This window comes from Alexandromys fortis, unplaced genomic scaffold (assembly GCF_014885135.2).
Source record: "Alexandromys fortis isolate MF-2015 unplaced genomic scaffold, M_Fortis_MF-2015_v1.1 scaffold_158, whole genome shotgun sequence".
Lineage (NCBI taxonomy): Eukaryota > Metazoa > Chordata > Mammalia > Rodentia > Cricetidae > Alexandromys > Alexandromys fortis.
In genome coordinates, this window is record NW_026068039.1 from 2,476,082 (window position 1) to 2,598,241 (window position 122,160).

Here is a 122,160-nt window from a genome sequence, read left to right on the forward strand (position 1 = left end):
AGTAGTATAGCGAGGGGGATGGAACTATGCCCATTTTCCTGGCACAACTATTAACCAGCTAAAGACACGTTGATGGTTAGCTTCTCTCTCACCAAGTACATACACGGAAACCAGTGAATTCTCCATGGCACGTTTTTCTTCCTGGGGTGTGAGGAGCTCAATTTTGAGTGTGTGTGTGTGTGTGTGTGTGTGTGTGTGTGTGTATGGGGGGGGTGTCTGTCCTGAACCTTTGATATTAGTGCACCCTGGGACTGGAGTGCAGCCATTTGTTCTGATGTCCGTGGCAGTTGCATGTACACACCTGCCATTCAGATTTTTGGGGTTTGTGTCGACATGTGTGTGTGTAAAGATAAGCGGGTGCTTGTCCTGATCAGCGCATGGCACAGGAGCCTTACCGTAATGTGTTCAGGAGCCCCGTGTTGGAATGTACCACAGTAGAGTAGGCCATGGCTTTGGGATGCGCTCGTTGGTGGGCCTGCTCAGGTACAATCTATTTCCGATCTGCAGTCTCCATTTTGCTACACAAGCAGAAAATTGGTCAAAACACCAAATTTTAGCCAGGCGGTGGTGGCACACACCTTTAATCCCAGCACTCGGGAGGCAGAGGCAGGCGGATCTCGGGTTCGAGGCCAGCCTGGTCTACAAGAGCTAGTTCTGGGACAGGCACCAAAGCTACAGAGAAACCATGTCAAAAAAAAAAAAAAAAAAAAAAAAAAAAAAAAACCACCAAATTTTAATCAACTACCAGAGAAGCAGACAGTGAGTCGTATTAAAGAAGACTCTTCCGAAGATGGCTCAGAATGAATGCTGCAAACACCTAGGGAGGATGAGAAAGAGTCAAAGCTGATTAGAACTTTGGGGAACCAGAGAAAGTGGTAAAGGGGGGTACTGCAGCTAGCCTATTAGAAAGAGAGCAGAAAAACTTAACCAAGAAGAAAAGACAGTGTTCTAGTGTTGGAGAATGCACCGAAGGCTGCCTGCAGAGCTGCACAGGAACATACCGAGCAAGCAGAAGAGATTCCATTATAATTGTCCCTGTGGGAAATCACTTCTTGGAGCTGGCTACAGAGCCACCAGGACAGCACCGTGACTCCTGCTGCCACCAATTAGCGTGGGCCGTATGGTTAGCCAGGCTTGTTATTCCTAAAGTGGACACACAATCAATTATACCAGCCCCACCACCACCTTACCAAGATGCTTGGCATTTTTTATCTGTTTAGTAACACTGATGTCAAACTGCTGGAGCTTTGGACTTAGGAGGTGAACTTGGCAGAGATCTTGGTCAGTATCATGTATGTATTGAGATCAGGTATCACAAGCATAGGACCTGAATCCACACCTAGCTACCTGCCTTCTCGTTGCCTACCAGGTAGAAGGCAGGGCTGGGGTCTAGTTGCTGTTACTACCCATTCCTGGTCTAGTGAAATCTTGGTTACAAAGTTGGGCAGTTTCCGGTCCACAGTAATCAGATGGCCTGGGCTTAACCTGGGGCTACATGACTGCGCAGTTCAGTGACATCTGGGCAGCTGCAGGACTTCAGGAGTCTATGCACACAACAGGAATGAAAACGGGGTTATTAGAGGAAGCGCATTAGATGATGTCTGCAAAGCTCCTCACCGGGCCACACTCCAGACCTCATTATAATCAGGCGTTGGCTTTACTTTCAGCCTGATCAAGTCTGTAGGAAAATGACCGCGACTCTCAGTCTTCCCTGCTTCTAAAAGCAAATACTTCAAAGTTTGTTTCTGAGTCATTTATATCCACTTGACTTGAAGTCAGCCCCGTCATTTGAATCTACATGCATCGCCTCTGATGAGCATTGTGTTGATTTTTAATATCTGCCCTACACACGTGCAAAACCGAATCCCATAAGCCCAGAATACAGGCATTCCTACCAAAAGGAAGTCAAATGAAAGAAAGGATAGCAGAGCCTTTGCGGAGAGAAAATTGTCTTATCCCTCCCCAGTGTCAGAATGTGGAAATGTTTACAAAATGCTCATTAAAAGAAGAAGGGGTTGCAAGATAAAAATGAAATCTGGTGTACAAGTTTACGCTGAGGAGATAAGCGGAGGCTAGGCCCTATAGGGGATTTTGCATTCCAATTACTGCAACCTGACTTTTGGCGGGGGTGGGGAGTAGCGCAGGGGGAGGGGAAGAGGGAGGAAGAGTTTCCATACTTGTGTCGTGTCGTGTCCAGTGACATAAGACATTTACACTCGCTCGGCAAGATAAAACTGCCACTTAGAGCACAGGGGGAGTTCAGCCTTCCTAGGTTGTCCTGGGGAACTGAGCAGAACCATGGGTTCTCTGGTCCTGCCGCTAAGCGCCGTCTTCTGCCTGGTGGCTCACTCAGTTTCTGGCAGCCCCATCATGGGCCTTGAGCAGTCACCCCTGGAAGAAGACATGCCCTTCTTTGACGATGTCTTCACAGAGCAAGATGGCATTGACTTCAACACACTGCTGCAGAGTATGAAGGATGAGTTTCTCAAGACGTTGAACCTGTCCGACATTCCCCTGCAGGACACTGCCAAAGTGGATCCACCCGAGTACATGCTGGAACTCTACAACAAGTTCGCCACGGACCGGACCTCCATGCCGTCTGCTAACATCATTCGGAGTTTCCAGAATGAAGGTAGGCTGGCTTATGTTTGCTCTTATGAGGCTTTGGCTTTCCTTTATTTCAAGAAGAAATCAGTAAACGTCCATGTGGGGATGATGCGGGAGAGGATGGATTCACAGAAATGCATGGCTCAGGCCAGTGTATCAGCTGTTCTCCTGGTCCAAAATTCCAAAAATGCTATAAAATGTCCATTAAGGAAAAAACACAAAATGCCCATCATTCTAGCATCAGAACAGTTTCTTGATAGCGTTTTAATTTGGACACCAAGGATCAAAAAAGCACATAAATGTTGATCTGTTTTTCTATCTTGTCTGCCGCTTTCTAGACAGGACTTGATTTCTATCTGGGGTTGATAAAAATCTGTCAGCTTTTCCTTAGATCAAAAATGGTGAAAACAATCAAAATAAATTAGAAATTTGGGATTTGTGGTTCATTCAAATTCTGGGTGAGTTTCCAATTGTGACTCCATTTCAGCAGTGTTCTGATAGAATGGATCTGTATTTGGGAGGCTCTTCTAATGCTGTGTCATATTTAATAAGCCGTGATAAGACCCCTGGAAGTGTGAAGAGGCCAGCTCACCGTCCAGCTTATGGTGACCGTAACTTCATAAGGAGCGATATACAAATTTCAAATTGTTGTTCCTTCCCCTCAGATCTTTTAAAGGAGTCAGCGAGCTAACCCTGTGTTTATATGGCACAGGTAGAAAAAATACGATATTGATAGTAGGAGCTGTGGACATAGAGAAACTGGCTCTGTGTTATTTACCAATTGTGCTTTTATAGACATCAGTTGAGTGAACACGAGGTTTGGTCAGTGTTTGCCAGATGCTCTCAAAGCAGAAGGCAGTGGCACCAAGCAGCTCAGCATGCGGAGAGCTAGCTGCCTTGGGAAGTTGTGACTAACTAATGATGAGACCCCCAACTTCCTCCTGTAAAATGGAAGCCTCGGGACACAAATGAGTGACTCACAAGCGGCTAGAGGCAAGAGGGGGCTCATTGTTAGGAAGTTCTGGACAAACCAAAATGACTTTTAATGCATTACTTAATATACTAGGCACAGGAATAAACACTGGGTGGGTATTCCTCAGACACCAAAAGAGTGTTTGCTTTTACAATTCCACTGATCACTGCCATTTCTGTTCACTAACACATTTCTGGTGGAAACTGCAGGCTGAGGTTTCAGCTTAGCTCCATCCTCTGTACTGCCTAGGAAGTCAAAGCTATCCAGACGTGGTACTTTGATTTCTTCTGGTGCAAAACCAGCGTCAGATCCGTGTGTGCACTGTGGGCATCACCGTGACAGGCACACAATTTCCGGAGCAAGTGGTGTGTGAGATCTGTCAGAGACCCAATCCCCTCCTCCGAGGATTGTGACTCCTCCAAGGATCTCTTGCCACCTATGCAAAGGATTGTGGGTGGTTTCATTTAGTTAAGGCTTGGTTTTGTGTTTGTGTTTTTGTTGTTTTTTTTTTGTTTTGTTTTGTTTTAAGCTGGTCTTGAACTTACCATTGTAGCCCAGGTTGGCGTTGTAATACTCACATTTAAATTTAAAAAAAAATTGTGAACTATTAGTTTCTTTTGAGACAAGGTTTTACTATGTAGCCCAGGTTGGGCTCAAACTCACAATCCTCCTGTCTCAACCTCTTGAATGTAAGCTTAATGTTTAAAAGCACGTCTTTATTGACTTAAGTTGATATATAGAAAACTGCATGCATTTAATGTACATAATCTAAGTGTTCACAAGTTACACATCCACTGAAGCCCCCACCTCAGTCAAGAAGGTGAGCATGCCCAACCCCCAAAGCCTCTTCCATCCAGAGAACATTTTCTCTGCCCTTCTCTCCTGGAGGAGCAGTGCACCTGCGCTCCCATTTTTGGGTTTCCTAACAGCAAGTGCATAGGTGACTCCTAGTCGGATAAACTCTGAGAGAGAGAAAGAGAGCCAAGGGCTCAAGGTGGAGGCCAAAGGTGGGGATGTGGAAGTGAGGCAAGAGCTCTTCCTTTCCAGGAATCAGAAGAACGTCCTCCATGGTGCAGAATACAGAGGAGGGAGTGTAGCTTTTGATTTTGTTTCTTCAAGCAGGAAAGCTACTATCCAAATAGGTTATTCATTCAGCTGGTCAAAAATACCCACTGGGCAACCGCAGCCTCCTGTGTGCTGTAGTGAATGAACAGTAGGCAAAGCTTGATCAGGATGTAAGCCCTGGCTACAGTTGCTCTGGCCACACCAGTGACTTCAGGGTCATCCCACTGCCACTGTGTCAGTGTCCCCACTGCCCCTGTGAAGATAATTTTAGTTAGCACCCATGAAATCTGTGAAGTAACTACGTGTTTTATTTATGTAAATTTAAAAAGTCCATACAATTATCAGCTTAAGGGCAAACCTTCAAGCCTTTAGAGAATAAATATGAAGCCATCCACTGAAGAAGGATGCTGAGCATAGTGTGGGTCAGAGAATCCCCTGAGGTCATGAGTCCAGGAATGGTTGCCAAGGACAATAGAGGACCCTCGGTTGCAGGTCCCTGGCATCTTGGTGTCACAGTTCTTAGATAATCTGACGTCAAGTGTCTCAGTCCTTGTAGAGACAAATTATCCGAGGTAGGCACACAGGAGCTCTTGGATCTCTGCGAAATTCTCACCCAGAAAGATAATATCAGGCATGGCATAGTGACACATGCCTACAGTGTCAGAAAACAAAGGAGAGAGGACTACTGCGAGCTACAGACAAGCCTGCTCTACACAGCGAGCTACAGGTTAGCCTGCTCTACACAGCGAGCTACAGGCCAGCCTGCTCTACACAGCAAGTTATAGGCCAGCCTGCTCTACACAGTGAGTTACAGCCAACCAGGGCCACACAAGACCTTGTCAACAAATGAACACACAAACAGTATGAAAGCGTTTGGAGACATGCTTCTGACACTAAAGGACCTCTAACAAACTGTTTCATACAGATCTCAGGAGGTTTGTGCATGTCCAACTCCATGCTGACTGCTAGTGAATAGCACTAAGGCAGGCCATCTATCCCCCCCCCCCCCCCCCCCCCCCCCGCGCCACCTCTGCCCCACCAGGCGCATCCTCTCTCACTCACTCAGAAAGGACCACAGACTCCAGGACCAGTTTAGCAAGGTTCTGCTGACCTTGTTGAACCTTGTTACGTAGGGTAGGGACAGGGTCAGCAAACTTCCTCTCAAAGACCAGATAGCCCATATCTAATTTCGCCTCTGCAGGGCAAAATTAGCCAGAGCCAGCAGAGCAATCCCCGAGACGGGCTGTGCTCTGGTGAAGCTTTGTTTTCAAAAAGCACGTGACAGTCCCAGTGTGGCCTGTGGGTGTAAAAACCCTGATCTGTGGAGACCTTCTGTGAAGACCCATGGCCAGCAAACCACATGGAGACCACTGCCCATTACAAACAGAAGCTTTGAAGTCTGTAGTTATGAGCTAGTTCAGAACAATCTCCACGAAATCTTGCAGGGCTCATTACTGGTCAGACAAAGCGAGGGCTTGTCTGCAGCACCAAGGTTCTTTCCAGCTCTGTCCCCGTGAGGCAGCTCAGTCTGGGCACTACCCAGTTAGGCACCTGTTTTATTATGCAGTGTACCCGGTGAGTCTGATTTCTCATACATGTTTTTCCTTTTTAGGTCTGTTTTCTCAGCCTGTCAGCGTCAATGGGCTTCGGAAATACCCTCTCCTCTTCAACGTGTCCATCCCGCACCACGAAGAGGTCATCATGGCTGAACTCAGGTTATACACACTGGTGCAAAGAGATCGTATGATGTATGATGGCGTGGACCGTAAGATCACCATTTTTGAAGTACTCGAGGGTGTTGACGGGAATGAGGATGACAGGAGCATGCTGGTCTTGGTGTCAACAGAGATCTACGGGATCAACAGTGAGTGGGAGGTGTTCGATGTCACAGATGCCGCCAGGCGTTGGCAAAAGTCGGGCCCATCTACCCACCAGCTGGAGATCCACATCGAGAGCAGACAAAACCAAGCTGAGGACACTGGAAGGGGACAACTAGAAATAGACATCAGTGCCCAGAATAAGCACGACCCTTTGCTCGTTGTTTTTTCCGATGACCAAAGCAATGACAGGGAGAAGAAAGACGAGCTGGATGAGATGATCTCTCAAGAGCAGGATCTGGACCTGGACACGGATGGCTTCTCCAGGGGACCTGACGAAGCGGCCTTGCTGCAGATGAGGTCAAACATGATCGATGACTCTACTGCTCGCATCAGAAGGAACGCCAAGGGCAACTACTGCAAGAAGACCTCACTCTACATCGACTTCAAGGAGATTGGCTGGGACTCTTGGATCATCGCGCCGCCTGGGTAAGAAGCCTATGAGTGCCGTGGCGTCTGTAACTACCCTTTGGCCGAGCACCTCACACCCACAAAACATGCGATTATCCAGGCTTTAGTCCACCTCAAGAATTCCCAGAAAGCGTCCAAAGCCTGCTGCGTGCCCACAAAGCTGGATCCCATCTCCATCCTCTACCTAGATAAAGGTGTCGTCACCTACAAATTTAAATATGAAGGAATGGCCGTGTCTGAATGCGGCTGTAGATAGAAGAGGAATCTCGTGGCTAATTTAATAACTGTAGATGTGTATATTTTGTGTTCTATTTAATGAAACTATTTAATGAAGGTGTACAGATAACAGAGGTTGCCACCTTAGGGAAGTGGACAGGTCAGTGTGCTGTAGAAAATGTGTATTTTGCTCTACCATCCAGTCCCTTCCGTTTATCTTCTCTGGACTCTCATTCCCAGTGACACCATCTCTAACAACCAAATGCAGGCCCGTACCACTTCTCCTCAATGTCAGTTTGGAAAGAACGGCCCCTAAAGGGAAACGGTGTCAGCACACAGATATTTGTGCATGTTTGTGCACGTGTGCATGGACTTATGAAAACCTTTCTGTTCAACAAAGGCAGACGAGGCTCACACATGTGAGGGGCTTCCTCCAGAGTGTCTGTATTATTGGATATGGGATTTAGGGTAAGAGAGTTCCTTAGACGGGAGTTTAGCCGTCTAGGGAAGCATAATTTCCAACTGTTCTGGGAGGGTGAATGCAGTTCTTTTCTGTTGTAGCTGCCATGGCTCCGGGCAGCAGACTTGAGAAGCAGTCTTCCGCAAGCTCAAGAGGTGGGTGGGGTTGTCAGATACACAGAACAAATGTCCTTGACAGGCGATGGTCCAGGAAATGCACTTGTGAAAAATGGGCCCCTGGGCTGTGCTCTCCAGAGGCCAGGGCCTAGGCAAGAAGGCTGGGGGTGAGGGACTTCTGGACTGACTCCCCTCCAGTCAACAGGAGGCAAGGCTACCTATGCCAGCCTTTACAGCTGTAGAGGGCCACGGAGGTGGAGGAGGGACAAAAGGAGAAGGGCACAGATGTCCTCAGATGTGGTGGTAAAAATCCCCAAAATTCTAATTGGGATAACTAAATCTTTTTTGGACAAAATAAAATGAGCCAAGGCTAAGAGAACTCTCAGAAGGGAGCTATTTTGTGAGCTCTACTGAAAACATCTTCATTTCGCGATGTCCCTCTCTTGCTGGCCCCCTCTCCTTTTTCTTCCATCTTCTTCCCTTTGTTTAACTTCCCGCCCACCCTGTCTCTTGTTTTCCTGTGTTTCTCTCTCTTCACCACCCACGGCATGGGCTGGGAGGAGGCACCTGAAAATACTTTCACTCAGCCAGGGATCTGAGTTCTAGACTTCTGGAAATGTCACTTGATTTGATTGTAGCTGTATCCTTTCTGCTGTGTTTTCCGTGAAGCCGGCGACTCAAATGTTGAGCTTAAAATCTGATGCCTTAGAAGAAAGTCTGTAGCACTCTCTGCCCTCCTTCTGGTTTGAAATCATTGTCCATACTCCGGAGAGCTGAAAGGACACGGAGACTCTGGCTCTGGTCCTACCGCTTCCTGCTAGGGTCCTAGAGTCTGTAAAGGAGGAGCTCGAGCAGGCAGGTGCAGTCACCCCAACATCAGCAGACAGGTGACACAATGATCCACAAGGGAAACAGAAATATGGCTTCCAGTACATCGCCCACCTCTACCCTATGGGTTATAGATATTAATTTCGGGCCATTCTCAGCTTCCTTTCCATAAGCTTCTTAGAATTCTACATTCAGATTGTTCTGTGAATTCGAATTTCAACCCCATATATCTAGTCGGTCAAAAAGCAAATCTCAGAGAGGTTGTTGCCCTGGAAGAGGAATATTTTGGTCATAAGTGGGAACACAGTGAGGGACATTGTGGTGGCTGAGATGGATGTTCAACTAAGAAGTATACGTGTTAGCCTCTTTCTTACAGAGTGTGTCTGAGCACACGCATAAGTCTGTATACGTGGCAGCTGGATTGGCTAGCCATGCCAGCATCCCTTGAGGAAATGGTACAGCCTTCATTCTCTATGGTACACCACACATACTCAAACTCCACGGTACTGCCGGTCCTTCTTTCTCAAGGACAGTGTAATAGACATATAATAAAATCTCAGCTTGGCAGGAATAGTTTCTTCTAAGTTCTAGTCACGGCTCCACAACCAGCCCAGGGCAGGCAGAAGCTCAGCCTTGTAATTTCCATAGTTTAGATGTGTCACGTGATGCTGAATGACTCGGAAACTCAAGGAAAACATGACAGCCCGATCTGTGGAAGGGCAGGCTTTCTGGCCACAGAACTCCACTGACATTAACATCTGATATCAGAGGTGTCAGCTCTTGTATCCGCCATGCCCACGGCTGCTCGCCCAGTCAGCTCCTGAAGAGACTGAGCTGAGCTGTTGAAGAGAGGTGACAGTTGATGCTGTCTGCGTATCCCACAGGCTGCCCCACTGACTGGAGTGCAGACACAGCTGGGGCTTTGCATGGTGGTCCTCCTGTAGCAAGGCGTGCAGATAGTCACATGGCGGATATTCAAGTGTGGCTGTTTGCATTATTGTTATGATTTTTGCTGCCTTATCAAAAGTGCAATGACAAAAGCCATAAATAGAAGCATTCTTCTCCCTTCTCCTGGGAGCTGCCTGCAGCCCGTCTCATTCACTGCCTTACCCTGAAGCCACAGAATGGATGGGTCCTCAGGAAATTAAAACTTAGAGATACATTTCTGTGATGACGAATCTTCTACCATGGCCAGCCCAAACCAGACTTGCTTTATTTTTATTTCTTATGCTTTGATGGCAAAAGCTGATAAACCTAACAACTCTTGAGGGAAACGCTAGCAGGGCACTCGGGCAGCCTGCCACCAGCATGGCCGTGTCAAAGTTTTTAGGCTTCTTACTATTTATTGATTAATATATTTATTTTTGTAATATATTGTAGAGTATGAAATATTTTATTTTTATGTGTGTGACTCCCTCTTGGACAGAATAGCCTCCTCTGCAGTCCACGGTGTACTCTTGCTGGGGGTGTAGCTCGACTAGAATACACACACATATGTCTGCCTCTGCTTTCGGCATCAAGCTGGTATTTTTAGGGATCCGGCCATAGCTTTGCATGTTTGTGTCTTGTGGGCAGACTGTGAGCCCCTCTCTGCATCTGCCGACTCCGTCCCACTAATCCCTCCACGAGTTCATATGTGGAGGAAAAGGAACACTGGTTTCTGTGTGTGTTTTCTTGTTTCCAAAGACATCTGATTCTACACATTTCGTGAAAGGGGAGAGCAACCCCTGTACCACACACACTAGGAGAACATTTCCACACACAGGAGCATAGCTACACAAAAACACCGCATGGAGACGATCATTTGTGGCAACCTGTTCATTTCTATCACAATGCACACCGGTGTTTGTGAGCCCCTAATTGTGGTGGGGTGGTGATGCTAGCTCTTACCCTGCAGGTTCAGAGGCATCCAGGAAATTAGCTGATGCCTGAGCATGCCAAATCAGCTAAGCACAGCCATGTTCTTCAGTAAAGCAAGTTCATCATTCATGTCAGATCTTCTAGAAGTTAGCCCAAAAGGAAGACAGATATAGATAACTTACACTCTGTTCATTAAACAAATGTGTACATTAGAGTCATCGTGTTAAATAAAATGGAAAAGTTATTTTGACAATAATCTTCGGCAGTTCATTGTTTCGAATGTGCAATCTCTCCCTCTTTCCTACTTTCCTCTGTTCATATTTCCACATCACAATACTATCAGGTGGAATCAAACTTCCTGCTTAATCAGCAGAAAATGACTTAAAGAGACAGTAAAAAAAAGCTGCACTGAGCTTCTGCTTTTATATATTCTTCTCATCTTATATGATTTTTGTAAACCCCAGGAACACTAGCAACAGGGAAGGAAAATGAATTGGCTCCTCTTTGCTAATAACTGGAAATTGTGTCTTTGAATCCTGATTGTATTATATTAAAGAACAATCACTTTGGAAAGTATTCAAGTTACATTTGATTGCTCTCTAGTACTGAACGTCACATGACCCCAAGTTTAAAGGGGCATGCTTAAAGCGGCCTAATGGGTCCTACTCTCTAGAAAGACATCAAAATAGGGTATCCTGACTTCTTAGGGACCTCTCCTGTGTTCGGTTTAGCAGATAGTTTGGGTGACTATGTGGGAAAGTCACTAGGAAAGCACAGAGGATCTTTAGAGCCCCAGGAGATGCACAGCAAACATCTGGACATGTGAGACATGTGGCTCCCTGCTATGCATAGGACAGGAGGAGGGACGGGGCCTGCTCTGGGAGGAAGTTCATCTCATAGCATGCAGGGCTGCAAGGGCAGGGAGACGGCCTGTGGGAGAACCGGAGGAGACAGTTCCTCCCGAAAGACCTTCTGCCTCTCTTGAGTGGGCTCAACACCCTGGCTGGCATGAGTGACAGGGAGCACTTGCTTGGGGAGGCAGAGTTCAGTCCCGGAGAGGAGAGAGAGCAGAGTCCTCCTCAAGGACACTGGCCAGGCCTGGACTAAGGGGTTGGGGAAGCCATTCTCATGACACAGCTTTGAATCCTTTAGCAACCTATCCATTCTTCAGTAAATAATGCCGTTTATAGATACCGCTCATGGCACGAGGCCTGGAGCTTTACTCCACATGTGACCTGACCTGGGCAAGGTCTCTGTGATTGGCTACTTCATTCTGGGTGTCTTTTTCTTTTTCTTTTACTGAGGCAACTGGGATGCACTGAGCTGAACAAAGAGGCAAATAATTTTAGGAGGAAGTTTATAATGAAGTGTGAGACAGTTATGTTCGGGGCTATATGCACACGTGTGTGTGTGTGTGTGTGTGTGTGTGTGTGTGTGTATTTAACACTTTACAATTCTAAGAAAGAGCTTGTATGAACTGATCTTGGCGTTGTAGAGAGACTAAGACGCGGGACCCCAGCATGTGACTCTGGTCACATGGACAAGGGCCTACTTTTGCACTGAAGTGGCTCTTTGTAAATGAGGGGTATATTTGGAGGTGAGAGCTTGTTAACTTGGCGGTTATAAATGGATTATGTGATTATCTTGGACTCTCTCTCCTCAACTGTCAGCTTAAAGAAATGGCTCCTGCTTCTCTTGTCCTTCCTCAGTCCGTCCACACAGAGCTCCAGTATCTCATCCACCCCGAGAAAGCTGGGAGATGCATGGGCACACAGTCCGCTTTTACTTTGGAATGAGATTCTGCGAGTCTGACAACAGTTTAGACCACTTAGCCGAGGTGAAGGTTTTCTGAGTGGAGGCATAAACAGGGCTGTGGCATGCATCAGGAAAGACTTGGCAGGGCCATTTCACATGCAGGATGCTGGCTGCTTTCCTTGATGGCCCAGGATGTTTTCGGCAAGCCTAACTTCTAATTAGAATCTTTGCCTAAACGTATAACAACCTGATTAATTATGAGGAAATATCAGACGATCCATGTGAAGAACATTATGCAAAACAGACATTCTGTTTAAAGATAAAAGTTTAAAAAAAAAAAAAAAGGAAAGGCAAACCAGGACTGAGGCACTGAGAGGGCTTAGAAGAGATTAAAGCGCTCTGGCCCCACCACGCGTGCTGCTGGAGTGGAACCCAGAACTTTCTGAAGGGGCAGAAAGGACATTTTGTTGTTGTTAATTCTCTGCTACTTGGTGATATGTCCGACTTTATCAATTACACCCTCTCAAATGGACGTTTATCTTTACAAATCTCTAATGCGACCTCACTTTCTCCGAAGTGGTGAGAAGCTGTGCGGGAGGCGGGACTAGGGTCTCTTTGTTTACTGTGACGTGTAACTATGCACGTGGGATCTCTGCCCTGTGGGCAAACTCACTGGAAGGATGGGATGAGATGGGGAAGCATGGAAACCTGATGTCTAAAAGTAAGCCAGAAGACGTTTTCCTGATACAGCCAAGTTCAACCCTCTATTCCCCGAAAGGAAGCATGCTTTTTAGGCAAGAGACCATCTGTTCCAATTGTTTAGAGAACACGCTCCAATCCCTGGGAATTTAAACTTCCTTACACCCGGTTCAGTGTTTGATAAGGAAAGGGCGCTAACAGGATGGGAACTGAGTTACTATATTAAGAAATCCAGGCGGAACAGAAACCAGCCCCCGAAGTTATTTTGTTTATGCGCCATCTGTTTTAATTAACATAATATTTACGAGGGACCGGCTTCTGTTATGTTTTTTTTGCTGCAATCGTCATATGTTTTATTCTTTCCTTTTTTTTTTTTTTAGTTTTTGCAAAAATACAATTGCAAAGCATGTGCGGTTGCGACCTGGCTTCAAAGCATAGCAGTCTAGCTCCGAGGGCCCCCTCTTGACGCAGTGTGAGGTCAGTCATCAGTCCTCAGGCTGGTTAGTAAAACGTCAACCCAAGATAAATAATACGATTTTACTATAAACATTTCTCAACTATTGTACAAGGCGTACTTATTCTAAAAGTCTTCAGAGTTTACCTCAAGTTCAGATTTAATTGCACGTTTTTATTTGTGGAATCTGGCAGCCCGTACGTAATGGCTGAGAAGGTTACAGGGGTGGAAGAGGTTCGCCTGCTCACTCCTCAAGGGGCTCTTCTTCAGGGGACCTGCAGATAGGGCTCTTGGAATCTCCTGCTGGATCACCACACCACAAACCACAGGAGTTCCTCACAGCTTGTCAGGGTCTCTCGGGTCGTCTGTCCAAACCTCTGCCTCCTTAGTGAATTCTTTGGAAACTTGCAGGCCTGTGATTGTTGACGCCTGCAAGGACCAGCCCTGATTCTTGCTTACTGATGTCCAAATCTTGCCTCTAAGATTACCTCATTATTGCTACCATTGCAGTGTAACAAACCACACCCAGGAAGCTCTTTAGAAGATGACTGTTACTCTTGCTCTTAAATCGTGGGCTGATTCAGTTTTGAGGGGACCTCTCGAAGATGTGGCAGAGATACCATCAAGGCACCTGGGATAGAGCCTGTAGGTCTCCATTTTCCCTCGCCACGTTCTCCCCACAAGGTCACCTTGGGGCAGCTGAAAAGCTCCCAGAGTGCATGTTCTGCCTCAAAAGTGCAGTGCCCCCTTTTCAAGGTCCCTTGGGGCAAATGTGAGTCCTTAAGCCAATGCAGACTCTTGGGAGCGATGGCAGCTTTGCCCCCTTCTGGCAGGCTTGTTCTAAATCCTCAAAGGAATGCACCAGGCACACTGGTCACATTGTGAGTTCCTTGCTACGACTGAGTTTAAAGAGAGACCCAAGGTCCCTCCATTTTCCCACCAGTCCAGGTCACCGACCCCATCTAACCCCAGGTCTCCTGGTACGGTCTTCAACTTAAATCCTCCATGTCTCTTCTCTTTTTGAACGCAAGGGCACAGCCCAGGACCCCTCCTTAAAGCAACTCCCATTACATTTGCGCCTACCCAGCCCCATTTTAGCAGTCAGCTAAGTGAATTCAGATTTGTTAGATGCAAATCAACAGTTACCAAAGTCAACTTTTATAGAATATTTGTAGGCACGGAGAATATTTTCTAATAGCATAACAGTTTTCCTGAAATCAAATCATTTCTGGTTTTTAAATACTTGGAAATTGAAAATATCTTAACAGTACATTCACGCCAGAGATACAGAGACTTTCAGATCCCCCCCTTTTTGTGTATTTTAAATTCATATTTATCATTCTTCCTTTGGGGACTACACAACAACACCAATAATAAGCATAACTTATGTGGTTACCTTGGCAATCAGCAGAAGTCTTATCCTAACACTAGATTTCCCAGCAGCTGAGGACTCAGTGTCATGCAAACGGAATGTTTCATTGAAGCTTTACCCAGACAGCTGCCAGACCCTGTTGTGGAATATTAGTGGAAGATGTGTTTATGCTGTGGACCTCTGTCTAGAGATGCAACGTGTGCTGCATTCTTGTATGTGGCATTTGTTTAGCTCTGTGAGGCTGCGTTAATTGGCCTACCTGAAACACTTTATTGGTTTAATAAAGAGCCGAACAGTCAATAGCAAGGCAGGAGAAAGGACAGGTGGGGTTGGCAGGCAGAGAGAATAAATAGAAGGAGAAAAAGAGAAGAGGAGGAGGGCAAAGAGGAGAGGAGGACATTCTCCCAGCTACACAGCCAGCCATGGAGTAAGAAGTAAAGAACCGTATACAGAATGGAGAAATGAAAAATCCCAGAAGCAAAAGGAAGCTGGGGTAATTTAAGTTAAGAAAAAAAAAACTCATTAGAAACAAGCCAAGCTAAGGCTGGGCATTCATAAGCAAGAATAATAATCTCTGTGATTATTTGGAAGCTGGGTGGTAAGCACCAAAGAACAAGGAGGGGGAAAACAACTACAGGATGCCTTATTTTCTGAGGAGGCATAAAACAAAGAACTCCAGAACTCTTGTAAACATGCTTCAACAAGTACAGGTATTAACAAATAAATCCAGCCAAATATTGTTGTGTTTTAAGTAGGAGCCACACGGTGTGGTTGAATGCCATTTGCTTGAGGAGATGCAAAGCAAAAAAGCAAAGTGCTTTTGAGACAGCCCAGGACGTGGTGTTGAAAATCTGTGTGCAGAGAAAGCAAAGACTGAAGGCTGTGTGTCCCCCAGTACGTACAGTAACCAAGTCCCATGATCTGTCACCTTTGGTTTGTTGTGGTTCGCCATGACAACTTCTTATCTCTGAGAGATGTTTTGGGATCTAGTGCTGACACTTGAGGAAGTGGCTCTACTTGACTAGCTTGACGAATGAAGACTGGATATGAGAAGTCAGCAACGGAGTAACAGAATTATGTAGGGTAGAGGGAAACCATCACCACTGCCCTCAATAACTTCACTGATCTTGTGAGGCAAATTATCTACCCATTGGGTGATATCGCTTCAGTTTCTGTTTTACCCCATCATTCTGCTTTGTAACCAGAGTTTCCAAGGCCATCCGCGTGATACCAAAATAAGGCATTGATGGAAGTCTGATTACTCCAAAGTTCCAATATTACCAATTAGAGGCAATTAATCAGCCACCTACAGTTGTATGTAGTTAATCAGTGAACTGCCAAATGCATCAAAGTTCTCACTTTGAATATGACACAGAATCTTAAAATCAGAGGTTGGAGGGTGGAACTTGATGCCACTAACTAACCCCCAGTGACTCACTCCCACCAACATGAGGTCCTCGTGCTGAACTGGACTTGTCTCAGCTGCTCTGAGACTGCATAGCTGTCTTTCCTCCAGCTTTTGCTCCTTCTTAGACCATCAAAGGAACCAGGAACCTGTGGGTTGTCAGAAGAGGCAACCCCAGGAGCCAGGCAGCCAGAAGCTGTGAGGAAGCCTCTTCTCTAGAGGCGGTGGGCCTCTGGAGAGCACAGGTGTGAAACTCAGCCAAAAGCCAAGATCTAAAGGAGAAAGAGAGGGTTTAAAAGTTGAGACTTTTCAATCCGATTCCAGGAAGTACAATTCTACAATGGACAGGAGCACACATCCGAGAGCTCAGTTCAAATTTCCAGTCTTCCTCCTGGCCTGGGGTGAGCCCTGGGAGAGCCCGCACCCTCCTGACTTACCACAGCTGTTCACACTAACATCTTAGTTTCAATGCCCATCTATCAAACTGCATGGTTTCTTCTTTCCCAGGCTTTTAAACTATGATAAAGCACAACTGATTGAACTTGCTATCCTAATCATTTGTCGGTGTGCAGCCAATGATGCTAAACACAGTCGTAGAGGGAAACCATCACCACTGCCCTCAATAACTTCACTGATCTTGTGAGGCAAATTATCTACCCATTGGGTGATATCGCTTCAGTTTCTGTTTTACCCCATCATTCTGCTTCCTGACATTGAAGTTTGATTATTCTGCTGTGTGTGTGTGTGTGTGTGACCACATGTGCGCTTGCATGTGGAGGCCAAAGATAGAGGTTGGTTGTCTCCCCTTGATTGCTCTCTGTCTTACTAATTGAGACAGGTCACTCACAGAACCAGAATCTTATTAACTTGGATAAACTGGCTTCTGGGAGCTGCATGAGTCCTCCCCTCTCGCTGAGTGCAGCGATGACAGACGTGGGGTGTAGGGATCCGAACTCACACCCTCATGCTTGCACAGCAGGGACTTTACTGATGGAGCTGTCTCTCCAACCCTGTTTAGACTTCATATAAATGTAACCACTCAGGGTTTCATCTCTAGTAATTTCTTCAAAATTCATCCTTGTAGCTCCCCACGTGCCAGTATTCCAATCCTTCTCAAGGCTAAATAGCATGTATACATGCCACTGTTCACTAAGCATTCTTCTCTTGATGGGCACTTGGGTTACTTCCAAATTTTAGTTCTTATAAGTCATGGGGCTATAAACATGGGTTTATAAATATTTCTTTAAGACCCTGCTTCCAATTCTTTTGAATGTATATCCAGAAGTGAGTTGATGGATCACACGGTAATTTTATTTTCAGTGTTTGGAAGAGCTGTGTCTTAGTCAAGATTTTATTGCTGTGAAGAGACCACGGCACGGCCTCAACAACTATTATAAAGGAAAACATTTCACTAGGACTGGCTGACAAATCAGAGGTTTCGTCCATTATTATCATGACGGCAAGCATGGCAGCACATGGACAAACAAAGTGCTGGAGAGGAAGTTGAGGATTCTGTGGCAGGTAGCAGGAAGAAAAAGAGACATTGGACCTGTCTTGAGCATCTGAAACCTCAAAGCCCATCCCAGTGATACGCTTCCTCCAATGAGACAACACCTCCTAACAGCACCACTCCATATGTGCCTATGGGGCCATTTTCATTCAAACCACCGCAAGCTACAATGGCATTTGCTCATTTTTTCATTTCTATCAACAGTGCACAAGATTCTCTCTGTAAACTCTTGCCAACACTTGTTACTTTATTTTATTTTTAAGATCACAATAACCCTAGTAAATATAAAGAAAAATCTGTTTTGATATGTATTTCTTCTAGTTTCTTTCCCTTTCTTGCAAACAGTGTAACTTCATTCTTCTCTGAGGCTGAGGGTCTTGGCTAGGGTCACAATTGCTGTGATGAAGCACAAGACACCCTGGGGAGGAGAGGGTTTGTTTCAACTTTTATTTCCCAACAATAACCCATCACTGAGGGAAGTCAAGGCAGGAACTCGAACAGAGCAGGAACCTGGAGGCAGGAGATGATGCAGAGGTCATGGAGGAATGTTGTTTACTGGCTTGTACCTCATGGCTTGTTCAGCCTGCTTTCTGATGGAACCCAGGACCACCAGCCCAGGGATGGCACCACCTACCATGTCCTGGGCCCATCCCTGTCTATTACTAATTAAGAAACGGCCTCCAGTTGGATCTTTTTCTTTCTTTTTAAAATATAACTTCTTTATTGATTCTTTGGGAGTTTCACATCATGCACCTCCAGTTCTTCTCACCTCCCAGTCTCCCCATATCCTCCCCTCATCCCTTCTGCGCCCCCCACAACAAATCAAAACAAACTAAGCAAATAGCAAACAAAAACAAACTCAAAACTCCAAAACAAAACAGAACCCACAACAGAAAACTCTCTTTGCTTCTTCTTTCCTGCCTCTCCAACACCTCTTTATTTATCCTGGTGGCAATGGAGGCTTCGGTGTGCCATACTGTGTACCCCTTTATCCCATCAGCTTTACTGGCAAATGTTCATAGCAGTGATTACTGGTCTGGTTCAAGGCCTCTGGTTTCTAGCACACCATCCTCACTAGATCCTCACCAGAACTCCTCTGGGAATAGTTCTATAGGACTAGTCCCTTCAGCTCCAGCCAGTCTTAGGTGAGGTAGATGCTAGGGAGAGTCAACCCAAGCCCTGGCTGTGGGCCTGGGTGGTAGCTAAGCTGATCAGTCTGAGCCACTGGGACACCCACCACAAGCGAGGGGGTGAAGTCAGAGCCCCTATATGCACACCCTCAGGGTAGGTAGGTTCACCCTTCCCTGTGGTGAGGATGAGGGCCAGCTCTCTTGCTATAGTGTTCACCGAGAGGACAACTTTCCCGGGACCAGCAAAGGGCGGGGATGGCTCAGCATGACCCTCTGATTATATCTGGCATGATTCCTAAAGCCTGCTGAGGTGACCCGGGCCACAGACATCAACACGGACCCCAGTTGCAACTGGATCACTGCAACACAGACAATATCCTGGCTCTGGGCGGAAGGAATGGCCACTCAGGTGGGGATGACTCTGGCAGCTGTGGCTGCAGGACACCACCAAGGCCTCAGGTTGCGACCCCAACCCTGGACCTCTATGTGACTTTTGGTGGCAATGCATAACCTGGACTTCAATACAGACCCCAGCCATGGTAGAACCATGGACCTTGACATGGACCTCAGCAGCAGCTGGGTCTGGATGTCACTGCTGCCCAGCAGCAATGTGGCCCTAAGACGTCACCATGGCCCTAGACCTCGGGTGTCTGTACAGCCTTGGATGGTAACAGGAGCATCAAATATCAGCACAGACCCTCCCACTGCTGTGGCTGGGATGCACCCCTCCCTCCCATTGCTGTACTTCCCTCCTCTCTTTGACTCTTAGGTGACAATAGGCGTTGACTGTATTTTTCCTGACACCCCACCCCATTCTAGTCATTTTATCTGTGCTTCACCCTGTGCGCTACCTCCAGTATCCTTGGTTCCCGCCCTGCTCCTACCATTAACGTGAGTGTGGTTTCCATTAGCCAGGCACACCACTTCCATGGTTTTTGTTTTGTGTGTGTGTGTGTGTGTGTATGTGTTTTACCTAGTTTGTATATTGGAATTATCTGGAAAAGAATTTCCTTCTCTTTTTAATTTTTTTTTATTTTTTAAAATTAAAATACAATTGCATCATTTCCCCCATCCCTCCTCTCTCTCACTCTTCTATCCCCCCTGCTTTGCTTTGAGAGTCAATGTTCAAAGTAGACTCCTGGTCACGCAAGGAACATCACTCTTAATCAAGTACATAAGATATAGGGCAGGAAGTCCTTAAACACTTTCTTCTCAGGGTTCTTCTAACCCTTTAAAAATTCAATTACTCATCTTAAAAAGTTCACATTTATGAGGATTATTTCCCTTGATATTTATTATTTCCAAGAGCTAAAAAAATTAAATATAGTTCTTAATCCATATTAATAAATTAATTGCACATACATAGAAATAAATAATTCAGTTTGGAAACATACAATACGCAAAACAAAGTTGCTTTAAAGACATGATTGGCTTTGCTTCACAATTTAGGAAATCTAGAAAAAGTCTGGCGGGGAGGCAGCTCCGTATTCTTCCTTGCGGCGTGCGGCACGCCGGTTATTCTGAATGCAGCATATGAAGGAAATTTGGCTTCATATAAATTTTCAGCTGACAAAGGGAATTATCTTAGTGGCCTGCTTAGTTATATGTTCTTCTTCAATGGTAGGATGAAGCTTAGTGAAGGGCAGCTCCTCAAATGCTAGCTGCAAGGCGGCCTCCTGAAACAGGAGTGCGTTCTTGGCATTTGTTACAATGAAACCCGTCCATCCACTCGCACGATTTTACTCAGGTGTGATTCCAAAACAGCAAATATTTGACACTTGCAAAACAGCCTGCTTGTAGGCAGTCTAAATGTTTCACGATGTTGGCATCACACGTCATGACATCTGTGGGAGAATGACAGAGGTAGAAGCAAATATCGTCCCAGCATTGACACAAAAGTAAACGTGAATCTGTGGACCTTCCCGTACAACAGAAAGACAGCTGGGTGCACTGCAGGCTGCGCACCGATGAGCTAAGCCGGTCTGCGGAGATCTGACATATTTCTGTAGTCTGGTTTCCAGCCCTTCGGTAAAAGTTTTAAACTTGAATCTACGTTTGCCTACAGGAACAGGGTTGGCATTTGAGATAGCCAAAGACACTGTGAGGAACGGTCTCTCGGGTTGTCTGGTTTTCAATTTCCTCAGTCTCCTTCCACAAGTAGCATTCACCCACCCACCCCATCCACCACGGGACAAACCCTTCAAAGGTGATATCGTCTTTCCCTGTGGCCTCTCACATACACGTTTATATTACTGCATACCTCTGAAGCCACTGCCATTAAGATTGGGAAAATGACAACTTCTCACACTGTAGAGTGCATTTGAGTTTCTTCTGTTTTCTCTGTGTGATTATCTGTCTAGGTGTTGCTAGTATCCCTAAATATATTTGATGTGGACAAACGTTTGTGACCTCACAGAAAACAGCAAAATTAGAAGAACCAGAAGTGAGACTGGGAAGGAAAATGAGAGAAGGCCTTGAGTTTCCTGGCCACAGTTTTACAAACCTAGGACTCTTGAAACTTTTAGCAATTGACAGCATTTTGCTCAAAGCCTTATGAGGCTCACCTTGCTTGAGGGGTGAAGAGGAAGAGTCCCCACCAGTCGCTAAGCTTCAGGAAACATATGGATGGCCACACTGCTTCGGCTCACTCTGGCCTGTCTCCCGTTCTGAGGTATGAGCGAAGGGGCCTGGCTGTTCTGCTTGTCAAAGGAATCCAAGTGTCAGCCTCACGGGCAATTGTTAGGATTAACGGTGCTAATCCTCAATGAAGCGCGTGCCAGTAGTAAGGGGCCACAGCAGCACCTCACTGCAGCACCTCACGGCAGCACTAAGCCTGCTCCTCTGGAGGCTCTGGCCACCTCTGGTTTAGGCCCACTCTTCCCTGTGACAATCTTGTAGTCTTGTCCCCACAGGAAAGGGCTTAGTTGGGAACTGACTTTATCATATTTTTATTTGTCTGTTTTTGACAAGGTCTCGGGTAGACTAGGCTGACCTCAAACTCACTCTATATCTGAAGATGACCTTGAACTCCTGAACTCTGACCTCCACCTCCCAGGTGCTGAGATTATAAGTATTTGTCCCTACATTTGTTTCATGCAGTGTTGAGAACAGAACCCAAGGCTTCATGCTTGCTACATAAGTGTTGTATCTACCCGAACCAGTGATAGCCCCTGCTTGATTGTTGATTTTAATGGGATGAGATTTATCAGACAACTTTGGGGGTGTTCAGCAGAATTCTCAGGGAGCTCCTTCTGGACACTTCCAGGGACATCGGAGACATTTTCCAGCTCCTCGTGTAGGCACCCTGGAGAGGAGGGGACTGGGCTGAAATGGTCTCATTTGGCAGTGAAAATCCCATAGAAAGAGACGCAAGTGAAATTTCTGCTATTTTCATCTTCCAGGGACTGCGGGGCCACTTCTTGTCACTCTCTGCTGATGTGAACAGCTATTATCTGTATATGTTCCTGTCACCATAATGTTTGGGTCAAACATATAGAACCAAGCAACCACATTGTCCCGCTGAACCACGAGTCAAATGAATCTTTCCTTCTCCTCCCCCATTGTTTGTTGGTATCTGAGTCACAGCTATGCTAAAGCAGCTATATCTGTGAGAGACCTCCTGAGTAAGTGTTAGACAAACATGGGCATGGGTCTCGGTGGAGTGATGCTATCCCTAACACCACTGCTTCCTTCTTATCCTCCAGAAAGCAAGTTTGGTTCATAGCCCCATTCTGTTCCTTTTAGAACTGCCCCTTTATGTCCAGAGACATTTAGTGATGAGGAGACAGCAAACACAGCAGCACCTCTGGGTCCACTGCGGACCTCTGTGTAACTTGGCTTCCAGCTAACTCAAACTCAGAGAGAAAATTGTGGCTAGTCCTTCAGCAGGGCACAGAGGAGGGGAAGTGACATCACGGCGAGGCTTCCGTGGTCTCCGTGAGTCTGTGCACACATTTGCAATGGGCCCACTGTCTTGGCACGTGACGTTCTTTCCTCAGGACTCCACAATGACCAGTTTAAGTGGGTTCTGGGTGTTGGCCAGGGGATTTGGGGATATTTTCTTGCCCTGTGCGAATGCAGATTTAAGTATCTGTGCTAGATGTGGCTTCACAATCCATCTAGTTTCACCCTCCAGAGGCTGGATGGCTCTCAGAGACCAGGTAGCACTTTCGCAGTGCGCTGGCTGGGAACGGCCAAAGCAAAAACTATTGGAGTCAGAGCCCACATGTTCTCTGGGAAGCCAGTTACAAGATTGACTTGGCACATTCACTTAGGCCTTCAGATCCGCCCTAAGGTTGATACCGAGGACTCATATACCACTGCATGTCCAGCGCAGTGCCTGATGCAGTAGGAGCCAATAACTTTTGTCCAATGGATAAATGGATGAATATTAAAGAATAAAATATGATATTTCTTAATAAATTATCTTACAAAAGACTTGCGACTTTTAGAATTACGTCAGTGAGAGCATCTGTGATAATCTCGCCAGCACTAGTGCGTGGCCTCAAAGAAGTTGGCGGTATCAGCTTAAGGTGTCTCATTGGAAAATCCTGCTTATTTCCCGTGTTCTGTGTACTTTGAAATTGGGTGAGTGGGGGACTTGAATCACCTGATCCTCTCTCTGGGGCATGATTCTTTCCCTCCCCTATTGTAGGAATTCTAGACCTGTACAGTCTTTTCTGTTTCCACAGGGACAGAGTCTCTGAACCCCAGACCGGCTCCAATCTTCAGGCACATACTCCTCTGCACCTGCCCAGTGTAATACTTGACACACTAGACCCCGGCCTGTCTTCCTGAGCACACACCAAGTTTCTTGTGCTGCCTGTCAAGGGTCCGATTGCATCGCCGAGTCTTTCACACACTCTTTCCCTCAAACAACTTCATTGCCCAAGGTAACCGGAATGACCGGAGATGCCTACATAGCTGGTCATACCGATCAACTGAATGACCGGAGATGCCTACATAGCTGGTCATACCGATCAACTGAATGACCGGAGATGCCTACATAGCTGGTCATACCGATCAACTGGGCCTGTCATCGGAAGCAGCCCCTCTCTTCATACCAAACTCTGGACGGCATTTCCTGCCTGCCTGCCTTCAAGTCTCTTGTCAGCCAGGGAGTCTTCCGACCCAGCGGGACTTACTGTGACTCAGGGCCTCTGCCCCTCTCTTTCCCAGAGTTTCCAGATTTCCTTGATGGCAGCGAAGGAAGGTAGGAGGAAGCTAAGGAAGCAGGAGGTGAAATCGAGATCTGCTGTGAAGCAGTACACACGCCTGAGGTCCGGAAGGAATGCACTGAAGAAATACACCCGGAAACACAACTGGCTGGCTTCGTGATAAAGTGGATTTCGTGGTCAGGATGTGAGGGGTTCCTGGTGGCTCTGAATGGTGAGTCTATTGGCCAGGACTGATGAACAGTGACACACTGTCAGGTTGTGGATCTGAAATTTCCCCTCCAGGGCAGGTTGTAAATGCTGTCCCTTACCTGGTGGCATTCTTTTGGCAGAATTTCCTTTACTTCCTGCCTCCTTTTCTCTTCCCAACTGCTATGGAGTAAGTCAAGACCCAAGTAGGTGCTCTGCACTTCAGTGTCTATAGACTGTGACCCGGAGATACACTGTCCCTCCAGTGTATCGCCGGCCATCTGTCCAGGCTATTTCATTAAAGATATTGCAAATCCTTAGGTTTTCAGGCCATGGGGCCCTTGTCCATTTGCAGATTCTCAGGAAGAATAACATCCCCTTCTCTGCATTGCATGAAGTGTGGCTCGCCTGTCCCAGAGAGAACACAAAGGGTTACATAGTGGCCAGGCCGCCACAGCAAGGGGTGATGAGACAGAATAAAAATGATTAAGATAAAAATAAAACATAGTATCTAACACTTACTAACTTCTTAGTAAGTGCCAGGCAGCGCTCCAAGGGTGACACCTTGCCTAATCCTCATGACAGCTTTTATGAAGTGGGTAAAACAGACTCCCTATTTATTCCTGCTTCTCTGCTAAGAGATCTCAATTTAGTTTATCCCCATGGCATGGCAAAGGAACCGAGAGCAAACACACAAACCTACCGACTCTGAGATGGATGCCCAAAGAAGGGTTTTGAGACCAATCCAGGAGAATTAGGAAGCTGAAGCTAAGAAAGGCTGAGGGTGTGGCTGGGGTATAGCTGAGAGAGTAGCTGAGGGAGTAGCTGAGGGAGTAGCTGAGGGTGTAGCTGAAAGTTGAGGGTGTAGCTGAGGGCATAGCTGAAGGTGTAGTTGAGGGTGTAGCTGAGGGAGTAGCTGAGGGTATAGTTGAGGGAGTATCTGGGAAGTAGCTGAGGGCATAGCTGAGGGAGTAGCTGAGGGTGTAGCTGAAGGTGTAGCTGAGGGAGTAGCTGAGGGCATAGCTGAGGGTGTAGCTGAAGGCGTAGCTGAGGGAGTAGCTGAGGGCATAGCTGAGGGGGTAGCTGAGGGCATAGCTGAGGGGGGCAGCTAAATTGATGGAATTGATGGGCAGCATGCAGGAATTCCCGAGTTCAGTCCCAGCGCCGTGTTTAACCAGGTGTGGAGGTGCACTCCTGTGGTAACAGACTCGAGAGGTGGAGGCAAGAGGGTCAAGAGATCAAGGTCAGTCTTGGATACATGAGATCCTGTCTTTAAAAAGTTATTTCTGGGGGCTGCCCCTAAGAATGGAAGCAGGGACTTCTGTCTTATAAAAATAGATGTGTCTCTTCACAGTGTCTCCAATACAGCACAGACTCCAGGTGGTGAGCGCCTACCCCGGGCACAGTAAGTCATGGAACAGGAGCTTCTGTTGAACAGATGACTGTCCAGAGTGACAGCCTATTCTCTGGGATCCCCACCCTGACTCTGTAACTCTTCTACCCACTGCAGTGTGGAGTGAAATCAAAGCATAGAACCGTGGAGTCGAAGGAAGAAGCGGATAAGAAATGGTGGCACCAGTGAGGAGTACGAGGTTGGCTTCAAGAATTCTTCATAGGGAGACGCATGGGTCCACACAAGGGGAAAAAGCTAAACACTTGTGCTAGATGTAAGGACATGTGCCTGTTCAAGGCTGTGGAGTGAGCTCAGGACAGTCAGCGTCTACCTCTCCCACCTGGTCGTCTCTTTTTCAGCCTCCTGTGACCTGGTCCCATATGGCTGGACCAAAGGTGGCTCCTGAGCTGACTGATGGCTCTGCTTGGTGCACCTCATCTTCTCTGCTCGGAGCCTGTTCCGCTGAGATGGTCCATCGCTTTCTACGTACAGTATGAGCTCTCCAGCATCACCCTTTCCCAGCAGCTCCCACATCAGCACCAGGGGATCCTTCCCGTGTCTGTGATGTCATCCTGCACAAGTCTCTGCACAGCTGATCCAGAAGCATCTACACTCCAAAGCTGAGGCCTCAGTAACTCCGTAGCTGGTTGAAAGGACACATAGAAATTGAAAGAAAAACCATGCTTTTAGAAACCCATCTGCAAATAATCACAATCACGAATGGACTGTGAGCTCTTGCAGCCTTCTCTGTGGTTTCCCAGACCCGGACATTAGACTGAGCATGGCCACTCCTGTTTGCTTCTCATCTTGCTTTGTGCGTAGTGTTTGCTGTGACCGGAAGGAAGGCAAACAATCTCATAGCCAAGCTACAAGAACCTACAGCTGGCAGGCTGTTTGGGGTTTTTCTGTGTGTGTGTGGGGGGGGGGGGTCACTGTATTTCTCTCAGAAGTGTAGAATACAGAGCTGGGGAGATGGCTCGGTGGGTAAAAGCGCTGGCCATGCGTACACGATGACCTGAATTTGCTCCTCTGATCTCACTGTGGGAGGAGTGAACTGACAACTGGAAGCTGACCTTTAACCTCCAGATGTGCTCTGTGGCACATATGCTCACATTCACACACACACAAACACATAATAGTAACAAAGTAAAATTTAAAAAATGTCCTGTAAACCTGTGCCCCTGTGAGTTTGCTGTGGCATATGGATTGGAACTCTCCAGAACCATTCATTTCCATGTGTCCAATATTCTCCAAATAGTGTCTATGTGTCTACTGCAATGACACGGACAGACACAGTCTGTGCCTCGTAGGTCCTAGGTGAGCAGATGAGACCAACATTATTAATTAGATAACCTTACTATTAAACATCTGCATCCCTGTTCTTCAAACCTCTAGGAAAGGAAAGGTGAGCGGTGGCTTCAGGAACCTCGTGCCAAGCCAGCTGGCAGGGCACAGGACTTCCAGAGCTCACACTAAAGGGGAGTTGTCACTGGCCTTTTAACCTCTGATCCAGAAGGACCAGATATCCTGGCTCTGGGCTCCAAGCTGTAGCCAGAGTGTGCGCCATGGGTCCAGGGCTCCCTCTAGTGGCTGCAGTAGTTCTTAACTTAATCAACTCTACGGGGATAACTGTCAATATTGGTTCTGTCTGTGGATTTTTTTGTGGAGCCATGGTTCCCCTGAGGACTTTGTGAAAATCTCTTCATTATTGATATCCAAATACTCGGGTCTAGGACAGAAGTTCAAAGTCATTTGACTCTTTTTTTTTTTAACAACCTTTACATATGCACATGGACCTACCTTCCTTTCCCCACAGCCCCCAAGCCACCCCACCCCTGTTTGTGGTCCCCCGCCCACTCTTTGTGAGCAGACACATGTGAGAAAGGCTAGGAGCCGTGAAGTGATGGATATAAATAGAGATTGCACTGCCATTTTCTGGCTTCCCAGACCCAAATGATCACCCAGAAACTATATCAATTGCAATACTGTTTGGCCAATTGCTTAGGCATATTCCTAGCTAGCTCTCAGATCTTAAATTAAACCATTTATATTATTTTATATTTTACAGCGAGGATCATGTTTTGTTACCTCTTGCTTCTTGGGCAGCTACATGGTGTCTGCCTTGTTCTGCCTTCTTCCCTCCTCAATCTCTGCTCGGATTTCCTGTCTTGCTCTCTTCTGCCTTGCCATAGGCCAAAACAGTTTCTTTATTAACTAATGGTAATAAAACATGTTCACATCATACATAGGGGAATCCCACATCAAAAGGGACCATGAGGAGCACTTTCTGCCCTCCTCTCAGGATGGTATTTTCTTTGCTCTGCTTCTCTTTGCCTCATGCAGGGAGGGAGGAGACTGCTGGGCCTTCTTTGTGTATGAGCTGCAGATCCACTCTGGAGCCAAGTGCAAGGGCCCTGTGCCCACTGAGGCCCGTGACAGACCTTGTGGAAACAAAACCATAGTTCAGAGCAGAAACTTTCTAGAAATATAGAATGTGCAAGAGGCCACCTCCCCTTAGACCTGTCATGGCAATGGCTGTGTCAACATGGGGGTAGACCTTCAGGGTTTCTGGGTCACACTATCACACAAAACTATAAAAAATTATTAGATAGTGTTTAATTGTATAATAAAATATATAAAAACTAAGTAATAAAATAGTAAAAAGCCAACTTCTCTGCCTACAATCCAGGGTCCTTCTTATGCTATCGATGGGTGGGCTGGAAGGCTTGGGAGTTTCTGACCAGAAAGAATCCAGTTCTGGATTTAGAAGTGTGTGTAGTGGTGTGGTATGTGTGTATGCCTCTGTGTGTGTGTGCGCGTGTGTGCGTGTGTGTGTGTGTGTGTGTGTGTGTGTGTGTGTGTGGTACTTACATCCTGGGGTAAAACATAGAAAACAAGCAAACGGAAAGCCCATGACTGCAGGCATTCAGATATGAGGGCATTTGCTGACTTCCGCGGAGATGAGGAACACTGGGCGAGCTAGCCAGAAGCGCTAACAGAGGTGCCAGGTGAGCACTCCAGCGGTCCTCGGCCCTCCTCATGCTGAGCTGCCAACCCTTAACACGTGTGTTAAAGTTCCTCTTGTGGTGACCCCAATCACAACATTATATTCATTGCTATGCATTAACTGTAATTTTGCTGCTGTTATGAATCCTAACAAGGGGGTTGCAACCCACAGGTTGAAAACCACTGCTCTATGATGGATCGTGCTTCCTTAAAATCTACATGAAGAGCCCCCACCTTCCAATAACTCAGAATGTGACTGTGTTTGGACCTGGAGACATAAGGTGACTAGGATGAAATGAGGTCAAGACATGGAATTAGCCCAGATGTGCCTGGTATCCCTACAGGGTGAGATCAGGACACAGAGAGACACACGGAAGGGTGACACGAACATGTACGGGGGACACAGAAGGAAAAACCGCCTCTCAGTCATGGAGGCCTCAGAAGAAACATGTCCTCCCACACCCTTATTCACCAGGCTTCTAGGCTCCAGCACTGTAACTAAAGGAATTTCTGTGGCTCAAGTCACCCCGGCTCCCAGAACACATCCACCCCGTGCTTCAAGCTTTCCTGACAGTCTTAATGATGGCGATAACAGAATTCAAAGTAGTACCAAGTGGAGCAAAACAGGGATTCCAAGTCAGACGACCCTCCCTGTGGAGTGAATTCTCACTGTATGCAAATGACAAATACTAATTTTTCACCACCCTGGTTGTTTCGGATCAATGGCTTTCAAAAGGCTGTTAAAGAACCCAAACATTATCACTGTATCAAGGACCCACATCGTAAACCCCAAGGAACCAAGAGGGATTTCTGACCTCCTGGGAGATTACTACATGGTGGTAGGCCTTACGTTAAGGGGAATTCTTCATTCCAGGGGCCTTGAATGCAACCCACCATGGCTGAGCTCACATAGCCCTCTTCCTTCTGAGGCAGAAGGAGGAAAGCACCGACTTTCAACTGTGTCTTTGAAAAGAAAGTAGTGTTGTGTGATGTTTTACTCTTTTGGCTTCTGGGGGTGGCTCACCACCTAGCCCCTAAATAAATCACACATGGAGGCTTATTCTTAATTATAAATGTCCAGCCTTAGTTTGGCTTGTTTCTTGCCAGTTTTTCTTAAATTCTCCTGCCTGCCTTTTGCCTCTGGGCTTTCCCCTTACTTCTGCACACCTTACTTTCACTCTTACTCTGTGGCTGACTTCCCAGCAGACTGGCTGACTAGACCCTGACATCCTCCTTCCCCTGTTCTCTCCTCATTGCTCCTCCTATTTATCCTCTCTGCCTGCCAGCCCCTCCTATCCTTGCTCCTGCCTCGCTATTGGCCGTTCAGCTCTTTATTAGACCATCAGGCATTTTAGACAGGCAAAGAATCACAGCTTCACAGAGTTAAACAAAGGCAACATGAACAAAATAAATACATCTTTACATCATTAAACAAATGTTCCACAGCATAAACAAAATAACACACCTTAAAATATTATTTTCCAACAAGGAAGGCCTTTTCAGGACACCCCTGTTCACCCAGCCTTCTAAAAGACCATTAGCAAACTACAACCCTCCTTTAGAGCCTAGGAGAGAAACAGCTTTTAAGAAAAAACAAGGACTCAGTCCTTGCCAGAAAAATCAACAGTGATTAAACATAAGGAACAGAGATCAAATCAGGATCGCGGTGCCTTACTGCCTTGTCCCGCCTTGTTCACAGTGAGCTTGTGGTGTTGTCAAACTTGGTCCTTATACTGGCATAACAAGCCCTTCATCTACTGAGCCATCTTTCTAACCTCCAAAAGATAGCATTGATGTATTCTGCTTAAGGGCATTGGCAATACATATCTGAACAAATTAGACAGGTTTTCTTTAAGGCCTAGCTTAGCTGTATTTAAGCAGAATGTGTGTGTGTGTGTGTGTGTGTGTGTGTGTGTGTGTGCACGTGCGCACATGTGTACATATATTTAATTTGAGAGCTTAAGGAATGAATGTATAAAATGCTCTGCACAGAGTCTGGTGCACACAGTACCTACTGCTTGCTCATGGTAGTCATTGTTAAGATGTTGGGACTATTGCCAAGTAAAAGCCTGGGCAAATTTAGCATGGTGAATCTCTGTAGGACAAAGAGGACATACATTAGCCAATAGACAGCACAGGACAGAAAAGAGGCAGGGTTGCAGCTTCTGCCCATTCTTAGAAGTGCTTGAGGCAATGGGCTCTTCCACCCTACAGTGATCTTCCTATGTTGGGTGTTTTTCTCGCCATTTTTTTTTCTCTGTTTTTCGAGACAGGGTTTCTCTGTGGTTTTGGAGCCTGTCCTGGAACTAGCTCTTGTAGACCAGGCTGGTCTCGAACTCACAGAGATCCGCCTGCCTCTGCCTCCCAAGTGCTGGGATTAAAGGCGTGCGCCACCACCGCCCGGCTTTTCTCGCCATTTTGACAAAAGGAAAGGAAGGTATATTTTGGCTCAGAGTTTGAGGATGTTGTTCACTGTCATGGGGAAGTTGTGATGGCAGGGATGGGAGGAAGCTGGTCACACTGTAGTCACAGTCAGGCAGCTGGTCACACCGTAGTCACAGTCAGGCAGCTGGTCACACCGTAGTCACAGCCAGGCAGCTGGTCACACTGCAGTCAGGCAGCTGGTCACACTGCAGTCACAGTCAGGCAGCTGGTCACACTGTAGTCACAGTCAGGCAGCTGGTCACACTGCAGTCAGGCAGCTGGTCATATTTTACCATTTGTGAAATGAATGTATAGTAAATCCCCACTTTGTCTCTTAGGCATCCCTTAGTCTTACACATTTTGCTTTCTGTATTAGTCAGTATTCTCTAGAGTAAGAGAAATTACAAATGAATATCTTTACATATATAGAAGGGGAATTTATTAGAATTACTGATACAAAAACCAGCATGTAGGGGAGACCAAAATGGATCTGTGTGGACTAGGGACAGGAGAGGGGAGATGTTCATTTAATATTATCATTAGTCATGATCATGCACTTAGCAGTTTACAAATGTGTTTAACAGTCATGGCTACAAATAAAAATTAGAATCAACTGGGATTTTTTTTAAAGTAGCCAGTTCTTTAGGCCTCCCCCAAAAGATTCTGAGTCAATGGATATGGAGCAAGAGCTGAGAATCTAATTTTTATTTGTTTGTTTTGTTATGTCCTTCATTGGACCCAGGGCATCTCACACGCGGGGAAAGTATGGTGGCTATTCTTGGTTGTCAACTTGACTACATCTGGAATTAATTAAAACCCCCAAATTAAGGGCACACATATGAGGGAGTTTTGCTTAATTTGAGGTAGGAAGATCTACTTCTGATCTATGAAACAGGAAAACACACCTTTAATCATGATTCTGAGGTGGGAAGACCTACCTCAAATCTGGGCCACGCCTTCTGCTAGAAGCCTACACAGGATATGGAAGAAGGAAGCTTTTGTTCTTTTCTTGCTTGCTCTTGCGTTGCTAGCAAGTCCATTCCTTCACTGGCATTAGGGTCTACTTCTTTGGGATTCCAGCATATACACTCGAGACCAGCTGAGACATCTAGTCTCGTGGACTGAGAAACTACTGGATGATTGGACTTTCCGCTGATAGCCAGCCACTGTTGACTTAGTTGGAAGGAAGCCCGTAAGTCATTCTAATAAATCCCCTTTCTATATATGTAGAGATTCACTCTGTTAGTTCTGTTCCGCTAGAGACCCTGACTAATACAGAAAGTAACAGGAACCCCAGCTCACTTTTCATACTTTTCCTTTTAGTAAGTTGCCCATGCTAGACTTAACTCATTTGTGGTCCTAGCGGGCTTTATCTTCTGATGCTATTGCTGGAATTACTGGCCTTCTCCCACTGTGCCCAGCAGCAGGATGTCTGTCAAAGACCATACATGAGTCTAGTATGTGGCTGATACTAGCCGCTGTCAGAAACAGCGTTGGTGATACAAAGGAAGTAAACAAAACAGCTTCATATTCAGTGGTTCTTCGCTGTGACCATGAGCTGAGTCCAGCTTTGGATTCTGTAAGTACTTGGCATCTGACGTCAGTGGGATTCAGCCCACCACTAAGGTTTAAGACAAAGGAACTCCTGGAAAGATGCCAAGAATCTCTGAATTTTAGATTGTAGGTCCCCTGTCTCCTTAATTTTCTTGTTTAGTACTTTGGAACTTTTTTTTATTTGGAGGCCCACTACCCAGTTCCCAAATAAACACACATGACAGAGACTTAACTCTTACTTATGAATGCCCTGCCTTAGCTTGGCTTGTTTCTAGCTGACCTTTTGAATTTAAATTATCCCATTTTTCTTTAACTGTGTTTTACTTCTGAGCTTTTTTACCTTCTTTATTATATCTATCTTTCCTTGCTTCTACCTCTGAAGCTAGATGTGGGGCTGTGAGGCTGGCCCTTGGCATCGTCCTCACCTCCTTTTCTTGCTCCTCTCTTCTCTCTCAAGCCTAGATTTCTCCTCCTATGAATGCCAGCCCCACCTATCTCTCTCCTGCCTGGCTATTGTCAGCTCAGCTCTCTCTTTATTAGACCAATCAGGTGTTTTAGACAGGAAAGTAACACAGCTTCACAGAGTTAAACAAATGCAACATAAAAGAATGTGACACATTTTTGCGTCATGAAATAAATATTCCACAGCATAAATATTCACCGCTAATAAATATTGAACCCATCTTAAAGTAACATTTCACAACAGGCAGCTGTGTCTCACACCCTGTTTCCTATCCACTGAATGTATAGGCTGGATTAGATACACAAGGAGTTAATCTACGATTCTGAGTTTTCCTGACCCGGAACCCACAGTTACATTCATCTTCCCTAAACACTACAATTTTGGACGCTGCCCTGGGAATCTGAATCATAAGACCCAGCTCTGTCTCTCTGCTGCAGCCGGTGGACGCCAGCCTGGAATGGGTGGAGCTGGACCTCCCATCCTGGGCAATGCCTTCTCCTTATGCGATGCAGTTAAAGGCCACCCACTTTGCTTGTAGTATCAACATACAAATGTTCCCTGGCTCCCTGGTGAGCCCACGGCCGGCCCCTCACTGGTATCTGCACAGGAAGTCGTGGAATGCGGACGTTTACCCAGCGTGAATACACTTGCATCTTCCCATGAGTCTGTGGAGTCCAGCCAGCACTCGCTGAGGCTGTGAGCTCTTTGCCCTCCTCCCTTATGAGTCTCCAGCTGTCTCCTGAATCCTCTCTCCATGAGCAGAGCTTAAAGAAGTTCATCAAACAACCAAGTCGGCTTATTGCTTACATCCCATATTGCAGGCTCTGTACTAGGAAGGCCACCACACTTGGTCTCCCCCAGCCTGCCCCAGCCTGCCCCAGCCTGCCCTAGCCCACCCAAATATCTACCAGGAGGAGACCGTTACAGACAAAGCCTGGTACAAATTGCCCCGCCCAGTCTGTAAACTTTCAAAGAAAGCATCACATCTGCCTTATACTTAAGACAAATATGCACCTACGCATACCGTGCTCAGTACCATGAGGAAGAGGAAGCCTTGCTGGCCAGAGGTCAGGGCAAGGATGCTTTAAGCATGCCACACAAGAGGGAGCAAGGGAAAGTGGGGGTTTGTCTGGTAAGAGTAGGATTTACTATAATCCCGTACTGAGCACAGGCAGGGAGGTCTAGACCTGACTGAATAACTGACCTGCGAGTCCTTGCTTCCTCTCTCACTGGCCCCGTTCTTCTGAAGTGGGAATTGCTGCTCCATTGTCTCAGCACGAGGGGGAAAGGCATTGCTAGACTAGGGGAGTAGGGTCTAAACTCAATATTTCTACCCATCCTGACTGCAGGCTGCCAAACCCAAACTCCTCTGCTGCGGGACTTGAAACAGACTCCAGGGACCCCTGACTGTATACTCAGAAGAATATCCCCCGTGGAGTTGTGACGCTGTTCACTTTCATGCTCCCCCCCTCTCTCAGCACACGAAGAGATCACGTGAGGTCGTGTGAGAGGACCTGTGTTGGCAGAAGCAGCTTCGGGTACTCACTGATTCAGGTCGGCCGTCCTGCTCCTGGCACCATGCCTGTGCCTCTACAGTTTACAAAGAAGGCCTTCCTGAGAAGTCGAATGTTATACTGCTCGTCTTACTGTGTGTGTGTGTGTGTGTGTGTGTGTGTGTGTGTGCCTGTGCGTCTCTGTGTGCATGCACATGTGGAGGTTAGAAGATAATTTTGGGAAATTGGGCCTCTCCTTCCAGCACATAGGTCCCAGGCATCTCTCGAGCGGGTCAGGCCTGTAAGCTGGTGCTTTTACCCACTGAGGCCCCTCGTACATCCTTAACCGCTCTTAGTAATGCCCTACCGCCCCTTCTCTGTCTTCCACAAGCATGTTTCGAAGATGATGCTCTATACTCTCCACATACTTCCTCCATCAGTACCATCTTCAGGGCATTGGGGTGGTTCAGCAGAACTCTACTATCTGTACTTTTTACATTTGGACAATAAACCATGGCCTAGGCAGGCAGCACTAACCATAGCTACAAAAACAGAATAGTGCCAGATGTCCCTCTAAAGAGCAAAGTCATTTTCATTTTGATGAAATCATCATCATCAACATCATCTTGAATATTAGCCATACAAATCCACACTCCTGAGCCCCCCCCATAGTTGGCACCCTTTGTTTTTAGGCTTCCCAGACATAGTTTGGGCCACTAGAGGGTAGCACAGCATAAGCCCCACTCACATAACCATGTGCCGTGAGACTCGCCTGCTGTGCCCTTTCCTAATTCATTTTTCTTTGTTGTTATTATTATTATTATTATACTTAGTTATTTAATGTGTGTGGGTGTTCTGCTTGCATGTATATATGTGTACCATGTGCATGCCTGGTAACCTGAGAGGCCAGAAGGGGGGACAGATCCCTGGAACTGGAGTTACAGACAGTTGAGTCTGTGTGGATGCTGAGTCTTCTGGAAGAGCAGCCAGTGCTCTTAGCCACTGAGCCAACTCTCCAACTCCCCCCCCCTTACTAATTCTTATAAAATTTTTTGATAGATTGTCAAAATCCTTGCTCAATTATTGATTTCCTTTTTCTTTATTTGAATAGAAATTTCTTGCCAATTTTGTTTTCATAAATACACCTCGTTGTTTTGAATCTGGTACCAACAGTCCAGCCTCCCCAAAGAGTCCTCACTGGTTAGTATTTGACAGCTAACCATCAAGTTCTGCACACGTCTTAGAAACGACTAGCATCGTCTGACCAGGCAAGTTAACCACATGGAAAACGAAGTCTTGAGGCATTGGCCTAGTGCTGGCCTAGTCCTGAGATGCCACACACCTTAAATGTCTCCTTTGGACCTGGCCATGCACTGGAAGATTCCAGTTCACTCTTCCCACAGTGGAATAACAGTCCCTTGAGTACAGCACATGGTCACAGGTGTCCTGGCGTGTTCCCGCTCACCCCCGTCTTCTGTTTATTGGCTGAGGACCACAGCACTTTTCCTCAGATACCCTGTCAAGCTTTGGAGGTGATCCTGCTTTCCGGTCATCAGGAGCAGGAGAAAGAGAGTGGTGTTGACCGCCCCTGCCACACACCTTGGAGCCTCAAACCTCCGTCTTTGTCTCAGGCTTCTTCATTGACTTTACAAACTCCTTGACTTCTTCTTCCAAGACCTTGTTCCTCTTCTCCACGTCCTCCCGGGAGCGCTCCACATTTCGAAGGCTGATTTCCAGGGCCGCGAACTTCTTCCTCTCCCTCTCCAGCTCTTCGTTGAGCCTCACCACTTTAGCCCAGACATCATAATTTTCTTTCTCCAGGCTGCAAGGAAGAACACCAGAGTATTAACTCTAAACCCTTCCTTCCTAGCCCTTCTTCCACATTCCCAGCCTCTTGTTCATTTGCCTCTCTGAGACACGAAATGCCAACTGGTGAATGCCACTCCAGACATGGCCTTGGATGTATGTCCTTCCGCCCAACAGAAGACTTCACAGGAAACCTGAATTCCCTAGGCACTTCAGGGCCTTACTTAACACCCTGGTGACATTTCTCATGTTACTGTGTTTCATGTCACTTTATGGATTGTGCCCTATGTTTAAGCAGACAAAAAATTTGGAAGAAGGGCCATGTGTAACAGAGCTGGGTTCCAACCTTGCAGCACTGTGTGTGACTAGTTCAGCCAAAGCTATGGATGCTCAATATTCTAGACCTGCCATATCTCTGCTCCCTCTTCCCCATGCTCTAGTGGGTTCTGGGTTCTGGGGTCCCCTGGAATTCTAAACCCTGCCCTGGGGGTGGGAAGATGAACTATAGGCTTCCTGAATTCCCATGACAGGCATTGCTACTAGCTAAAATTCTAACACAGCCTAGGTGCCCTGCCAAGCTGTGCAGAACTAAACCTTAAGAACGAGTGAACATGGTTCAATATTTAAGCCTAAGGAGGAAATTTCTGGTCTGTGGGTGAACTTCAGACTGTGTGATTTGAAGTTTGCTTCAGAGTTTCCTCCTCTGGGTGCCGCCTCCCTCCTCCCAAGCTCATTTTGTGGGTGCCATTCTCCATCTTCCCTAAGCAGCCTTCCTGTGCGCACCTGCAGACACAAGTCGCCATCTGAGGCCATGCCTCGGGTTCTGTATTCAAGAACCTTGGCTGGTTCTGTATTCAAGAACCTTGGCTGGTTCTATGAGACTCCCCTCAGAGTCTTGCCTGGCCATTTGTCTTTCTCTTCCTACGGCAATCTTTCACACTCCTTTAGACCCTCCCATTACAACACTCAGTCTTCTTTCCCAGCTTCCCATCCCCTTCTGGCTTGAAGAAAACACACGTGAAATGCGGTGCTGGATCTTGACCACGAACTGGAGTGGAGAGTAGAAACGACAAGGGCTTGAGAGCCAGCCTGACCAGAAGTCTGGGAAAACTGGGAAGAGGAGGTGGACAGACTGAACAAGCGAAAAGAGCAAACAGGAAGTTTGCTGAGAGGTTGTATCTCCAACCACTCAAAAGCTAAATCCATAAAGCCTCACCAACATGACTGCCCAAACAAAGGCAAGCCAAAGTGAATGGGGAAAGGCCCACAGGCTTCAACCCTACCGGAAGAGCAACAGGAGGCTAAGGAATGCTGGGAGTGGAGAAATAGTCCTCCCCAGGGAAGAGCACAGCAATAGCTATCCAACACCAGGCAGTCAGCCCCGAATGATCCATTAACACAGAACACTGTGAAAGTTCCCTCGACTCGGCTAAGAGTATTTACCCTTAGGGCTAATTGGGCTTCACAAGTTTTGAAAGATCTGTTCAGCAGGGCAGGACTCTCCCACCTAATCTCTCCGTTTGTCCTCTCCTTTGATAGGTTTGGTTGTCATAGATTGTTCTGTCCCCTGAAATACTTTATGGTGTAACATTTTAGAAGGTTGAGACAATATATACTTCCTCCTAAACACAGGAGTCAGGTACACTCCATGGCCCTCTGCACAGACTTACGTTTTGATCTGTTCCTCGTATGTGCGTTTCTGGGTTTCTATTTCGTTTTGTAGGTGCTGGACCGTCCTCTGCAAAGAGTCAAGGTCATCCTCTCCAGAGTTCTTGCTTCCACACTCCATTTCAGAGTCTGTGCTGGCTGGAGCATCTCTCTTGGGGTCACAGGCAGGGGGAGAGAGTGTACCTGCTGGGCTCCCTGGGGACCCTAATGGGGCAGGGACATTGTCGTAGGTAGAAGTCCGCTGGTCATTGGAAAGGTGGCGCAAATCTTGAGACAAAGTTCTCCTGTGCCCTTCCCCTTTCTTGGCCTCTGAAGATGAAGACCAGAACTCATTTTTAAAGATTTCCAGTTTGCTGCTAGTGGTTCCTTGGAATGCTGACGTCAGGAAACACTTCCGGTTGGGGAGCGTTTGAGTCCTTTTACGAGATTGCACCTTCCAGTCTCCTGGGTTTTCCTTGGGGCTTTTCCCACTGTCCTCCTGATACTGGTCACATGGCTGTGGTCCTGTGGGGCTGGTGGCATCAGGACTACTTGCCTGGAAAAAATAGCCATGGATATTATTATAAGGATTTTTTTTTCCTTTCTGTGTGCCATGTCCCCAAGATAAGGAACCTGAGAAGTTTATCCTGGTTACGCACATGTGACACCCTTAGTGGGCCAACTCAGTGGTATGACAGTTCAGGGACCCATTCAGACTCTAGAGAGGGAGTGTGAGCTAACATCATTTGCTCAATCGGTGTGAAAATCCTAAGCCAGGATCCTTTCATGAACTTGGGCGGTTTTGTCAGTTGTGACTCAAAGCCCACGACCCTTAGTGAAGTTCAGTAAAGCCCACTGAATGTATTTCCACGACCTCCAAGATGAAGAAGAAAGCAAAGCAAACATGCCGCCACCCACTAAGTGAGAAGCCAAACAGTAAGCTGGCAGTGGCTCTGTGACGCATGTCACAGACAGTGAAGGGCGACCACCCTGTGGTACTGACTGAGATGGAAAATATCAATGACCAAGAAGAAATGGGCAAAGGACTTAAAGAATAGCTAGTTTGTGCTGGAGAGGATGCTCAGGGGTCAGGAGCACCTACTCTTGAAGAGGACCCAACTTCAGTTCCCAGCACCCACACAGCAGCTCACAACCACCTCTGACTCCTGTCCCCGGGGCTCCGATGCCCCATTCTGGCCTCTGCAGGCTCCTGCATGTGTGTAGTGCACAGGTACTCAAGTAGGCTCATGTACATACATACAAAGTAAATACATATTTAAAGAACAAAATCCCCAAATAGTTCACAGAGGAAAAAAAACTGACCCTGAGACTTTAAAAAAGATATTTAGCCTCTTTTTAAAATCAGTAGGAGATCACAGCCAGGTGACCAGTTAAAATGACTAAATTATCAGTTCTTTATGAGATGGGGTCACCCCCAAACCTGTTGGCACAACTCCATGAAACATGGGTCTTTTCATGCATTGCTGTGAAAGCATAAAATGGCACAGATGCCAATAACATGTATGAAAAATACACATTTAAATCTATTTACCTTCTTGCCTACTAATCCCATTTCTGAGAATTTATCCCATAATTGTATCTGCCTGAGCACACATCAAAGTGTGGGCAGGATGGTTTATGGAAGCCCTGTGTGGTGCAAAACTGACCTGTCCATCCCAGACCTGGGGAGGGGACCACAGCACAGTCAATGAATGAAACACCATATAGTTGCCAAAACTAAGGTCGCGTCGGTAGCTATGTATACAGGTATATAGGAACAACCATATAGTTGCCAAAACTGAGGTCGCGTCGGTAGCTATATATCTAGATCTAGATCTAGATATAGAGGGACAACTGAAGGGGGAGTGGCAAATGAGCACAGCAAGAAAGGGAGGGCGAGAAAAGGGAAGTGTGCCCATCAACACTGGCAATGTGCCAGAATCTAGACTCGCCGCCAAGGAAGAGTCAGTTAATGGAGGTGGGAAGGCCCACCTACCTGGGGGCAGAGCCATCACAGGCCTTTGCATCCTGGACTGAAGGAAAAGGAGAATGGGAGCTGGGCTCATCATCTCTCTACTCCCGGCTACACTGTGACCAGCTGCCCCAAGCCCTTGCTGCCGTGGTTTCACTGCCTTCGTGGACTGTAAGCTCCAACTACAAGCTTAAGGAACCTCTGCTTTCCTAAGCGGCTTTTGCCAGGTCTTTTCTTATAGCAATCATATAAGAGCCAACATAGTATAGGACTTCTCAGCTGGTAACTTATTAGGACTCTTTTTTTTTTTTTTAACCATGTAGTTGTATGTAAAATCAAAATGAAAAGAAAAGGGAAAAATGAGTCCCACATAAGAGGGAAAAGGTGGGGCCGAGGTACCTTCTAGCCAATCCTCTGCTTTGGTATGAGCACGCGGTCTTGCAGTGGTAATAAGACTTCAGACATGACATTCTGCTCTAGGGGGTGCTAGTGTTGCCACCTCAATAAGCCTCTCTTGCCTCAGATGCCCAACCACAATAAACAAGCATGGTAGATAATAGCCTCCAGGGGTGTGGACTCTGACATCACAGCCTCCAGGGGTGTGGACTATGGAACTGACTCATTGACTTTCTCAGCACAGTGGTTGCCTGTCATTTCAGAGCCACTAGCAAGGGAGCAGAGCCATGGCTCTCAAGAACTGTGGGTGATTTATTAACAAAGTTGCCTGACTTTACATTGTAATTAGTTTTAGAGAGTTAGTAAGATAATGCAGACATACAAATTCCATACCCCAAAACCCATAAAAAAAAAAAACCAACAGAAAACAAAAAAAGCAAAGCAAAGCAAAACAACCAACCAACCCAAAAATAAATAAATAAAATACCCCAATCACAGTAATTTGTTGCGTTTTTTTTTTCTAGTCTTTAACAACATCATAGGTAGCTTTCTTGGTCAAATAGAAATTTAATTTTTTTAACCTGGCCACACATAAAAAAACAAGCTGCTAGAGAAAGTCTATATATCCTTAAAAAAAAATCTGTCCCTATAAACTCATGACCTTGGTCAGTTTTCACCCTCTAGTAGTCTATATTTTGGAGGCTCCAGTGTTAGGCAGCACTGAGAACGTGAGCTCTGAGCCTTCTCTCCAAGCGAGGGTTAGGCACTGCTGAGGAGCTTATCAGGGAATGGGGCTGACTGCACGAACACGTCCCCAGCTCTGAGGAAGGAGTCAGGCTCAGAATCATCAGGACAGCCATCCCCTCTGAATGTCCGCTTGGAACGCTTAGCAGCTCTTACACGTGCAATTCTGCATTCATTTTTTTCTGTTGAACTTCCCTGGGATTTTGCCTTGGAGACAAGGTCCCAAAACCCAGCCTATAGGCAATTCTCACACATGTCACTAGCCCCAAGTTTTCCCAGTGTATTCTGGTAGGTCTGTCTGTGCCAGCTCTACCCACAGCCCAGCGTCACCCATCACTGCCTCAGAATGACCAGACTGAAGGAAGAGTCTGCTGGGGCTGCAGGCATCTTACTGTGCTATTGAAGCTGTCTGTCCTGGAGAGGGGCGGGTCCTCTGTGGCATCCCATCCCACAGAGCTCCGGGGCACTGGAGCCTTCTTGGCATCATTCTTCTGGACAGGGGGTGACAGTGGTGCATCCTTGGACTTGGGGAAGAGGACTTCATGGTCTCAGATCATCATGGTCATCACTCTTTGGATCTGGGGAGTCCCTGAAGAAAAGAAGAGATTTGGAGTGCTGGCCCATGGATCAGGAACCTGGAACCTGGAAGCACTCGAGAGGTGCCACCCTCCGAAAGGATGTTTCCACGATAGCCTGAAAACCTCGGGCCTCATTTGTACTTCATGGGACCATTCTTAATTATTTGGAGTAGAATATTTTGGTGTGAGAATGTACTACAATAAAGATATAAAAATGGGGGTGGGGTGAACAAAGAGCTGTTGAGGACATTTCCCATCTATATTGCCCTGGATCAGGTTTTATGAGGCAGTAGGTAATAATAATAATCAAGAAAAAAAGGCATCTTTGTCTCCTGCTGTGGTCTTCAATGTGATGTCTGTCATCTTATTGCACCCAAAGCAAATGGGTATCAGAAACACTTCCTCGCCACACATATGGCAGACATGAGCCCCCCGGACCAGGGCTTTTGCTTATCAGGCCAAGACACAACCTTAGAAAGCTTTTCAGCCTAGCTTTACAGCAGCCTACTTGTGAACCGGCTCATAAAACAAAACCCTGTTGGCTCCTCTTGGTTAATAGTATTTTAAAGTCATACAAAAGACTGGGGAAACACTAGTTAACTGGTCTGCGGTTAGACTACTGTGCTCTGGGACCTCTGAACAGGAGACATAATTCCTGCACTACTCATGAGGCTGCTAATACCACTCAGAAGAGATGGCAAGGGGCAAGCTCTGTGAGCTGCAAGCAGGACACAGACACTAGGGACAGTGTTCTCGCTTTCACCTCCTGGGCACCTCTCCATGCAGGATCGGCCTCTGTACCTCTCATGATCACAGCTGGGTCTTCGACCTTCGACCTGATGAGGTTCACTCCAATCACAGTGGCCAGGTTGTCCACACTCATCTTGTTGACAGCGCAGTTCAGCTGGATTTCATGCAGGAATCTGTGGGCAACCAGGAAACCTCATTTCAGATGATGGGAAGCGGCCAGGAGAGAGGAATCCCTGGACCCAAGGGCACACTGCTTGAATTCTAGCTCTTCCCCCTGTTTCCAGAATGGAGTGAAAGGGCTCTCCCTGCAAGAGTTTAACTGGAATCTGGAACTTCACAGATGGAGGAGGGATGAGGGGTGGGCTGGAGGTGGAGAATCTCTGTGGCTAGAAAGACTCAGATGGGTGCCCAACAGCTTCAGTGTTTTGTCTTTACCATTTGCTTCTCAGTACCCCCTCCCCCGCGCCCCATCCATGTCTCCAGAGAGGAAAGATGTGTCAGTGAGGTCTTAGAGATGGCAGGATGATTGCCAGGGGCTCCTGACAAGCATCCTCTTATCGGAGAATGGAGGTCTCTCACTCTCAGCAGGTGCTCAGGGTCTAACAAGGAAGTACCACTACACTTCCACCCATCAGAAGCCTGAAGTCCTCAGACTTGTTTGAAAAACAAAAATGACTAAGCACATCAGTAAAGGAATTTGGGGTACTTAAAAAAATTTCAATGTAGGTAGAGTGGAGTACCATAAAACTCCAAACTTGAGAAATAAAATAAAATGATGTGTTCACATGATGGAAAATGACATATTATGGGATCGTTTATTTTTTGATAAAGGACATGCTTTTCAGTTAGGTGTAAAGCATCCCCCTGTAGTTACACTGATCTAAACAATGATTTATCGGAAGAGAAAGTACTCAAGAGGAGAAGTTACTGGATGAGGGTTGCGTCTAGTTTTGGTTCTTACTTACAGTTCTTGTATCTATATGGTGTCCAGAATAAATGAGAATCATCTTTATAATTTAGAAATTACATCACAGTATTTTTGAAAAATAAAAGACAACATGGAGGTGTGTGTGGGGTGAAGATTCTCAGCACAGCAGACCTGGACTGGTCCACCTGCAAGGTGTTGCCCCAAGGACTCACACAGTAGGTCCTCAGAAAAGTCTGCAGGAAAATAAAATGGCGGCCTAGAGTGAAATTTCCAGAGTGCTAGTTTTGGGGACAACATGATTCCAGGTTCTCGTGCAAGCTCAGGGACTAAGCTGAAGGACTCTATACGTATCTCTATACGCCCATTCTGTGTGCAGGTTCTTAAGGATCCCTGAGGAGTGCGTGCAAGAACACCCCTCAGAGCTACATGAATGAAATTGACCTTCTACAATGCCAGACCAGAATCTGGGATCTTAGAAATGGCTTCCTCTTCTCCCCAAGGCTTCTTCCTGCTGTGGCTGGAGGCTGGGGCTCCACACCGGGAGGCTCACCTGCAGATGTAGCTCAGGAGACTGTAGTTATCCCTGGGCAGGATGGAAAGTTGCTTCACCAGCTCCTGCTGAGCCTGGGAAGAGAGTTGGACACGAGTAAGCAAGCCTGCTGCCTGTCTGTCAGCAATGAATGTAGGGACATCTGTGTAGAGAAAACTCCTGTTCCCACAGGTCTAAGAGTTAAAATCCTTTGAGATCAAAGTTCTGAGAATTCATGAAATGAGAACTGAAGCCCAGACTGGTCTTGAACTCCCCATGTAGCCAATGATGACCTTGAGCTTCTGATCCTCCTGCCTGAGATTACACATGTGAGCCACCACACTCAGTCTGTGCCATGCTGAGGATCAAACCCAGGGCCCTACATACGCTAGGCAAGCCCTCTGCCAACTGAGCTACATCCCCAACTGCTGTATTTTTTTCTGCTGTGCATTTAAAAAGTCTGTTTGAAATAATTTAGCCCACCCACTCCCAACTTTGAGCACATGTAAGAATGGTCTACCTGATAATTCACACTCGTGATGGTTTGCTGGATGAATGTGGTAATGATCCGAGAAACAAACCACAACCTTACATCTCAGAATGACATTAAAAGTCATGAGAAAATTGTTCTTCTGTGGTGGCTCTAAAGCCCTGTGGTCTTGCTGAGAACTTCTGGGACATAGGCCAGACGGGCTGAGCTGGAAGGCACGCTCTGGGATGGGCGGTTCAAATTCTACAATAGCTGTAGATGTCAGATGCTGCCATTCATGGGTCACATGTGCCAGGGAGAGGAAGGATGCTCCTGCAGCCGCAGCTGCCTGCAGAGCCTGTGATCACCCTCTGGTGACATGGAGGATGGCATCTAGTATGGTTCTCTCTAGGTGTTTTGCAAGCTTTATTGAGTATCGATCACAAAGGAGATCTTAGATGTCCCTGCAAACCAAGGGCTCTCACATCTCTCCCCTGCAACACCCAAACTCGGAGACCGTGAGGCCTAATTTTTCTTCTTAGGAAAAAGCTACGTGGTGGCTACATCATCGCAGTTCTCTTCCCATCCTAGCTTTGAGATGGAAAACACTCCTCTGTGCCAGGATCTTCATAACTATGACTCCCCATAACTGTGGCTCCCCATAGCTGTGGTTCCCCATACATAATCATGGATCCCCATAAACTGTAGCTTCCCATAACCTTGGCTCCCCATAACTGTGGCTCCCCATAACCATGGAGCCCCATAACCATGGATCCCCATCACTGTGGCTCCCAATAACCATGGATCCCCATAACCATGGATCCCCAATAATCGTGGTTCCCCACCAGCAGACACCTGGGGAGTCTGAAAGCTGCTTTCTCACTGGCCTGGAAGTCCTGAGACTCAGACTATATCACAAATACTGAAAAACAGAGAACTGCTCAGCCCAAAAGAATCTTAGTTACTAGTTAGTTTCATGTGCCTTGATCCTCTAAATGACCCCAGGCCAATCAGACAAGGGCATTGTCTAACTGTGTGCTGCCCGACACATGTGCTGATTGCCACATGTAGCCATTCAATGTAAATAAAATTAAGAATGTGGCTCTTCTGGTATACTACCTGTATTTCATGGACATGATACCACACGTGGCTATAAGTTAGCACATGGGACAGTGATAATATTACATCACCACAGAAGTCCTATTGGGCCAAGTAAATATACTGAGCCTCAGAGAATACACATGAGGTGGCTATTTTTAGTTATCAACCTGACTGGATTTAGAATGACCAATGGAGGCAGGTTTCTGAGGACATCTGCAAGAGTGTGTCCAGAGAGGTTTAACGTAGGTGGGAAGGCCCACCCTGACTGTGAGTCTGGTGTTGTGGTAAAAAGTAAGCCAGCTGAGGACAGGCACTCATCTCTGCCAGCTTCCTGCCTGTGGGTACGGTGTGACAGCTGCCTATGCCCCTGCTGCCACAGTTTCTCTGCCACCATACACCATATCTTGAAACCAAGCCCAATAAAACCCTTCCTTATGTGGTTTTCATCTGGTATTTTGTCACAGCAGCGAGGTAGTAACTCATACAGTGCATAAAGAACTAAGGTCAAATCCTGGTCTTCTTGCTATTTTGCCAGTGGGATAGCACCGTTGGCCTGGCACTGCTACTGAAGCACCAGTCTGACTCACTCCCACCTGCTAGAACCCTGTTCAGAAGCAGAAGGACAGTCAGCAAGAGAGACACCGACCTTTGCCTCATCCGCATTCATGAGCTGCCCGCAGAGCAGGAACCCTTCGTACTGACTCCAGGGAACCACAGGCTCCGGGAGGTCTCGGAGGTAGAGCTTCAATAGAGAGGCCACCGTGTGCACATCTGTGTCCCTGGAAGAAAACCGGCTGCACTTAGAGCGCAGAACCCAGAGGCCTCTCACTTTTGGGACAGGACCACCCGGTCAAAGCGTGAACTACAGAGGGACGTGTTACGAAGGACCAGCGTCTGGGAAACTCCCAGACCCAGACGCCAGAGCCCAGAGCAGCGCAGCCACTTCCTGCTTCCACACAGCTGCTAACATGAAGGGTCACTTTTTCATTAAATGCTCTTTAACTATTTTGGTCTTTTTCTGTTTTCTTATTTCTTCAGACCACTTAATATGTCACGGTTAACGATGTCTATGTAGTCTCTCATTCTTTGCACATGTAAACTTGTTTATATCCTTGGTCCGTTGTCCTCATTTACTCCCAGAGTTCTCAAAGCAGCTCTGGGATCCAGCCATATGCTTCATCAATAGTTAATTCAGTCATAACCAACGAGGAAGATTATTTTTTATCTTGGGCATCCTTTCTTCCCTTTTTCCTTCCTTTTATGATTTATGTAGTAAACCTGCGGGAATACCTGGTTCCATCAGGTCGCAACACTTTTTTAAGTGCTTGGAGAAAACAAAACAGAAAGCGTCTATCTCATGACACAGGAAAGTGTATGCACTCGTAGTTACAGCATCAATAAACCAGGTTTTAGAGAAACACAGCCCTGCTTGTTCACTGACAAACTGCCATTGCTCCCTGACAGTGAGAATACAGACAGCGGCAAAGCCCTGAAGAGCCCAAGAATGCTAGCTGCAGGCCAGCCTGGGACATCTGCTGGCCCCTGAATTGCAGGGGTTGTGTCTAGTCTGTTAAAAGAGAAACTAAATCTGAGTCTACCACATTACAGTGTGTTACCAAATAAGGGGTGTGTTCTGAGAAATGCGCCACTGTGGAATTTAGTCACTGTATGGAAACCATGGGGTGATCTCCATAAAGCCAGGTGCTACAGCTTGCTCTGCTCCGAAGCTACGTGGGCAGTACTGTTGTGGCCTGTCACTGAGGCTACGTGGGCAGTACTGTTGTGGCCTGTCACTGAAGCTACGTGGGCAGTACTGTTGTGGCCTGTCACTGAGGCATTTGAGACGCGGTAAACAAGAATACCAAGTGTGTGTGTGTGTGTGTGTGTGTGTTTCTTTTGTTTTGGTTTCTGTTCTTAGTTACCAATTTCTGGCTTTGACTTCTGCACCACCCATACCACACCACACCCCATCCCTACCCCCTCAATCCGTTCCCCCCACCCCTGCCTCTGAAGCTCGTGAACTTGCTACCTCTGAAGGAGAACAAGTGCACAGGATGCCATCTGCACTCCAAGGCAGGAAGTGTGGGCCGGGGATGTTCCCTTAACATGGATAGTCAGAAACCTCCCGCCCTACAGAGTCACTGTCTAGAACACCCCTGAGCAAAAGGCACTTAGGGAAAGCACTTTCCACGAGAACACAGAGAGAAGAGCCCAAGAAAGTGGCAGAAGAATCACGGGCTGGCAGTCTGTAGGAGGATGCTCCGAAATGTCTCTGTGTTACAGCTGACCCAGTGTCTTTACCACGCCCAGGGCCCTGCTTGCCTATGCTCTCTCCTCTACCCTGCACGCAATGAAGCTCCGTGTCCCCGTTGTCTTCTCAAATGGATCCCTTACGGCCCCTCTCCTTCCACTCCTGACTCAGATAGCCACTGCCTTCCCCAGCCCAGCCCCCTTCCTCTCCATCTCTTATCCACAGACAGCCTGGCCCCAACACACGAAACAAACACACCCATAGAATGAATGGAGAGGAAAAGAGTTTCAGTGAGAAAAATGTTATCAGTGATAAGGATGGAAACCAGACCCTTAGCGAGAAATTTCAACTTAAAATAGGCAGTTTTCTCACAAGAAACTAAGACGGCAAAGATAACCAGTTATAAATAGACAGGGAGGCGCGTGGGTGCACGTCTGAGACCAGCACTTGGGAGGCAGAAGCAGACAACTCTCTGTGAATTTAAGGTCAGCCTAGTCTATAGAGTGAGCCTGATCTATAGAGCGAGTTCCTGGATAGCCAGGGATACAGAGAGAAACTCTGTCTCAGGGTGAAAAAAAAAGGAAGAAGAAATGGAAAGGTGGTATAGCCACAGATACAATAGGAGTAATTCAAAGATTATGTTATATCATATTATATTATGTTATGTTTTATTCTTAGAAACATCCAGAAAGCCCAATTAATTTTGACAAAGTTGATGATGATAGCCTGAGGTTAGCCTGGCCAGCTTCTTATTTCGGTTTATTGGGTCTCATCCTCAACATTATTTTCTCGAGGCCTTCTCTAGTTTACCAGACTATGTCAGGCTTCCTTTCTCTGAATTTTGTTTTCTCTACTTATTGTTTTGGGCACTAACACATTCTGTATATTGGGGGCATAATGTCCCCTCCACTGTGTCGGTGCTGACTCAGGGGTCAACCTTACGGTCTAAGTCTTTCTCTTGAGTTGGCTGTCCCTCCAAACCAAAGGATCAGCCTTAAGTAACTGTCTTTGTCGGGTCTGAGCTCTGACCCACCTTTGGTGGCCTTGCCAGGTTGCCTTGGAGCCCGCATATGTACCATGAAGCACACCTGTCCATTTCCAGAGAGAGCACAGGGATGGGAAGGACATCAGGATTGTGACCAAGAGGTATTCAAGCCCAGTAGAAACTAACAAGGAGATTTTTAAAGTTGGTTTTTGCATGTGTGTTATGTGTGTATTGATGCATGTTTCCATATGTGTGGGTACACATATATGTAAGTGCATGTTTCTGTGGAGGACGGATGTTGACATGGGTGTCTTCCTTGATTTCTTCCCACCTTATGTATTTAGCAGGGTCTTTCACTTGAACACAAAAGCTTGAAGATTTGGGCAATCTAGCTATCCAGATAGCTCAGGGGATCTCTTGTCCTGGCCTCTGCAGGACTGGGATTATAGACAGATCACCAGATTCCTTCCATTCATTGCAAGGGATCTGAACCCCCGTGTAATCAGAGGTTTCTTTCTCACCTACCATTTCCTGAATAACCATTTAGAGGCTTAATATGACATCCCACAGCACTCCCACTCCCGTCTTCTCTTGTGTGGGGTCTCCTTAGCCACTGAGCCACCTGCCCTGGCCATACAAGGAGGCTTTCATATTTGCTTTCTCTATTTTGTGAGAACACGTACACCTGTGCTAGAATAGCACCAAGCACAAGAACCATGTTTCTTCCATTCAGGTGAAAAAAACATAGCAGATCATTTGACAGTACCAACTCTACGTATGACCCGTGGAAGACCCAGTGGCCACCCACTGGCCCTGTGTTAGAGATGCCAGGAAGGGCCCTCTTGACCTTCCAACTCCTGTAACTCACTGATTGATAAATGGTCAGGATTCAGAAAAACTGTAACTATAGGAGAGATGTAGCTCACACCACAGCTATGCCTGCGGCAAATGCCTGCAAAGTGCCAAGCCATGGTCACCATAGGTGCTGGGACACACTCCTAGCCTGGACCCTAAACATTTTGAAACTTAGTTAAATGACAAGAACAAAAGAATCCTACATTCTTCTTCAAATAAGGTTTGTCCACTCAAGGGGTATATGGACCCAGGAGCTGGCCCTAAAAGGACTCTTTCCCCTCTCTTTCCCCCTATCTCTCTCTTTGATTGTGATATGTGTGATTGTATAAATGTGTATATGTGTGTCTATGTGTGTGCATGTGTATCTGTGTGTGCAACTGTGTATATGTATATATGTGTGTGCATGTGTATATATGTGTGTATGTGTGTTGTTGTGTATATGTGTGTATGTGGGGGTAGCTTTCCTCCTTCTAAGCTCCCAGATTTCATGGAAATCAAAGACTACAGACCTAGCAGAATTCAAACAGGCATGCAAGGCAGTTATTTAGAAAATCCCACTATAACCTCTGTTCTTTGGCATCCTGACTTTACTCTTTAATTAATAATCCACCTACATCTCTTGATCAACTCAAACATAATTTAAAAATTAAGAAGCAACCTGAATATAGTGACAGTGAATATACCAGGATACGCTCCTGCTTGTGGACTGTAACCGACTACACTGTGAACCTGAATAAAGACAGTGACTCTATTGGAATAGGCTCCTGCTTATGGATTGTAATTGGCTGTTCTGTTGAACAGGCCCATAACTTGCTATAGTTCCAGTGGTAACTATACCACTATTTGTCTAAACTAGACATGTAAATTAGCCTATGGCATACTAAAGGCAGAAGAGACAGTCATAGGTGGGCCAAACAAAGACTACGCCAGAGTGGGCATGGAGAGAAACCGATGGGCCTTAGAGATGCTTCAGAGGGAAAGCGGCTGCAGTGGTGACCAGAATGGGGCTGAAGAGGAAGAGCAAGGAGATGCCTGCATAAGAATGACTCAGGCCTTCAGAACTTCCCCTCTGACCTAAATAACTCTGGGGGATTTCAACATTTGTGAACTGGGTAGTGTTCAGGCCCATTGTACCAAAGCTTGTTTGCTCGGCGGCTAACTTGGTAAGAGTGGTTGGTCTTAAGCCAGCAGGACAAGTGCATGCAGGCAATCAGGTACTGCAGTCAACAGAGCGTACAGTGTGAAGGTGGGGCTGGACCAGCTAAGAATGCAGGGTGGATGTAAGACTGGACCAGCTAAGCATGCAGTGTGTGGTGGGGATGAACTGGCCGAGCATTCAGTGTGGATGTAGGGAGTTGAGCATGCAGTGTGGCTATGGGGCTGGACCAGCTGAGCATACAATGTGGATATGGGGCTGGACCAGCTGAGAATGCAATGCCAATGTGGAGCTGTACCAGTTGAGCATGCAGTGTGTGGGGCTGGACCAGCTGAGCATGGTAGAGAAGGACATCCTTGTTGGGTTCCTGGAGAGTGAGAGGAACTGACTGCAGGAATTTTCACCACATCAGATGTGCCTCATACAGGACTAGAAACCTTTGAGGAGGATAAGAAAGAACACCAGGCTGCTGTGATGGTGTGTGCTCTAGTCAGATGGCTCAAAGTTGAGTTCAGAATCACACAGTCCTGTGGACCCACAGACTTCCAGCCACTCTGGAATGCTGGAGCAGTCTTCTGGTGCCTGCGGTCGCAGATGCGCTAACCGTCACAGATGTGTTTATGCAGATAACCCTGATCTTCATGCTTCTCCTCTGCCTGACGAGGATGCTGGGCAGTGTTCCTAGGCTAAGCCTCAGCTTTCCCCCATGCTCTGCATCCCCGCATTCCCTCCTGCCCTAAGCATCACCTGACTCTGCCCAGATCATACTATGTCATATAAATCGTCTGCACACTCTTTTAACTGTGCCTCGGTCCCAAAATTAGGAGTGATGAACAGAGCAAGGAAAGCCTTCTTCCTATTGCGTTCTGGGGTCTTGAAGCCTTTGAAGGCTCCCCTAGATCTTCTCTGCCTCGTCAGTTGGACAGGGCACAGGCAGACGGGACAGTGCAGGTAAGGAGGACAGCATACCTGTCAAAAGAAGGTCGTTCCCCTGCATCGAATGCATCTCTCAGCTGCTTCACTAGGTTGTCCTGCCCAGGCAGGCGGAAAATGCCCTCTTCACTCACACCATGCTCCAGGATGAACTCTGTGCACTTCTCCACCAGGATGGGCACCAGCTGAGGGCCAAACTTCTGCTCATAGGCCACAGTCTCATCCAGGCGCTGGCCGAACACCGCTGGGAAGAAGAAATGTGGGGTCCCTGAGTTATTCTGACCTTCTCTGAGTCAACGGGTGGGCAGGGACTGTGCACGTTTCTTCTCTTTTTACAAATGTATCAATAGTTATTATTATTAATAGTATTTTACACATATGTGTTTTGCCTGCTTGTATGTCTATGTACCACATGCATGAGTGCCCTTGGACACCAGATGAGAACATCGGCTTGCCCTGGGGCCTGAGTTACAAATGTTTTGAGCTGTTAAGAATTCCTCTGGAAGAGTACTCAGTGTTCTTAACCACTAAAGCACCTCTCTAGCCCCCTTTTTCTTTCAAAATATTATCTATTTTTAGTTTAATATTTTTGAGAATTTCATACATGAATTTAGCATTTACATCATTCCCATCCTCGCTCTTCCACCTTCAATTCTTTCCGTGTGCTCTGCTACTCTCTCAAACCCACGAGCTTGTCTGCTTTAATTATTGGTTTATATGCACTTGCACATGCATGAGCACACATACACTCACACACGTGCATGCACGCACGTGCACACACACACACACTAAATCCATTTAGTGTTGCTCTGTGTATTTGTTTAGGGCTGATGCTGGGATTGTCTGATCTACCAGGGGGCTTGTCCCTAGAGAAGACTGATTCTCCCTCTCTCTGCAGCCATTGATTGGTTAACTCTGCATCTAGATAGAGTCTTTGAGGTCTATTCCCTCAGCACTGGCATGTCACCTGGTTTTGTCATTGTTCAGGTCATGCTTCTTTGGCCATTTTTAGAGCTTTGTTATGGGTACATAGTCCCTGCCCTGTACAGCAGACACATGCTCCCAGCAGAGGTCCTGAGCTCCAGTTCTTAACAGTGTTTCGCCCCTCTCTCATGACATTCCCTAAGCTTCGGAGTTGTGTTTCCGATATGTTAATGGGATTGTGTACCACACAGTCAGTTGTTCTCTGGATTTTGGACCACATGTGATTTTGGAACTTCTGTAGTGATCTTCAACTCCAGCAAAAAGACGCTCTCAGATGGGGGTGAGAGCAACATTCATCTGTAGGCAGTGGCGGCGCACACCTTTAATTCCAGCACTTGGGAGGCAGAGGTAGGTGGAGCTCTGTGAGTTCAAGGCCAGTCTGGGTTACAAGAGCTAGTTCCAGGACAACTAGCTCTGTTGCACAGAGAAACCCTGTCTTGAAAAACTGAAAAAAGAAAGGAAAAAAAAACCAGAATGCTGCTAGGATTTACACTGGTTTAGGAAAGCGGCTGTAATAGGTTTTCCTCTAGGGTCCAATACTTCACCAGCCACGAGTAGTTGCTAGCTTTATAGTATCAGGCATGAATTCCTTTCTATTGAGCAGGTCTTCAATCCAATTAGACAGTTGTTGGTTGCCCCCAAAACATAAGTGCCATTATTGTACCCTCGGGGGATATCTTGCCATCCTGTTCATTGTTGTGGCTTTACAGTTGGGCAGGGCTCTTGATTACTTTTCTTCTTTGGCAGGTTGCATAACACCTTTGGCTGTGAAGAAAGCTATTCCTTGGGGAAGAGCTTCCAAGTCAGTCCCAGTTCAGCCCTTCTAAGTCTTATGTCTAGCATGTGTGGTGTCTTTAGCAAAAGGGTTTTACATTCAACTTCTGGGAGGAAACTAAGGACAGCTGCTATAGCCTATATTTGGGGAATCTCTTCCACCGCCCTGGTCAATAGCTCCAAAGGAGATTTTTATGTCTGTCACTGGGGGTTTTACTAGACAGTCTATGGCTCTTGGGGGAGTATTATTGATCCAGAGGATTGGTATTATAGAGGACTTACTAGTAGATTGACTTAGGAGACATTAAGTCACACAAGTAAAATTTAGATATAGGAGCACTGCTTCCTAAACACCCCTCCAAATAGGTAGTATGCGAATCAACCTGTTAGAGAGAAGACTGAGATTGACCAGTCATTGGGCTCTTTAGGGCTTTGAAAGAGAATGGTCCTCATAGGCTAATCGATTTGAATGTTTGGTCACCAGGGAGTGGCACTGTCTGAAAGATTAGGAGGCCTTGTTGGGAGTGGGGCCTTAAGGTTTCAAAAGCCCAAGCCAGGCCTAATGGCTTGCTCTTCCCTCTGCCTGCAGATCCAGATGTAGAATTCTCAGCTACCTCTCCAGCACCATGTCTTCTTGTCCACTGCCACGTTCCCCATCATGATGATAATGGACTACACTTCTGAAACTGTAAGCAAGCCCCAACTAAATGCTTTCTTTTGTAAGAGTTGCCATGTTCATGGTGTCTCTTCACAGCAATAGAACAGTGACTAAGACATACTCCGTTAGCATAATAAAGACATACCTTTAAGGGGCAGCTCGGAGGTACAACCATCACTAACTCCTGTCCTGGGCTCTTATCAGCAAAGAAGTGATCCTGTCATGTGGGCAAGATGACACTGGCTAACAACCATTTGAAAGAGAACAACAGAGGTATGCTTAAAATACTTCTGGCAATATGTAATATGTTTGCTGTGTAAATCTTCTATCTGCCTAAGCAGGCAGACTTGCAGTCTCCTGACTCTGTTTATGGTACTTGAAGTGTAACCTGGGGCCAGGACCTGAGAGAGCTGGGAGGATGGCGGCGCATGTAAAATGCAAAAGCCTCAGCCTCAGGTGCAAGTAGGCTAATGAAATCTCGTATCGGGGAGTGGACTCTTAGCTGGCCATTAGCCCCAGACAACCAAACACCACTAAAGAGCTCTCCTTCATCTCTAAGTGTGTTTCTCACTGAGGAAGCATCTTGTTTCCATTACATTATGACAGACAGCCCACGGCAGCCCATGGCCTCAGCACCAGGCTTGCCTTCCGAATGTTCCCTGCCCCGGCTACTGATCTGGCAAGTTTACCAAGGCCTCCAAGGCTCGGTGCAATTGACAGTGAAGTGGCTATGACAGTGCTGTGACCTCAGAGCTGCAGTCAAGATGAAATGAATGCACCACAGTAGTAAGCAGAGGACATGACCAGCTTCCCGGCATGCAGTGATCAGCAGAAGTTTAGTACTATCTTAAATACGTAAACAAAATGGGATAAAAATGGAGACGGACAGTAATGATCCCAAATTACAGTCCTGGGAAATTTAAACGATTTGTTTTCAGGTCTTGGTTAATATTCTTGTCCTAAATTCTTTAAAGGTGACATGGGAAAATCAAGAACTATATTCTGGTGATGCAGGGCACTGAAGGACAAGAGAAGGAAAGAGCCCATCACTCCGTTATCCCGTACTGAGTTAAGCCGTTAGGTCTCTTGTAGAATTCAGATTGTTTTCTGTACTTTCAAAAGCGCAGCTACACTGAACATGTTCGCCGGAATGTCCACACATGGAGGCATAATATTTGGGTATTGTTGAATTAATTAATTAGTGTTTGGATAGATGAGCACAGATATTTCATGCTGTTCAACTATTTTCATGGGGCAACTTTCTGCATGTTCAGCTCTGGGGTCAAGTGGTTTGTCCCCATGGTATGCAAATTGCTTTGCCAAAATATTTTTCCAAATTCCACAGCCTCCAGCAAAGCAAGCGTGGGCCAGCTCAACCTTGGCTCTGTCAGCACCCAGCTCTGTAATTTCCTCACCCCTGAGCCTGACAAGATTAGATCTAAATGAACAGAGCTACTGCCCACCTGTTCTTCCCACAAGCTCCAAGGCTTCTTCCCTTTAGGTTCTGAGGGCAATGGCTTCAGTTCTGTCTGAACCTGGCCTCTGTCCTACAAGCTGGCCCTTCGCAAAGCCTCTTGGTTCTCTGGATCCCTGACTCTTTGGCTGTTCTCCTCTCTCCAGACACTAGCTAGTACAGATTTAACTTATGAAGAACAATATTGGACTCCGGAATCCTCCACTCCAGTATCCGGCATTTTCAAAACACTGTTGAGCACCACTGCCCTGCTTCTGAGGTCATACACCTCGTCCTCAGTTGCCAGGGCAGTGTTCTTTAACTGGCCTCAGTGCCTGATGGTTCCTCTCTCGTGTATCTGGTTCTGGGGGTTGAGGGTATCGTCTCTGATTCCAAATCTGCCCAGATGTTCTTGTTTGACTTTAGCGGATCTCATTGCTGGCCTGACATCCACTTGCCCTTCTCACATGACCGACTAACCTGTCTTCAAAGGCGCCTCACTCCGATGTTCCCAAAACAGTGCTAGCCAGTTTCTCAAACACTCTTCTCCCTCCCATGTCTGCCCCCTTCCCAGCCTCCTGGGATTCTATTAGACTCTCATGGGACTTTTTCAATAGCAACATCTCTGCCAGGCCTTCTTGCCCTCAGGTAGACAGACTTCAGCCTCCCAGTGTGTGCTCTCCTCCCTCTCTGCCCACTGCACTGTGGCAATCGGGCTACTGTGACTTGTGCATCAATGTCTGGGCATGTGACCATAAGCTCCTGTGCTTAGAAATAGGTAAGGTCTTTTTGTTTCCCCCGGTGAGCCTGGCACAAGGAGGATGGGCAACAGATTTTGCTGAATTACTTGGTGAGTTAGGATCTTTAAACAAGTATTTTCCCAAAACTCATGGTTACTTTGACATTCCTTTGGTTGGAACCCTCACAGTCATCACACAAATCAATCCAGTTTCCTCGGCAACAATGGTCTAATGCCTGGCACTGGCCAGCTGCAGCCTTGTGGGATGACAAGGAGCACAAAGACGTTGTCATTGCCTCCAATCAGCCAACTTCCCACTATGCAAATGAAAGGACCACACACACACAAATACCAAGACCATCAGAATGTTCAGGACCACACAGAACTGGGCTTCTGTTTACTGTGAAAGGGGGTGGATAGATATTTCCACCACGCCAGAAGATCATGATTGAAACACAAGCTGCCATGGCACACTGGGAAATTCTGAGAGGTGCAGAGTCACTGTCAGAGGGAACGGCTTCTGGAGCATGGATTGTGGGCACCGGTGGCCATTCGATCCAGATGTGGACAAATAGCCCAAATATACTGAAAGCCAAGAGAAGTCAGATTTCTCTCTTCCCCTAAGCACATCAGCCTTCCCGTGTGCCCAGTCTGCACCCCCTTGCCACACTCAGCCATTCACATGCTGCTCTGGCCATGGTATCCACTCCTCAGTATGACTGTCCCCTTCCAACAGCCCTGTCCTGTCAGGTCTGACTGTCAGGCATCATATTATATGCAGATAGCATCATAGCCTAGTACTGTGCTTTTCCAGTCTCGTGAGACCTTGGTTCTGAATCTTCACTGCTCTGGGCTTCCCCACCTTTAACTCCCTGCTTCAGAGGGTCAGGTGACTCCTTCGGGAGGAAAGAGATGGCCACGGCTGGCTCCCCAGGCCCTGCCTCTCCACCGTCCTCCTCAACAGGGTCTTCCTCTTTTAAAGGGAGAAGAGCCCTGTTCTTCCTCCACTTGCCCGTCAGCTCCATCTAACCTTTCCGCCTCTTCTGAGACTTCCTCTTTGTGTAGTGACATTTTCTCTCTCGGTATGAGGAGTCAAGAAAATCTACATCTTTGCTAGTTTATAAAGAGCGATCCTTTACCTCAGTTCTGCAGATCAGCAATTCTTGCCTTTCTCTCTTTGCCACTGCACCCACAAAACATGTGCTTACTTCTGGAGGGAGTTTCCTCCTTCACAGCCCATTGGGTCATCCAGTTCCCAACCTCCCAAACCATCCTAGTTTAGTTCCCATTGCTTGTCTCTTTGCATCAAAACTTCTTGGTGCTCTCTGATGCCCTCCCAGTGGCCATGTCCTCCTTTGGAGTTGGGATGATTCTTTACCCGCTGGTCTTCTCCAAACACTGATAGTGTCGTGTTGCCTTTCCTTCAGTTCCTCTCCAGGTGCCTACAAAATTTTTACTCTCATTCTGATGACTCCTGGATGCCTCCTTTATGTCTCCACACATTTGGGTACCACCTATAAACCAGTAGCCATCATAGCTGTAGCCTATGTCCCCTCCCTCTATTATTGCCCTCAGAACACACAGAACAGCTACTCTCCCCACGTCTTCTTCAATCCCTCGCTCCTCCTGCTTCCTCTTTAGTCCCTGCTTCCCACACAGCGTTCCTCACAGCCCACAGCATTCAGTCACCCACGAGAACACAAAGCCTGACACCAGGTGCCTAACACAAAGGGAGCAATTAGCAAGACTGAGAGCATCACGTTGGAGTTACCCCTAAACACTCTCCCTCGCCCGACTGGGCCACCAGAAACACGTTAACTCACTCCAGCCTCACTGCCACTGTCTATGTGATTACAATTTGGAGGGAGGGACAGCTGAGCTCCTTGCCAATTTCTTCTGCAGAATGGACAAAGTCACAATACGTCTGCAGGATTTTTGACGTTTGAGAAGGTGTGAAAATAAAAAGCAGGCTTGCACTTAGAAACTCACAAGTTGATAACTTTCTTCTCACACCCCCTAGACACCCAGTCTTTCTGAGTTTGGAAGACTTGGGGAGGGGATGGGGCCATCTTGGAATCCACAGATCCCTCCATTCACGCCCCTCTTCTATGGCCTCTTATGTAGTTTTGCGATGATTTACTTAAGAAGCACTCTTCCACGAGCTGTGAGCTCCTCAGAAACAGACAGCCAGTCTGGTTCGCCTATTTTTATCTCCTGGCACAGAAGCTGCCTTAGACTTCAGGAACATTCCACCTGCTGTCTCCTGTGCTCCCCACTCATCCCTCCACTCAGCATTTCTCCAAACTCCCTCTTGCCGAGACCAGTGGCCTTTATGCTTTTTAATTGTGGGGTTAAATTTCTAGGGCTCATTCTGGCTGTTCAGTCAGCAACTGGGGCACAGGAGGTCATGCCCCCCTCTTGCAACACTTCCTAGTGGCTCCTGGAACTACCCTCTCTGGGTTCCTCATCCACATCGTCGTCGTCTGCTCTCACCTTCCTCCCTGACCTCCGGGCGTTGTTAGCTTGTCCCCTGGCGCTTTCTTCCCTGCCCTTGCTCACTTCCTGATAAACTCATGACTTTAAATCCCTCCAGGATGAAGTCTCCGAACTTCATATCTGTGGCTCAGAACTCGGCCAAAGCCATTCTTTCTACCATTCTTTCTATGGAGAACTTGCCATACACCCTAGAGACAACAGGGCCCCTGAGTCCCTTCTTCCATGAGAGAAAGCACCCTAGGCTTATCTTGGTCAGGTTTGATCATTCGTCATCACAGATCACATTGTGTGGAATCCAAAGCAGACCCTGGTATTCAACTCCCCACCCCACCCCCACCCCAGTCACATACACACGCACACGCACACACACACAGAAACACACTGTATTGTCTCATTCTCTTGGTCCTTGTCTTTACCCTGTTTTGGAGGGGGGATAGGGTTTCTCTGTATAACAGCCCTGGCCGTCATGGAACTTGCTTTGTAGACCAAGGTGGCCTTGAACTCACAAAGAACCACCTGCCTCTGTCTCCCGAGTGCTAGGATTAAAGGCATGAGCCACCACCACCTGGTCCTTATCCTTACCTTTGCTTCTAGGTATACATGGAAAAATCTGGACACAGGGACCGAAAGAGAGGCAGCCCAAGGACAAAAACTGGAGAGGCCAGTGAAGGAGAGGACAGGAGACAGGTGTTGCTGTGGCCTCCCAAGGTTGTGCCTACTCCTTCAGGGCATCTGGACTTCATAGTTCTGCTCTTGGCAGCAATGTAAGGTCCAATCAAATCATTCACCAGAGCTCATTGTCACTCTGAGCCATCACTTAGCTGAAGTGCTTTCATCTTAACAGTTGTAAAATTCAACTTATTAATTACAGCCATTGTATGATATGCAATACAATAACTAAATGCAATATAATCTTTATAGCAGCTGACTGGGTTTTTTAAAAAAATCAACAAAACTTTATTATTAAAAACTTACAAATAAAAGTATCACATACCAAAATAAGCTGGGTTCAGATTAGGAATCTCTCTAGGACCACATGTCAGTCAATTGATGAATGCCAATTCTAAATGTTTATCAGTTCATTACGATGTACAGACTTTGATCTGGCTAATTTTTGAATGAGACAATTGACTGATTTACTTGGGCTAATATGAAGCCGGAAACTGAGAAGTTAGACTCAGGTTTGAAATTTGTCCTAAAACCATACTTTTTTTTCTGAAACCTTCTGTGTAGCAGTTTAAATCTGTTGTTATTAAAGTCAGTGGGAAGTCAGGATACTGTCTTATTAAAAAAAAAAAAGTAAGGAAAAAAACAGGGACTGGGGAGAAAGCGCAGTGGGTAAAGCATTTGTTATTCCAGCACCAGTACCCGATGTTGATCACGGCCTTAGTCCCAGTGAGGTGCAGATGGTCAAACCCCAGGTCATCAACTTAACCTATGAATCCAGGTGTGTTTGTGAGAGACCACGTCTCTCCTGAGGAATGAAACCCAAGGCTGACCTCTCAATTCCATGTGCATACACTCAGTGCATGCACATGCATATACACACATGCACACCCACACATGCACGTGCACACACACATGCACACACACGAAGGTTTTTTTTTTTAATTTTAAGGGATGGGAAAATAGCTCAGAGCATTTGCCTATCATGCAAGAAGTCTTGGGTTTTATATCAGAGTAGCCCCCACAAAGTCAGTGTAATAATCTTTAAGACATCATCCGTGTTCAGGATCCAAGGCCAGAGGCCACCCAGTGCTTCTCCCACTGTGCTCCAGTGACAACTATACCACCCTACCTCATACCTCCCGCATTTACCCCAGTCCTCAGACCCAAGGCTTTGAACAGAAGACACTCTGTCCTCTTAACAGTGACATCTCGTTCTCACAGATAACATGGCTGCCCCTTCTGTTCCCTGTCCATCCATCTTCCACCCTCAGACCCAGAGATTCCTCCCCAGAGTGGCTACAAAACCCCAGGGCACTGAGTGGTTTAGGGAAGTGAAAATGGCTAGATCAGTGCTGAGCGCCCCCTCTATCTTGTCCCTCCTCTACCACCACTCGGTTTCTCTGAGTCCCTTGCACAGCCAGACCCCAGCACAGCCTCTGTGCCAGTTCCAGAGTTACCCGGGGCTCAGCTTCAGACGCGTACCCTATCCTGACACAGGAGCAGAGAGCGGCTGAGAAAAGTGCCCTATCGTGGAAGAATGATCAAATAGGAAAGAAATACCTTTCTTTCGGAGCTTGGGGGCTCTCTTCCTGAAGTCCCAACAAAAGAGGAGCGCCAGGGTGGGAAAGCCACAGCCCAGTTCCCAGCGTGGCATCCTGGGGACGTGAGGCATGGCTGCCGAGCGCTCTGGCTCTGCCTCCGAGGAGTCAGTCTGGCCTCTCTGCCTGCGCTGCAAGAGCTAACTGTCTTCGCTGACTTCCAGCTCAGCACATGCTTGCAAAAGGCTGCTCAGGTTCTGAGTCCTGGGCGGAACCCTAGGGATGTGTCGGCACCTGCCCGGCCCTTTCCCAACACTTCTCTCTGCTCCCTACTCACCTTTACACACAAGAGGCTCCCTTGGCTTTCAGAGAGTAGACGTAAAGCTGTCGGAATACAATAAAAATAAGTGCCTCCTTTTACTTAGCAGCTGATTGTCAGCCGCCATCCAGGGGACAGCTCAGAAGCGGGTTAAAAGAAAGAAAGAAAAATCCCACACGCAAGCGTTTACCAGCATTGCGCCATATATCAAGCTGTCTGGCAGCAACACAGAATGCCACTTAGCCTTTATGAAGCCAGCCCACCCTCTCCTGGAAAGGCTTTCAGAGACACGCATGGCTCAGTCAGGGTCTTCTGAGACAATGATCTCAGAGGTAGGCTGTTGGGTGAAGCGAGCCAGCTAACCCCCCCCCCCCACCACACACACACACACTTTACGAAGACAGAATGGATGGCTGTAACTGACCCTGTGCACCTAGAGACCATCACGGAGGTCCAGGCAGGGAGAGAACTGCCAGGAAGGGCCTGGGGCCGTATCACACTGCCAACCAAGTACTCATCCCTTTGTCATTCCCCAGCCAGGAATCGGGACTCATCTTTGACACCACCTTCTTTCTCCACATGGAATTCACACCCATGTCCTGGCAATGCCACCTCTGGAACGCTGTGCAAACCTGTTTGATTCTCCCAGCTCCGCTGCCCTCGTCCTATACAAGCTGCCACTAATTTATTCTTGCCTGGATAAGAGCTCCAGCTTCTGGTCTGCTGCGTTCTCTCTGGGCCTCCAGCCCAGGCTATGATGCACACAGCAACTAGAATAAGGTAAATGTAATCTGACGTTACCACCTTCTTTCTTGAACCTTTCTCCAGGATGGCTGCCTGTTGGTCCTGGTGACCAACACATTCCCCAGCTGTCTCTACTGCTACCACCTACCCTCACCCCATCTCAAAATCCCAGCACACACGCACCTTTATGTCCCAAGACATTTGCAGCTGCCGTTCCCTTTGATATAGACACCATTCCTTTTCTGGCTTCTCTGTCTGGTTCACCTCCCCTGCCTATTTGGAGTTCAGTGAGTTGTTCCTGGTTCAGAAAAGCCTTCCTCAATCTCCTTCACAAAGATTTCCTTTGTTTCTGGTTTTTCCTTTCGTGATGCATTTTTATTTTATAAGGCAGTTTCTCACTCTAGCCCGGCCTGACCTAGAACTCACTCTGTAGCCCAGGCTGGCTTCGAACTCTCAGTGATTCTCCTACCTCAGGCCCCAAGTGCTGGAGTTATAGGTATGAGCAATCACACCGAGCTTTTATAGCATTCTTCAAATTATTGTTTTATATTATCCCTTGGTTTTTAAATTTTAATTTTAGTGTCTTTTAGTAGACTGAGTTCCTTGAGTCACTTCCTCCCCTCCCTCCATGAGGAGGACCAGAGGTCTTTCTCCCTAGTGTTGGCAATTCATCAGTAGAGAGTTCCAGAGTAAATGAACAAATGCATGCCTTTCTTATATTTAGGAGCTGGAGGAAGGGGAGATAGAGAGTTAGTAGAAATAAATAAAAATTATCAGGCTTAGCCAGAAAGAAAGACGAGGTCACACAGAATAATGGATGGTACATCCCACAAGCTGCACTGTGCTGGGAATTGTGAAACCATGTCCTGAAGGGTATAAAGAAATAAAGGACCAGAGGAAGAAAAACTCCTTGAGGTTTATAATAAGTCAATATTTACATTGCATAAGCCATGTGTTGGCCAATCCACCATGAAACCTAAACAAAGGAGCGGAACCCTGTCTTCTAACTGCAGCTTCAGTGAGAAGGGTGAAACTTAACACAGAACCCCTGTGTCCAGGAGCCACTGAGCAGGCGCCCAGAGGGCAAGGGAAAACAGTCAACAGAGACACCATCTGCAGCCTGGATGCCTGTCCCCGGGGATAGAAGCCAAATTTTACCATGATGACTCGAGAGTGTGGTCTCCATGCTGAGAGGAGTCTGGAAAACACACACACACACACACAAACACACACACACACACACACACACACACACACACACACACACACACACACACACCAAAACTGAGGCCTGGGATGAGCTATTAGAAGTTGATTGCCTCCGTTCTCTATTCCTGGCAAGACTTTGGGATCCCATCCCCAACTTCCAGGGTAAATGCTGCTCCGGCCCGTCTACCCAGCTGGTCCTCTGTAGACAGCTAATCTGCTAAGAAGACACCAAGCAGCTGCTCCCTGAGGAGATGTGAGGACCCTGCAGAGCCTGCCAGGAAGGAGGGACATCTGAGAAGCTAGGAGACCTGGAGGCCACCTCTTCAGCAGCAGGAGCAAGAGAAGGTGTCTGTTCTGCCCATAGTGACTTCTCTCATTTAGGGCTGGCACTCAGGCAGGCTACAGGTGTCAGAGAACCCCCCACTGTGGGAGGCAAGGCTCTTTATGTCCAGCTACCATTCTGGCCAGTTTCCATACTTTCGTCGGCTTTTCTAAGGATCAAAAAGAACTTCAGCTAGACTTGCTGTTAACTTCCTCCATGGGAATTAGTTCTACAAGAAGCCGTTCACTTCACTGAGTCCTTTCTTGGTGGGCATCAGCCAATGGCAAGAACAGCCTGGGACAGTGGCCCAGAGTGACTCTGATGTGGAGAGGCTCCTCCTTAACCAGTCCATTCAACACAAGCCAGGTACTGCTTCAGTCCCGGGATCCACAGAGAAAACCAAATCCTGCCTTACACATTGAGGTTTTTATCCCAGTGAGTGACGGGGACTATGAAACAAACACTTATCAAGTAAGGAAGGGTTTACATGCCAAAGAGAAAAACAGAACAGAGGAAGAGAGAGGGCTGGACTAGGTAAAGAAAGCTACTAAATGTTCGACAGAATGACCCCCACGGGGAATTACTGAGGTGGCCTTTAAGCAAAAACCTGAAGAAAACCAACCAACCAGACAAAAGACACACAAGTAACCAAACCAAGCAGAGGATTCTAAACAGAGAAGAGAAGGCACAGAGCCCTAAGGCAGGTGCGTACCCGTGGTGTTTGAGGAGGCTGGAGAGGAACGGGCATGGGGCGGGAACTAGAAAACACGGACAAAGAGATAACAAAGGCAACGTTGTGCATGGTGAATCCGTATGAAGCTTTTACTCTGATAAAGGAAGAGCAGGAAAGGATTGAGCAGAGCGGACTTGACATGATTGACATGGCATTAGCATGTCTGTCAGAGGGCAGGTGAGCAAGGTGAGCGGTGGGTTTGAGCAGGAAGGACTCTGTTTCTGACCAGGTGGAGGAATGGAGGTAGTGAGAAGTGGCCGAGACATACGTCGGAAACGCACAGCTGCCGTAGGCCTGGAAGGAGATGGCAATGTGTCTTGATGATGTCACAGTTTTGGGAGAATGTCCTACGATCCAATTGCAGTTCACTGATGGCACTGTACAATGAGCCCTGGCTCTAGCCCTGCCACTGGCTTCCTCCAGATAGTCTTCTGGGGGTGGCCATTTACCCTTCATCTCCTGGGAGACTATCTACCCTTTCATGTCTAGAGTTCCCTCATGTAACATGGGAAGAATCAACGAGGGATGTCATGGCTGTAGTGAAGCTCTGTTGTCTGCAGGCCATGGCTGTAGTGAAGCTCTGTTGTCTGCAGGCCATGTTAGGTCTGGGAATGACTTTTCTAAGAAGTGCTGTGTGACACTTGTCTTTACAAATCCAACTTTTACCTCACCTGTAACCGAGTTAATAATGTGCACTGAGATCATTTAGTGTGCACTCATTCGGCTTCCACACCGCGTCCCAGCTGTTTAGACTAACGACTTCTCAGAGAAGCAACCTCATCGATCTTCGACACTTTGGACTCCTCAGTGAGGCCCCATGCTACCTATTTCTCCTTCGAGGCTCACCCATGCACCTGCCTCAGAACAAGGAGTGTGCCTGTAAGATGTGGTTACTAAAGACCATCTGCTGAAAGCAGGAAGGCCTTGAAGCAACGCCCCCAACAAACATGATGCAAACGGCTTGCAGATACCGACTGGTGCTATCTGGCTGTGGCCTCGTGAGCTGTTCTGAGTTAGTGAGGCCCTAAAAACAATTTTCTCTATTTCCCCGCTTCGAGACTCCTAGAAAAGATTGATCAAGACAGAAGTTCTTCATTCCTTTTGGAGGCCATCTTTGCTATGTTGTTCAATAAGTAGAAAGGGCAGCCTTTGGAGGGATCAGAACTCTTCAGCCTTGGGGAAATGACACCAAGCTTCAGCTTCCCTTATTTTACTCTGCGGCACTGAACTATTGGTCCCATGAGTAGTCATCACACCACAGCTAACACGGTTCCCCAAGTAAGTCCATAGCGCCCCTTCCACTCCCAGTACGAAAACCCAGCTTTTTTCTCAGGGTGGTGGCTGACGATTTGATGAGAGGAACCCTTTGAGTACGGGGACAGAGCACAGCAGGGCAGCAGGGCAGGGCAGGTTGCGAGCAGATGCAAAGTCAGATAACACCCATGAGCCCTGCCGATGACCAAAGGCCTTCACTTTGAAAAGGGCGTGTCAGCAGGCCCTTGGCCGTGCTGTCCAGGACTTAAGGAAGGTTGTGGTGAAGATATTACAGAGGGCACGGCACGGGAGCAAGCTTTCATACGCTAATAAATAAATAAATAAATAAATAAATAAATAAATAAATAAAACCTTCTTCTTGGCACAGTTCCCATCATGGAAGCTTGCATCTAGGACTTGGGAAACAGCCAGCGTAGCTGCAGAGCTTTCTGTGCATTGGTGCCGACATTAATGACAGCCTTAGCAGACACTCTTATTCTGAAGGCTTCTTTCTCCAAGCCCCGCCTGGAGGGCCACAGGACCCACGTCCCCAGGCGGAATCCTGACCTCAGCAGAACCAGGTGGAGTTTCTTTCTCTGGGGTTAACAATGGGTCTGCAGAGGTTGAGTTAGTGCTGGCAGGAAAGATGCAGAGAAGTTGGCTGGCATAAGAATAGATGCGGGACAAGTGTGGGCACGAGGGACTGCTGGCTAGACAGGAACAAGGCAGGCGTGCAAAGAGAAGCCGATGGGTGAAGGCATCACCCAGAGAAACTGACAGAATTTTATTTTTCAGTTCCTGAACCTGTGGGGTCCATGGCAGTCCCTGTCTTCAGTGCATCTACCCAGCAACCCTTTCTGCTACTCAACATCATTGGCTGTGATTTCTATTCTGCATCAAAACAACCTTTGGAATGACTCAATAAGATTCTATGGTAGGGACTAAAGAGATGGTTCAGTAGATAAGAGCGACCTCTCTTTGCAGAGGATGCAAGTGTAGATCCAGCATCCAAGGCAGCCCTCTGCCTGTAGCTATGACTCCAGGAGATCTGACACAGTTTTCTGACCTCCACAGGAACCACATACATGTACATGCCTGTGCACACATACATGCATACATTCATGAGCTTGCATACACACACACACACACGCACACTCACGCATGCATACACAAATAATAAAAATAAACCTTCAAAAAGATTTTATGGTAACATGAAATAACTAAGTGATAAAGCATATAAAATTTCATACATTCTACATTTATGGTTTAGAAAAAAATATACGTACTCACAACCCTGGTTGGAACAAAGAAGCATTAAAAGAACTCAAATGACTGATTTTTTTTTCAATTTTACATAACATATTTTGGTATTCTTATAATTTCTGAAAGAAATTGTTGGGAACTAAAATCAATATTTAACCATGAACGCTTCCATAAATGAGTTCTAAAATAAGAGACAGCATCAATAATTAATTACATATTTATAGTTTTCCTGGAGTCAACACAAGTAGCTCATTTTCCTAAAATGTTGGAAAATGGTATTTTGTGAACTCACCCATTTGAGTTACTTTATGTTTTTATAAAATGAAAAAAACATGCTAAATTCACATCTGTTGATCTCATATATATTTTGCACCAGGTTTTTCTTATTTGTCTTTTGTAGTCCAACCATTGCCCAAGAGTGAAAATATCGCTAGGATGCCCAGAGACCTCAAACACTTTGCATACCTTAAAGAGGACTAAATGCAGAATTTACCACACATCTGTAAGACCTCTATCTTCTGAGGGACAGCTGTCCCGTACTGACCAGCCTTGGTTGTCCATCTTGTCCTTGACTTCTTGGATCCATAACAGATAGACCCATGGCATAGTAAGAGTTAAGGCTACCAGTAACTCAGCTCAGCTAGCCAATCTCTTCACCTAGAGACAGGACTTTAGCCAAAGTGGAGAATTCCCTACTGTGGGGTATCACATTCCTTGGTTGGACAAGGCAAAGGACTTACTATGGTTCTATTTGATCTGGAGTTGGCTCTTTGAGGTGAGCTAGGAGAACAGCGAGATACCCAGAAGCCTCTTTCCCCATACTCAACAGAGGACCTGATCATGCCAGTGGCTTCAGAGGTCTCTGACCCCTCCCCCTGAACACTGCACAAAGAGAGATGGTGCCTGGAGCCCACTTCCCCCTCCTCCCAGGAGGCCTGCTCAGAAATGGTTGTGCAGTGCCCGTCCTTACCTCCAGAGGGCGTGCCGGCGACTCTCCTGAGGAACTTCACCCACTCCTCCATCTCGACCTGAGAGCTGGCCATGAGGACGTAGGAGTCTTGTCCCACGCGATTCTGGTCACATGAGGCTGAAAGAAAGAGTAGCACATGGGAAGGTTGTAGAGCGGGAGGAACCAGAGCCAGGGAGATGGGCAAAAGCTGAACCTGGTTTCTTAGTTCAGTGAAGCACCCAGAGTAAAAACAGTGCTGTCCACCCTCGCTCAGTGACCCTGGGTCTTGGGCCACTCCTGTGGCTTTAGCCAATAGCATATTTCCATTGACAAGTCACTGAATACAGGACTCATAATTGCCCTGGCTTTGGCAGAGGGCCGTTTCCACAGAGGTCAGAAGCCAATGCTACTGACAGGAAGAGCAGCTACAGCATTCCGTTCAGCATTCAAGGAGACTGGTCTCCATGCCCACAACCGGTGCTTCTCAAAGCAGCCTGACCTCAGCTGTGGCGATCTGGGAGGGAACAAAAGCCCCCGGCGAGAGGGACAATGGGTGCCAGAGTGTCTTTCTCATAGAACGAGTGTCTCCCGTCAGAGGCTGCTGGGACCACACAGAACCTTGCGGAGGGTGGGTTTCCAACACTCACTTAAGGGGCAAATGGAGACTGTGGGGCCTCGCTTACCATTCTCACTGTAGTAAACAGAGTAAAGCTTAAATGGGTCAAGTGGCAGAAAGATGGTGGAAAAGACAGGACAGGTGTCACAGGAAGGGACAAAAAATGAGGAAAAGTGGCAAAAGAAGAAATGAGGGGAAGAAAGGAACCGGACGTCTTCCTACGCCTCCTTGCAGGCAGAAACCTGCAGATACAGAACTTTCTTTAGTTGATAAAGGTGTTAGAAGGGGCAAAAACAGTAGGAATCCCTTCGATCACCGGATGCTGTTGAAGCCCCCTCTTCCTACAATGCCAGGTCATCTGAGAGAGAGAATATTCCAACTGTCCCAGGGACACAGCCCTGAATTTTCCTGCAGAAACCGGCTTTCCAATCCCTTTGGCTCTGGTCTCTTGGACTTAGTACCACCAACCCTTCTTTCTCAGTTTTGGATGAGCCAATTCAAAAGGCATCTTGTCAGTCTCTTCTCCACGAAAGCCTTTCTCATGGGTGTCTCCAGGGGTAGACTTGAAGCCAATCGTGCTCAGGGAAGAACAAAGAATGACCTGAGTAAGCGCAGGGTCCCTCTGAGGCAGAGTGGGAAGTTGTGTTACCAGCTTACAGTCATTAGGACCGAAGCCCAGAGATACCAGGTATCTGCACAAGCAAACACTGGGCAAGACTGCTGCTCTCCTCCTCCCTATGGACATCCTGCTGGGCAGAACCTATCTGGTGTCCTTCGCTGCCAAGAACACACTTCAGTCTGCTGCACCGTCAAAACACATCTTGATTTACTGGCTCCAGAAGCCCCTTTGGTTCTGCCGTGAGAAGCCCCACCGGGAAACTTCCTTTAGACACCACCTCTGACTTGCCTTGTTGCACGAGTCTCCTCGCTAATATCCATCCCCGCTCTGTTTTCATCCCTATAACCTACATTTCACTCTCAAATCACATGCATTTTGAATGTGAGCCATAGAATGGCCCAGTGGCTTTGCATCCTTCTGGCGTAGACGTTCAATTTCTTAACATTGCCGAGAAGTGCCTATTGAATCCCCATTCATGAAATCATGACACCCTGACCACACTGATCCACTTGGAATTCTCTGTCACGTGGAGGCTTAGGGACATTGCCCTGGTTATCCCTGTCCTCAGAAAGGCTTCCTCCAGCCAAACACTTCACTTTCTCTGTTAGCAGCTTCCTAAGTTTACCCCAATTCCACTTTCTCAGTGACACACCCTCGGCATGCTCCATGATCAGTGATGAAGCAACCACCTCCATCCCCTCAGACAGAATGTGTTCTCTCTTTGCTTTAGCTGTTGTTTCATCCAGATTATATAGTTCACTTGTGCTATGTGGCGTGAGGCTGGACTGTACGCTGCATGCAACTGTTTCCGTTCTTTGAGCTCCAGCCCTACAGCAGCCCCAGCTCTCAGTGGATGCCCAGCACATTTGCTGTTGGATGAGAGATAGCATCTCCTAAAACACTTCGTATGAAGGCTGAGTGGGATGTGTTACCCAATAGGAGAACCCCCACGCTTGTTCTCAAGCTGACGGTCAGGCAGGAAAGTAGAGATGCCCCTCCCTCAACAGTTGTCTTCCATGAGTTAAATACGCACTACTGTGAGCCTTGGACCTGAGGTCTGCCCAGACAGGGCCCTGATCAGGAATCCTGTTTCCTAGGGCACCATGCCCTTTTGCAAGAGGAGGACAAAGAGATGACCTAAAAATTTTATATAGTTAGTCCAGGCTGCATGGAGCCTTGGAAACAGTCGTGGGAACATAGGTTCTGAGTTTAGGATTTCTATATGTCCACTCATGTGTATAAATAGGAAGATTCTGTGGCAGGAAGAGACAGAGACAGACAGTGAGATGGACGTCCCCTTGAATGCTGAACTGAATGCTGTGGCTGCACTTCCTGTCAGTAGCAATGGCTTCTGACCTCTGTGGAAGTGGCATGATTGAATGAGGGACAGTCACCTTGACTTCTAGGTGTGAGGTGGAAATGCAGGCGACCTACCTGGAATAACTTCAAAGACAAACTTCCCGGCTTCTTCGGGGTTTGTGGCGATTTCTTTGACTGTGCTGCCAGGCAGATACATACATCCCTGAAAGATCAAAGGTTATGCTTCGTATGTAATCGACAATCTTTTACCTAGGAAGCAGCTAATTCGGGGAAACAAACGAGATGCTAACAGTGAGTGAGGAGGGCGAGTGGAGGAACAGGAAAGCTGCCTCCAGTTTAAGGGACATCCATCCCTCTGACTCAGGTCGTGGCCAAGGTGCGTGGCAGCCGCTGGATGCCTAGGGAAAGTAGGGCAAGGGCCTGACTAGAGATACCTTGTCAGAGAGCCAAGTTACTTCTACCCTGCACGCACACAGTGCTTCAGCGCCGCATTGGGCTTTCCCACAGGGCAGTTCACTAGATCCTCAGCACCCGAGTGGCAAGGACCATCACATCCACCATTCAGAAGAGATTTAGATTGGGAGATAAAGGGCATAGCTGACTTCTCTAGACTTAGTTGCTCCTGTTTTATATACAAGTCACCGAGTTGAAGGTTGGACATCAGGTCCAAAGCTGTCGTTATTCCAGTCTAAACAAAAACCAGCCACGGTGGAAGCATAAAGGACCAGAAGATTAAGACATTTCCAAAATAACATCAGAAACCTGGAAAAAAGAAAGTTTCCTGGGGTCTAGGAAGAAATATGTCTGAGAGAGGAAAAGAAAAAATAAGAAGGAAGGGGAGGAGGAGGGAGGAGGAAGAGGAGAGAGGAAAGAGGGAGGGGAGAGGGAGAGGAGGGGAGGAAGAGATAGCAAGAAGGCGCAGATAAAAAGGAGGAAAAGCTTCCTGACTATTAGATGGAGCTCTGCCACCCTCTGCAACTAACTAATGCTGCCACCTGCAGCTCTCACTGTCTGGAGGTCACCTGACTCCTCACACCATCCTTATGTCACATGGCTGCTCTACTAGTCTGGGTTAGCGTGGCTCCGGAGGAAGAAAGCACGTCATTCCTGTACAGGAAGGAATGCCCCCAGGAAGGAAATTCGCTTTCAGCGGTGCCTCTCTACACTGTGACTTGATACCCCGAATCACTTCATCACAAATTGTAAAGATAAAGTACTGGCGTTACTGCATGTTTGTATAATCTGTTGAGCAGCAGTGAGGTGCCAGACCCTGCTCACTGCTCTGAATAGATTAGTGGAGCAGAACCTCACGAGAAATCCAGAAGGGACTGTTCTCCTGAAGGAAGAAATGAGGAAACGAGGCTGCAAGATGTTAATTAGCTGACCGAACACCACAAGTCACACTAACAGGAAAATGATGGTGTGAACACCGGACAGCGAGAATCTAGAATTCCTGACCAGGATTTCCTACCCAGACTTAGCTCAAAGAAGCGAAAGAGTTCGAGCCACACACACTGGGCACCAACACTCCCGGCAGATCTCCCCCACACACGTACACTGTGCAGGGAGACCCTGGGACACCATAACCAACAGGAGGGTGATGAGAGGAAGATGCCCTGGGGGGTATAAACTGGAGGAAGATGCCCTGGGGGGATAAAGGTGGAAAGAAAAGGGCTCAGGCCTTGCCACTACTGTCACTAACTTTGCTAGCTGGCCTGGGTGGATTCTGAGTAGAGACGGAGCAGAACCAGAGTGCATGGCTCCCGAAAGCAGATCGAGGTACATTCCAAATCACTAAAACTTACACTATGTGAGTGCATGGCAAATGATTTCATATTCAAAAGAATAATGAGAGGCTGGAGAGATAGCTCAGCAGTTAAGAGTGCCTACTTCTCTTCTAAAGGAGCCGATTTTGGCTGCCAGCACAGTGGCCCATAGCTCCAGCTCCAGGAAATGGTTCCCAGCACATACCTCCCTCCCTGCCTCCCATATAATTACAAAGTAGAAAAGAAAAAGATAGTGTTACCCCAAGCTTGTCACTTCTTGTTCTTTCCCACACCTTTCTATTATGTCTGTGGTGGGATTTATCCATGTGGTAGAAATTCTGTGGAACACTACGTGCGCTATTGCAAATCTTCTCAGCTCTAGCTTCGGTGATGTCATGTGGCACTTGGATTTTTTTAGTTCAACTTTATTCTATGTATATGGATGTCTTTGCTGAATGTATAGCTGTGTGCCACGTGTATGCCTGGTACCTGTGGAAGCTTAAGAAGGGCTGGAGTTACAGACAATTGGAGCCACCACAAATGTCCTGGGAATCCAACTTGGGTCCTCTGAAAGAGCAGCCAATGTTCCTTGCTTCTAGGCCATCTCTCTGGGCCTCATGTGGTACTTTGAAGCAAACATGAAATGAATATTTACACCACAGAAATATTGGCAAGTCCTACACAAAGTTTGCCGTCAGAGAGTCTGTTGTTAAGCATGTCACAGCACTGACAGACCTGTTGGGCTGAATTCCTTTGCTTTGAAATTTGGGACAAAGGTTTTCTGTGATGTCAGGGCACCATACACTTCCACTAACTGCGCGCAGGGTTCCTGTTCCCTGGCTTCATCCACTAGCACTTTAGAACTCTTCTCCTACTTTGGCAAGAGGACACTGTGGATCACTAATGTGTATTGTATGACACTGCTTGTTAGTGAGGTCAAAGTTCTAGTAGACATTTATTGGACATTGCATTTCTTTTGTAAATTTGGCCATTTTTTCTACTGATTTGTTTGAATTTTTTGCAGTTTTGGAAGAATACTTTAAATTGTAAGAACATTTGTTTACTAAATATGCACATAGAATTTCTCATTTATTATCTGAAGCTTTATTTTCTTGCACTGACTTTTAGTTATGAAATAAACCATCCCTGTTTCTTAAAATGCAGCTCCCCTAAGCCCACGCAGACAGCTGCCGTGTCTTCTGCCTCTTTGCTAATGGGTGTTTCCCATTTAAGTCTTTCTCCACAGTCAGGAATGAGGAAATAGAGCATTACTTGTTTTCAAGAACCTAGCCTGTAGCTATAACTTTCAGGTCATTTCTAGATAGTTCCAGGAATCCCCAAAGCAGCGACAAATGACCATAAAGTTAGTAGAGCATTAAATAGATGTGACCTGCATTGGAATGAGATGGAGGGGACGGCAGGAAGACGGCAGGACAGTCACCAGCTGTGGTCTGGGATAATAATGTGACCAGCAACTCATTCAGCTTCTTTTTTTTTTTTAATTTCAGAACATTTGTCTGGCAATGGTGGCACAGGCCTTTAATCCCAGCACTCAAGAGGCAGAGGCAGGTGGATTTCTGTGGGTTTGGGGCCAGAATGGTCTATGGTGAGTTCCAGGACGGCCAGGGATTCATAGAGAAACCCTGTCATGAAAAAACAACAGCAAAAAAAGTACCTTAAATTTCAGAATGTTTATACAGTATATTATTTGCCATGATTATTGGTGACATTGTAGAATAATATTCAATATAAGAAGCAATATTTGTGACATATTGCCACTTTCATTAAATGAAATCTTTATTTCACACTTAAGGGACAACTTTCTAAGTGTCTGTGGCCAGGGAATGCTGGACTTCGGCAGCTACTTCTTGATGGGAATTGTGGTCGTTTTTATTTGTGTTTTTCTAATGATTTAAATTTCCTACCATGTACAAGTGAAGCTTTTCCAGACAAACATGCAGTACAACACACAGCAAATTATGTCCTTTGTAAGGAATAACCTTTCTAGCCCTACGATCTTCATGTTTAGATCTGAAATGAATGTGTTGTTTTATCGGTCTTTTTTTTTTTTTTTTTTTTTAGCCACTTGGCAGGGGTTGTGCGGTTTCCTCACTTGCCCTCTTGGTCCAATTACTATATATAATACAGATTTCATAATAAACTGTCCTTGCAGACTTAGGACGTAATCGCCTACTCATCCCCGGTCAATTTAATCATGAAGAGTCGTGAGTTTCCCACACGGGGAAGAAGCAGGGACTCACACGTGACTATTTTACACATGCCACTAGCTTGCTTTTACAAGACAGGTTTTCATGTGTACTTTATATTATTAGAGCAAGTGATAAACACAGGCCAGGCAGTATTGTCTCATTTAAACAAGAAGGAGAATCCAGAAAAGGCAGAGATAATTGCAGGGCCACGAGAAGAGCGCAGTGCTCCGAGGGAGACAAGTTCCCCTTTCCACACTTCACAGAGACAGCCTCTACCCAGTGGCCTCTCGGTAGGCTGGGGTGGCAACACGGCGTTGCCTCCCAGAGGATTCTCACGTTGCTGACACGCTAGCCACTGTGATCTTGTCCTACGTGTGCTAGGCTCGACAGGTCTGTGTTGTTCATAAAGAACAGGAAGTCCACTCACCACACACAGATCTCCGCACACGCTGGCGAGGCAGAGTCCCTTGACTTTCATTTTGGTTCCTCCCACCAGCTCGTCGGTTCATCTGCTCAGACACCTCCAATATCCTTATATGCCTCATCTTCTCCTTCCTAATTTTTGGAATCTATTTTCTCTAAGAAGTTCTAGTAAAGCCCTTCCACGCTGCTTCCGTTACCACAGATAGGAACTCTAGGTGGGTGTGCAGCCGTCTTGGGCGCTCGAGACCTCAGTTTATACTCGGGGTCCCATAGGCATGGCTGATGATAGCCTCTCACACTCTCATTCCCGCTATAGACAGAATAGAGGGTGCAGGGAGAAGGGACGGGCCCGAGACTGAGGATCAAAGCTGTCTGTGGACTCATCCTGACCCTCAGGTATGACGCTGTGCCTCTGTTCTCGTAAACCCTGAATCTTACCACTGCTGCCCCCAGCCCCCAGCTCCCTCTGACGTTCCTAGTCCTGTCCCCACTAACAGTGTTACCTAAGCTTCCTACTCAAACTTCATTCTGTTTAGGACACAGAGAACCATCTGTTTACAGCAAGCTAAAGACAGCCTTCCGTCCAGTCAGAAACCCACGGTGGCTCTCATGACACACAGTGTAAATAAATGCCTGAGTCTGTGTAGCGGCACTCACAACCTGCCCCCTAAACCTCCACCCCTGCCCTGACTTCTCTGAGCTCTTCCCCTCTGGGTCTCTGTACTGGTTCTGTTCCTGCCACCCGGAACCCTTCGTGCTTTCTACCCAGGTCACACATGCTCCTCTAGTCTGCGTGTGGCCGTTCCCTCTGCCCAGAAGGCTCTGGTCCCAGAGGTCCACTTAGCAGCCCCCTCTCCTTAGCATCCCCACCACCTGCACGAAGTCAGTGTGCACTCCTGTGCCCATCTAAGATCGTAACGTGTCTCCCAACAACTCATCGATCCTCTAACAGCTGCTGGCTTCCCTTGTCTACTGTGACTCTGTTCTGCTCCGTTCAGCAGCTGTTTCCCCGGCTCTACTCATTGATTTAGTTCACATCGTTAATGAACTGGTGTGGGAATATTTATGTGCAAATGCATCAGGCATTAAATACAATCATTGTTCCAGATATACTTACAGAACAACAACAACGAGACCCCACATCAGTTCTTCTGAGCTACCATGGTGGGTTGCCATCTGTGTCACCATTATGGTGTGAGATTGGACTTGGGGTACCCTAGGAACCCTACTGCGCTAATGGGAACATCTCAGTCATCTTCACACTCGGGGCATACAGACAAGGCAAGAGTACCACCCAGGTGGAGGTGTCTGGTGATTCTGTGTCTCCTCACCGAGGAGGCCTAGGGGAGTAAAAGCAGCCAGTGGACCCCTACCCAGAGGAAGCAAGGAACACACCCAGCGGGTACCTGCGGCTTGGAGTCCTCTTCGTCCTTGTAGTAGTAGAGTTGCTGAGCTCTCAGCACAAAGTACCGCTGCTGCCAGTTTTTCACGATGGACCTCTGCTTCTTCAGCCAGCCCATCTTAATTGGCCTTTCCAGGGGGTTGGGGGTGGCGGGTGGGTGAAAGGCCGCCATCTGCTCCCCAGTCATCACGCTCCTTGACCGAGCTATAGAGAGGAACAGACAGGCGGGCTGACTGAGGGACATGAAGCAGAAAATCAAGAACAGGGGGGCCGGGGGACCTGAAAGAAAACCCTGATGTCCCCCCAAACCCCAGTAAGGAGCCAGGGCCCTGTTCCTGAAAGGAGCCCAACGAACCAGAGCCTGCAGTCCGGCTGCCTCTGGCCCCGCGAGCCGCAAAACGGAGATTGGCTGGGGCCTCTGAAGAGGAAGTGGCCACAGCATCTGACAGAGGTGCTTCCTTTTCCTGCGTGGGAGTATCTGACAGAGAACAAAATAATGCCCTGCTCTGTGTCCAGAGTAAGACCCACACAGCTGCACAGACCACCGGAAGCTGACTGCTTTCCCTCCATGGCCCCTTTGCGGAGTCAGCCCGGAGCTTGGACCCCACTGCCCCACACTGTGTGTCCAACAGGCTGTATCCCCGTGCCAGACCCAGAGGACTTGGCACCTCCTGAAGTTTCTGGCCAAGCGTTATCTTGTGTCCTCCAGTCACCAACCCGCTGTGTTTACATCCCTCTGCAGCAGGGTCAAGGGCTTTGGTTGGCACATCTGTCGTATGTTTCTGGTCAGATGTCACCATTAGCAGAAGCAGAAGCAGAAGTGGACCCCTCCACCCACTGCGTGCTATCATCGGCTTTTGGCTTCCTACAGCGTTCTGCCTGTCATTTGATCAGGTCCTGGCCTGTGCCTCCATGGTGACCCCCACCCAGAACAACTGTCTCCGTCCTTACTTCCTGTACCCTCAAAGTGACCCATTCACTCTTTGGCTTCCAGCAACCTTTTCCTCTAACACCTGCCTTTGGGCTTCTCTAGCCAGTGTAGCAGGGACTGCATGGCAGAGCCATGGCCTTGTGCAAGTTCTGGACTCGCTGCTGACAGCAGTGTCTGGGCTCCACTCTACAGCTGAAGCAGATCTCTAGCTCACTGCTCATTTCATTAGCGTTGGTTGGTCCCTGAGACATTAATGATATGGTGAAGTTATTGAGTCTATTCTCATCACTTTTCCTTGCCTTGCTTTTGACTGGCACTTCTCCAAACCCCAGTCAGTTTCCATACTAGCTAACCTGGGTTGTTGATAGTCCTTACAATACCGAATTGTTATATTGGACAGACAACATAGACACCATTTAGCACACTGTTGGTTAAGCATGTGCCACTCTGATTTCTGCCGCTGGTGACTGCTTCTAACTCGAAGGATGGAGCTCGTCTCTAGAGCAGCTTTCCTCTCACTTCAAGCTTCAGATCCCCCGATTTCACTCACTCCCATCTTTAGTGCAAATCTCTAACTGTAAACTTCTCCCTGCTGCGTTTGATCCCTGCTTGCCTGTCTCCCTCTAGGCCAAGGCTCTCAGCCTTTATCCACGTTCGTAGCATCCTTCTCACAGATGCTAGTTCTCACCAGAACCACGCAGAATGGCAGTCTCTGCTCCACCGACTCAGGCTAGACCAGAACTGTCACCTGTATCTTGCCGAGTGCTATAGAGCTGTGTGCACAGGCATCTGCCTACCTGGGCCCTTCAACCCTGCAGTCACTCTGAGTTCCTAGAAGACGCTAGGGTCACACCTTCAGCCCTTAGCTTCCAGTGTAGCACTGGAAGAGTTGCAACACACGCTTGATTAAGCCTTCTGTTGGACAGCCATCAGCAGGGGAGAGCATACGGTCAGTGGCTGTGGAAGATAACGGTTCAGTTTGATGCCCATTTGGTTTGGAGAGATTGCTTTGTATCAGTGTGTCTTGATACCCTAACAACAACAACAGACTTTGATTCCAGTCTTCCTTCCCAGCTATCAACTCATTCCTGGAGTCTTTCACTGGGGCTGACTACTTCCTCAAGGAACCACCAGAGCATGAGAGGATGAACAGGCTCTGGCTGTGGAGCAACAAGGAGGAGCGGACCTGAGTGAAGGACTGAAGACTTCGTGTGGCTTTGGATCTCTCTTTGTAGGGGTGTATCTTGAAAAGACTCATCTGTACCAGGAAGAGGGCACACTTAGATAAAGGTGAAAGTGTCTCTCACACACAGAGCTTTTGAAGAGGGTGGGAGAGGGAGGATATGGCATTCTCTTCTGCTGTAATATGGCCTGAGTGTGAGCCCATTCGTTCCAGTGCAGCTCCTATGGTCGCCCATCTACAGCAACGTCAGATATGGAAGACGACCCCTTATTGCAGCAGAGTGATGTGAGGCTCCATAGGAATAAGTGGGACCAACAAGAAAGGGAAGAAGTCTGGCAGAGGCCACATCGTATCTCTGAGGACTTAGGTCTCTTTAGCCACTCCCCAAGCCCCACAGACCTGGTTAGGGTCACTTTTAGAGGCAAGAAAAGTGGAGGATCTCAGAATCATCCAGAAAAGGGACAGGGATCTAAAAAAAAACCCAGAAAGATGTAGATCGGAGGGAATTTGATTAGCATGGAACCCAGTGGCTAGGGGATTCTTTATACTTAGTTCTGGAGGGATTTCATTATTCTTTAGGGTAAAAGACAATAACCAAGCCAAAAAAAGATCACGCCTAAAAACATCTGTGCCCTGAAGAATGGCCTGGGAAAGGCAAGAGGCTATGTGAATGCTTGGCATTCTTAAATACAGCCCAAAGAGGACAAGATAGCCACGAGACAGCACAATACCAAGCCCTGGCCTGGCACAATCCCTCTAACCATACACCCAGCCAGTGTCTCTTGAGTGTTTACTGTCCTCTTACCATCCCTGATTTGCTTGTATGTCCAGGGTTTCCCTTCTAAGTTAGACCATGTGGAGAGATCTGTGCACATTCTACACAGCAGGAAGTCGATCCCGGTACTAGGGGGCCGTGACAGCTGAACAGAGGAGCTTCCTGCCCAGGCTTGGGTCCCAGTTGTGACCATCAGGCCATCTTGTAGATGGTGCAAGTATGAGAGAAGTGGCCTGGTGGGCCTTGGCTCTGACTACCATTCTTTGGGACATCTTTGAACAGCCCCTTTGTAGGAGATCTGCTACTGTCGGTGGTTAATTTTTCATAACGAACATGGTCGGTGATAAGCTCCACAGTGAGCTGGTCTTCATACCCGTGGGAAGTGTTCCCCTACGGGAGGAGGAATAAACTAGGTAGATAGGGCTACAGAAGGCTACTCGGGACAAGGGAGGCAGAGTGAAGCCACAGCCACACGGGGTTCGTAGAATTCCCTGCAAGAGCACAGTGAGGGTTTCAGTGAGGCCAGAAACCCACCCTCATTCTAGCAGAAAGAAGAAGACCAAGCCCCCAGCAAGCACTGTGCTAGACAACATAGCACTCTCTGTAAGTGGCTGTAGGCAGATGAACGCATTAGGATACATAGAATTAAGTAAAACTATGTTCCCATCTGTCATATTTCAAGTACTCGACTGCCGATGGACTAGTGGGCCCAGAGACGACTTGGGTATAGACTGGGGCTTCAACCTTTCTCTGAGATGGAAAAGGGAGACATTTCATGTTACTGAATAAGGGGGGACCACAAAGAAGGACATTTTGTAATAAGATTGTCCACGCTGAATTTTAGTCTACAGGGAGAGGAGACAAACAGAAGATGTGCTGTGCACCCAGGGTTGTATTTCTAGAGCAGAAGTTAGTTTTGCCCCAAATTGGAACAAGAGAAAATTGAAGAAGGAAGTATGAGCAGAGCAGTTGCCTCGGAAACACTGTCACTTCCTCTTCCTCTCCCATCTGCTGACCCACTGACCTGAAACATAACCACAAACTTTCCTAGGGCCACCTTTGAAGTATCTCCACCATGGGCTCTCCAGCTGCCCTGGTCTGCTTTAGGGGGCTGGGGTGTGGCAAGGAAGGTTCACCAGGCTTCTAAGCTGGGAGGGCCTGTTGCTGTTCTCTATTCATGAGCTGTTATCACCGGGGACGCCTGTCTGGACAAACAGCTCCCATGGAGTCCCTCCAGACTGCTCTTGCAGACTCATCCCCCGGCTGCTTACAGGCACCAGGGAATTGCTCAATTCACCACACTGCTAGTCAAACCCAACCCTCCACCCGACTCCACCGCCTTCACACCGCCTGCCATTCCCACCTGTTCTCACAAACACAGCCCCGCCTGCCTGCCTTCTCTGTGCACAACAGTCCTGTGACTGTCTCTGTGAGGGACCCATAGGCTCCTGCAGTCAGCGCGGGTGAGATTGCTGATGCCATGGCCCTTCTGAGGTTTGCCCTCGACTCCTGACTACAGATCTCCCGGCGCGTCAGCGCCTCTCCTAGATCAGGTGTAAACCCCCTGCCCTGGACTTGGGGTTTTAGTGGCTTTCTGCTCATTTTCTGCTCTCTCTACACACCCAACCCACAGTGTGCTTCTTGCGTGGATTTCCTCTTTAAAAGTTCTTGCTCATCCTTTGAGAGTCACATCAGGACACACCTCCACCACCCAGCAGCTAAACTCGGCAGTGTTCCAGCGCTGTCCCCTCTTCACCAGGGGCACACAAGCAGTCCAGCATCCGACGCCTCGCCTGTAGTTTTCCTACCATTTCCCTCTCCACTTGCAATGTAAGAGGACAAGGACACTGCTTCTCTGCTTGCCCTTGTTCATCCTGTGTCCTGGCTCCCAGAGAAGAGCAGGCAGGAGGCAGAGGGGTACAGATACTTCTGTAACAGTGGCCATGGCTGAGTCTCAGCCGACTCTACGGCGTGTTTCTTCTTTGGTGAGTTTGTGAGTATCAGGGGCAGTGTGTGAGGGATTAACCCTCAAGAGTTAACAATGACAATGTTCCTAATTTTAAAACACAAGAAATTGACCACCACTCGAGAGGTAGAGGCAAGCAGATCTCTGCGACTTTGAGGCCAACTTGGTCTACAGACAGGGCAGCCAGAACTACACAGAGAAAACAAAACAAAAAAAAACAACAATAACAAAAAAAAAAAAACACAAGAATTGAAAAGCAAGCAGTGCTGTGAACATTATTATTGTAAGTATGTAGTTGATTTAATGTCAAACAAGATGGCAGTGACAGATTGGGAAGGGTGAGGGGTAAAAAGTGGAGGGAGGTGGAAGTGGACGGTTAGCAGGACACCACACTGTGGAGCAGATGAGCCTGGGTTAGGAAGGGGCTAGCGGGCAAGGACGCACTGTGAGACGCGACTGAGAAGGGATGGGCAGGCTGAGTGCAGAATCAACAAGGAGGAGCCAGGAGTCTGTGGGCTTGGGGTTGCACAGCTCAGGAAAGCTACCCTTCCCACTGCTTGCACGGCCTACATTGCCGAGCCCTTGACAGGCAGCAAGACAGTATCCGATCCTAGACCACGTACGTACCTCTCAGCCTCAAGAAACCCTCAGAGCCCCAGGACCCATTTTCAGGAACAAAGGGGTTATGATCAGAGAACAAGAATGCTTCGCTTCCAGCCACCCCAGACTTCTGGGTCCTAACATGTAAGGGTCTGAATCAAGAGAAGCTAGAAGGAAAAATTTAACTGACACGAAAACCTCACTTCAGAGAAATGAAGTGGTGGATGATCTTCAGACGTCACTGTGGCTGCATACAGCAGCAGTGGGCACAGAGGGGAGCAGCCATCTGGAGGCTATGGAGACAGTCCTCCATACAAGAGGAGGATGTGCTGGTTCCCCTGGGGCACATGAGAGTGCCACGCATTGGGAGCGCCACACAGTGAGAACACCACGCAGGGAGAGTGCCTCACAGTGAGAGCGCCATGAAGTAAAAAACGCCACACAGTGAGAGCACCACACAGTGAGAGCACCACGCAGTGAGAGCACCACGCAGGGAGAGCACCTCACAGTGAAAATGTCATATAGCCTATAAGAGGTCTGGCCAGTACATGGTCCTTGGTGATTATTTAGTAAGTGTATGAAATAAGCATTTAAGGATATACTGAGAGTTATCATCAAGGGACTTCATATTTGTAACAAATTATGGCAAATTTTCCTATTTGTGGGACTTCTAGGTGTGTTCACTGTCCCAGGGAAGGCAATGGTTCATACAAGGAATGACACCTACTCCAGCAATAATAAACCACCAGTTCCTTTACAAATATCACGTACTTGCAAACACCTGTTTTGGTGCAGACTCCATAAGTTTCCATTACTTCCAAGCCCACACCGGCTCTACAGTAGGTAGTACCTGGCTGTGCACCTCCGCACCTCCGTTTTAAATGCAAGGGTCTGACGCTCAGAGAGCTAAAGTGATTTCTTGGAAATCTGATTTTAAAGCCAACAACTATCCATGCTCTGGCCACAAGACCCAGGAAGGAGAGGCCTCCTGTGGTGAAGAGAGCTGCCCACATCACAAATCAAAGTGGTTAGAAAGGAAAAAAGCCTGCTGAGGACAGAGACGACCATGCTCCATCTGGGCAGCAGCAAAGCCATGAGAACTGACCACAGGCAGCTCCTGGTCCTCTAGAGTCTCTGCTGCTTAACAGAACACTGGGAGCAGAGCAATTTCCCAGAGCGGAACATTTGCTTTCTGGTCCAGAAGGCTGCACGTGGCACCAGCCTTTGAGCTACAGTGCCCCGAGATGGGAGGTCTAGAGGGAGGAGCAGGCCAGTTAGAGCGGCCTGGAGTCACTCTGTGACCGCTCCATCCGTGAGGAAAGTCTCTGTGACGTAATCACCTCTTGTGAGGCTCCATCTCCAAGCGCCGCTGCACTGCAGACTGAAGTCCCACTATCTGAACCTTGGGGGGAAGACTCAAGCCATAGATCACCCACATGGCCCCCACCCAAGCTGCCCCAAGCATTGCATGTAAACAACCCCCTGCTTCTGCTTCCGTCCCGCGAGTCATCTGCGACACTCATCAGGCCTTGAAGGAACACTGACAGAAACGGCAGTGAAACCTCAAACCTCTCACCAGGCTTTGTTGAGACACCAACAGGAAGATGGACATATTAGGTAATCCTGCTGCGTCTCACCAGCTCACTGCCCAAGCTCATTGGAAGAACCATATGCTAACTGAATCCTAGCGAGGGCCTGGAGTGGGAGGAGGGGGCTGAGATAGCCCAGCTTCCCCACAGGCCGAGAGCGAGCTTCTGAGGAACCCTCTGAGCAGCAAAGCCTTTGCTACCTCCTGCTGCAAACAGCCCACAAAGCAACCTCAATTCCATTTCGCTCTGACATGAAGAATTTCACCACTTACGCAAACAACAAGCTGCGAGCCTGGAGGCAGTAGAGGGACTTTTGCTGTCTTCTCTGAAAGGACACACTCACCCTTGACAACAGGTTGACGGAAAGCCTAGAATTGTTCCCTGAGTGCTTGACTTGGCTGCCCACGACTGGAGTGCGTTTCGCTTTCTACATCTGATAGGAACATCTTTCATGTCAGCTGGGTGACCACGATGATGCAGAGAGCAGAGCCCACCTTGGAACCGAATCTGAGATAGTAGTGACTTTGACAGAAACGGCATGAATGCTGTCTCAGTAGTAACAAGAGGGGGACTGACAGAAAGGAAGAATGTAGAAGGGTGTGCGTATGCGTGTGCGTGTGCGTGTGTGTGTGTGTGTGTGTGTGTGTTATTAAGAGAGACGGGAGGGAGAAAGATGGGGTGGGGATTAGGAGGGCCTGGATTTCTGCTGCTTTTACTCATTCAGAAGCTCTAGAAACCCAGGTTAGGAACCAGCCTCAGGCCCTAAAGTTTTCCTGCCTTCAGGAAAATTCTGGTCTAGGGTACCTCTCAGGACACCCTTGTGGTGTTCACATTTTGGGGCTTTCGTGTTCGTTAGGACTGTAGAGTGTCGTTGCCTCTCCCAGGTCTGTGTGTGTCTCCGCCAGTTGCTATAGCTCTCGCGCTCTCTTTCTCTCTCTGCCCATATCTGCATAACAGGAAACCAAGTGTAATAACAAGAAACTTCGCAGTGTCATGAGCACTTCCTACTGAGCACGGCCTCTTCCTCAGTGCAGACACAAGGAGAGATTCAGCAATGGGTGCAAATGAGCTCTCGGAGACCAAGCAGTCGTGGCTCTAGCTACCGAGAAGCTACCTGCTTCCCCAGAGTGACTGTCAGGAAGAATGCTCCGCATCTGTGGGATAACTAGAGCCATGAGCTACCCAGTGACGAGAGTTAATTAAGAGAGCTATGCCCTTTGACCAGCATCAAAACTAGCTGTTTTAGGGAGGGGTTTGCTTCATTATCCCCTAACATCCATACAGAATGTGTTTGGGTGCTTGAAGTCTGCAGTTTTTACAAGTGAGGGCCCTACCTCCCACAGGCAGAGACCCTCCAGGGAAACAGCAATCCCGACCCATCAAGACCTGAGTCTTGGGAGCCACAGGCCTTTGTCCTTCCTCAGACATTGCTCTAGTTGGCTCCTGGGGCCACCACTGAACTTTGAGAAGAATGATTTCTGCCTTGACACTTACCCAGCGTATGAACAACCCTTGGGGTGTGGTGGCCAGAGATGCACAGCCTGACAAAAGGATCCAATATCTCATTAGAAATCCAAATATTTTAGGTATGATCAGAAGGCTGGTGACATGAGATATTGATTATTGTGGGTAAGCATGGTCAGGGCAATGTGGTTAGGGAATAAAATAGCAGTGTTTTTAAAGATGTGTACTTTAGCACGAAGCAAAAGGTTACATTGTATGTGGAATTGGCTTCAAAATATCTCAGCAAAGAGGAAATGAAGGGATAGATTCAAAGGCGACAACCTCAATAAACATTTAAAATCAGAAATGGGATGTATGAGAATGCACGTGGGGGAAGCAGGCTCAGTCTCTCGAGATCCCATCAGGCTCCCCTCCATTCCATCAGTCGCTGCTGTGAATTTCATCCTGGCTATTTCACCAAGCCGGTGTTTCCAGAGCCGATGGTTACTCCTCAGCCTCGAATCAGTGAGACTACCCAGATGTCACATTAAACAGATCACCTTTCCCTCACATGGATCTGCTCCAACCTCTATGATTTAATCAGGTAATGGATGGGAGCACTGAGCCGCTGGAGCCGCTGGAGCCGCTGGTATGAAGAACACCTCCTGCACAGTCACTCTCCTCAAGCCCAGAGGGATGAGGGGGAAATCAAGAAGGGACATTTTTGGCATCACTACTGCCATCCTTCACCCTGGCACTGAGATCTCTGACCTCCAGGGACAGCTGTCTCCTTTACAAACTGCCATTGAGATGGAAATGGCCAAGGCAGTCTTAGCAACAGTAAAAAGAAAATCTGAAAAGAGTGAAACAAAATCGGAAGTTGTAGGTGAGGCTAAAGAGAGGAGGGAGGAGGGAGGAAGAGAAAGAGGGAGGGAGGAAGGGAGAGAGGGAGAGAAGGAGGGCAAGAGAGAGGGACGGGGGGGGGAGAGAGAGAGAGAGAGAGAGAGAGATGCTACTGCACACAAAATGCAGTAGAAACAGTGAAGAACAAAACTAATCTCTCCATGGTAAATAAGAATGATTTCCAACGTAGTTTATGAAGTTAAATACTTTAATAAAATCCACAAAGTCGGACGGCTTTGCCCGCTTTGTCACTTAACTATGCCAGATGTCTAGACTGTCCTCTGAGTGCAGAGTTATCATCCATCCGGCTTATATCATCCATAGTTAAGACAAATTTTAAAAGGTTCACTGTTCTCAAAAAACTTGAATTCAATACCTTCAACATCAACCTTATTGAAAGTCAAAATTAAGAGTGGAAGACTCCCTTCCCGGGCATTAAAGAGCATGTCCTGGTGTGGGGGCACACTCCTACAACCTCGGCATTTTTGACTGTGCGTTTTTCCCTCTTTCTGTTATGTGGCTTGTCATATTGATTGATGTTTTAAGGTTGAGTCATCCTGGAGTTCCAGCAATAAATGCCATGGTGACGATGCATGGCCTTGAATATTGTGGGGTCCAGCATGACTTTATTTTGTTGGTAATATTCACATCAATACTATAAAAGATAACGGTTTGTGGTTTTCTTTTTTGTTTAGCATTTTTGGCTAGCTTTGATTTCAGGGTGGTGCTAGCTTGTAAAAACAAGATGGGAAGTCTTCTCTCTTTTTTTTTTTTTTTTTGGAAAGGAGAACGATTAGTGTCAGTCATTTTTAGGGGTTTGATGGAGGGCTGGAAAATGTCTCAGCATTTAAAAACACTGACTGCTCTTCCAGAGGACCTGGATTTGATTCCCTGCATCAACCTGTGGCTCACAACCATGTATAACTCCAGTTCCAGGGGATTTGATGTCCTCTTCTGGCTTCCAAGGTCACCAGGTGCACAGACATGCATGTAGGCAAAATAAATACATTTACTTTTTCACATAAAATAAAAATAAATCTTAAAACATAAAGATTTGGTGGAGTTCACTGGTGAAGTAGTGGGGTCTTTTTTGTCAAAACTGTGACTGCTGATTCAAACTTGACTAGAGTTGAAGGTTTGTTCCAATTCCTTAGTTCTTCCTGGTTGAGTCTTGAAAGTGTGGCCTATCTGGAACTTTCTTCCAACAATTCTGGTTACCAAGTTGCTGGTATATAACTGTCCAATGTACTCACACATTATTTGTGTGTCTGTGGACCAGATGGCAGTGTCTCCAACTCCATTCTTTATTTCAGTTACTTGAGTCTCTTCTGCAGCCCCTTCTACAGGTCCCAGTGCATTTTGGTTGCTGTGAGTGGAGTTTCACTCAGTATTAGCAGGAAAAGTATCCTAACGCTTTTGCTTTTAAACTGCTGTGGTTTTGTGTACACAGTGAACCTCTTAGAAACAGCATATTGTTGGGTCATGTTTTCTTCTCCACTCAGAAAAATCTCTATTTTGTCAGTGACATTCAAAGTAATCATTGATGATGATGGATTTAATTCTGTACATTTGCCATTCATTTTCCATGTTCCTTATGGCATGTGGTTCCTCATTTTCTGTATTACTATCTTATTTAATTGAACTTTTAATTGCAAAAGTTTTACATTTCTCATTTTCTCTTGCATATGTTATTTAGCTATTTTATGTTGATTACAATTAGAATTGCATTTAATGGTCCAAGCTTATTCCATTCTAATTTGAATTTATTCCAATTTAACATTAATAATATGCAAAAACTGTTTTTAATGCCTGTGCTCCTATGCCTTCAGTTCTTAATGTCATCAAATTGCATTTTTCTATCTTGTAATTCCAAGAAAATTGCCAACTTTTTAATCTTGAACGTTTTAATCTCTTAAATTATTAAGAAAACCATATAGTTTATAAAGCAAAATTACAATTATATTAGCATCTAGAGGGATCTTTAAAAATGTTCACTTACAATACTGTCATAACTTGCTTTAGTAACTGTCGGTCACACACACATTTTCTGAGGTCCCTATATCTTCGCTGTTTTTGAGTTACATGTTAATAACATCCATTTTGACCTGAAGGGCTTCATTCAGAACCTCTTGCAGCATGAGCCTAACAAGCGCTCTTAGCTTTTGTTTCTCTAGGAACGTCTTACCTTTTCTCCCACTTTTTAATCTATCTTTTATTTACTTATCTATAGTGTGTGTGACACACACACACGTGTGCACGCAAACTTCAGAGAGCACATGTGGGAATCAGAGGACGACTTGCAGGGGTGTCTTAGTTAGCGTCTCCACCGCTGTTACAAGACACCATGACCACAGCAACTCTCACAAGGAAAGCATTTAATTGAGGGGTCTCATTTACAGTTTGAGAGGTCTGATATGATGAGGACAGGGAGCATGGTGACACACAGGCAGATGTGCTGGAGGAGCTGAGAGTCTTTCGTCCTGCAGGCAATAGGATTGTATGTCACACTCACCCCACAGTGGCACACTTTCTCCAACACGGCCACACCTCCTAATAGTGCCAGCCCTTTGGTGGCCATTTTCTTTCAAACCAGCACGAGGGGTCAGGTCTTTTCTTCTACCATGACCATCCCAGGGCTTGAACTCAGGTCATCTGGTTTGGTGGAAGGCACCTTTTCTTGAGTTGAATTAGCATTACTGAAGAATAATTTTGCTGGATATAAAAATCTTGGTCAACAGTTCCTCTTCTTCTAGAAGGTTGAATTTATTAGATCACTACTTTTTGGAGTACAAAACTTCTGATGAGAAATTTTCTCATAATCTTATTGAGAATCCTCCATAAGTGGTCAGGTACTACTCCCCATCTGCTTTTAAATTTCTCTTTATTATTCTTTTCTGAAAGTTGGGTTGTAATGCCTCTCCCTGGGCCCGAGTTCCGCACACTTGTAATTGACTCAGTTTCTTGGATCTATATATTCGTCTTTTTCATCAAGTGTGAGAAGTTTTTGGTTATTTCTTTAGAATCCTCTCTTCCCCTTTCTCTCTCCCCCTGGGACTTTCACGATGAGTGTGTCGCTCTGTTGACTCATGTCCTAGGGTCAAGAACACTTTTCTTGAATCTGGCTCAAGCTCCTCAAGCTTGACAACGTCCACCTGCTTGCCCTCGAGTTTGCAGATTCTGTATTCTTCCTCCTTGTGTCTGGTTCTGAAACCCTCTAGTAAGATTTTTATTTAATTTATAATAACTTTTAACTTAAACATTTCTTTTAATATTCTTTTACACTTCCTATTTCTTTTGTTTTTCTTTTCTTTTCTTTTTTTTCGAGACAGGGTTTCTCTGTAGCTTTGGAGCCTGTCTTGGACCTAGCTCTTGTAGACCAGGTTGGCCTCTAACTCACAGAGATCCTCCTGCCTCTGCCTCCCAAGTGCTGGGATTAAAGGCACGCACCACCACCACCCAGTTTTTCTATTTCTTTTTCACAGACAGTTTCTGCTTGTCTGTTTTTCCCTTTTGAATGGGCCATGCTTTCTTGTTTATTTATATAATTTGTGATTTTTTTCTGCAAAAGGAAGAAAGGGAGAAAAGGAGGAAGGAAGGAAAGGAAGAAAGAAGACAGGGAGGGAGGGAGGGAGGGAGGGAGGGAAGAAGACAAATCCAGCATTTGAACTTAATAATGTGAATCTGGAAACCAAATTGTCACCTCTCCAGGGTTTTGTGCCAAAAAAAAAAAAAAAGTCAGAGCACAGATCCCTATCATTTGGTGACTCGATCTTTTTTTCTACCCTGGCTACAGAGAGCTGCTCCATCCAGGGATGCTGCCTGGCACAGGGCTGGTAGTGGGGGCCAGTGAGTACGCATGTGCAAAGACCCGGATTTACCAAAATTAAGCACAATTTGCCACCCAAACCTTCTCCTGGCCTCCATGAGAGTCAGAGACCCCAAATAGTTGCACTAGGTGGATTGTGCATGGTTGATGCCCAGGTAGGAATATAGAAGTCTGTATTGTGTTCCTGCTGTCCCAGATCCTCTATGTGTCATGTTTTAGGGAATAATTCCATTCAACTAGATCTAGCCAAAAAATAGAAATTTGTCAAAAAATAAAATAGCTTATGTATAATTTATAATAAACTGAGTTGGGATACAATTAGAAAAACAGCAAATGTTTAATTTTTGCTTAATATTCTTGGATGTCTGATGCATGTGTTTGTGCACACGCATATGTGTGAGCATGTGCGCACACGTCATGGTGTGTGTGTGTGTGTGTGTGTGTGTGTGTGTGTGTATAACTGGAGGTCAAAGGGCAACTATTCTCTACGTCCACTGTGGAGCCTGGATGGGGAGCAAACGGAAGCCATCAGATCCATGTAGCAAGTACTTTTACTGAGGAGCCTTCTTTATGGCACGAGTAAATAGTTACGTGGATTGAAAATAAGATGAGGGGAAAGCCATTGTTTCGTGTGCTTCTGGATGAATCGTTCTTTTTCTCCCTAGCTCAAGCATCATCTTCTCTACCTCTCTTCCTTGGCATTTCCTTCTCACATCATCTGCGAAAGAGGCTGACTTAAAATCAGATCCGAGGGAAGCAGGAGGAAGTTGCACCTAGATTCAGGAAAAGCCTCCAAGAATATCTGTACCCTTAGTACTGGGGAAGATGTGCTACCACACAGATATAAACAAACGGTCATTGCCTTAAAAGAGAAATGTCAGCTGATGTGTGTCTGACTTTTGTTGTTTGTGGGGGAGGTAGAAGCATTTGGGGGCATGAGCTTCCAGAGGATGCAGAGTGATTTTCTAGAGTGTTCTGCCATAAAGTTCGCACTACCTGCCCAATCTCCCAGCACTTTTGTCTGAGTGACAGAAGATACTGTGAGAAAGGCTGCTTTTATAATCTTTGGGAAGCCTGGGAAAGGAGGGCGGAGAGTTCAGACACAGGAAACCCATATTTGTTACGTCTAATTGTGGCGTGTCCTCGTGGGCCATGCTAGGGAGGAAGACATAAAAGATGTTTACAAGCCACTGCAGGAAGGAGGCGAAGGAAAGGCGCGGAGTCCTGAGTATTTATGGAAGGTATCTAATACTCCCAGAGTCTCCTGAGCTGAGATCATCAAGGCCACACTCGACACTAAAACAACACAGGAAAATGTCAGCACAAGATTTCAGCAGGAGCAGCACTTTTCTCTCTTTGACACGCACTAAGAGATTGAAAAGCAGGTGGCAGAGTGGGAGGAAGGGCCTCCCCGCACACATCTGACTGAAGACTTGAATTTAGAACATACTTTTGCAGATTCTTGCCTGTAGATAACACTCTGCTAACTTCCCAGTCTGATACCTTCCTACAGCGAATTTAAGAAAATATTCTCCAAAAAAGAAAAAAAGGAGAGGGCGGAAGAAGAGAAGGAGTGTGGGAAGAGGAGAGGAGAGGGGGAAGAGAGGAGGGGAACTCTTTAAAGACATCACTGAGAAAACATGCCAGTCTTAAAAATGGCCAAACTATTTGGAGTGACACTTTGTCGGATGAAAAGATGGTATCCATCATTACTCACTAGGAAAACGTGAAATAAAACCCCAGTGGGATGCCAACACAAACATATTAGAATGCATAGGACAAAGCTGAAAGGCAACCTGGCGAGCCGGGAGCTGCAGGCGCTCTCCTGGGAGGCTGGTCAGACAGGAAGTGGCACTGCCATTTTGACAGACAACTGACAAATGTCTTACAGAGTTAAGCTCAGGTTCATCAGCATTCACGCTCCTCGGCGTGTACCTAAGAGAAATGAAGCTTCGTGGTCACAGGAAGTCTCTAGCAGATATTCACAACAGTCTATGTAATAATGTCTACCAGTCAGAAACAACCCCAGTGTCTATTCCAGAAGTGAGGAGGTGGAGGGTGATTTTTCTGTCATCCTTTTTAAGGACCGAATATGTGGCGGCAAGAGCAGTACACACCCTCCCCCTCACCAGTGAGGGCTATACTACCACAGTGTCTTAACTAAGGAAGAGGCTGTGGCCACCTGCACAGCCTAGCGAGCAGAAGTCCCTGCAGCTTCGCTTCTTAAGAGGGAAAAGCTGTCTTTGCACTTAGAAACGTACAGCAATGTTTTCAGCCCTTGTGAGGTTACATACCTCATTGGGGAATAGGCGAGTTCACGTGCATTTCTTTATACAACCTCTAGGGGGCATGGATTCACTGAAACAGCCCATGAGCACAAAGGGGGAAATCTTGATGGCAGGCTTGCTATCGACATTATCTAGGGATTATTTAAGCTACTCTGACTTCATTTGGAACAGAAAGGGAGATAGCAGGTCGTGTGTGAGAAAAGAAAGAGGAAAATTGTTGGCCACTAGGGGGCAGGACTTGCCTTCTTAGGCCGTACAGGATGCTAGTGTGGCGCTTAGCTGTGTTTATTCATGTCTAGTACCCTCCAACTTTCCATTTTGCCCTTAGCACCTCGTTCCCGCTTCACACACTGGAGTCCTGGTCCCTCCCACCCGTCTCATCTCCATCCAAAGTTTTTGTCCATGAAGCTTGCGTTGGGAATGAGAAAACCAGACACACTCAGAAAAAAGCCAAGCCAACAGCCTTACCGCCCAGGGTGAGCACACCCTCAGGTTTCTGTGGGCAACTGAGGACAAACATGTCTTAATCCCTACGGTCGGGGCTAAGTTGCCCCCCACCAACAAGTACAAGTGAGAAACAATGAACACATGGCCTGGAGTCTGCAGTGAGGTTCTTAGAGGCCCTAAAGTCGAGGGAGGAAATGGGGTATAGAAGGGAAAAGGGGTGCAGCCTCCTCCTTTCCCTGAACCCGTTGACACATGGCTCAGTCTCTACAGTCCCTTCACACCCTTCCACACACAGAGAGAGAACCCATCCCCCTTGGTTTTAACAGAACTCTGTTACTGTTCTCTCAAAGACAGCTGCATATTCCTCAAGCTTCACCCTAGAATACAAGCAACCCTTTATTAAAGTAGACATTGTTAGCAAGGAGAAGGTTTCAAAAGTCGAAATCACTGCTGCAATGGAGCAACAAAATTATAAGCTCTCAGGTCCTGCTCCAGGTCCCCCTCCACTCAACATAAATGCTGCAGGGTGCTGAGTCTGCCTACGCTGCACCAACAGCAGCAACCTCAAACTTTGCTGCACGTTTGATCACTTGAGCAGATGAAAGTCTGAGTCTCTAGGTCTAGTGAGATGGCCCAGTAGGTAAAGCCGCTTGCTGTGCAAGCCCGACCACAGGACTTCAGTCTCTAGACCTCACAGTAGAGAGACCTGAGTCCTGAAAGGTCTCCTCTGGCTGGCAGGCCCATGACGGCAAATCCATTCACTCACACACACACAAGAGTAACTTACTTAAAATCTAAAATCTCTAAGTTTCCAGCTCCTATCCCAGGTCACTTCAGTTGGCATCTCTGATGTGGTAATGTATGAGAGGCTCCCAGAGCAGCCAAATTTGCTAACCAGGGGAGAGGTAGAGGGCACTCATCCCTAGAGCAAAGAGTCACCACTGTTTGATTTGCTGGAGCCTGGATGATTGCACTGAACATGAAAGTGTTAATACATAACAGGCTCTCACGGGAAAAAGAAAAGAAGCAAAGCCTGTGCGCGCCACAGGCTAGAGGTGGTCAGGAGGCTGCCAGTGCACACTGCAAATCTGGCACCATGGGCAGGGGATCTTAGCTATTAACGAGACAAGGAGACCCCCACAGAGGAGATCCCGGGATGACCAGGGATGCAAGGTGTTAAGTTTCAATCTGATTTGTCCTGACATGCCGATGTTTGAATGCCCATTCCCAAGCTATGGTGCCATTTTGAAGGCTGTAGAGCCTTTAGCAGGTAGGGTTTCATGGGCACAAAGAAGTCCCTAGAGGCAGGCCTTTGAGAGCCATGCTCACTGCTGGATCCAGGCCTTCATGCCATTATACCCCTCCCAACACACCGATAACAACCTCAAGTTCCTCAAAACCATGAACCAGAGTAAACTTGTCTCACCTTAAGCTGGTTCTGTTTGTCACCCCAATGAGAAAAGTAACTAATACAGAAGGCCACCATTAATGGCCTTTCTATGCAAAAATCCACAGAAACCCTAGCGAGAGTGGTATAGATTTCTCTCTTCCCAAGTGAATGGTCTGAACAGCATGCTGTATCACTGAGACTGTAGGCACTGACTGGCTATCGAGATGCTCGGAGTACCAGTGACTGGGGAAGTGGTCATTGATAGTGGGGGGAGGCTGATCTGGGTAGAGAAGAGAATTGTGTGTGAAATTTCTGCTAACACAGCATGGAGCAGTGTAGGAATCAGAGTTTAGTGCAAGAAAGAGCTGATTTATGAAGACTTGGATGATCATAAAATGTTTGGAGGAACTGAAGGAGTGAGTTCTTTTCACCTCCACAAGCCAGACGCTTGATTCTTCCGTTGTCAGGGGAGGTCTAAAACTACCTCCTGGGAAACTGCCTCACCACTGAGATGACTGCCACGGCTCTGCTGGCATGGACATAAGGCTGGACTGGAAGCTTAGCTTCTAGTCAATTCTGGAGATCTTGCTTGGTCATCCGTGGATATAGCCATGGTGGAACCATAGGAAGACACCTTCCCTTAAATGATATTATCTAGCTGATTTAATCAATATGCATAATCTGGTTCCAGAATCCTAGCTGCAAGAGAGTCCCTGATTAGTATCCAAACCTCTCCACAGGGAGGTGGGATGAAGTTCTAATGAAGTGTCTGAGAAGCAAGCGTGTTACATCCATCATAGACAGGCAATGAAGGTATTTTCTGGGTATGTAGTTGGTAAGCTCCACTTGGCTACCAGTCTTTTCAAGCTGAAATTTCCAGGGTTTTAAGTGGAATTCTTAAAAACAGAAAAGCCACCCTATGAGTGTGAATTAATTTTTATCCAGTGAGGAAAACTAAGCTACATTGTTGGTCTTACCTCTAGCCCTCTGTTTAAAATTGTTCTTAAGTTCCTGAGTTGGCTGCTCCCTAGACAGTAAAGAAGAAAACCAATGCCCAGTTAGAGAGGACCAGGGAAGGGAAGGCAGGTGAAAAGGACACCCACAGACCAGGCCTCCAAAGACTCAAGTGGAGGAATTCTGCTCTGATGATGGAGCAAGAAGTATTCCTTGCCATCCCAGGCAGTCGTAGAGATACTAGGTCTCAGAATATCTACATATTCAGCCACCTCCCATCCAGTGTCCAAATTATCTTCCTAAACCAAAAGTCTACCTCTTTCTCTAAGGATGCCAGAACAAGCTCCCCATCAAGCCACTGCTCTGACACTGATAAGAACAACAACTAGATGATATAGATATGAATAATTTGCATTGGTATAAATGTTGCCTTATTGGTAGAAATTTAAGGTCAATTTTGTTATATGTATATGTATTTCTGATCTTGATTAAGGTATTGTGATTGTGTAGTTCATTTAAAAATGTAATGTATAATGCCGGGCGATGGTGGCACACGCCTTTAATCCCAGCACTCGGGAGGCAGAGGCAGGCGGATCTCTGTGAGTTCGAGACCAGCCTGGTCTACAGAGCTAGTGCCAGGACAGGCTCCAAAGCCACAGAGAAACCCTGTCTCAAAAAAAAAATGTAATGTATAATTAAGAAATATAGGTTAATAGATAATCATCTATAATAGTCAAGTTTGTAGTCATGTTAGTTAGATTTTCAGATGTGCATAGATATATTCCAGATAAGCATTCTTCATATCTTTCAAAGACTACAGAATATGGCATTTAATGCTTTAATAACTTAGGGCTTTTTATGAGCATGAGACACATCTTCTCCTGGCAGCACCAGCTACTTCAAGAGGAAGATGGACATTGAAGAGGCTCCTTTTGGAGTTTGATAGCCATTTGGGCAAGAAACTGCTCTTGCCTGGACTGTTGCATAAACTGGACACAAAGAACCTGCAGAGAGAGGACTGCTGAACTTGCCTAAAGGTCAGATGGTCTTTCAGGGTTCCTGATTCATAGAAGAGTCTATGAGATATTTTGCAGGATACAAAAGAAAGTGACTGAACTGTCTTTAAAATTTCCTGCTTCACGGAAAAGTCTGCTGGATACTATGGGCCTATAGGCTGAAGATGGATGCCCCAATGGTACAAAAGAACTTTGAGTGACTGTACAGACAGTGAGACATTTCTGTCATTTCTAGAGTTTTGGAAGTTACTTACTTCTTGTTTACTTAGGTAATATTATATCCTTCTGGAGTCTTTGATAGAGTTGAACAATAGAAAGATAATTATAGTTTTCCATTGTTATGATAAAAAATAAAATAGATATAAATATTGTAACTGTAATTCTTGCTTTATAACTGTTTGCTATATGTAATTTTACTATGTTAAAGTTAAAGCCTTTCTTTTTTGTTTAAACAGAAAAAGGGGAAATGGTGTAGGAGGTCTTCTGTCTATGCGTTACTTTCATTGATTAAATAAAGAAGCTGCCCTGGCCTTTTGATAGGCTAGCCCTTAAGTGGGTGGAGTAGACAGAACAAAATTCTGGGAGGAAGAGAGCAGTGTGACAGACACCATGGCTCACCTCTCCTAGATGGACGCTGGTTAGACTCATGCTGGTAAGCCACAGTCAAGTGGCAATACACATTAATAGAAATGGGTTAATTAAGATGTGAGAGTTAGCCAATATGAGGCTAGAAATAATGGACCAGGCAGTGTTTAAATGAATACAGATTTCCATGTGGTTATTTAGGGCATAAGCTAGCCAGGTGGGATGGAACAAGGGGTCCGCGCTCCTCTTTACAACAACTAGAGACAACTAAAATAAATAAATATGCTTTGGTTTCATTTTAATTTAGTGATAAAGGAAAGTCAGAAAAAAAAAACACCTATCCCACAGCATTTTTGGTGGTAGCTGCCATGTGAAGGCGTATCCTGACTCCTGGGGAATTTGAAAGTAAAAGAACAGACAAAGCCTTGACTATAGGGAGCTTACAGTGCAGTTATGCAAACAGATGAGATAATTTCAGACTTGAAGTCACATCATCAGGAAGACACTGAGATAGAGGGATGCTGAGACACTGGAGCTCATCAGACACTTTCTCTGAAAAGATGTGCTTTCACTAAAGCTGAATAATAGTGGGAGGCCATGGTAAATCTCAGAAAGGGTCCTTCAAGGAGACCAAAGGCCCAGCCTTGAGAATACCCCAAGCAGAGCACATGCAGAACTAGAAGTCAGTGTGCCTGGGCACAGACAACAGCACCAGAGCTCTGGCTGCTGAGTTGGTAGGGGCAGGCCTAGCCTACAGATGGAGACCATAATTTTTAATTTAATTCTAAATACATTGATAGTTTGAAGGAACAAATGACATGATTTGATTCTCTTTAAGAACTGTTGAGTTGGGCCTGGTGTGGAGAATATGGTATGGAACAAGAGCGGGAGGAGGGAGACTGGTGAGAGGGGGAGGAGGGAGACTGGTGAGAGGGGGAGGAGGGAGACTGGTGAGAGTGGGAGGAGGGAGACTGGTGAAAGTGGGAGGAGGGAGACTGGTGAGAGTGGGAGGAGGGAGACTGGTGAGAGTGGGAGGAGGGAGACTGGTGAGAGTGGGAGGAGATGCAGGTCTAGGCATGAGTCTGGGACCTCCAAGGGAGTAGGCCTGAGCCAGAATCTCTGCGAGAGCAGGTCCAAGGAAGCAACCTCAGCAGAAAGAGCCCCAAGAAAGCAATCTCCATGGGAGCAGGCTTGAACAACCCCTAGAAATGCAGAGCGAACTCCAGGAACACAGAGTGACCAACAGGGTAACTGGAACCAAGGCCCTGACTGCACCACAAGGAGCAAACATCTGAGCCTTGGCTCCACTGGCACCTGGAAGACTGATCACCAGAGACACAGACAGCCCCATCTTACACCAATCAGAGGAAAAGATGGGTAGACAAGGTAAGAACACAGGCAACACAACAAAGAACAACATGATATTAGTAAAAACTAGTAACCCTACAACAGCAAGACTTGACCAACCACATATAGATGAAGCAGAAGAAAATAATGTAAAAAATAACTTTAGAAGAATGTTTGAGGCCCTTAAAGAGGAAATAAAAAATTGCCTCAAAGAAATGGAGGAAAAGACAAACAAAAAATGGAAGACATCAACAAATCCCTTAAGGAAAACCAAGAAAAAGCAATCAAACATATGAAAGAAACTATTCAAGACTTGAAAACTGAAATAGAGACAATAAAGAAAACACAAGCTGAGGGAATTATAGAAACAGAAATCATGAGAAATCAGGAACCACAAATGCAAGCGAAAACAGCAGAATATAAGAGATGGAAGAGAGAATCCTAAGCACTGAAGATACAATAGAGGAAATAGACTCATCAGTCAAAGAAAACATTAAATCTAACAAAAGCTTAACACAAAACATCCAGGAAATATGGGACACCATGAAAAGACCAAACCAAGAATAGGTATAGAATGAAAAGAAGTCCAACTCAAAGAGCACAGAAAATATATTTAACAAAATCATAGAAGAAAAATTTCTGAACCTAAAGAAAGATATGCCTATGGATATGCAAGAACAGAACACTAAATAGACTAGATAAAAAAAGACACAGGCTAACAGATTGGATATGAAAACAGAAACCATCCTTCTGCTACATACAAGAAACACACCTCAACCTCAAAGACAGACATTGCCTCAGAGTAAAGAGTTGGGAAAAATTTTTCAATCAAATGGACCTGAGAAACAAGTGAAAGACTTGTATGATAAGAACTTTAAATCTTTAAAGAAAGAAATTGAGAGGTCAGCCCCACCATCTGTTGTGTATGGCCTGTGAGCTAAGAATGGGCTCTGTGCTTCTAAGTGCTTTGAGAAATCTCATTTCATGATACATGAAAGTCCTATGAATTCAGATTTGAGTGTCTATAAATAAAGACTCGTTGAAACACACACACACACACACACAAAGAAAGAAATTGAAAAAGACACCAGAAAGTGGAAAGATCTCCCATGCTCTTGGGTAGGCAGAATTCACATAGTAAAAATGGCAATCTTACCAAAGGCAATCTACAGATTCAATGCAATGCCCGTCAAAATCCCAGCAAACTTCTTAACAGACCTCGAAAGAACAGAACTCTACTTCATATGGAAAGCAAAAAACCCAGGATAGCCAAAACAATCCTGTACAATAAAGGAACTTCTGGAGACATCACAATTCCTGACTTCAAACTCTATTACAGAGCCACAGTACTGAAAACAGCCTGGTATTGGCATGAAAACAGACAGGAAGGCCAATGGAACCGAATTGAAGACCCAGATAATAATTCACACACCTATGAACACCTGTTTTGACAAGGAATCAAAAAATAAAAAATGGAAAAAAGAAAGCATATTTAACAAATGGTGCTGGAATAACTGGATATCAACATATAGAAGAATGCACAAAACTCAACTCCAAATGGATCAAAGACCTCAACATAAAGCCAACCACACTGAACCTCATAAAGTGGGAAGTACGCTTGAATGCATTGGCACAGGAGACCACTTCCTAAATATAACACCAGCAGCACAGACACTGAGAGAAACAATAAATGGGACTTCCTGAAACTGAAAAGCTTCTGTAAAGCAAAGAACACAGTCAACAAGACAAAATGACAGCCTACAGAATGGGAAAAGATCTTCACCAACCCCGCATCAGACAGAGGACTGCTCTCCAAAATATACAAAGAACTCAAGAAATTGGTCATCAAAAAAGTAAATAATCCAATAAAAAATGGAGTACAGACCTAAACAGAGAACTCTCAACAGAGGAATCTAAAATAGCTGAAAGACACTTAAGGAAATGTTCAACATCCTTAGCCATCAGAAAAATGAGAAATCAAAACAACTTTGAGATTCCATCTTACACCTGTAAGAATAGCCAAGATCAAAAACACTGATGACAACTTATGCTGGAGAGGTTGTGGGGGAAAGGAAACATTTCTGCATTGCTGGTGGGAATGCAAGCTGGTACGGCCCCTTTGGATATCAGTATGGAGATTTCTCAGAAAATTAGGAAACAATCTTTCTCAAGACCCAGCAATACCACATTTGGGCATATATCCAAAGGATGTTCAATCATGCCACAAGGACATGTGCTCAACTATGTTCATAGCAGCATTGTTTGTCATAGCCAGAACCTGGAAACAACCTAGATGCCCTATGCCCAAAGAATGGATAAGGAAAATGTGGTACATTAACACAATGGAGTACTACACAGCAGAAAACAATAATGATATCTTGAAATTTGCAGGCAAATGGATGGAGCTAGAAAATATCATATTGAGTGAGGTAACCCAGACCCAGAAAGACAATTATCACATGTACTCACTCATAAGTGACTTTTAAACATAAAGCAAAGAAAACCAGCCTACAAATCACAATCCCAGAGAACCTAGACAACAATGAGAACCCTAAGAGAGACATACATGGTTCTATTTTACATAAGAAGTAAAAAGACAAGATTTCCTGAGTAAATTGGGAGCATGGGGACATGGGAGAGGGTTGAAGGGCAGGGGAGAGGCGGAGAGGGAAGCAGAGAAAAATGTAGAGCTCAATAAAATCAATAAAAAAGAGTTAAGAAGAGATTGATGAGAGTGGGAGGAGGGAGACTGGTGAGAGTGGAGGAGGGAGACTGGTGAGAGTGGGAGGAGGGAGACTGGTGAGAGTGGGAGGAGGGAGACTGGTGAGAGTGGAGGAGGGAGACTGGTGAGAGTGGGAGGAGGGAGACTGGAGGTAAACGTAGGGGCAGGTGAAATCTCTTTGTGTTAGGAGAGGGGGGCAATTCTCACTTCACTGCCACATTTTTCATTTTGAAATATAAAAATCTGAGAAAGAGTACGAGGAATTGTTAAGACCCTAAGAAGGAAAAAGCATGATAAACACCTAAGAGGAAAACTGGACGATTTTCTCTGGCTCTCAGTTTCAGAGTGTTAGCTATCGTGGGGCAGCAAGCGAACCCATGGTGGCCAGGGAGCCGAGAGAGAAAGTAGCTACCACAGAGCTCTCTCTCGTTCTCCTCCTTTAAAATTCCTTGTGAATTCCTAGGGCAAACTAGATTCTAGTGGATTCTAGAAACTCCCTCGTGGACACACCCACAGCTGTGTCTTAATCATCCATCCCAGGGGCCCTTATTCCAATCAGGTTGGCAATCACAATTAACTACCTTCAGCAACAAGAGTTTGGGGCAAAGAAAAGTATGGTTGACAGATTCCATGGTCTGAGTGATGAATGCCCCTTCCAAATTCATATTGAAACTCAACTCCCAAAGTAACTAAGCCTTAGCAAGCTGTTGAGCAAGGAGAGCGCTGCCCCTGAGGACAGAGTTAAGGACAGCATCGATGTGAGCTGTGCCCTGAGGACCCTGTGTCGGAGGCTTGGCCTCTAGCTGGTGGTGCTATTGAGTAGTTCTGGGTCTTAAGGATGCTGACCATACAGTGGATTCATCCACTGACTCTGGAAAGCTGCGCGGGCTCTGGGGAGCTGGATCAGGGTGGAGGATGCAGGGTGCCCCTCTGGAGGGCACATCTTGTCCATAGGCCCTGCCCCATCCCCCTCCTGCTTCCTGCCCACCATGACATGACCATTTTTGCTCAGCTATCAGTCTTCCCTGATGTTTGATCTCACTTCACACCAAAGAGATAAGACTAGACAACAGTGGAGAGCGATCTTCAGAACAGGAGGTAAAATAAGTTTTTGTTTTCCTTTCAAGTACCTTCTTGGACATTTTGACTCTTTGGCAAACAGCTGACTGACCCAGGACCCTTACAAAATGTTTTAAGGAAGCGTGTTTACCCTCTTCTGTTCCTCCACTCTCTGAAGTCACAGTGTGTGACCTCTCTTTACCCACCTCCCATCATGCCAGTGGTACCCACCTCCCAACCTGCCAGTGGTACCCACCTCCCATCACGCCAGTGGTACCCACATCCCATCACGCCAGTGGTACCCACCTCCCATCATGCCAGTGGTACCCACCTCCCATCACGCCAGTGCTATCTATATGCAATAGCTTTTCACCACCAGCAACCTTGGCATTGGGATTCCTGGCGCCCAGTGTTGTGAGACACAAATCTCAACTTTAGCATTACTAGTCACAGATATTTTGCAATCATAGCACAGATAATCAATCAGGCTCCCAGTGACTCTGTAATTGCCTACTTAGGGTGATGGGCATAAGCCTGAAGTAGAACCAGACTGCCCAGTGGTTAGATTTTCTCTAGGATGTTCAGAGTGGCAGGGGGTGATGTCAGAGAATGGGTAGATGAGGTAACTAAGTATACAGGATGTGGGAGGCACTTAGGTGAAGTCAGAGATGGCACAGTGTACAGTGAGTGGCCTGTCCTTGTTACAGGAGACTGCCTAATAGCCTACAAAGCAGCAGAGGGACTCCACTGCAGACACTGATGTAGAATGTGCAGAGTCAGAGGTGGCAAAGGGCTGAGCTTGCAATCCGATCCACGTCTGTGTGTGTGTGTGTGTGTGTTCAAGGACTCTGTCATCAAATATGATCCCAACCCATCTCTGCGCTAGGAATGGCTTCCCAAATCAAGACCTTTTTTCCTTTCGTTCAAAAGATCCTTTAATCTGGACTACTACTTTTTCCTTGAGAAGGCAGGTGGTTACATTTTCCATTCAGTACTGCTAGGCATTTCGGGTCATAGAAGGATGACACGTTGGGGAGCTGCATGCTGTTCGGAGAACTGGTTAAATTCAAGGCTTCCTGGGGAAGTATATGGAAGGAAAACCATGAAGTCTCGCTGTAGCAATGGAATCACAGAACATTGTCTGTGGGCGTCCTCTGCTGGCTGTAAATGGGAATGCAGTCTGGGAGTGGAAGGTTTCTCAGGCCCACCCAGGCTTGAATGATAGGCAACAACATAAGGGCCTTACAGAACAAACTCTGTTGGTTCTTTAAATGTTGTCATGACAATCACATGATTGTCACTATGGTATATCTGATCTTTCTGGTGGGGTGGGCCTCTTCCCTCAGATAAAAGGCACTGTGGGAGTATTTTAAGCAAAATGAATTCTTTGAGAAATGTTGTACGTTCTGACCAAGTCCACCCCGCCCCTCCCTCCCTCCCCATACTCTCTAACACCTCTTTCACTTCCCAGATTCGTACTTTTTTTTAAACGCACTGAGTCCTCTTAGCGCTTCCAGACTGTCTACTGGTGCATGGGGACACAGGCTCTCCTTCCCTCTGCAGCCATAAGCTGTCAACAGCTCCGCAGGCAGGGGTGGGACCTCACGAGTCCCTTCCCAGCCCAAGCTGGAACTGTGGCTGACCCAATCTTGTGTGTGCAGTCACATCTGCCATAAGCTCACATGCGCAGCATCCCTGCCATGACCGGAAACCACTCTTTCATGGCAGCCATCTCTAGAAAGCGTCAGAATCTCTTTATCTCTGAGAGTCCTGAGCTGAGTGTGATGTCCAGCACATAACAGACACCCAATAATAGACATCAACCAGGATAAAGAAAAAATGACCAAAATGGAGAACTGATCCCACCTGGGCAATTTGATTAGGTTTCCCAGGGGGAGGGTGGTAGCCATGGCAACGGGGATGGAGGGGCAGAGTTGGACGGATACCCAAACCCAGAATGACAAACTTAGGATACATAAGGGTTGGGGTTGTGTATGATTCCGGGAAGAGCCTGGCAACATGGTGACAGATGTGGCTGCCAGCGTGTGAGCAGAAGGGAAGGCTGCCTAAAAGCTAGAGAAACAGCCTCAGATAGGCTGAGCAAAGTCTCTGGAGGACTTTCAGATCCTAGAAAGAAAAAAGATTCCAGCTTAAAAATACTTTCCCCGCTTCCATTTTTACCCCCAATAGTGTGTGTGGCCTTGTAGAAAATTCACCTTGGCGGGCCCCACCCCACTCTGAGTCCAAGGGAAACTGAGATAGCTGATAGAAGGAAGAACTTGGACTGCTCAGAGTGAGCTCAGTGCTGGGGGGGGGGGCGGGGTGGACAACCCTGAAATGTGGGTTTCAGAAGAGCCCAGGACACTCTGGCCAGCCTGGAGGCACCTGGACTCATCTAGAAACAAGATCTGGCTGGGCACGCTTGGGAGTGGCTGAGGAGTGCGGGGCTCGTCAAAGCCAGCCAATCCCGTGGACACAATGTAATCAGTTTCTGTAGTCTGTGACAGGCTCGAGGTTAAGGAAGACTTTCTTTAGTAAGGTGGGCGGGGCGGGGCGGGGGTGGGGGAGACAGGCTTTCCACACAGGAGCCACCCAGAGAGAGGCAAGGACACCCTCTGGAGAGCGCCTGTCTGGAGAGCGCCTGTCTGGAGGAATGAACAGATTGGTGTGAGTGGATTAACAAGCAGGCGAATGAATGAAGTCACTGGCCCGAAAGTGCCAAAGATGCCGCTGCTCCGTGAACCTCTAAAGAGAGAAGGAGTGTGCACGGAGCTGTGTTCTCACTCAAAACTGGAAGGAACGGTCCTCATCGCGAAAGTGCTCTTCAAGCCCCACTGAGACAGATCACAATGTTCAGATCGAAAAGTTGCTGCTGAAAAATATGAACTCTGCCCACGGGACACATGAGCAGGGGAACCGAAACACTGCATGTTCTTATATGCTGTCGTCAGAGGAAGTTACTGTAGGATCTTCATGTTCTCATGGACAATCATTCTCAAAGAATACCTAAATCCTCCCTGAGGCCCAGCAAGGCGAATATGCTAATCCGTGGGTAGAAGTTGGCGTGACTCAGTTTCTTGGAAGCCAAGATGAAAGGGGAACATAGTAGGTCCCGATGGATGGCTTATCAGAAGGAGACTCAGAAAGCTTTCTCACGTGGGGTGATATCTCAGAGCCGCTGGCCCTTGGCAGTTCTTACCACCAAACCGGAAAACTTGCACCAAGTTTTGTAGTAAAACTAAGGCCCAAGAGCATAGCCCAGAGCACACTCAGTGGGCTTTCTTCGGCCAGGAGCCCAAGCACAGCTGCTGGTCTGATCCAAGCTTAAAGATGAGGTTGTCTATAAACAAAGGACACGATGTTTGCTGAGCAAGTCACGTATGTGATGTGCAGGAAAAGACTTTATTCCTTTCTCATAACGCAAAGGTGTCAGGAATCTTATTGCAGAATTTAAGCCATGTGCCCTAGGTCTGCCATCAACTGTCAGCATCATCCAAGGCGATGCTGCCCTCCTTCCTGTCTGTCAATCATCCACAGACAGTCCAACCCTATACCAATCTCATGCCCATGCCAATTCTTGCTGGCAGCGGGCGGCTCACCTTCACTAGTAGGTCCACAGAGTAAAGAACAAACTCTTTGATAAAATCGACCAATTGGTTGGCAGGACTGAGTTATATCACGCGAGTTCAGAAGCATCCACAGATATCATCTCAAAAGAGTCAACTTCTCTGTTGAAATTGTTTGAAAGGACCGTTATATATTCTTTCCAGAGATAAACTGACTTCCAGCGGACTGGGTGATGAAGCCCAGAGCAGAGAGAGGGTGAGCGAGCCAGTGAAGAAGTCAGCTGAAGTCTGCAGTGTGATACGCTTGGGAAGTGCAAGAGGAAGGGGTGGGTACTGGGGTTAAATCACAAGCCCTTCCAGTTTGGTTCCTTTCTTGAAGAGGAAGGATATAAAACATGCACGAGACACCACACAGTAAAATTAACAAAGGCCTGAAGGGAAGTCTGAGACTCACTGAAGAATATAAACCCTATACTCAGAGCTTCTTAATCTATGGGTTGTAGCCCCGTGGAGGTTCGTGTAACTGATGTGGGGGCTGTGGAAAATATGGCAACAATGAAAACCTTCTGGATATGCAACGGCCAAAAAGTTAACTCTAACTCAAACGATGAATGCGAGGTGCTTGGGACGGCATTCACCTACTCTGTATCCCAGGATGCACTGCGGTCTTGGTTCTGAACACGGAGCACACACACTTTGCGCCGATCCTGCATCACACAGAACCAGCACGCACTGCCGGTACGTCTGACGCAGACTTGAGATTATCATGGAACTATGGCAGGTATTTTACAAGAAGTACAAAAAAATGTATAGTAGCAAAATGCTTCAATTAAAAACCACTCTCCTACCGTCCTTCCTCAGCATGTAAGCATAGAATTAATATATGTTTTGGATTGGATTGTGTTGGAATGCTTGGTTTTAAAACTTGTTTGAGTTCCTTACTTGAGTTTCATTGAAAAGAAATCATTTCATGAATTTTGGTTTATATTTGGGGCAGAATTTCTAGCAATTTCTGAAATGGCCCTTAACATACTTTTGCCATCTCGTTTTTATTTTTATGAAGATTTGTTTTTCTTATGTTGTGTGTATGAGTGTTTGCCTGCATGTATGCATGTGTGCCACATGCATGGGTGGTCGCTGCAGAGGCCAGAAGAGGCACCTGGTCTCCTGGAACTGGAGTTACAGATGGTTGTGAATTGCTCTGTGGGTGCTGGGAAGAAAACCTGGGTCCTCTGCAAGAGCAGACAGTTTGGTTAACCACTTAGCTATCTTCCCAGCCCCAAGCCATTTTATATTATATATTTATGCAAAGTAGTATTCTCAGCATTGAGTTATAAAACCAAAGTACTAAAACAGCTCTGAAAACCCTTGAAAATCCTCTGTGTTCTGCAATCAGATATTCAGCCAAGACTGAATCCCCTGTGCAAGAAATGAACGAATACATCTTTCTCACTAGTGTGTAAACGTGCTCTCATTTTCAATAAGTGCTAAAATTATATGCATACCACAGGCTTATTGGAAATTTGTTTAAGAATCAATACCAATAAATACTAATTGTATACCAATTTAAAATACCTATGTACCCGGAATTGTACGAAAATTCCCTGGGCTAAAAAAGTTCATAATCAGAGAAAGTTTAAGAAATAAAGGTCAGTATCTTATGAAGAAGAAGATGGTGGCAGAAGATTTCTGGCTCAGTGACGTCCCCTGTGACCCATGCAACTATTCTCAGCACGATCTTGCAATTGTTTCCCTGTCTGCCTCTACTTACCCGTGGGGTCCTAAGACATAGGGTAGCTGCCTAGATCTGGCTGCTAATCCTGTAAGAGTCTTTTCTTTAAAGAACAAAGCAGGATGAGGAGGGGGGGCACGCGAAGTCTCTTTTCTCTTGTGGCTTTCTTATCTCAGTTCTTCCTGGGCTTCTGCAAGACTTCGCTGCTGTCCTCTGTGATGGGACCAAACTAAATGGCCTGACCCTTACTGTGGTGTCCATGACTTCTCAGTTTCCCCTGGGGGTCATTTGGGCTCTGTTGCTATGGCCACAGCTGGGGTCTTTTGCGCCCTCCCATGTCATAGCTCATGTTACCTAGGTAACACCAAATGGTACTAATTCATGCAAAGTTTTTCTCTTTCAAGCCATCCTGTGTGTAAAAGGACAGTTGTGGGATATCTGATGTAGGATGCCCTTCTGCACGCTGTGAATATATCTTATTAGCATTGGTTTAATAAGGAAGCTGTTTTGGCCTAGGGCAGGATAGAACATAGCTAGGTGGGAAATCCAAGCAGAGATAGAGAGAGAAAGAAGGCAGAGTTGAAAAAGATGCGAGCAGCTGCTGGAGAAGCAAGATGTGAGGTAACAAGCCACAAGTCTCGCAGTAAAATATTGAATGATAGAAATGAGTTAAGTTGTAAGAGCTACTTCATAATAAGTCTGAGCTAATAGGCCAAACTGTAATTAATAAAAGTTTCTGTGTGATTAGTGGGGACTGGGCAGCCAGGAAATGAAAATGCAGTCTCCAGTTACTGTTGTTACCAATTTATCCTTCCCATCAGATCCCCGAATCCTCACCACTGCTGCTGCATAGAATCCCCCTGGCTTTCTCCCAAGGGACTCTGATAATGCTTTGTGAACATCAGTGTGAGAGACAGACATGATGTGCAGAACTCCTGTGAGCTACTGAAGGCTGTCATGCCCAGGCCAGAGCCATCTCAACCCAGACCCTTTTAAGAGACTTGGATTCTGAGTCACCTACCTTGCCACTCAGCTCCTAATCTAGCAGGAAGCATAGACTGTCCAGTGTCTGCAGGTGGCACTCAGTGTGTGAGTGGTAGAAAACAGGTGTTTCTTCCATGTACCTCTAAAGTCCATCTTCTCCCAGCAACCACTGCAGGAGACCCAGAGGGGACACTTGGCTTTCATTACCCAACTGACCGAAAGACTCTGTCCCCCACTTAACATTAACAACTTAGAAGTAAGTTGACAATAGCCTAGGGACAATGATGTAACCTCTGCAGAAAGACAGGTGTGGTGCCTGGACCGAGTACCCCCCTTGGTGACAGTGAAGGAAGGTGTGTTCCTAGCCAGGACCCTGCTGCCTGTGTGGTAATCTTCAGCGCAGGGAGCACAGTGGTGTGCAGAAAATAGACCTCGGTGATCGAGAGGCAGGCTGGTCTGGATCAGCATCTGTTACATTTGACAAGTGGAAATAGATCTCTAAAACTGAACCCACAAACATGTCTGTCTCAGGTGGCTTTGGACCATGAGGCGTCACTATGCCTTACTGGGAGCAGTAGCATCTCAGTGTCCAGGCGAACTCCAGCAGGCTGACCCGGCAGCTGTAGAATGATGGAGCTCACTCAAGAATTACTTGTTCCCTGGGACATCTGGGAGATGTGGGGGGGAACAAGGGCGGGTCCTAGCCCAGGGGAGCCTCTACAGCTAATGTAGAGCTTTGGGGCCCATCGCTAAAGGATCATTGTGTTCTGTGAAGACCTTGGCCAACTTGTTTGGTCAAGCACTTGGGAAGGGGCATTTTTAATGACACAGTAACACTTGTTCCTTATACATGACACTTAATTTAAGCATTTAGTCTAAGTCTCCGTAATAACACATTCATGTGTGAGTGTTTCTCACTGGTGAAGTCTTCCCATAGTTAACCACTGTTCACAAACCTTGCATGTCTTTGATGGTTTACCATGTATTTGGAAGCTGTGGCGGTATTGTTCATTTGACATAGAACCACACGTGTGCGGATTGCTGAGCTAGGACCTTCAGCACACATCTGGTTTTCATCCTTTCTTTCCCAAAAGAGCAATAACCCTGAATTTTACATCATGTAGTTCTGTTTTCCTTTATAGTTTTGCTATAAGCCTATGTACTTTTTAAGCTGGATATGGGTGCATTTCGCTCTCTTCTGGGAACTCCAAAATAAGTCACTGCTGGTCAGCTTCACTTGTGCATAACCACAAGTATTTGCTCTTGTACCGTGCTCCATCTCATAAAGATGCTACCGAGCATTAAGCCACTCCCTTGCTGACGAACACACAGATTTCTCCTGCACATTAATCTGCTGACATGCATAGGGCTTCTCTAGGATGTGGTCTCAGGGGATAAAGACGACATGGGGAGAGCTGTGGATCATCAGCTCAGGCTGATGTCAAGCGCTTCTCCTCAATGGCTTGATTCCTCTTTGCACCATGTCATGGACAACACTTGGAATTAACTGGTTTTCTTGTTTATTTGATTTAGTAGATGAGAATGAATTGCCACGGTGCTTCTTACTTGCACCCTCTGAAGAGTGAGATTACATATTTTCATAAGGTTATTGGTCAAGTATTACTATTTGCGTTGTCTACCTACTGTCCAGTAATTCAGAGATGTCTTTATCCACTCACTTCTGTGTATCTATGTATCCATCTGTGCTTCGTGTTTGCAATTCCAGCCCTGGAGAAGCAGAGACAGGCACATCTGTGGGGCCGAGCCTGCGTGAACTCCAGGCCGGTGAGAGGAATGATGGCTGAGATTGATCTCTCACCTCCGTGTGCACATCACACACGGCACACACAGTAAGGCAGAAGGGAGGGAGTACAAACATGTACATGTTAGAAAACCAGATATGAACATGAACACAGTGGCAGGCTGTCATAGTCCAAATGGCTAGACTAAAGTGGTGGATGATGTCTCATCCCAAGAAGAAAGATGTGCTCCTGGTCCCACCTCAAGTCCTGATCACCGCCTTTACCCTCTAGTTCTAACTCCTGTTCCTCTTTAGGATTGATGGGTCAGAGTAAGGTGGCCTCATTCATGTTCTCTCATCTCTGCCCCAGGAGCACCCAGGCCATGGTGGGGATCTCCTGGCAATTCTGCTACTTACTCCAAGGGTACCCTCCATATTCTGAGAAAAAAATCATAGCTGCTGAGTCCTCCCCAGTCTCAGAGATGTTGGTGTTCCCTCTGCCCTAGTTCAGCACTCAAGATTTGAGGAACCGAAAGGAAAAGCAGCTCCCTGCTGTGCTCCACACTGGTTGAGTCTTATATTTTCCCATCAAGAGCCATTCCTGGAACTCTTAAGCTTTCTCTCATCCCCTTCAAGTCACATCTTAACAAAAGCCTCCTAAAAACTGAACTATATGATGTATGGGCTCCAATGCCCATGGCCTTATAACTGTAACCCTTTGGTACAGTGGTCCAGGGAAAATATTACAGCCTCCTCTCCCCAGGAGATACTTGGCAATGTCTGGAGACATTTTTGGTTGCTATGGTGCGTGGTGGTAGAGGCCAGGGATGCTGCCAACTGCCTTACAGCGTGCAGGAAAGCCCTGGTAATAAGAATTACCCAGGCACAAATATCAACAGTGGCCAGGCAGAGAAGCCCCGAGCCCCCTCCACCATACTACCCAGGACAGCAAACCACAGTCCCTGACTTCCCTGTGAGACTCCTAATTACACAGCCCTTCCTATGGAGGTGGCTTCTCGGACATATAGACAAATGGATCCCTACCGCTGTATCTGGTCATGGGAGATAGGACTGAAGATCTCACAACTGAATCAAGCTCTTTCTCCTCAGAGGGGGCTACTTATGAAATGGATGCCAGTTCGTATGACACTCTGCCACATGGTGACAAACATGTAGATGACATGGGTAATGACATTAGGTACTTATTATTATAAGTTATTGAGTAACACTGAATAATATGGCCTTCTGATAATCAGATTTCATTCAGTCAACAAACCCTGCCCAGTTGGTGCAGGCACTAGGTTCAGTGCTGAGTGCACAGTGTCCCTAACCTGTGCCCCGTGCTGCGTGCACAGTGACCCTAACCTGTGCCCCATGCTGCCTGCACAGTGACCTTAACCTGTGCCCCATGCTGTGTGCACAGTGACCCTAACCTGTGCCCCCGTACTGCGTGTACAATGACCCTAACCTGTGCACTTAGCCCTGGAAGCTGAAGCTCACCAGGTGTATGCTCACAAGAGTGCAGGATCCCAAGGTCCCCTCCTGAGCCCATCAGTGGTAGAAATCTAAAATTCCTATCCATGTAACCCCAGGCTTGAGAATCTTATGTGCTGATTTTCTGTATCTCTGAAAATAATCTAATGTTTATTCTCTCGCGTTTCCCATTTGCAGCTAAAACATGGATGGGGGGGGGGGAGCAGGTGCCTTTACACGGGAGGGCAGGACATTTCCACGGGGACCCAGTCATGGACTTTACCTTCAAACTGGATGTGAATAGCTTAGGGTGAACACCAGACACGGATGTCTGTGTGGACAGGACAGAGACCGCTTGCCTGCTTCTCATCTCTGGACTGAGCCCAGCACAGTCCCAGCTTTGTTTGGTAATGCGGTCTTCCGCTCACCAAGATGAATGACTCCTCGGCTTACTTTCAGTTTAATCTCAAAGCCCTTTTTCTGACCTGCTTCCCATTTGTGAGCTTCCAGTGGACCATTTAACACACCGACTACCACGAACCATCGGCCTAAACTTTCCTCCAAGCAAAATCCTTCCAAGCTGCGGCAAGCACCTTAACACCAATGTCTAAAATAGAGTTCTCTCACGGTGTAGATGGTGTGTGTGTAACCTAGTCGACCACTTTCAGCCCAATTGTTTCATCTGACTGTGACCAAATTAAAAATAAAATCTAATAGGAAAAGAAACATGAAATATGCAAGCCATGTCGATGATTCCAGCACTGAGGCAAAGCAGATAGGTCTCTATGAATAGGAGTTTCTATAGCAAGTTTTAGGCCAGCTAGAACTACATAACAAGACCCTGTCTAAAAACACAAACAAATAAAAAGACACCTATATAATAACCAACAATAGATCTGAGCCAATGTGTCATTGTCGTCGTTAGAGGAAAACGGGATGAGCTGAGAGCCAGAACGTCTCAGAATGTTCCAAGTCTGTCTTTTCCACCTCTCCTGAGCTCACTCACATTCTCTACCTCTACAACGCTGTTCTCATTCTTCAAAAGTCTCCATGCTCTTGCCTCATTCTCCGTGTCTCCTCCTTCCCGCAGGCAGCCCCTCGCTGACCCCGGGGCTCACAAATGTGACACTCACCTAAACTCACTCACAGATGAATCACTAAATACTGCAATCTCTGTGCTCTTACTGAAGCCATTCAGTTGATAGACGACTTCCCGAGTCAGAGACATCAATGAAATCTCAACTTTGTATACAAGACACAGCCTAAGACCACCAAAGTTCTCTTGATCCGTGGACCCCACCTCTGGGCAGGAGAGCACTCTGAGACTTCAGACAACACATCTACCTGGATGCAAATTTCCACCCAGCTCAGTGTTGTTGCTCATACTGACTTGAGCTCCCACAGCCCGGCATGCAAATAGTGGGCGCTCAAGCATAAGACCCCCTGCAGGAAAAGACCTGGACCTTACCTATTTTCGCAGCCTCCGCTTTCAAGTTGAAATCCCAGTTCCTTGGCAACTTCAGGGACATCTTGCTTCCGATTTGGGTGAGTGGCTGGTCAAGTGGCCAGTGTGTAACAGTCCGTGCCCTTCTGGCTTTTCTGATCTTCCCTTCGGTTCGTCTGCCTGCTCTGCCTAGTGATTGCTTCGCAGGCACTCTTACGTACCAGGCTGATCTCCCCACGTGTCTCTTCCTTTCTCTCAGACGGAAGGTCCATCCATCTGTCACTTGGAGATGGCACCCAAGCTCCTCTAATCCCACCCACAGTCCCCCAGGGCTGGCATCTTGCTTTGCGTTGAGTTTTACCAGAAATATCCCAGTTGACGCTTTGCCCTGTGGGAAGCAGGGCGCTGCGCGGAAGAATCTCAGGCCTTACTGAAGCCAAGTTGTGATAAACAACAGCCTCTGCTTTTTTTTTTTAACTGTCTGCTTCCTTGCAATTTTGAGGAAGTGGGTGGCTTCAGCGTTGTGGCGTTATGAGCACACTTTCCTCAGAAGACATTTAGAAATTCTTGTAAAGCTAGAGCGTGTTTGTGACATAAGGCTGTGTGTGGTTTTAATTTTAAAAGAGAGAGAATCCCAAGGCTCTTAGCACGTGCCTCCACTCCTGTGCTCTTGCCTCAAACATTCAGTGCTCAGGCAGTCAGGCAGAAAGCTTTAAAATTCTTTAAAATCCCTGCTGTGTGGGGCTTGCATAGTTCTCACCTGCTTGGGATAAAGGTTCCTGGTGTCCCCTCCTGAAGCATGGGGGACTAGGACACACTCCGCTGATAAAGTTGACTCCAGCTGGGCAGAACCATGCAGAGGGTTAATGCTTCTTCCACCTTGTGTACATGGTGTGGTATTTACAACCTGACCCACTGTTAATGACCCAGGTTCCCTTCCCCTTTGGAAAAATCTTCCTGGGCCTCCATGTCTTCTTCAGAAAAACGGGCTCCTAACCGACCGTGGGTGTACCGAGTTGTTGCAGAAGCCCCTGATACAAATTTTTGGCACACGGTAGTTACCCCACAATCTCTAATTCAGCCTTCACTCTACCTAGTTCAGCTTGTGGTAGGCTTTCACATCTTTAATGGAGCCAGCTTGACCTAGCAGTTAAAGCGTCTAGAAACAGATTGCTGGTGTTCACATCCCAGCTTTACCATTTTCTTGCTGTGCAGCTTTGGGTCTGTTCCTTGACTATTTCCTGTTTCGAGGCCCTCATCTGTAAATGTAGCAATCAACAGAGGTACTTCAGGGACTTCAGGGAAGGACCCTGCAGACCCCAGGCCTCTCCACATAATCACCGCATCCAGGCCACACATCCAGGCCCACTCGCTCCCTTCCCACTGGCCAGCTCTGAGTGCATTTTCCTCCCTCTCATACTGTCTACTGATGACCCAGCTTCCTGCTCCCTGCTGCACGAGCCCTCCCCTCTCCCCTAGCTCAGCTACATCACCTCTTTCTTCTTTCTCTTGGGTCTTTCCCATCAACATTAACGTTTCTCACATCTTAAAAAAAAAAAAAAACCTCTCTTGATGCCACTTCCTCCTTTGGCTGTAGCCTGATTTTGAGATTTTTTTTTTTTTTAATAAGGACTGTTGAACCTCCTGTTATCTCCCTTCTTTTTCTTTCCTGGATTCCTCAGCTGAAGCCCTTGACCCCAGGACTACATAGGATGGCTTCTCAAGAACACCAGTGGTTTTTCTGTCTCTAAACCACCAGGCCAGGTCTCTAGGCTCACCTCACTGGCCTGCCTGCAGTGTCAGACATAAGTGGGCACTGCCCAGTCTCACAACTCTGAACCGTCTACCTGTCCTTCAGGGTCCACGGCTGGCCTGGTTTTCCGCCCCCTTTCTTTCTGCTCTCTTTCTGGTTCCTCTTTAATTCCTTCTTGTTTCTCCAACCTGTAAGCCATGATTCCATGAGGAGATTCTTTTCCCACCCTTATCACCTTGACCAACTTGGCTGCCCGAAGACTTTAGTTACGCCACATATATAACAACCACTATGTGCGTTTCCAGAATCAACCACTTTTGAATTCCAAATTATGTACACATACGCTTAGATCTCCAAGAGGCAGCCCAGACTAATCCAAAATCAATACCCGAGGACCAAACACGGTGACCCAGAGCGTGTCCTTCTCACTGGGGACTAAAGGAGTATAAGAGCCAATAATGTATTTCAGGGCCACATGCTCATCTCTGCTTACATTCCACTAGCCCACGTGGGTCACATGAACGAGACAGGAAGTACTCATAGCCCCAAGAGAAAGGAACTGCCCTGCTTACCTGGCTGCCACCCAATACCACAGGACTGCTGGGTTCCTTCACTCTGGCTCTGGCTCATGAGGACTTTGGAGCCTCAGGTCTACCCTACCTGCCACCCGACCCAACACACTGTTCCTTATACTGCCCCCTTGAGCACCATTTAGGCTGCAGCTCCATAGGGAGCCTCACAGGCAAAGTTTCAGTCCTGGGACCTTTGACTTAGGAATTCTGAAGGAGGCATTTAGAGACACATGGGGAACTTCCTGGACTCTCTGGGGTGAGTTCCTGTAAGTCTTGGAAAAACACATGACCCATGAGGAAGTCGCTGTGCACACTCGGAAAGTCAATCAGCAAAAGCAGCCACCGTGGAAAAGCTGCTCCTGGCAGCCCTGAGGCCGAAGCTGGTGTCAGCCCCTGAGTGGGGGTAGAAACCTGGTGTTGCTTCGGCTGCTCCTGCTCTGACCTTTAGAAGATGAAGAACCAGATGTCTCGGCAAAGTTTGAGTTAGCATCGGCAATAGCGAAAGCAAACATCCGTGTATTTGTTTATCAATCCTAAGAATTTGTTAAGGACTTAGACTTTTTGCTGGAGGAAAATCCACGAACAAGCAACTTGATTTCTGTCTCTCTCCTTCATCTCTCTTCTCCCACCTCCCAGACGCAACTAATGGGAAGGAAAGGGCCAATTAAGTGGACAGTTAAATATAGCGCGAGAAGGGCTATGATGGGGAAGTACAGGGGGCTGTGAAAGTTCACGTGGGAGGGGCGTAAGTGGGACTCAGAGAAAGGGGGAGGCTTCCTGGAGCAGCCTCACTCACACTCTGACTTGACATAGGTCTCAGGGAGATGAGGAGGTTTCGAAAAGGACCCAGCTGTGGCGGTTCAGGCCTGTAATCTGGGCACTTAGGCTGAGCTAGGCAGGCTGCCCTGAGTTTAAGCTTCCTTCACAAACAAAAAAAGGAGGGAGGGAGAGAAGGGAGAGGGAGAGAGAAAGGGAATGTGGGGGAAGAAGTGTGTGGGGAGAAGGAGGGGGGTAAGGTGGTTATAAAAAGCGCTCTAGAACAGCAAATGCAGTGTACAGAAAGAACCCCTCCTCTTGCTCTGGGAGTGCTGAGAAGTGGGAAAGGGGCGGGCTAGAGGAAAGACAGGCCTGGCCTCCATGAAGGTTTAGGTGAAGTTTTGACTTCTTCCAGGTAAATAGAGATGGCCAAAAAGTCTTCTTCAGCTTGGCAGAGTAAAAAGGCTGAACCCAACATCCAAGTGGGAAGAAAAGAGAGGGAGAGAGGTCACACAAGGAAAAGAGAATGCACGGGAGAACCGTGAAGGGTCTTACACAAGAGGCAGAGATGCCCTGCCCCTGACTCTGGTGACTGGGGCGGGGGTGGCTGCAGTTCCTGCCACTGAGGGGGTGTGCACACGAAGAATGAGACCTGATGTGGGTGGGGGTTGGGACTGTGGACCCAGTGCAGTTCCAGGCACAGAAGTGGGGCTCTTGTAGGGTATGGTGGAGACAGGAGTGACCAGGTCTGCCTAGGGACCAGGGTAGCTTCCCTGGAAATGAGACCACAGACGTGTTCAGGAAGCAAGGGGGCAGGGAGAAAGACAGGCTACACAAGAAACAGCATTCAAATGTGTCCCCCGCCATGCACAATCAGGGAAGCATCAAGGGTGGTGACAGGAGTCGGGTAGCCCCTCAGGCTCTGGCTGGCCTGGAACTCATTGTCTCACTGTGTAGACCAGGCTGGCCTCCAACTCACAGAGATCCACCTTCTGCCTCCCAGGTGACGGGATTAGAGACGTTTAAGTCACCGTGCCAAACAACGCAACAACACTTTCGAACACACCTTGCCTTTCACTGTGATCTTTGAATCTGTGATTATAGCAGGCCATGAGTTGCAGACATTTTAAAGAAGTATAAACAAGACCAGCTGTTTCCATTCCATGTGTACAGTGACACCTCTTGAAATAATACAGTACCCTACCGAGTTCAGACAGTGCTAATCAGTTCATACGGTGTGTTTTGGTTCTCTATAGACATGATTACAATAAGGTCTAATTTATGAACGGGTCATGGTGAGAGTGAGCAGCAACCCCTAGCTATAAGATAGGACAATTATAGTTAAAACATTACCAATCCTATGTTCAGGAACACTATTAATATTTGACAGCTGCTTGAACACAGCAGGGACTGTCCCAGCTGATAAAGACAGCTGTAAGTCACTGACAGAGCCGAACCCTCCGAGTCCTGGGAGGCGGGGCTGAGGGTCCCTGTAGAGACGCTGCAATACTGTTTTCTTCAAGAAACACGTGAGAAGGGGAAAAGCTCTGTGCCCACATCACACTCCAAAGGGAACCAACGTAGCCTGGTGTCGAAAGTACTAGGGTCAAATACATGTCAGCGCATTGCCCCAACTTGTGTGTGTTTCACTCCTAGCTCCTGCAGAGACTAAAGGTAGCCCCTGTGTTGTGGGGACATCCGACAGCGGGGGACACAGTGATAGAGCCAACGCTATGTGTCAGGGGCTCACTGCTGCGGCTGGCCACCTTGAATTACGGACTGCACAGCATTAGTCTTCTGAACTGTGATGGAGACACCAAAAATAATGGCTTTTCCATTTGGATTTTAACAGGCTAGCTTTAAGAAAGCTGGAATTCTAAGGTCAGAAGTTCTAGGGTTTTATTCCCTTTTCCTTGGCTATATGGAACAAACAAACAAACAAAAAAACGGGAAACAAGAACAAAAGCCCACCATGTTGCAGAGGAAGACTTCTGCCCTCTGAACAGCGTGTGACCATCAGGACTAGCCTCCTCAGCCCTACCCCAGAGCCTTGTTCCCCTGCCTGTGTTCTGTCTCATCACTGACGTCCACTATCTCCCCAGCTTTGAATCGAATGCTGGATCAGTTTTGGGGCCAATTAAACTCTAGTTTATCTAACTGATCTGGAGCCAAGAAAAATTACACATAGAGGTGTGAAGGGGCAACACTAGCATTTCTGCCTCCAACATGACATTCTTCTAGAAGAGGGTTACCCTGCGGACCCCAGGGTTAGGGAGCAACATGCCTAATTCAGTTAGTAATTTATCACCAGATTAAAAGCAGATCTTGACGTTTTGAGATGATAAAAATGCCCCTGTCACACAGTCCTCCTGAACCAATTGTTATGGGTTGCATTATATTGGGTCAAGCCACATAAAACTGCCAATATTCAACAGCTTTTGACCTGCAAATTTTTTCCCTCAAAATTTGCAGTGGTTCAATGGGATTGGGCTGTCTGGGATTCATTCATACGACAAAGACGAAGTGACTCTTTCCCCTGGGGTGCCTCAGGATGCGCCAGCCAGATGCTGAGGATGCAGCTAACAGCAAGAGGGGCAGAGCCTCCGGCTTCTGGGAAACTTGTAGTGAGAGGAGACAGGCAATATATCAGATAACTGAGTATGATGCATTAGCCAGTGAGGAGTGTTGCAGGGGAAAAGACGCGCTGTATGAGGAAGGAGACTTGTCAGATCAGTGGGACAGGGAGCCAGATGGCCTTTCTAAGCAGCTGAATGGTGAGGTCTTCATTGGCACCATAGCCTCTGAGCAAAGACCCGAACAAAGTGAGAACAGACAAACCTTCCGGCAAAGCCAAGCGCAAGCAAAGGAGCGGGCATTCGGAAGAGGTGGGCATGAGCTAGTATATTCCAGGGGCAATAGGGAAGAGAGCCATGTGTCTGGAACAGAGAAATGGGAAGACCTGTTATCAGCCATCTTCCACCCTGGTGATTCAACCATCTCCTTGTGTGAGCTCGGTTGGGCAATGTCTTAGGGTTCCTATTGCTATGAAGAGACACTATGGCCATAGCAACTCTTATAAAGGCAAACATTTAATTGGGACTGGTTTACAGTTCAGAGGTGTAGGCCATTATCATCCCAGTGGGAAGCAGGGCAGCACACAGGTAGACATTGTAGTGATATGAGCAGCGGGGCTGCGTCCCACCACTCGGCTCGCTCTACACCCGAAATAATTACACAGAAACTGTATCCTTTTAAACACCGCTTTGCCCATTAGTTCTAGCCTTTTATTGGCTAACTCTCACATCTCGATTAACCCATTTTTAATAATCTGTGTAGCCCCACGAGGTGTGGCTTACCAGGAAAGATCTTAACCTGCGTCTGTGTGTGGGAGAATCATGACAACTGACTGACTCAGCTTCTTTCTCCCAGCATTCTGTTCTGTTTACTCCACATACCTAATTTTCTGTTCTATTAAAGGGCCAAGGCAGTCTCTTTATTTAATCAATGAAATGAACACAAAACAGAAGACTCTCCCCCTTCAAGACATGATGCTGGAGAGGTAGATAAGAGTTCTACATCTGGATCAGCAGACACCAGGCAGAGAGAGTGATATTTGGCCTGGCTTGAGCATCTGAAACCTCAAAGCCAAGCCCAGTGACACACTTTCTCCAACAAGGTAACACCTACTCCAACAAAGCTACACCTCCAAATAATGTCATGTCCTGTGGGCCTATGAGGCCCATTTTCGTTCAACCATGACAGGCAACATCCACTCCACAATGGCACACATTAGACCAACAGATAGTACCAGTCCTTAAACAGGCTAGGACCAGAGAGTAGAGAGCCATCACAGAGTTGTGGACTCCAGCCTCTCCTATGGGAAGTCGATCCTGTGTTCCACAGACGGGCAAGGGATTAGGAAGGTATTTGGAACAGAAAAGCCTAAGGAAGCTTTGGATGCATCAGCTATCACAGCGCACCCAACCACAGACTACAGAGACCTGCAGAACCCCTGCTGAAACCAATGCAATATAATGGCTGGAAGTCCCAGGAGAAAGCCGATTGGCAGATGCACTGCTTGTTTAGCCAAGTGGTTGGTGATCGATTCCACAGGGGATCTTCTATTTACTCTTCATTCCTTCTGGGACATCAACAGTGCATACAACCAGCATTGAAATTGCCCCTCTCAAGAAGCAAAACACAACTACCACAGCCTTTCACTAGAGAAGAGAGAGAAGAGGTCCCTCTGGGGAAGCCCAGGCTTGGACAGTAAGGAGTCTCTTCTGCTTGCCTGGGCCCTGCACTGAGTTACGCTTGCCCTTGTGTATGCTTGCAAAGAGATTTGCAGAGTTGTGCTTGAGCACCTCTGAGCCCATGGGTGATCTGGAAAGGTCGGGAGTTGAGAAACATGAGCTAAGATGAGAAATGAGAGACCCGGAGTCTGAGAGCAGACTTCTAGAGCTCCGGTCCTTTACCCAAGCTCGGCTTATGTCCTGCATGACAGAGGGATGCGGACTAACCTTTCAAAGTTTTATTATCTCCTTGTGCAACTGTGAGTTGTTTGCCTCTTAACGCTGTGATTCTCAATCTGTGTGTCACAACCCTCTCGGGGATCAAACAACCTTTTCACCTAAGACCACCCCAAAACAGATATTTACATTACAGTTTGTAACAGTAGCGAAATTGCAGTTAGGAAGGAGCAATGAAAACAATTTTATGGTTGAGGGGGTCACCACGACACGAGGAACTATATTAAATGATCGTGGTATTAGGGAGGTTGATGATCACTGGCTTAGAGCTCCTTAGGCCAAGTGAACGATTCCGCCAAAAGTACTAATGAAGTAAGTGGCGTATTAGCAGGCTCTAAATGTAGACAAGAAAACAATGCTCACTGGTAAAATTATAAATCACAAAGGTCCCTTCGAGCTCGATTGTATGTGACTTCCTCTCTAGCAAACTACAGTACGCCATCTCCACCCCAACTGGAGGAATACAGTCTGCCCTTCCTTTTTCCCACCAAAACCACCCTGAACCAGACGCAGAAGGCCATGTTTAAGAAAGAGGAAGGGAGCTGGCTATTCACAAAGCACTCGGTGCTAAGGTGCTCAGGAGGTGGCTACTTCTAGACCACAAACCACAAGTGTGGTTTATGGCTCTCCTTGCCTGCCCAGTAGCCTAGCACATAGCAAACAATCACACACCCAACTTGATTTAGATGGACATATTGGGCGAGAGGACATGGGATGTCAGGAGGGAGACAGTCAAACCCTGTCAGAGAAGGGAACAAGACCTGAGCTTCAAAAGTGCAAGTTTTGAAGCCTGTCTCACTCAGGCTCCACAGTGAAGAAACCCAGTGCAGTGTTTGGAGAGCTGCAATTCTTTTGCAAGTCACCACATGGGTTCTGGGAACAGCACCCTAGCCTTCTGCAAGACAGCAGGTGCCCTCCCACCCCCAAGCCTATGTTGCTAGGACAAATCTGGACTGCTCTGCACCAACTTTACTGTCCTGCGGTCATGAGACTCACAGCTGGGCTCGGCCAGAACAGGAAGTGACAGCAGCTGATTCCAGAGCTGATATAAACTCTGAGGTTAAAGTTAAATAACCACACACAGGACAAACCTGCTGGGGGAGGAGGGCCAGCAGGAGCAGGGAATTTCACATGCCTTGGTGTCAGAGACACTCAACCGCCTTCCCCTCTTCCAGACACTGGTCCTCCTGCGGGGGACAGAGGAGCAATGCTGCGTTTATAGGGCAGGTCAGAAATTTGTATTTTGTTGGAAAATTTTCAACAATCCAAAAATAATTGGGATGATGTGATTGTTAGTTCTGATGGTAAAAAGAGCAAATGTTTTGGTGATTTTGATAAAAGAATCCCACTAAAGTTTATCCATTATGCAACAGGCTTTGTTTTTGAAATCTGAAGTAGCCATAAAATTGAAACATGTGTTCGTCTTCATTTGAAACAACTTATTCCCCTGTGGACCCTGAGTTGCATTCGATAAAATTGTTCCCAAGAAATTCCAGAAGTGGGTCTGGAGAGCTGTGCTCCCTGAGTAATCTGGAGAGCTGTGCTCCGGGAGTAGGTCGCAGTGAGGCTGCTAATCCATTGGATCTGAAGAGGCTGCAAGGATAAGTCATTCAAGAAAGTGCTTGCCACACAGGCATGAGCACCTGAGTTCAACTCAATACACCCATCCACCCACCCACACACACCCCACACACACCCATTGAGATGAGGATGAGGATGATGAAGATTTCACAGTGTGGTGGAGGCCTGGCAGAAATGAGTAAGCCTAGGACCCTGTGATGGCAAACCTCCGGATTGTCATCTGGGCCTTGACTGTAACTGTAAGGGTCCTCATAAGGAAAACAGGATATCTGACTGTGGAAGTTGCAGGCATGAGACATAACAGAGGCTCAGGGGATGCCAAAAAGGAGCAACAGGGCAAGGAGTGTGGCGGACTCCAGCAGCTGACAACGCCAAGGGAGCACATCTATGCTCATGCTCTCCAAAGGGAATCAGCCCCAGAGATGCTCCACTTTAGCCCAGTGAGAGCAATTCTGATCATCTAGCTTCCACGCCTACCAGAGAATAAAGATATGGCCTGAAACACCCAGTTTCTGTGGTTTTTGTTATAGTGGCAGGAAGAAACTCATACAATATTATAAAACTGACTTGCTTCAAGGATCCTATGGCAATTTCCAACACAACTCTTTTCCATTGTCTTTAGAACAATGTTATCCTCTATTTATGACGTATTTTCTTTGGGCTAAATTCAAAAGCTGGTCTATCGAGGAGGAAGACAGAGAGGGTGAGAAGTGATGTTCTAAAGAGAGCTATGGTGGCTTGGATGAGAAACATCCTCCAAAGGCTCACTCGGTCCCCAGTTCTTGGCAATGTTTGCTGCAGATACGGAATTTTTAGGACACGATGTTTTGCTGGAGGAATTATGTCACGGGGGCGGGGGTGAGAATGTATAGATTTACCCCACCCACCTACTTCTAGCATGTTCTCTCTATTTCCTGTGTACAGAAAAAATGTAACTAGTTCCCACCCCTGCCTGTTTTCATGCCTCCCCTGCCACTGCGGACGCTAACCCTCCAGAACCATGAGCCAAAA

The 122,160-nt window shown here is 46.9% G+C and overlaps 2 protein-coding genes across 2 annotated transcripts; one reads left to right on the plus strand and one right to left on the minus strand.

Moving 5' to 3' along the window:
* The first annotated feature begins 2,204 nt into the window (after nt 1-2,204).
* Bmp10 (bone morphogenetic protein 10) lies at nt 2,205-12,496 on the plus strand. Its single transcript, XM_050165461.1, has 2 exons — nt 2,205-2,632; nt 6,258-12,496. Exons 1-2 carry the CDS (start codon nt 2,299-2,301, stop codon nt 6,953-6,955), a joined length of 1,032 nt encoding a protein of 343 aa, XP_050021418.1. The 5' UTR covers nt 2,205-2,298; the 3' UTR covers nt 6,956-12,496.
* Nucleotides 12,497-35,517: 23,021 nt separating this feature from the next.
* On the minus strand, nt 35,518-112,377 carry Arhgap25 (Rho GTPase activating protein 25). Its single transcript, XM_050165452.1, is given in 11 exon segments — nt 35,518-36,256; nt 37,911-38,443; nt 41,392-41,588; nt 42,379-42,500; nt 43,806-43,879; nt 46,001-46,133; nt 51,571-51,778; nt 67,660-67,776; nt 70,308-70,395; nt 75,999-76,198; nt 111,983-112,377. Coding segments are annotated over 11 exon segments (1,947 nt in total). The 5' UTR covers nt 112,044-112,377; the 3' UTR covers nt 35,518-36,042.
* Between the last annotated feature and the right edge of the window lie 9,783 nt (nt 112,378-122,160).

Coding starts and splice junctions, on each gene's coding strand:
- Bmp10 (XM_050165461.1), top strand. CDS start 2,299: ATGGGTTCTCTGGTCCTGCCGCTAAGCGCCGTCTTCTGCCTGGTGGCT. Junction 2,633..6,257: donor TCGGAGTTTCCAGAATGAAG/GTAGGCTGGCTT, acceptor TTTCCTTTTTAG/GTCTGTTTTCTCAGCCTGTC.